This window comes from Mus caroli, unplaced genomic scaffold, assembly GCF_978045245.1.
Source record: "Mus caroli unplaced genomic scaffold, Mus_caroli_1 scaffold_3, whole genome shotgun sequence".
NCBI classification, from domain to species: domain Eukaryota; kingdom Metazoa; phylum Chordata; class Mammalia; order Rodentia; family Muridae; genus Mus; species Mus caroli.
Window position 1 is genome coordinate 56745280 of NW_028227258.1, and position 143199 is coordinate 56888478.

General features: G+C 44.8%; 2 protein-coding genes and 1 non-coding gene across 5 annotated transcripts; 2 read left to right on the forward strand and 1 right to left on the reverse strand.

Annotated features, from left to right (window-relative positions):
- Window positions 1-4105: 4105 nt before the first annotated feature.
- On the forward strand, window positions 4106-55691 carry Hipk1 (homeodomain interacting protein kinase 1). Of its 3 annotated transcripts, none has more exons than XM_021158974.3 (16): window positions 4106-4165; window positions 17419-18496; window positions 26598-26721; window positions 31328-31447; window positions 32151-32237; window positions 34177-34361; window positions 34661-34823; window positions 36570-36795; window positions 41344-41465; window positions 42145-42279; window positions 44713-44855; window positions 45241-45423; window positions 46126-46332; window positions 48544-48785; window positions 50165-50295; window positions 51126-55691. In XM_021158974.3, the coding sequence occupies exons 2-16, from the start codon at window positions 17421-17423 to the stop codon at window positions 51612-51614; spliced, it is 3633 nt and encodes a 1210-aa protein (XP_021014633.1). In that variant the 5' UTR covers window positions 4106-4165; window positions 17419-17420; the 3' UTR covers window positions 51615-55691. The 3 variants fall into 3 exon arrangements, with proteins under 3 accessions (XP_021014633.1, XP_021014632.1, XP_085691732.1); XM_021158973.3 differs by lacking the exon at window positions 4106-4165 and adding an exon at window positions 4424-4569; XM_085835606.1 differs by lacking the exon at window positions 4106-4165 and adding an exon at window positions 4424-4569 and having other exon boundaries at window positions 34661-34721.
- Window positions 55692-57397: 1706 nt separating this feature from the next.
- Olfml3 (olfactomedin like 3) lies at window positions 57398-60052 on the forward strand. Its single transcript, XM_021158418.3, has 3 exons — window positions 57398-57656; window positions 58215-58500; window positions 58793-60052. The coding sequence occupies exons 1-3, from the start codon at window positions 57507-57509 to the stop codon at window positions 59611-59613; spliced, it is 1257 nt and encodes a 418-aa protein (XP_021014077.1). The 5' UTR covers window positions 57398-57506; the 3' UTR covers window positions 59614-60052.
- A 68590-nt stretch (window positions 60053-128642) lies between these two features.
- Window positions 128643-128747, reverse strand: LOC115030802 (small nucleolar RNA U13). The gene has a single exon (XR_003836375.1). It is a non-coding gene; the product is annotated as a small nucleolar RNA U13 (small nucleolar RNA).
- Window positions 128748-143199: the final 14452 nt, after the last annotated feature.

Consider the following 143199-nt stretch of genomic DNA (forward strand, 5'->3'; position numbering starts at 1 on the left):
GCCACCATGTGAATTCTGGAAATCAAACCCAGTCCTCTGCTGAGCCGTCTCTCCAGCCCTCTGCGTCTGCCGTTATACAGGATCTCACCATGCAGTTTAGATTTGTCTCAAATTCATGATCCCCCTTCCTTAGCCCCCGAGTGCTGGGATCACAGGCTTGTGCTATCAAGGCCAGTTAATGACATAATTTCACACATTAAAATGACCTTCCACACCGCTGGCAAATCCCGTTATGTTTCTCTAATGGGTCCATTTATCATTCTTTCACTTTGTTTGTTTGTTTATTGTTTTTAGTCCAGGCAAGGTGGTGCATGCCTTTAATCCCTGTATTCAGGAAGCAGAGACATGAGGATCTCTGAATTCTAAGCCAGTCTGGAGAACACATCTAGTGAAATCTTTCAAAAAAGTAAATAAATACATAAAACAGGAAATAAAAATATCTATGTGTGTGGGTTTTTTTTAATTTTTTTTATTACGTATTTTCCTCAATTACATTTCCAATGCTATCCCAAAAGTCCCCCATACCCTTCCCCCCACTCCCCTACCCACCCATTCCCACTTTTTGGCCCTGGCGTTCCCCTGTACTGGGGCATATAAAGTTTGCAAGTCCAATGGGCCTCTCTTTCCAGTGATGGCCGACTAGGCCATCTTTTGATACATATGCAGCTAGAGTCAAGAGCTCCGGGGTACTGGTTAGTTCATAATATTGTTGCACCTACAGGGTTGCAGATCTCTTTAGCTCCTTGGATACTTCCTCTAGCTCCTCCATTGGGGGCCCTGTGATCCATCCAATAGCTGACTGTGAGCATCCACTTATGTGTTTGCTAGGCCCCGGCCTAGTCTCACAAGAGACAGCTATATCAGGGTCCTTTCAGCCAACGCTTGCTAGTGTATGCAATGGTGTTCTATGTGTGTTTTTTGCAGCATGTATTTATACGTATCACATATGTACTCAGTGCCACATGGGAAGCAGTAGAGGGCATCAGAGCCCCTGAAACTGGAGTTACAGATGATTGTGAGTTCCCATGTGGTTCTGGGAACTGACTCTGTGTCCTCTTGCAAAAGCAGCAAGTGCTCTTAACCATGGAGCCATCTCTCTACCCCAGAATTCATTAAATCGTTGCTGAGTTGATTTCATTTTATGTTATATTGGTCTCTCTGTATAACCAGTTAGCCTCAAACGTGTTATGTAAATCAGGCTTGCCTCCAGCTCAACAGAGATCACCCACCTCTGCACCCTGAGTGCCAGTGTTAAAGGTGTGAGCCAGCCATCGGGCAAGAATTTTGTCCTTTCTCTTTCATTCCCCTTCCCACACAGCTTCCCAAACAGCTAGCAAATTCTGTGAACTCTAGAGACACTCTTAAATCTTCCTGCTCTTACCATTTCACCTCTACCACCCTTGTCCAAGAAACCTTGGTGTCTTCTCTGAGCCACTGCCCGCATCTCCTAAGCACTCACCCTGCTTCCTCCCTTGCTCCTGTCTGCTCCCCAAACACACGACTTACTTCAAACCACACTAGTTCTCTGCTGAAATCCTTCCTCTAAAGGCATTTGCTCAGAATAGAAGTCAAAGTTCTTTTTTGTGCTCTTTTGAGACTGGGTCTCACTTTGTAGATCTAGCTGGCTTGGAACTTTCTATGTAGACCAGGCTTGGCTCAAATCCACAGAGATTATCTTGTCTCTGCTTCTTGGGAAGTGACTTAAAAAAAAAATGTTAGTTTTTGAGACTAGGTCTCAAGTAGCTCAGGCTGGCCTTGAACTCCAGATCTTCCTGTCTCTCCCTCCCAAGTGCTGGGATTACAGGCCTGTGCTACCAGGTCTGACTAAAAGTAACTCCGCACCTGTAACACTGACCACAGCCCCGCTCCTTCTCCAGCTGCTCGCTCTTGTCTGAGAGAGGAAGTATTTGTTCTGCCCCTTTCTCCACTCACTGACCTTCCCACTACCATGTCCTGCTCCTCTGATCAAGCCTCTGCTTTTCAAAACTCTGAGTCTACCTGTCTTACCAATCCTGCATCCAGTTAGTTCCTTTAGTGTATAGGCTGTGCTGTTTCCTCCTTAATTTCCAGCAATGTCCCGCACATAGGAGATACTCTATAGATTTGTTGAATGGAAAACAGATTGAGGCAGCACTAGACTTTGAAGCTTTGTTGACTGAAACATGCTTCGATATTTTCTTCTCTGATGGTCTTCTCTGACTCCATTATTCAAGTCATGTATATTATGTATATTTGTGTGGCATTTTTCCTCACTGGATTGAAAACTCTGGGGGGGGGGGTAAGAAGACTGCATCTTACTCATCTTTCATCTGAACTGGTATCTAGGGAGTGTCTGGCATAAAGCAATTTGTTGGACGAATGAGTGAATGACAATAGTGAGGAAAAAAAAAATACTACACTTTTAAACGTTCCCTGAAGACTGAGACAGATTGAAAAAAAACAAGTTAAGAACAATGAAAACAGAGGCTAATTATATAAGACAAGAGCTGGTACAAATAAACAGGCAGGTGACAGGGCTGAATGAGAATGCAGGAGTCAATCAAGAAAGGCTCATGACATGTAAAATCTGAGATGTTTTCAAACACAAAAGAGACATAACTTAAGAGTAAATTAAAAGCCAGTCATAGAGTTTTGGTGAGGTAGGGCAAAATGAGCAATTCATAACTAAAGCTTGTTTGTTAAGCAGATCTGTTTAACACCAGGCCTTTTTCTTGGCTATCTAAGCAGGCATGTTCATTCATTCTGTGTCTTGGTATTTCCAGGGCCAGCCCAACATGAGGACTTTATGTTCTCTAAACACTCAAGAAAGGAAGTTTCTGTGAAAATATGCAAACGAATCTGTCCTGTGGGACTGAGCATTTTGCTAACCCTGGCTCTCCAGGGAGATGAACTTCCTCCCCATTTCCAGTGTTAACGACTTTCCTTAAAAGGTATGATAGGATAGTCTAGAAAACATTTTGTTAGGTGAAGATCCAAAGAAATCAAGGATGTATGAGTGAGGACTGAAAAATATAACTGATAGAAAGGCCTCTCCTAGACATGCTCTCTGCTCATAGGACACAGGTAAAAATCTATGGTGGTGCATAGTCAGTTTGGGGTTCAGACTGTTTTTCTAAGACGGAACACATGACTTCTTTCATTTTCCATCTCCTCCTCTTTCTTTCTTTCTTTTTTTTTTTTTTTTTTTTTTTTTTGGTTTTCAGAGACAGGCTTTCTCTGTGTAGCCCTGGCTGTCCTGGAACTCTGTAGACCAGGCTGGCCTCGGAACTCAGAAATTTGCCTGTCTCTGCCTCCCAAGTGCTGGGATTAAAGGCGTGTGCCACCACTGCCCGGCCCTCCTCTTTCTCTTAGGTAGGGCCTCACTAGGTAGATCAAGTTGACGAACTCACAGAGATCCATCAGCCTCTCCTTCCAGAATCCTGGGTTTAAAAGCATGAATCCTGGGTTTAAAGGCACGTACCATCCTACCTTACTCTTATAAATACTCGACTCTTAAGAAATGTTCCTCATTTTAAGAGCCAACATTTTACAGCGCGGAAGGCATATCAAGTCCCACAGAATCTCTTGAGGCTGAGTTGGCAACTGTCTACTAAGATAACCTAGTTTTCAGGGTCAGTTTTCTTAAACATTATGCCAGGTCCACTTCCCGGAATCCACCGCCTTTCTACCCTTCGTGGAGGTAAGACAATTTTTGTTTACTGCATGCATGGAGGAGCTGAGTTCAGATATTTTATTTCCTAACAGATTCCACAGTGGGAGCGCTTCAGCACAGGGAGGCATCTAAATCCCTTATGCTGCCCTGAAATCGACATGGCAGCAAACAATTTAAGTATAAACTGAGATAATTCTAAACCCTCAAAAGTCATCCCCAGGTAGTCAATGTCTCCCTGCGCTGCCCAATCGCTGGGATGTGATTGGGATGTTGGGGGGAAATCACACTGGTTTGGGGTGATGTCACACTAGCTGAGATGACATCTAACTGTAAGAAACCCGACCGCCACCAAACGCCGGTTAAACCACCTCGGAGACTGCTGTGCGGAGAGGACTGGGAAACCGGTCCCCACACACTGTCCACGCTGGCTCCCCACGGAGGCCCACCCACACCCGCGGCCCGGGGCAAGATGCAGTGATCTCAGTCCTCCCGCTCCTCCGCACTTCCGCCTCAGTAGGTGTCATGGCGCTAGGTGGCTGAATGGTTCCGGCGAGGCGGGGCCGGCCGGATGGAGGCGGTCGCTCGGGGCTCCACTTGTCGGGTCTGGTGACAACGGCGGCTGCGGAGCGAAGGGCCGGGCCGTGGCCCGGGACCGCAGGGGAGGCCGAGGCGGGAGCACTCGGCGCTGAGGCGGCGGCGGCGGCGGCGGGAAGGGGCCGGGTGGCAGGGCAGGCGGGAGGCTGGCGAGGCTCCGGCCGCAGGACGGGCGCGGGGACGGCTCCGGGGGGCGGGGGCCGGGGCCCGGGCCGGCTCGTGCGGGGGGTATGATGACCCGGCGGCGGGGCCCCGGATCGCGTCTCCTCCGCCGCCTCCTCGCGGCGGCCCCGACTCGAGGCTGAGAACTACACACACCGGCGGTGAGTCAGGCTGGGCGAGGGGCTGGGGTCGTGGACTGCGGGAGTCGGCGCCCCGAGGTGGGACGGAGCGAGCCGCAGACTCCCTTGGGTAGCCGGCTTGCTTGGGGTGCCTCTCTCGCCAGGCCCCGCGCGGCCCTAGGCGCTGGGTCCCGCGCGGCCAGGCGCGACTGCGTGCCGGAGAAAATGGGCAACTCCCCCTGCCTCCTGCCTTTCCCTCCCGATCGTGTTGTCCTCAGGTGACAGGGGTCCGTCTGGCATCTCCCCACCGTACAGATCTCCACCCCAACCGCGGGCTGCGGTGGCAGGTTCTTGTGCTTGTGCATGTCACCCCACTCCCTGTAGCTGTAGTTTGGGCGTATTTGTGCCTTTGGGGACTGGGAAACCGCATCTAGAGAAAATCGTGGTGGTCGGGCTGGTATGAAAGCTTTTCTGTTCTCTTGGTTCATGTTCTGCATCTTTGAGTATGTAATTTGTGATGGTGGTAACGCTGTGTGGGGACCAGCCCACCTATATGTTTATCTCTGCCAAAGCTAGAGGTCTAAACTTTTGCAGTCCGTCGTCGCCTTTAAAGCCAAGAACAACAAGATCCAAAACATTAAAGGAAAAGATGGAAACAACCAAAAGCCTTTGGGTAGGACCCACACTATAAACAGCTCCGTGGGGCAGCGTCCCCCTTTTGTGCTTGGCAACCGAGACCTAAAAACTTGGTCTCTAGGAGCGTTGGTCTAACCTCCAGTTTGTTGTGGTGACGAACCGTGAGCAATGGCCTGTGTGTTTATGCTGGGCGCGTTTTCTTTCCTGTTTGGGAATGGGTACTGGAACGGGAAGCGGGAGAGGGGGTGGGTGGGGGCAAGCTCCAGTAAGTGAATCTTTTCTCTACATAACCAGTGACTCAGTTGTGGATACTCATAAGATGCGCATTCTTGTCTCTTTGGTGACACTTTGAGAATTCTCAGTAGTGTAGTGCAGCCACAAACAAGAGTTTCAAGTGTAGACTCCGTTGCCCCAGTCCGCCCTTTATCTTGTTTCCTAGTAACTGATGAAAACAGCAGCATGGCTTCCTGCTCTAGACAGAGTGGGGTTAAATTAAGTGGCGGATGGCCTCAGCAAAACCTACAATTTTGTTCTTGTTTGTGTAACGTTATTTTTGGTTCATGGTCTGTAAGATTTTTTTTTTTTTTTTGGTTAAGATTATAGAGAATGCAAACCATTGCCAATTTTTTTGGGGGGAAGGGGGGGCTCAGTTAAAAGCCTAAAGCTTCCTGTAAAACATTTAGAAACCTAACGAACGACTCATTTTACCTCATCACTGTTATTCAGCTGGTTATTTTAAGACTTTGCATGCAATTTTCTCAGGACTCAGTGTTGCAATGTGATGGAGTCTTTTAGATACTCTCCTTGGAAGCACACACCTTTAATGCTGGCACTCCAGAGGCAGAGGCAGGAGCATCTCTGTGAGTTCAAGGAACAGCCAGGCCTACACATAGAAACCCTGTCTCAAAAAACCAAACCAACCAACTGAACAAACAAAAAAAGATACCTTCTTGGTTTGAAGAATATTTTGGTAAAGTTTTTGAGATTGAAGCTAGAGGCTGCCAAACCGGTAAAGCAGCTGACAAAAATGTTGGCGCTGGTTGGCGGGTTGTTTTTTTTTTTTTTTTTTTGATAGCGTCCTGAACAGTTGATCTCTGGACATTGTAGTTTACAGATTTTAGAGGAAGTTGATCAGTAATGAGATTTAAAATCAAACCAGATCTTCCTCCTGAAAGGAAAAAAAAAGAGAGTTGACATTTCTCTGGAAAACAGAATTCATTCCTTTTTTGTTTTTGTTTTTTATAAGCACAGAACTAGCAATGCTTTGTTGGTATCGATCAGTGAGCCAAACCTGCCTGTGAACTTACACTCGGAACTTGTGCAGCTTGTTAGCTTTGTATTTTAATTGGTTCTTTGGTAATTTGAATAATTTTGTAAGCCTGAGCAGCCTGATCTGTCAACTGTCCTTTATTTTGGACTGTGTGACAACAGTCTGTGTTTTGTTACAGACCTTTCCCCTACTGCTTCTTAGCCAGTTTCTCCCCTTACAATTCATGCCATTTTGGACACAAGTTATTAAAATCATTTCCTTGAACTAACACTTACTCTGATTTTCTTTTTGTTTGCTGTAAAGAGCACAGGCTAGTGCTCTGTTGACCAGGCTTGATCCCACTCCTGAGCTGAAGGGGTGGTCCTGCCCCAGCTTACTGAAACGTCACGGTGCCTGGGGTGGGTCTATTTTTGGTTTTGATTTTGTCTCTTATCTTTTTTTAGTTGTAGAAATTCACCTAGTATATGCAGCATAATGTATTTCTCAGTAGTGTATATTTGTTACATTTTGTGTATGCGTGTCTGACAGGCACGTTTGTTCAGGAAAAAACAAATTTTGGGAATTGGTTTTCTCTAATGTGGATCCAGGGGATAAACTCATTTTTTAAGGCTTAGCAGCAAGTGCCTTTACCCAATGAGCCATTTTGCTGGCCCTCTAGTGCCTTTGATACTTTGATTTTATTATGTTTTATTTTTTCCTTTTTTGGGTGCCATATCCAGCAGCTGTCCGTCTAAGAGTATTGAACCCCCTGTGGCTTCCCTAAAGGCACCTGGTACCGTATTTTCTTTGTTACTTTATGAAAGGAACCAGCATTTTGCTCATTAGCTCTGGGTAAAACTTAATTTGGCCTTTTTGAGTTTCTTTCTTTTCTATATTAGAATTAGGGATTTAAGAAAGATTTTTAAAAAGTAGCTGTAAAAGTCAAGTACTGTCTTTTTGTTTTTTTTTTTTTTTTTTCTGTTTTTTTCTCCAGTCAAATACATTTCCTTCCTCTACACAGGCACTCGTTTTCCACATTCCTTGTAGCCTGGCAAAGGTACTTTATTCTTTCTGAAAGAGCCTTGGTGTACCTCCCATCTGCCAAACCATTGTTACCTTCTTTAAGCCAGGCTTCCGTTGGATCTTTGCTGGCTGATCTGATCAGGGCCCTCACTTGGTATTATTTGTGTTTTATGGTGATCTCTACTTGTTAGTCTGACTCTGCTCTTATGTTGGAAACTCTTAGTGCTGTCATTTTATTTCAAACTTTATAGACCTTGTTGGCTGTGTCTTGTATACATAGTAAAATAATGCCTTTCCCCAGTACTCTCCTTTTGTTTTATTGCTATCGATTTGCTATGCAGAACCAGTCTAAGCAGGTATTGAGACTTGGGAAAGCACGCTACCCAGAAGGGAAGTATCCTTTAGCCGGTTTACCAAAACAGCAGAGCAGTTTTTAAATGACTGAGGGTACACAGAGCTGTAGGTGTTCTCCTGGCAGCTAATCTCACCTTTCCACACCCTGTTTTGCAATACTAGTTGGGAAACTTGCTTGTAATCCGCAGGCCCGAATGCAGGGAGGAAGGAAGGAAATACTACTGCAAAGGGGTGGCTAACTTGTTATGCAAATGCTGTCCTTCAGGGTTTAAACTTAGTTTTTTGCTTCTGTGTTACTATGCTTACAGCAGTAATACTCTATGACAGACCATAGACTAGTTTGTCACATGTGTTTCTCTAATTCAGTTGGGATCATTGCTGAGATTCCCTTACATTGATGTAAGGAGCAGTAGTGTGATCTTCATAGTCAGTCATGTTAGGAAGTAATTGACACACACTGTATGGCAGCCATTATGATGGATAGTGATGCAGAAAAGAAGACAACGAGAAAAATAGCAATAGTGTCCCACTCACCACCCTGCTACTGAGGACCACCCTTACAGAAATTAAACTTGAGAAAAGAAGTTGGCTTTTATTTTTTAAATTATTTATAAAATATATTTATTTTATGCATATAATTACATTGTAATTGTCTTCAGACACCAGAAGAGGGCATCTGATCACTTTACAAGATGGTTGTGAGCCACCATGTGGTTGCTGGGAATTGAACTTAGGACCTCTGGAACAATAATTGGTGTTCCTAACCACTGAGCCACCTCTCCAGTCCTTAAAACTATTTTATACATGTGTGCGCACACCCGGCAAGGGACAGCTCTCTTCTACTCTGGTTCTGGAGATTAATCTACTCAGCTATCTCACTGGACCTGAAGTCACCTTTAAAATTTTCTTTCTTGGTTTTATTTATGTGTATCAGTGTTGTGCTTGCATGTGAATATGTACCATGTGTATACCTGGTGCCTGAGGAGATCAGAAAAGAGTGTCAGATTCCCCATAACTGGAATTGCATATGGCTGTGAGCCATCATGTGAGACCTGGGTACTGAACCCTGGGTCATCTGCAAGAGCAACAAGTGAGCCAACCATGGAGCTGATTATAACTTCCACCTCTGTCCTCAGAGGTCAACTTTTAAATAAGTCTAAATGGTGATGCTGGAAAAAGTTAGAGGAACTACCCCTGCTTGCCTCTTTGGGTTCTGCATCTGCCTTTCCCATTCTTCTCTTACACAGAAGATACAGGCTATACACAGAATATCCCTATCTGTGTACCAACTGTTCTTGGCTATCATTTAGATCACTGTTTAAATGCCAACACCATAAAAAGATTTCTTTGACCACCATCTCATGTTTTTTTCATAGCTTATCACTAGTTGCATATCTATCTGTCTATCCATCCATCTATGCATGAGTGTTGGGATGTACAAACTATCCACACTTGAATATGAACTCTAAAGAAGGTTCTCTCTCTCTCTCTCTCTCTCCTCTCTCTCAGACAGCATTTCTCTGTGTAGCCCTGTAGCCCTGGCTGTCCTGGAACTCACTCTGTAGACCAGGCTGGCCTCTAACTTAGAAATCTGCCTGCCTTTGCCTCCCAAGTGCTGGAATTAAAGGCGTGCGCCACCACTGCCACTAGCTAGCTCTCTCTCTCTCTTTTTAAGACAGGGTTTCTCTGTATAGCCCTGGCTGTCCTGGAACTCACTCTGTAGACCAGGCTGGTCACTGTCTCTTGTGTGTAGAACAGTTGCTAGCAGCCAGGCAGGCAGGTCTTCAGTGTATGCTTGTTAAGGGACTCAGTTAAAGAAGTGTGACTATAAAGGAAGTCTGTGCTGTGGGAGCCTTTCGGGAGCCTGACCGACTATAAAATAGCCCCAGGGAAGACTTCTGAGTATTTTTATCTGACTAAATAATCTAGTAGAGGAAAAATTGTTTCTGTTTTATGGAACAGCCTAATTGTAAATGTTCTATGTCACAGTGGTGTCCAAGCTTACTAACCTGCTCTCTGCTGCAGGGCCACTCACAGACCCATGCTTCTTCCAGCTTGTTACTCTACTATTACTTGGGTGTCATCTCAGGGTGGAAGCTTGGATCTCTGAAAGCCTTATTTTATGCATTGTTCTCAACTGGTGAGGAAGACTGGTCAACATAGTCTAGCCATGTGCCTAATAAAGGAGAAAGTAGATTTAGACAACTCAACAAGCCTAACACACTGAAGTAAGATTTATGTGGGAAAGAGAAGGCGAAGAAGGGACATGCAGTTCAGGAAGAGCAAGTGCATTTACGTGAACAAGCACTGGAACTTAGGACAGAGTGCCCTGGGGAAAGAGAAGATAAAACAAAGCGGTGAGAAATCACAGGTTGGACTTTATAAAGTGTGCTAATTAAAAAAAAAAAAAAAGAGGGAGCTTTTGGACTTTATCATGAAGGCTTAAATGGTGGGACAGATGTTTATTATTTTTCCAGATGTGCATTTTTTAAGCAGGCTAGTAAGTGAAGAGTGACCTGGAAAAGTGTGCTCTGACAAGATGCTTAAGAGCATCACTTGTAGGCTGTCTGACAGGTTCAGAAGGTGAGTGTTGGGCGAGTAGTGTGGGTGGGCTGGAGGAGGCTGAGAGGAGTCAAAGGTAGTTAGGGTTCTAGACAAAGAAGTCTCTTCCTAAATTTTCATTTTGCTTTTATGTTTGTAGGGAAAGGCATGACTGTGTAGAGACCAGGTTGATGCTGTGTGTCCTCTATTAGTAACCACCTTCTGTTCTGAGACTGGGCCTTTCACTGAACCTGGAGCTTGCCCAATTGGGCAGAGAGCTCCAGGGATCCACCTATCTCTTTCTGCCCCAGCCCGCCTGCACTTCAGCACCTAACTGGGTGCTAGGGATTGAACTCAGCTCCTCATGTGCACCTCATGTGCTTACTTACTGACCCCGCCCCCCCCCCCCCAGCACCTCTTGTCTGTCGTTTCTTTCTCTTTCCTCCTCTTCTCTTCCTCACTTTTCTTTCGTTTGTTCTTTTGTTTATTTTATTTATTTTATTTTATTTTTGTGACTGCATTTCTCTGTATAGCCCTGGCTGTCCTGGAACTCCTTCTGTAGACCAGGCTGGCCTCGAGCTCAGAGATCTGCCTGCCTCTGTCTCCGGAGTGCTAGGATTAAAGGTGTGCGCCGCCACGCCCGGCTCTTGTTTTACATTTACAAACACTGCATTCTTGAGCTGGAAACATGGCTTAGTGAGCAGAGGTGCCTGTTAGGCCCCTGGCCTGCTATGGCCAATTGATGTTGATCCGAGGAACCTATGTAAAAGCAGAAAGGAGCTGATTCCTCACTGTTGTTTTCTGACCTCTAGACATGCACTGTGGCACATACGACCACCACCATGACATGTAGATACATGTAAATGTAACTTTTATTCTCCTGAAGTAATTGCCTCCATCTGCTAACCTAGGCCTAGTCCTGGAAGCTTCTAACAATCTATGTCTAGAATGTTTTCAGCTTCTGAGACTTAATGCCGAATTAGTTAAATAGCTCACCTTTTCTTGTTCTTTCTGATCTCTGGCTGGCTGGTTCAAAACTCAGCTGTTCTCTCTCGAACTCCTCGAGAAGCTGACTAATTCAATCTCTCTCTCTCTCTCTCTCTCTCTGCCTCTCTTGACCTCTGCACTTGACCTCAAGTTAACTCTAGCAATCGTTCTATCTTCTGGCTCCTTCTCTTTCTTTGGCTTTACCTTTAGCTGTGTCTAGCTTGTTCTCTCTTCAGCCTGTGTAGTCCTAGCTATCCTGGAACTTACTCTGTAGACCAGGCTGGTCTTGAACTCAGAAATCCGCCTACCTCCGCCTCCCAAATACTTGGATTAAAGGTGTGCACTACCACTGCTGGGCTTCTGCACTGCATTCTTGTTTTTTTTTTTTTTTTTTTTTTTAAGATTTATTATGTGTAAGTACACTGTAGCTGTCTTCAGACACTCCAGAAGAGGGCGCCAGATCTCGTTACGGATGGTTGTTAGCCACCATGTGGTTGCTGGGATTTGAACTCTGGGATTTGAACTCTGGACCTTTGGAAGAGCAGTCGGGTGCTCTTACCCACTGAGCCATCTCACCAGCCCTGCACTGCATTCTTAAGTAGCTTCTCTCTCTTACCTTTTGTAAGAGTTGGACAGATCCTATTCTGACAAGTCTTTCTCTGATCTGCAACTCAATTAGACATCACTTTCAAACATGGCTGGCTGCTTCCTTCTACAAACTAACTTGACCTTCATTGTGTGATATTAAAGTGTTTACTAAGGGCGTGTCTATATTACAGCCAAGGGGATTAAAGTTGTGTGCTAAGGGTGGAGCCACACCACAACTAGAAACAGGTTTTTCCAGTAAACAACACAATCTTGGGCTTCACAAATGTGATCAAATGTCCTGTAATATATACACTCACTAATAATATATATAATAAATGAAAGCATGTTCTTTTACTTCCCTGTCTAATGTTAAGAATGTGTATCAGAGTGTATATTGGAGAATGTATACTTCCTTGACCATGTAAGTCAGGACTAATGACTGGAAGAACTCAATATAAGATATTGGTTTTAGGTTATTTAGGTCATCGGTTGTTAAATTGTGCCAGAGAGGAAAGATGACATTGAACAAAAGCAGCATGAATTTAGTATAGGTACATGGGGGAGGGGGTGAGGAAGTTACACACGCTTTTGGTCCCAGCACTTCGGAGGCAGAGGCAAGGGCATCTTTGAGTTTGAGGCCAGCCTGGTCTACAGAGTGAGCCTTAGGACAACCAGGGCTGCACAGAGAAACCCTGTTTTGATAAAAGGGGACAAAAGCTTTGAGAAAATGATTATCTTTGCTGTGACACCAAACCACTCCATTCAGTGTTACAATTTTTTAACTCCTTATAGTAATTGCAGTATGGAGTCTACGCTAGAGTAGAGAAGCTCTGAAATAAACCGTGTTTGAAAGCCTTTCGTTCCAGCAAAGGCCAGCTCTCTTTTGAGTAGTAAACACAAGTACTAAACAGCCTTTGCCTGTTAATTCTAGTTTGGGATTATTGCAGGGAGCAAATTTGTTATTATATCACATTAGTTGTCACTGGAAAGTGATTTTTTGAAATGAAACTTTGTTTATTGCTAGATCCAAGAGGTGAAACATTTCAGGAAGTCAGAAATAGCATTTGATTTATTGGGAGCTATCTTCTTGTGCACTGAAAAGTTTGTGGTTCAGAACAGAGCGTTCTATACAGGAAAATACCCACAGTTGTTAATTCTGCCCCATATTTTTTGGGAAATCTTACCTAGGAAGAGAATTGATCCTCATTTGCAAAGGCAGATTTGTGGGACAGTATCTGTGCCTAGAAATGACTTTTTAAAGCCTCACCTGAAAGAGTGGAGTATAAATAACAGTGTTGGGTTTTCTAGGCCATTTTGAGTCTGTGTTTACTTCTCACCTTGTTACTGAGGTCGAGTGAGTGTCAGCTACATGAAGAGTTTCGGTGCTGCAATATGTACCTGGGAGAACGGCTCATGAAATTCTGGGGTTTTTTCTTTTGTTTTTGGTTCTGTTTGTTTGTTTGCCTGGTGTGGACTAGGTGTGTTTTTCTGAGTAAATTATATTCAAAATGTCCTAGAACATGTTCTCATGTTCTCTCCCTCCCTCCCTCCCTCTCCCTCTCTCTCCCCCTCTCTCTTTCTCTCTCTTCTCTTAAGGTGAATTAAAAACTTGAAGTTTTTGCAATTTTGCTATAGAGTCAAAAGTTGGTGATAACATCATTCTAAAGATGTAATATTTTTTAAAGGCTACCTAGTTATGAACTTTACAAAAAAAAAAAATGGCCAAGAGTCATGGTGCCTGCGAATCCTGTGTTCAGAGGGTATCGAGAGGAGGAGCAGAAGTTCAAGGGCATCTTCAGGTACATTGTAAGTTTGAGGCCAGCCTGAGCTCTGTGAGAAACCATCGGAAAAAAACCGGAAACAATAAATAAAAGAATATTTGTGAGTTCTTTGCAGTGTGACTTTATGACCTTGTCTTTTTTGTTTTGAGGAAGGATCATAAAACCTATGCCAATCTCACAGTGGCCGCACTTAGCCTGATTCTCCTGCCCTGCTTTTCAAGTTCAAGGACTGCCAGTATGTGCTACCATGAACCTCTGCCCTTTTGTAGTTGCTGCAAACAGTAAATTTTATATTGCATAAATATTATGGTTGAATTTTTAAATTTCTATTTCAGTAGGGAAAACAAATCAGATGATTTACCTACTGTTTTTTAGTTTGGCTCAATTTTATGATGGCAAGTAATGCTTTGCATGTATTTTAATAGGTAAATTTAGTAAAGGAACTACTTGGTTTCAGGTTTTCTTTTTATATTTGGTTTTACATAGGTGATGAAAGTAGGCCAGGATGCTTTGCATATTCATGACTTTGTAAGTTGAAGTGCACTGGCCTTAGCTTTCAACTTGTGCTTTTTCTCTCTTTGAGGTTCATATAAATTATGGAAACTCTTGCTTAGAGTAAATTTAAGCACCATTTTAGAAATTGAAGGTTGGAGATATATTTTTTTCTTTGCAGCTGACTCCATTGCAGATAGCTTTAAGTTGTAATCAAGCACAGAGAAGTGCACACGTGTGCCCCCTCCCTGCTCTTTCTTTATACACAGTGCCAGGGATCAAATCCCAGTCCCATGCATTCTGGGCAAACACTATTTCAGACCTCAGCTTCAGCCCTATCAGCCCTACACAGTGCTTTTGATGCTCTGTAACATCCGTTGTCATGCCTCCTTCCTTTCTAATTGTATGTTTATTTACTTATGACTTGTAAAATTGTGCTATGTGGGTTCCAGTGGTGACTTCACCGATATCTTTTTTTTTCGAGACAGGGTTTGTCTGTATAGCCTTGGCTGTTCTGGAACTTACTTTGCAGACCAGGCTGGCCTTGAACTCAGAAATCCGCCTGCCTCTGCCTCCCAAGTGCTGGGATTAAAGACGTGCGCCACCACCGCCCGGCTACTTCACCCATATCTTAAGAACCATGCAGATAAAACAGAAGGACGTGTAAAGAAAAAAAAAAAAAACAAAGCGAAACATTTGAGAATACAACAGTTTATATACAAGTGATAGTGAGTTGTAGATAATGAAGTTGGTAGGCAGGAGTCCCGTCTTTCTTCCAGCAAATACTGCGTTTATGTTACACTAATAGAATGTGGAGGGACCTGGGTGATAGACGGGAAGAAGAAAACAGAAGGCAATTTATAGTGGAAGGGATGGCTGTGGGTCACTGAGATATTGGGGTGTGTGTGGGTGAGAGGAAGAGAAGAGTTTTGTGTTAGCAGCCTGATGGAGTTGCTTTGCAGGAACTAGTGAGCTGGGTATAGTGGCATATGCCTGTAATCTCAGCCCTCAAGAGGCTGAGGCAGGAGGAGGCGAGTCCAAGTGGGGATGCTGGCCAGCAAGGACATTCAGAGAGGTTTCTGGAGAGTCTGTGTACATGTTTGTGTGTTTGCAGGTATTACGGGTGTGTATGTAGGCTAGAGGTGGTTGTCGTGTGTCTTGTTCAATTGCTCCCCATCTGAGTTTACTGATTGAGCTAGACTGGACCACCACCAAGCCTCAGGAAACCTGTCTCCATCTCCCCTCTGTTGGGATTACAGGTGCATATTGCTGTGCCTGGTCTTTTTTGTGGGTGCATGCATCTTAACTCAGGTCCTCATCACCCCACTGATCTAGCCATCTTCCTTGCCTCTTGGTGAACATTTTTATCTCCACCCCCATGTACTGAGGATTGAATCAGTGCTTTGCACATGTTAAACTTTACAAGCTAAGCTAACTTTTTACCACTGAGCTATAGTCCCAGCTACTGCCACACCCACTCTTTCTTATTGTTATTTTTGTTTTTCAACTTTATTTTGAAACAGGGTCTCTCACTAAGTTACCCAGACTGGCCTTAAATTCAGTCTTAATTTCTTTTGATTCTCCTGTCTCTCAGCCTCTTGAGAAGTTGGGATTAAAGGCCTGCACCACAAGATCTGTTTTGAAGATCTTTAGCTTTAATGCCCAAAGAATGGAAAATTTCTGGGGGAAATGGGAAGAGATTAAGAAAAGAGGTTAAGAAAAGACTGCTTCTAGCCTGCTGTTTAAAAGCAAAGATGTCAAAAGTTCAATGCCTTCCTCAGCTACATAGCAAGCTTGAGGGCATCCTGGATACTAAAGGTCCTGTCTCAAAAACAAAACAACAAAAACAACCCCAGCAACAAACAAAAGCAAAGAACCCCTTGAGTATTTAAGGCAGTTCTTTTTTTTTTTTTTAAAGATGTATTTATTTATTATATGTAAGTACACTGTAGCTGTCTTCAGACACACCAGAAGAGGGCGCCAGATCTCGTTACAGATGGTTGTGAGCCACCATGTGGTTGCTGGGATTTGAACTCCTGACCTTCGGAAGAGCAGTCGGGTGCTCTTACCCACTGAGCCATCTCACCAGCCCTTAAGGCAGTTCTTAAGAGGCTGTTTGCATGGTGGAAAAAATGGGTGACTTGAATTATACTTAGACTATAGTTCAGCCAAGTAGTAGTCTGTGAAGAAAGGGGGAAGAGTGAGTATACATACAATGAGTATGTGCTAGAAGCTCCCGCTTTGCCTGTGTTGAATAGCTGCGTTCTCTGAATAGCTCCAAGAGGTGGCTATTGCTAGCGCTGGTGTACAGAAGAGGAAGCTGAGTGAGGCTCGTTGTCCCCTGGTTTTTGACTTGCGTGACTGGGTGTTTGGTGTATTCCATAAGTGAGAGAAAATTGAGTGCAGTGGAGGCTTGTAAATCTAATGTTGGACATACAAAATTTAAGGTGTCTGTCTTCTAATCAAGTGGGCATAAGATAAGACTTGGATAAGATTTGCAGATTTGGTGATAAGAGTAGAAAGAGGAGTGGAGAAGAGGAGTCTGGATTTGAGATAGAAATTTTTTAGATTTTTTTTTTCTTTTTTTGCAAGTGACATACTAGGTTATAATTACTGCAAAGAGGGAAAGTATAGGTCTAGGAAAGGGGTTTACTGTCGAGCTTCGAGGCCTCTGAAGTCCTGATGGCAATCGGAGAACAGATGAATGTGTGCTGGGGCTGGGTGTTTGGGTAGTCTTTGGGCTTACTGAGCTTGAGGGATCTGTGGGATATTCAGGGCAGTTGGACTGTTCTTACTTCCTCTCCCCATATCTTCTTTACATTCTTTACAGTTTTCTCTCCCTCTTTCTCTTCCCTCCCCCAACCCCCAATGTATCCAGCATGATTTCATGTATGTGATAAGTATGTCATGGTAAGACTGTGGGAAGACTGTGGAGGCCATTGGACAACTGGTGGGAGTCACCTGTCTCTTTCCACCATAAGTGTCTGGGAAGAAAACTCAGGTTGTTGGGATTGTCAGCAAAGCACTGAGCTACATTGGTTTGACTTGTACAGAGTAGTTAGCCGTTGCTTTGGCACAGTGTGGACACCATATGTGTGAATGGCGGTTGACACTGCGTTTGCCTTTGAGAGCAGGGAGACAGTACAGTGTGGTCTTATCAGCTACACCTGTCCTCACAGTGCTGTTGGTGAGCTTCGTATCGTGAGCCCTGTGGTCTCACTCTTCCTTCTCTCCATGTAGGTATGGCATCACAGCTGCAGGTGTTTTCGCCCCCATCAGTGTCGTCGAGTGCCTTCTGCAGTGCAAAGAAACTGAAAATAGAGCCCTCTGGCTGGGATGTTTCAGGACAGAGCAGCAACGACAAATACTATACCCACAGCAAAACCCTCCCAGCTACACAAGGGCAAGCCAGCTCCTCTCACCAGGTAGCAAATTTCAATATTCCTGCTTACGACCAGGGCCTCCTTCTCCCAGCTCCTGCGGTGGAGCATATTGTGGTAACAGCTGCTGATAGCTCAGGCAGCGCCGCTACAGCAACCTTCCAAAGCAGCCAGACCCTGACTCACAGGAGCAACGTTTCTTTGCTTGAGCCATATCAAAAATGTGGATTGAAGAGAAAGAGTGAGGAAGTGGACAGCAACGGTAGCGTGCAGATCATAGAAGAACATCCCCCTCTCATGCTGCAGAACAGAACCGTGGTGGGTGCTGCTGCCACGACCACCACTGTGACCACCAAGAGTAGCAGTTCCAGCGGAGAAGGGGATTACCAGCTGGTCCAGCATGAGATCCTTTGCTCTATGACCAACAGCTATGAAGTCCTGGAGTTCCTAGGCCGGGGGACATTTGGACAGGTGGCAAAGTGCTGGAAGCGGAGCACCAAGGAAATTGTGGCCATTAAGATCTTGAAGAACCACCCCTCCTATGCCAGACAAGGACAGATTGAAGTGAGCATCCTTTCCCGCCTAAGCAGTGAAAATGCTGATGAGTATAACTTTGTCCGTTCTTATGAGTGTTTTCAGCACAAGAATCATACCTGCCTTGTGTTTGAGATGTTGGAGCAGAACTTGTACGATTTTCTAAAGCAGAACAAGTTTAGCCCACTGCCACTCAAGTACATAAGACCAATCTTGCAGCAGGTGGCCACAGCCCTGATGAAGCTAAAGAGTCTTGGTCTGATTCACGCTGACCTTAAACCTGAAAACATAATGCTAGTCGATCCAGTTCGCCAACCCTACCGAGTGAAGGTCATTGACTTTGGTTCTGCTAGTCATGTTTCCAAAGCCGTGTGTTCAACCTACCTGCAATCACGCTACTACAGGCAAGTACAAAATACTGTGTTTAACATGCATAGTATAGAACTGTAACTGTTCTACCCAGGAGCCTACTTATTTCTAGATTCCAAGATGGCAGCAGGATTTGTCTCAGCTTAATGTGTATATGTGAAGTTCCTATAAGTAACACACAATTCTTGCTTCAACCCTATTTAGTACTAGCAAATAACTCACATTTAATTCTGAAGATTGCTGGCTGAATTGTGCTAGTATCTGGTTCATTCCTGACTACCATTACATCTAACTAACTTTTCCCACTTGAAGGACTGTACAGAGATCAATCTCCACAGATGTTGTTTTTCCTCAGCTCATACCTTTGTATGTAAAATGTTTTGGGAATATCTTTAGGTTTCACTATAAAAGCAGTTTATTCTGTTTTTTTTTTTTTTTCTCCTGATAGCAAAAATTGTATTAGATGATTGCTGTGGTCTTCTGTTTGAACATTCTCAACAAGATAGCTTAGTGATTTTTATTTCTAGATTAGTACTTCTAATACAAGATCCTTTTATGATATTAAAATTCTTATAACAGTACTCAAATGTTATATACACAATTTTGTGTGTACTATAACCAAGGCTTTAAAATATTCTTTTATTTTTCAGATCTTTATTTTATCTAATTATTAATCTTAAAAGAATCTGATATCTAATTTAATATATATAAATTGAATATTGATTATACAGGTGTCCAATCAAGAAATGAGCATGGGCTGGGGTACATACAGGGCTTGCCTAACCTGTGTGAGGCTGACTTTAATGCACCCCAAAATAAAGACCTCCACCAAAAATAAGTAGTTAACCACAAAATATGTTTTCTTTTTTTTCCTTTGAGGGAGGTATCTTTTTGGGGGGACAAGGTCTCACTGTCTAGCCTGGAACTTTCTGTATAGACCAGGCTAGACTTGAACTCAGAGATCTGTCTGAGTGTTTGGATTAGTAGATTTACTATCTGGTTTTTGTTTTGTTTTAAGATTTATTTATTTATTATAAGTAAGTGCACTGTAGCTGTCCTCAGACACTCCAGAAGAGGGAGTCAGATCTCCTTACAGATGGTTGTGAGCCACCATGTGGTTGCTGGGATTTGAACTCAGGATCTTCTTGAAGAGCAGTCAGTTCTCTTACCGGCTGAGCCATCTCTCCAGCCCCTGGTTTGTTTTTTAATTATTTTTATTTTGTTTATATTTTTTGTCAGTATGTGTGCGTCTGTGTACCAAGAGTGTACCTGGTGCCCTCAGAGGCAAGATCCAGTCCTCTGGACCTCGAGTTACGGGTGCTTGTGAGCTGCCATGTGGATGCTAGGAATTGAGCTTGGGTCCTCTGGAAGAACAACCAGTGCTCCTAAGCACTGAGCTATCTAGCCAGCCCCATCCCTAGATCCTCTGACTCTGAGGTCAGTCTACTCTGTAGCACTCATCAGGATGCCGCCCCTTGTCGGGTTGAGTGGTGTTACATTGTATGTACTTACATTTGTTTATCCATCTTTGAGAGGCACTTGGGTTGTCACCACCTTTGGGCTCCTGTGAGTGATGCTGCTGTGAACATTGCTGTCTGTGTATCTCTGTTCTTATTCTCAGGCCTATAGAGCGTGGGTAGACTTGCTAGGTCCTAGGGAATTGTAGTAGCTTTGAGACGCTACTAGACTTTTCCATTCCTACCTGCAGCACATGGGAGGCCCAGTTTCTCCATGTATCCTCCAACACTTATCATTTTCTATGTATTTTTATAGTAGCTCTCTTTATGAGTATAAAGGTCTCAGGTAGTTTTGATTTCCTAATTAGTGATACTAACAGTTTTTCATGCCCTTATACTTTGCTTGGAGGGATATTCATTCTATTCCTCTGACCAAATTTTCAGTTGATTTTGTTAAATTTTAGAAATTAAAAAAACCATTCTGGACATTAATAGATGTGATTTTCAAATATTGTTGTCTCTGTTTATAGTTTTTGAACCTGTGGCTAGTGTTTAATACACAGGTGTTCTGAGCCTTGGTAGAGTCTGGTTTGTCTGCTTTTTTCCTGTTTATTCTTCAGGTGTTTTCATTACAGATCCAGCATCATGTAGTTTAACTTCTTTTTGCTTCTCCAATTTTGGGCTTTTAGCTACTGCATTTAGCTATTTCATTTTGAGACAAGGTTTTGCTGTATAACCCTGGTTGGCCTGGTGTCAGTGACTCAGGCTGGCTTTGAACTCAGCACTTCTTTTTGCCTCAGCACTCATTGGAAGTGCTTGGATTGCAGGCTGGGCTAATGCACCTTGTTCAGTTGTTACTGTTTAAGGTGATGGTCAGATTTAATTCTCCATGGGATTGTTTAGTTCACACAATGACTTTTGCTCTAAAAACTGCTTGTTCCTCCACTGAGTGGTCTTGGGAGCTTTGACCATATATTTAAGGGGTCCCCCCCCCCGACTGCCTGTCTATAGGGTAGATTTTTCTATTTTTTCTTCAAAAAAAAAAATAGAATTTAATAAAAGTAACATTGACATAGTACTGACATTTAAATGATAGTCTTAATATATTCTCACTTAAAATTTTTTTATAGTTTTATAAAACTCTGACCTGTTTTACTTGCAAGGAACTTAGAGAGCCTGTGGTTTCTGGTTTCACGCCTCCTCTCTTGGCAACCTTGGCTAATTTTGAGAATTTCACTTCAGCTTATTTATGACTTGGGATATTGAGGATCCATCTACGTTTGCTCTGATCCCCTTTAAGTACACCCCCCCCCCACACACACCCCTTATAGTACCAGTGCACCACATGCTAACGGGTGTTGAAGGGCTGGTGCTTCCCCCCCCCCACCCCCCCACCCCCCCACGCTCACTTGACTGGGGAGGTTAGTGGGATCAGCTCTGCCTGCCTGAGTCTCAGTGTGTGCAGGTGCTCAGTAACTGTCCTCAGAAACAACCAAGCAGCTTTAAAACTGAAAAAGGCTGAGCAAAAGGAGATGCAAGTTATTTTACAAAATCATTTTTGGCACCATTTTTACATAAAGACTCAAAGCGAGTTGTGGGACAGAGTATCCTGCTTAGCCTTCCCTGATTGGCAATCCACATGACTAATTTTCAGTATTAGGTTGCAAGTCTTTGGACCTTTTCGTATCCTTTTAATTTTGGTATTGATTTTACAAAAAATAAGGTTTCCTAAGTTTTAAAGTGTTCTTCAAAGCTTCTTACAAATTTAGCTGTTGGCTTTAAGAATACTTTCAAGAGGAAGTAAGTTTCCTTCTTAAAAGTTCATTCTGCTCCGACACCATCACTGCATGCAACTCAGTGGCCAGGGGCTGTGACTGGGGCTAGGATTTTCCTGTGTGCTCTGTTGTCTCACAGTAGTACTTGATCCTGAGGCTGAGGCAGGAGGAAGAGCTAGCTGTGCAGGCTGACTGTGTGGCCCTCCCCACCACCAGTCTCTCCTCAGTGGGCCTTAAGCTGCCTCATATGCCTGTGTTGTCAGAGGTCACTAACACCTTAGATTCTTGTCTTTTGCAAATCTCTGTGAAACCCTTGGGGATAGTGAAGCTGCCTTCAAATCCAGCTTTCTCACCCTTCTTTTAAGTTTATGTTGCTTTGTCCTGATGATAAGTATGCTCAGCGACTGCATATTTGGCAGAAATTTGCCACACTGTTAGCCATAGGCATGGCAAAATGACTCAGGCCCTGGAAATGTTTCTCTAGCCTGCTGATGTACCCTGACTACTCCAAGCAAAGCTGTTGTCTTTGGAGCTTGAGTTTTAGGGACACAAGTTTGCCACACTTAACAGTCCCAATGCTTTTACTCTTTTAAACAAAGTAGCTAGCATTTATTTTAAGCTCAGATTACTTTGTTATTTATGGGCGGACACTGCCTAAAAGAGAAAAGTATAGCTTAATTTATCTGATACAAACAATCTAATTTCCTGTAACAGTGAAACTACAGTTTCAATTTAAGCCACAGATGCAGGAAGTCGGACTTTATGTAACATCTCTAATCTGGTAAATAAGTAGGTTTGGTGCCTCAGATGGGAAGAAAGAAACTGAGTGTGTGTGAAACCAAGCAGAGAATGATTTGTGCTCCCTTGCTGTGGATGCCAGGGAACAAGGGCTCTCTGACCTTGGAGGAGCTTTTCAGTATGAGGAAGTTGAAGTTCGATGAACCTGCGGGGGCTGCTGCTCTGCCACTGGGCTCTTGTAATTATGCCCAGTGTTTGTACTTTAAGCATGGGGTTGTACCCTCTAAGTTCTCAACCTTCCTGGTGCTGCGACCCTTTAATACAAATACTCATGTTGTGGTGACCACCAACCATAAAATTATTTTTGCTGCTACTTCATTACTGTAATTTGCTACTATTACGAATTGTAATGAAAATATCATTATATAAAATATCTGATATAAGACCCCCAAGGAGGTCACGACCCACAGGTTGAGAACCACTACTCGAGGGCTTGTGACCTACTACTTCCAAAGCACAATTGACCGCATTTTCGCCATCATGGTTGTCACAGCTCCAGCTTTCTCCTATCCTTGTAGTCTTTTATTGCCTTATGTTTACTATAATCTTAGAGCTGAAACAGATGAGTAATTACCTAACTCTTCCTTTTTTAAAATTTTATCTTATTTTTGAGACAGAGTCTCAGTTATAGCTGGGCTGGCCTTAAACACTCATCCCTCCTGCTTCTGTTTCTTTCCTAAGTGCTGAGACCACAGGTGTGTACTTGGCTCACCCTTCTTATACAGAGTAGGACCAGGGTTTTCATGTCCATAGGATCAAATGCAGGGCCTTGTGCTTGTTAAAGATGGTCCCTACCACTGAGCTATCCCTCCATAGATTTTATATTGAGAGTGGAGAGAAATTAAAGCCAAGAGGAAAATACTGTGAAACTTGGAGGTTAATGATGTCATTTTCCAGTAAAGGGGAAATGCTCCCTCCTCACATCCTAGAAGTGAAGGTGAATATTTATAGTTTTAGGTCCAAGTGATGAAAACACCCAGTGAAGCTTTCTTTTTCTTTTTCCTTTACTTATTCTTTGCCTGCCTGCCTTCCTGCCTTCATTCCTCACCCCGCCCCAGTCCACTTTTATCTGTATACGTTTCCATTAGTTTAAATCCTGCAGTTTTCTGTGGTCCTTGCCTCTGAGTAAGGGAGAGCTGTTGTCAGGGCTGAGCTCTCCCAAGAGTCCTTAGCTGCTTTTGTCATTCCAGAACCAGCCAGAACCAGCCAGAACCAGCCAGAACCAGGAGACTGGAAGATTCCAGATTCCACCTGATCTTCCTTTGTTTTGTTGTGTTTTGTGTTGGAAAAGCTGGGGTTACTATTAAGCTGTGTTTTTTGGCCTTTCCTCCTGATCTACCTTTTCAAAACTGTCTTCTTATAAGATGGAACCGTTAAATCCACCCGCTGCTCAGTTGATGCTTTGGAATGTTCTCAACCCAGTTTTTATTTTGGCACCAAGCCGTGTCCACTTGCCCTGCCAGCTATTTCTGGTGTTGTCATGAACTTGGAAATTAATGTTGCTGCACACTGAAAGTCAGACATTTTTTTCCTTTTCACTTTTAGAAAAGCTTTTATATTTTTTCCTGGGTACTCTCATTCTCAGCTTTATTAATGCTCCTATCAGGTTTGTGTGATCATAAAGGCATACTATAGTGGTTGGGATTTAATTGAACTGTGAAGTTGCATCCGTCATAAATGGCTGCAGTTGCTTGCAACATCGTACAACACCTTTCTTTCTTTCTTTCTTTCTTTCTTTCTTTCTTTCTTTCTTTCTTTCTTTCTTTCTTTCTTTCTTTCTTCCTTCCTTCCTTCCTTCCTTCCTTCCTTCCTTCCTTTCTTTCTTTCTTTCTTTCTTTCTTTCTTCTCCTTTCTTTCTTTTGTTTCTTTGGTGTTTTTGTTTGTTTTTTGTTGTTGTTTTACAGACAGGTCTTAGAGCTACATTGTAGACCATAGACCAGGCGGGCTTCAGATTTGCAGTGATCTTCCTGCTGGAATTACAGGAATGTGCAAGCATACCCATTCGCGGTATACCTTTTGAGGGTTGTTTGTTTGTTTGTTTGGTTGGTTAGTTGTATTTTTTAGTGAACAAAACTGAAGTTTCTATCAAATGCTACAAAAGCTGCTATTAGCTGTTCTACTCTAGCTGTCTAGTAGAATGAGTTTCAAAGGCCTAGATTTTCTACTATTTCAAGGTAAGGATCAGAAAATGGCTTAGAATCTCTGGAGTTTCCCATTCTACCTGTTTCCTAAAGATATTGATATTTGATTGCTTGTAGAAGCTACCTTTTGGGGAAAATATCCTAGCTAAGTCATGGTGATGCATGTTTATAGTCCTAGCGCTAAGGAAGCCAGGAGAATCCCAAGTTCAAAGTTATACTGGGTCATAAACAGTGTGGCTACACAGCAAGACCCTGTTTCAAAATATCAAAACAGTAGACAAGAAAAGCCCAACCACAATAGTAATCAGTGGGTCTTTTGTTGTTTTTCTGATACAGGGCTTACTTGTGTAGCCCTGGCTGTCCTTAGAACTTGAGCTGTAGACCAAGCTGGCCTTGAACTCAGAGATCCACCTGCCTCTGCCTCCCAAGTGCCAGGATTAAAGGTGTGTGCCACCACTGCCCAGTGGGTGCTAAGATTTCAGTGGTTTTGTTTGTTTAATTTGTACATGGGGGAACATGTATCTGGAGGTCAGAGGATAACTTGTGGAGGTGTTTCTCTCCCACCATGTACACTTCTGGGCTAGAACTCAGGTCTACAGGCCTGACTTTTCTTTTGATCCATCTCACATTGTGTGCACCGTCATCTTAATCATCATCTGAGAAAGCCCATTTATGCATGCCACCATTCCAGATACATTTATGGAGATGTGAATGTAAATACCTTTTATGTATTGAAAGTTAGCATGGTATATTTAATTCTGGAGTCAGATTTCTTTTTTTTTTTTTTAAGATTAATTCATTTATTTATTATATGTAAGTACACTGTAGCTGTCCTCAGACACTCCAGAAGAGGGCGCCAGATCTCTTTACGGATGGTTGTGAGCCACCATGTGGTTGCTGGGATTTGAACTCTGGACCTCTGGAAGAGCAGTCGGGTGCTCTTACCCACTGAGCCATCTCACCAGCCCCAGATTTCTTTTTTTTTTTTTTTTGGTTTGTTTGTTTGTTTGTTGTTTTTTTTGTTTTTTGTTTTTTTTTGAGACAGGGTTTCTCTGTGTAGCCCTGGCCGCTCTGGAACTCACTTTGTAGACCAGGCTGGCCTCGAACTCAGAAATCCGCCTGCCTCTGCCTCCCAAGTGCTGGAATTAAAGACGTGCGCTACTGTGCCCGGCTGGAGTCAGATTTCTGAGTCAACTTTATCAGTTACTAACTGTAGTTTTAGGCAAATCTGTGCTTGTTCTGTTTCCTGCTCTATCAATGGTGGTGATAATTTCACTTCAAATGTACTTGAAGCATTATAAATGAAAATGAAATTTATAAAAGTATAGTTTCAAGACTCACAATCATGGAACTCTAATAATAGTTACTTTATACCTAACATTTACATATGCATATTGTGGGCCAAGCCCTTGCCCAAGACTTTACTAATTTACTTAAACTTTGTGGTGACTTTGTGTGCTACTGTCTCCATTGTCTATCAGGAACCCAAGACACAGAGTGGAAGGTAAATGGTGGCAGCTATTAAGTGATGAGCTCAAGTTCAAACTCTCTCAGGGTGGCTTTTGAGTCTGCTGCAAGTATTATCTTCTCAGAGATCATTTTTATGAATGAAGATAGTAAAACAACTAAGGTGTTCAGAAGAAAAATTATGATCTTATATATATAATTGTAATATTAAAAAACAGATATTAATATGCTCAATTATGTGGCACTGTCATGAACTCCAGTGGAATTATGGGATATGTAGATTATGTTCTATATTATCTTTCTGCAGTTCAAAACCTGTGAATTCTGAAACACATCAGGCCGTAGAGTTTTGACTCTATAGTTGTGTACTGATGGTTGGTTTCCAGTCCCTTGAACAAGTATGTCTGTTGCTGACACTGCAGCAGAATTTAGTTACCACAGTTAATTTCCCCAAGTAATGTTTGTTATTTTATCCAATATCTTTGTGTTTTGCTATAGAGCGCCTGAAATTATTCTTGGATTACCATTCTGTGAAGCTATTGACATGTGGTCACTGGGCTGTGTAATAGCTGAGCTGTTCCTGGGATGGCCTCTTTATCCTGGTGCTTCAGAATACGATCAGGTAAGAGTGCTTATTTGTATGGACATGGAAGGCACCACCCCTTCAGATTGCACAGGTCCACACATACAGAGAGTGCTTTCACAACAATTTGAAAAACAGACCACACAGCCCAGGAATATTGAAAAAATTAAGGGTGTCCGAAGTACATAAAATAGATGTTGACAAATTGTCTATTATTACCTACAAACATACTCTCTTTTAAAAATACTTCTCTCTCTCTCCTTTTTTTTTTTTTTTTTTTTTTGAGGTTGTAATTACATCATTCTCCTTTACGAATCTAGTCCTAAAGCTTAAAGCTTTCTGAAAACTTACCAAATGACCACCTGTGATGCGGTTTTTTTTTTGTTTTTTTTTTTGAGACCAGTCTCCCTGCCTAGCCCTAAGACTCACTGTGACTTTGTAGACTAGGCTGAGGGATAGGATTAGAGACCTGAGCCATTCTTTTTTTTTTTTCTTTTTTTTAAGATTTATTTATTTATTATATGTAAGTACACTGTAGCTGTCTTCAGACATTCCAGAAGAGGGCGCCAGATCTTGTTGCGGATGGTTGTGAGCCACCATGTGGTTGCTGGGATTTGAACTCTGGACCTTCGGAAGAGCAGTCGGGTGCTCTTACCCACTGAGCCATCTCACCAGCCCGACCTGAGCCATTCTTAAACAGAAACTCAAACATGACAGTGCAGTGCTAAACCCTAACTTGGTGTGTACTGTGCTGTTGTAGCCATCTGGCAGACACCTCTTGGTGATGATAGACTTAACTCAAAGGGCAGTGTGCACCACTTAAGATGTTGTGTGCCAATAAGCACTTGTCTTGTTGATAGCTAGAAAAACTTGATCTCTTGTGCTATGTGGTAATGACCTCTTTATAGTTTTGGTAAGGTTTCTGCCTTAACACTAGGCGATAAGCAGCTAAGTTTGGGGGATCCAAATCAGGGCAGAGATGAAGCTTAAGTGACAGTGCACTTGTCTAGCTACCATGTGGGAGAGCTGAATTTGATACCCAACGTTGGTTTGGAAGGGGGATGTGCAAGACTGACTATAATACAGGATGGAGCACTGGTGCCTTCGTCCTGGTGTGGTTCAAGGGTTGGTCAGCTGTAGTTGTTAGTGCGATAGATTCTAGAGAAAGAAATGTGCTAACAGTGATTAGGTAGAAGAAAAGGAGTCTAATTGTTACTGAAGGTTCAAAACTTTTTTTTTTTTTGGCTAGGCGGTAGTGGCACACACCTTTATTCCCAGCCTTTGGGAGGCAGGGGCAGGTGGATCTCTGAGTTCTAGGCTAGCCTGGTCTACAGAGTGAGTTCCAGAATACCCAGGTCTATACAGAGAAACCCTGGCTTGAAAGCAAAAACAATTTTTTTCCTCTACCACTCATTTGATCTAGAGTTATGTTTTCATCTCTGTGATAAACAAGCATTTTATTTTCTATTTCCTATGATTGGCATTCTCCTAGCTCTGTACTGATTAATTCTGATTTAGTCAACTGTACCTTATGAGTTCAGAGATGAAAATGAAGTAAGGCTTACCTGGAGTTCGGGGACTTGGACTCACTCAGAGCTTTCATTATTTTATTACACGTTAGATCCTGAAGGCTGTGTTGCAGATTAACTCTCTTCTGACACAGGTTCTATGAGAGCCATCGTCTGAGGTAGAAAATAGCTTTTGAACTTACGGTGGTGTAGAGACTGGCCTTGAATTCCTTTTCCCCTGGCCTCTCCCAAACCCTGGATGGGTGTGTGCCACCAACTGATGAACTGAAAAAGTAATGCTAATATGTAAGGTGAGCTACTGTTTCTGAAGAAATTGAACCATCATTCAAGAAAGTTTGGCTGTGGAAATAATTTCAATTCCCATTTCTTGCTCTTAAAAAAAAAAGGCTGCACAATAATCGTCAGCTCTTTAATAGCAAAGACTTGCAGTTCACTAGTCTGCAGGTGCATACGCTGCTGTTTTGTTGTTGTTGCTGTTTTGTTTTTTGGGTATTTTTGGTGTTTGAGAAATAATTATTTGTAATTAGAAAGTAAAAAGGCAAACCCTTTTCTCTTACCATTGAACTGTCTCCTTTTTGAAGCAACTTGGAATGAGTTATGAAATAGGTTGTTCGTAAGTAACCAGTTATGTTGTGCTTTGTAAGTTTTTAATCTTTCCTACCTTGCAAGAAACAAACTGGCTTTCTAATCTACAAGAAAAAAGTACAAGGGATAGGAAATGATGCACATTCATGATCTCGATGGACTCAGAACATTCCTAGTCCTTTTAAAACTCTTTTGAGAATATAACGGAAGCTGTTGATTCTGCCCACCAAATAGACACACTTTGATTTGCACATCTTGAGGGGATTCGTGGATCCTGCTCTAAGCAATTATAGCCTCCAGGAATGCAGTTCCTAGCCTAACTATTGTGTAGCACCAGCTCAAGTGTCATAGCGGTCCTAGGAAGTGGAAACAAGAACAATTGGATTTAGAAGCAGAGATAGTCATCAGAGCTTTCCTTGTAAAGAAAGGATATGGTTGGTCCTTGTGTAAATTTCTGTGCAATTTGTTAATGGGAGGTAGGAGGAAGTAGTTTGCCTGGGCCAAATAAATAGGATGCTGCTGGCGAGCAGGATTTGGGAATAGATTATTTTGGTCCATCTGGGCAATACAAAAGGATTCATATAGCAGGGTCCAACTAAGATTTTTTGTTTGCTTTTATAAAAATAATGATATAGAGTTAGAATTTACATACTGTCAAACATTGACGTGTACAGGTTGGTGGGTTTTTTTTAGTGTGTTTACAGGAATCCACAACCATTATCAGTTTTAGAACATTCTGTCATTGGATGACATCTGGAATCTGTTAGCTGTTAATTTTATCCTCCAAACTTTTCAGTTTCTCTTAGTTCTATACAAGTACTAATCTATTCTTTCTCTCTATAAATCTGCCTACTCTGGCATATCATAAATATTCATCACATGGAAAGTGTGCTGTTGTGTGACACACATCCTTTACTTGTATCAGAGCATTGCTTTCTATGGCTCAGTGATGCTTCATTGCGTGTTCACACCACGAGTTGTCTGTTAGTAGCCTGCCCATGAGTACTGCTTCTGAGTAAATATCCAGTGTCCATCTTTCCTTCCTTTTTCCCCTTGGTTTAATAGTGCTACATACAACCTTATACATGTAGGTAATTATTCTGCCAAATGAGCAAAATCCTACATTTTCATATGTAGCTTGGAGTGGAATTGCTAGGTCACAGAGTAGCAGTACTTCCCTTTCTGAAGGGCCACTAAATATTTTGGAAAGAGACCTCAACATTTCAGCAGCAATACCTGAGTGTTTCCATTCTTCCCAGGTAGACAGTATGTAGTTTTGCTTTTTCTAAGATTAGCTATCTTTGTGAATGTGTTCTGTTGTCACTTAGATTTGCACTTCTAAATAGTTAGTGATGCTGGACATTGTTCTCCATGCCCTTCTTGATCATTGGGATATTTTATGTCTGTTTAGGTTCATTGCTGATTTTTTTTACTGTGGTTATTGGTTTTTAGTTGTTAAGTTGTAGTTCTTTCTACTCTGTATTAACCATTGCCAAATGGGATTTTCCCATGCCTCCTTCCACTCTGTGGGCTCCTTTTCAGATTGATGATGGTGTTTGGAACACAAATATTTTTTACTTTGATGCTTAGTTTGCCTGTCTTTGCTTCTTTTGTTTGTACTTTATGGTATTATAGCCAAGAAATAGTTGAAAAAAAACCAAACAAACTAGTATTATACAGCTTCCATATTAGTTTTCTTCTGATAGCATTATAATTCTAAGTTCTTATATTTAGGGTCTTTGATCCACCCAGGATTTGGGTTAGTGTAGGAACTCATTGAGGAGTAAAAAATGTTTGTCGTCTCTCAGGCTGTAGATCAAGAAAGACATTATAAGAAAGATTACATGCTGATAACTGCATAATACACTTGATAAATTCTTTTAAATGTATATAGTTTGAGTGTTTTGCCTACATGTATGTCAGGGCCCTTAGAACTGGGGTTAACAGTTGTAAAATGCCCTGTGGGTGCTGGGGACTGAACCCAGATCCTCTGCCAGAGCAGCAGTGCTCTTAACTGGAACCAGTGCTCTACTAGTGCCCACAGTTCCCACGTAATTTGCATGTGTGTGTGACATGCACACGTGAGACTGCATTAACTGTGGCCTCAGCACCTCTCAGCTACATCCCGGCTTTCCACTGCTCCTGCACTGCTCCAGGCTCTTCGTTACTTATTCTGAACTAGGCTAGGAACTGTTCTGCTCTGTCCCAGAAATCTAGGTTTGTTTGTTTGTTTGTTTGTTTTGCAACTTTTTATTAAAAGTCTGACATGAGAAAAAAAGATTGCACTAAAAATATTTCAGAACTGAGTTTTGTTAAAAATTGTACTTCACAGTAGTTACTAAGTAAATAGTTGGCTATTCCCTATGGCTGTGCATTCTGTGTATAGATTTTTACAGTGCATTTCAGTTGTGCTGGTCAGAGAGTTACTTCATGACACACTCCTTTTCTGGCCAGAGTTACTATTTCAGTGTAAAAGCTTTTGATAATTTTTTTCCACTTGAAATTGATGTTTGATGGTTTTGATGTTTCAGATTCGCTATATTTCACAAACACAAGGCCTGCCAGCTGAGTATCTTCTCAGTGCCGGAACAAAAACAACCAGGTTTTTTAACAGAGATCCTAATTTGGGGTACCCACTGTGGAGGCTTAAGGTATGTCTTCCTACTGTACAGCCCATTTCTGTACCCCTACCCCAACTTTGGATTTAGATTTTAGTGAATAATGTCTTGACTTAGAGGAGGGAAAGTGGGGGAGGGGTATGTTTGCAGGAGAGAGAATCCCTTGAAAACTTATTATAATCTGTTTAGCCTTATGCTGGGATAAAAACCGAGATAATGAAGCCAATTCAGCTGGCTGAGGCTGTGCTGCATAAACAGGATCAGTAGCTGAGGGGAACTGGAGAGCAGTGCTCAGTAAGTATGGGAGCTAGGGAAGTGGAGTGATGGCTGCCACGGAGATCTCACTTCTAACTCCTCACACTCAGGCCTTAGAGGTCTCCTGAAATAAGAGTCTTTAATTCTGAGCCTACTCCTTCATTGTGAGAAATCAAGTTACCTCAAGATCCTCTGCCTCTGAGTCTAGTAAACAGTATTGGCATATGGTGTCCATGTTCAAGAAGTGTTAAGAGACAATAACATCCCAGTCACCTGACCTTCAGTGCTCTGGGGCATGACCGCACCAGCCCCCTTTAGAATTGCTGAAAGGATGGCCATACTTCTCCACTGCAAAATTTTCAGGGTGCTATCTTTGCCTTCTGTAGTTGACACTGTACAATACAATCTCAGTATTCTGGCTTCAGATTAAAATGAAAATGTAAAAATAATGTAAAGTTGTAAAAAAATTCATGTTTTATAGACACCTGAAGAACATGAATTGGAAACTGGAATAAAGTCAAAAGAAGCTCGGAAGTACATTTTTAACTGTTTAGATGACATGGCTCAGGTAAGTGTGACATGCTTCTCTAGAGACATTTTTAATAATTATATGTGCTAATACTTTGCCATGTGTTAAATAAAAGTGTAAGGGTCAGTTGTGATACTTCAGACTCAAACAATATGGAAGAGCAGAAGACCAGGGGTCCCTCAGTCCAAAATGAGCTCTCAGGCTAGATTTAAAGCACATTAGGGGATTCCTGGTGACCTCTAGCCTACTCCATCTCTAAGGGCATCCCATTACCTGGCATGGGGGTTGGAAATTGTTACTGAGCAAGTCTGGGGTAAGTGGCCTTTATCTTAGTCCATCTTTGAGGACATTCCATTACCTAGGCGTGGGGGCTGGAACCTGTTACAGGGACCTGGAAATCCCTGACCCATTGTCCTTGCTTCAGGTTAGGTGGCCGGGCACTTTCTAGTTCCTGACTAGCTTCCTGAAGCCTGCCTGGGGTTTTTCCTAGACCACCAATTTGAAACTTTTCATGGAGTTAGCCTGTCTCAAAAGAACATCTGAATCCTAATAGTGGATACTGTGGTCCTAACAATCTAAGTTTATCCCTGACTAGCTGACACATAGATGAGGCTCATACCACGGTTATTTTATATGGCTCTGACAATTACTGGGGTCACCTCTAATCTACTCTGCTAACTGCTGGCCTGGCTACCTCCCCAGCAGTGTACCCCAGATACTTGCTGTTTCTTCTGGCCATGTGCTCATGGGTCCTCTCCCCTCACCTTGGCTTCCTCCTTCTTCCTCATGCCTCCTCTCTCCTCCTCCAGCCTAAATCCACCTACCTCTAATCCCTCCAGTTATTGGCTGTAGTCACTTTTATTTAACAAGGAACAAGGTTTACACAACCAAAGCTTGTAGGCCTAGACTCTTGGGAATAGAATTTAGCATTACAATGCATAGTGTTAGACCAAATCTCAACAGGATACTTTGAAGATGCTTGATTTGAATTTTCTTTAACCCAAACATCATGAAACTCAAATCTGTAGCTCTTTAAGCACCAAGAGGTACTAAAAAACCTTTCAGATTTTGAAGGTTTCAGAGTTGGAGTTTTTGGGTTAAGGTTGTTAAACTGATGAAGACTGTGCAGATATTCTGAATTAGTTTTTATTGTTGTTTTTGCTTTATTTTGTTTCAAGACAGGGTTTCTCTGTGTAACCCTGGCTGTCCTGGAACTCACCAGGCTGACCTCAAACTCATGGAGATTCACCTGCCTCTGCTTTTGAGTGCTGGGATTAAAGCCCCCAAGCTTGGCTATAAATATTCCAAAATCTCCAGGCTCTAAAACCTGAAACCTTTTACCCTCGTAAGCAGCAGTCAGCCTGCGTCTGTTCTCCTTTGTTTTTGCTTACTGATCTTGTTATTTTGGAGGAATATTTATAAAGGTTTCTCTCTTGTCTTGTCTTGTTTTCTCTACCTCATAAGTAATTGTCTAAGAGCTCACATTTACTGCCAATTGTGTTAGCTAATGAAGAGAGCTAGCATTACATTTGAAAGTTTCGTTCTGGGCTGACAGGATGGTTCCATCATGAGGAAGGGGGCCTGCTACCACACCCCACATCCTGAGTGTGACTCCCACAGTCCACATAAGAATGCTTACTGCATTCCAAATTTAACTGCTTTGTACTATGCCATTTCATTTTTTCAATAATAGAAACTTGTTTATTTCAATAATAACAAACTTATTTTTGCTGAATAACTTTCAAAATGTTAATGCCAACAGTCAATTTAGCTCTTTTGTACCACATAGGCAGAGAGTTTCCTCCTGTGGAATTATTATTCTGTAATTAAACTTAATTTCCCCAGTTTTTTCTTTTCTAAAATGCTTATATTAAATATCTGCTTTCTCTTGTTTGGAGAGAAAAGCAGACACAGTAAGCTCTTAATCTACTATTTAAGTCAAGAAATACAATATTTCTAATTTTCTTTGCTTCCAAAGGTAAATATGTCTACAGACTTAGAGGGAACAGATATGTTAGCAGAGAAAGCCGATCGGAGAGAGTATATTGATCTTCTAAAGAAAATGCTGACGATTGATGCAGATAAGAGAATCACGCCCCTGAAAACTCTCAACCACCAGTTTGTGACAATGAATCACCTCCTGGACTTCCCACACAGTAACCAGTGAGTATGGGATAGTCGGGTTTGTGCCGTTGTGTGCCTCTTGGTGGAGTTGCCATCTTATTTTCAGGGCGCTGTCAGGTCAGCAGTCATTTTGTTGCCGGTGTATTGACTCACTGGTGCTTTTCTTTCTGAAAAGTTGTGGGACTCTGAGAGAGGTGTCTATTTTTCTTCTTGTTATAAAAACCCTTGGTTCTTCTTTCTGAAAATATTTGGAAACAAATACTTTGTTCCATGTCTGTTTTAAATTTTTTGTTGTTTTAACTCCAGCATTCATTTAGTGTATTTCTAATCTTTTTCAGCGTTAAATCCTGTTTCCAGAACATGGAGATCTGCAAGCGGAGGGTTCACATGTATGACACAGTGAGTCAGATCAAGAGTCCCTTCACTACACATGTCGCTCCAAATACAAGCACAAATCTAACCATGAGCTTCAGCAACCAGCTCAACACAGTGCACAATCAGGTACTCAGTGAGGGACTGTGGGAACTCGAGCCTGGGTGGGGCAGAGGCAGTAAGAGAGACCAGTCCTATGCTGCTATTTCTGTTGCTTCTTTAGCATTTTCTGCATTTTCTGTGTGAGGGCCTGGGCAAGATGGCTCATCAGGTAAAAGTCCTTGCCATGCAAGCCTGGGGGCCTCAGTTTGATCATGAAAAGTCATGGTAGAAAACTATGTTTGTCCAAAAGTTGTCCTCAGACTGTGGAACACGCATGCCCACACTCACAGGTATCATGCATGTGTGATAATAATGCAGGCCATTTTCGGGCTCAGTCTTCTCTGTTATGAGAAAAGAATTGGCAAACATAATAAAAGACCAACTAAAGGTGTACCTGCCAGCCATATTCGGACAGTATTTAAATACATGTCCTTATAAGACTGAGTGTACATGGGCTCTGAATATTGAATTACTTGTTGCTGCTAGATTACTAAGCTTGATCAAGTAATTTACTCTTTTTCAATAGGATTTTATGTGTACTCATATACATAAATAAACCTTTAAAAAAAGTGGTATTATATTTGCTTGCTAATAAGAAAAGTCTCTCTAAAAGTCTTTCTAAGAATATAAGCTCAGTTTTTTAGTTTGGTGTACTTTTTAAAAACCTGTAAGTGCTTATGAGTTTCAGTGGACTCTCCTATGAAGCATGCTGCTGACATAGCAAGCTTTGTGACGTCACATCCCAGACAGAACCAGTGTAACCATGTGCCACTCCTCATGTGCTGACTCTCCTTCCCTTCATAGCACCGCTCTCTGCTTGCTTATTTCTGGTTCTGGAGATGGGATCTAGGCAAACACTGTATTACCGTATTCCTGAGCTGTGTATTCCTGGCCCTGGAAAACTTAGAGAGTTATTTCAAAGATAACTAGTATTACATTTTAAAGTTTTGTTCTGGGCTGACAAGATGGCCCCATCATGAGGAAGGGCGCTTGCTGCCATGCCCCACACCCTGCCTGTGACTCCCAGAACCCATATGGTAAGAAGGGAGCTCTGACCCTCCCTCAACTTGTCCTTTGACATCATTTGCAGATGGTGCAATAAACAAATAAATGCTTTAAAAAAATAAAAGGCTATAAAGCTGGATGTAGTGCTGTACACCTTATTCAGGCAGAGAGAGGTAGACAGGTCTCTGAGGTCTCAGCCAGCCTGTCTACATGATGAATTCTAGGCCTTCTAGAACTACATAGGAAGACCTTGTTCTAAAAAACAAAACAAAGTAAATAAACCTTTTGTTCTGTTTTAATTTTTATTTTTTTAAGACTAGGGATATAGCTCAGTTGACAGAGTGCTTGCTAGCATGCATAATGGCCCAACATTATATCCTCTGCATTGCATAAAGCAAGTATGGTGGTCCCATACCCAGATGATGAGACAGGATCAAAAGTTCAAATGTCACTCTTGGATAGATAAGGACTTTGGTGCCAGCCTGGACTACATAAGAGTCAGCCTCAAAAGTTTTTCTTTAAAAAAAAAAATTTGAGAGCTAGGAGGGCAGGGTGTGTGAGTAGTGCACATGCCTTCAGTCCCAGCACTTGGAAAGGAAAAGACAGGGGGATCTCTGTGAGTTCAAGGCCAGCCTGGTCTACAAAGTGGGTTCTAGATCAGCCTTGGGTGCACAGACAAACCCTGTATGGAAAAACAAAACAATGAAGATGTGCATATTGTGTACTTCCATCTTCTAATACCGTCTCTGTGTGATCTTGATGTTTCAGGCCAGTGTTCTAGCTTCCAGCTCTACTGCAGCAGCAGCTACCCTTTCTCTGGCTAATTCAGATGTCTCGCTGCTAAACTACCAATCGGCTTTGTACCCATCGTCGGCAGCACCAGTGCCTGGAGTTGCCCAGCAGGGTGTTTCCTTACAACCTGGAACCACCCAGATCTGCACTCAGACAGATCCATTCCAGCAAACATTTATAGTATGCCCACCTGCTTTTCAGAGTAAGTGCAGAAACTCTTCTCTCTGTAGAATTATACATTGGACTTGCCTGCTCTAGAAGATCTAGTTGTTCAGTTCTGATCTTTGACAAGTTTAAACTCAGATGTAGATGACTGAAATTGGGAGCTGCCACATAGATTTTTTTCCCTTTACATTGATTTTTCTTGACGGAGTTGCTGTATAATGTGTTTGTTTCCATTGAAGGAAAATATTTGTATAAGCATATACATGGCAGTCTATAGAATATATATATCTTTAAATTGTTATAATCAGAATTTTTATGTGTTGACTCTAATGTGACTTTATTATAGGATATAGTTAAGAATATAGAAACTAAAAATGTCAGTCATACAGATTGCTGTTTTTTGAACTGAAAAATTGTACAAAAGGAAGCCCTTGTAGGGACGGCACGGAGACATCTGCTGAAGCCTGGGATTCTTAGTTTTCAAACTCCATTTCCCAATAGGATTAATTTTCATATTTCCATGTTTCCTTATTTTTCATGTTGTTTTGTAATCCAGTCTGTTCAGTTCTTTTTTTCCCCCTAGAACTTGGGAAATGTGTGTTGGAAATGTCTTTTGGTAAGCTATTTGGAAGGTTAAATTATTTTGACTCTTTTCTGACAACACACTTAGCTTTCCCTTAGGAAGTCAGTGACAGGGTGGTTGTAGTGGCTCAGACCTGTAATCCCAGCACGAGGACTGTGGAGCTAGTCAGGTGTTAGAGTAAGACACTGCCTCCAAAACCAAGTCAAAGTAAAAACAAGAAATAAGCCAGACTCAGATAACAAATACCATGTTTTCTCTTATATGTAATTTTTCTTATATGTAATCTATAGTTTTCTCTTATATTTAGACCCTGGATTTAAATATGCATTCTGTGACAGTGCATGAGTCAGAGTGTGTGTGTGTGTGTGATAAAATCAGAAGGGGGATTGTGGTAGGAGAAGAGATTTGTTTGTTTGTTTGTTTTTTGAGACAAGGTTTCTCTGTGTAGCCCTGACTGTCTTGGAAATCACTCTATAGACCTTAAACTTAGAAATCTGCCTGCCTCTGCCTCTGCCTCCCAAGTGCTGAGATTAAAGGTGTGCACCACTACTGCCCAGCGGGGGAAGAGATCTTAAGGAAGGTGGAAATGGAGAACATGTAATTGGAAAGCAGAGGAGGGACTCTTAGTCCTTACTGCTGTGAGCAGATACCATGACCAAGGCAGTCCTTGTAAGGACAACATTTAATTGTGGTTGGCTTACAGCTTTAGAGGTTCAGTTCAATATCATCAAGGTGGAAACATGGCAGTGTCCAGGCAGCCATGGTACAGGCAGAGCTGAGAGTTCTACATCTTCATCTGCTGTCCTCTAAGAGAAGACTGACTTCTAGGCAGCTAGGAAGTGGGTCTGATAGCCCACACCCACAGTGACACACCTACACCAACAGGGTCACACCTTCTAATAGTGCCACTCCCTGGGCTGAGCATATACAATCCATCTCAGGGACTAACTGGGAGAGGGAAGAGAACTGCCTGCCTGGAGTCGGGAGGGGCAGGACACTAGGAAAGGGAATGAATGAGACGAAGTGTTATGGCGTGTCTGAGGGTGCTATGATGAAACCCACTGCTCTGTAGACAAACTTGAAACCCTTAATTTTGAAAAAAGAGAAAGAGAAGCTTGGTATGAATGTGGGAATAAACCAGGATCCAGGCTTCTCATAGCATTTTATATAGAAGCAGGTAGCATTTTTATCTTTTTACTTAAGTTACTTATTGATTGTGACTTTTGTTTGTTTGGTTTCTGACAGAGTCGGAGCAAGCGGAAGGAAATGAGGGTCTGGGGGAAACTGAGAGCTTCCCGGGAGGCCAGGAGAGCGGTAGCGGTGTAAGCCAGGGAGAGACCACAGGGGGAGCGCAGGAGCAGATTCACAATCCGTAAATGCAAATTTAGCCTAACTTACCAAATTATTTTCTATATATACCTCATAGGAGTAGATTCTATATTTTGGGTTGTCACAAACTGATTCGTCTATAGACTGTAGCAAATTAGCTATCCCTCTTCTCACCCTTTCTAAAGTAAATTCTGTGGGAACAATTTTCAAATGTAAGATTCTGAGATTCTCTGCCCACTCTCAAATGATACTGAGATAAAATAATATAAGAACATTTGAGTTCTTTACAGAACAAAATGTAAACTCAGACAGTACGGGAAGTGTGGGAGAACTCATTTTGGTATAATTTGATAAATGTAAGCTTGGGAGTTGGGGGTTGTGTGTGGATCTTCCAGTTTAAGAAGTCTAGATAACCTGAGCACCTATAGAACAGATTTAAAATGTTTGGATGAGAAGGGGTTTATAATAAGGTGGTGATGATGATACCTGAAGTCCATTATCATATGTGCCAGACAGTCCTTTACAGGTATCAGTTTATCCTTATGTATGGCTCTAGGAGGTGGGTCAAGTCAACCCATTTTATAAATGACGAAACCTGCTTAGGCAAAAACCTGTTTATGCTTTTGGCCAAAAGGCCAAAAGTAGTATAGTAATTTATGGTAGAACCATTAGAACCTAGGCAGTGGGGTCATCGTCACGTATGTATTGAAATACTCCATACTGCCTTTCAGGATTAGTTGTATAAAGTTGCTGGTTACCCACCAACCTCAGCCATGAGTTGATTTTGTCCAATAGTCTGTGACTTCAGAGTGCTCACTCTTCTATCTTCTTTTACAAAATGGCTTCACTTAAGACTATCAGGCAGTGTTTACCTTCTTTCCACATTTCTCTAGTTCTCTATTTGAAGTACTAAATTCAGAAAAATAAAGATAACAAAAATAACTCCTGTTCTCTTAGCTCAGGATTCCAGGACAAATGAATGCCCTTTGGTAGTCTTGTTTTTATTTGTGGTAGAAAGAAGCAGCTAGTTGTAACTTAGCCACACTGCTGTGCTTGTGCTTCAGCCTGAGCAAATGCAGCAGTCTGGCATTCATAGGTCAGTTCTGCAAATGCCTTTCCACACTTCTCCAGTTGAGCAGTGTAGTATCCGTGTGCTTGGTTGTAGCTAGTCTGTAATCCTGTCCCCGTTTATTTTACCACTCTGGGAGCCATAGATGAGCTACTACAGTGAGCATTCCTCCCAGTGTCTGCTTCATAAGTTCCTATGAGTTTTGGGAAGCTAATATACAATACTGTCCCAGAGTCAGTCATTGTCCAAAGACTGTATACAAGAGTTTTGCATGGGTTAGCTTTCTTATTGGATAATAGTGCCACAGGCTGCATGGCTGACAACTTTAACATTTTAGCATCTTAATATCTTTAAATTTTAATTATCTCCAAAAGTTTTAAATCTGATTTTACTATTCCGTTTTTGAACTTTTCTAGAATACTTTTTTTTTTAAATCATAAAGTACTAACAGAAAATTGAAGGACTGACTGGAAATAGCAGTACTGCGCTCACGTGGCACTCTATAGGAACGCTCAGAGTAGGCCAGGAAGAGGGACACACACCTGTAGTCTCAGCATTTGAAAAACCAAAACAGGAAGATCACAGAGTCGTACCAGTTGGGGCTCTATGGGAAGACACTGCTAGAGTGAGGGAAGAGGCAGAGAGGGATTAGGATTGCCCATAGCTTAGGAGTCTTCTAATTAACATGCTGTGTCTTCACTTAGGCATTAATAGACAGGAGGGAGGCTGGACAGAAATGTGAACTCTGGTGAGAGGGCTGGCAGGAGGGTAGGTACATAGAAATCTTCCTGGGCTCTGTAAGCTTGACCAGATGAACTGTGTGGGGCCCTTTCCCCCAGAACAAGACAATGCCATTTACAGGAAATGTTGTTTATGCCAGAAGCACAACCGGGTGAGATAAGTAAGACTGCACTGTTGGCAAGCAGCAGTTCACTCTCCCAGCTGCCCTGTAACTAGGAGAGTTAGGTGAGAAGCTCCAAAAAGAGCCACGAACTAGAGTAAGAACCGGGCTCTAGAGGGCAGCGTGCCTGCTTTTTATTCTAGGCATCACATCTTCTTTGCTGTTGACTTTACTTTTTTTTTTTTTCTTTCTTTTTTTAAAAAAAACAAAAAAACAAAAAAACTTCTATATTTAGCTATGACATGTAACTAATATTTGAGCTAGGTTATATTTTTTTTTGAAGAAAAATGCCCATTAAGACATTCTACACAAGAGGATACCAGTATAAAGTATCAAGTGATGTTCAGTTCTCTGTTCTTGATAGATTACACTGTGACAGCTCACTCTTCCTCACCCATTCCCCTAGTGAACTGCAAGGTAAATGTGACTTAGGAGTGGAGGTTGTCTGGCTTTTGCCTGTACTGATAATGGGGATGAAATAGGTATTTGAACAGTGAAGAGTTTATATTCCCTTAAGCCAGCCTTCCCTGCATTGAATGCCTTGCACTAATTTCACTTGATGGGAGCAGCCTCCTTTTCTTAACTGTGGTGTCTTTGAGTGGAAAGGTTTTGTCTTAACTGTCCAGAGTTAAACCTGAGCAGTGAAGAGAACACACAGTAATGACCCAGCAGAGAGGTTTCACTGTCATGTTTGCTTCACCAGCTGGACTACAAGCAACAACAAAGCATTCTGGATTCCCTGTGAGGATGGATAATGCTGTGCCAATTGTACCCCAGGCGCCTGCTGCTCAGCCGCTGCAGATCCAGTCAGGAGTACTCACACAGGTAAAAGCCGGAGCAGCACTATTGAGAAACAAATATTTTGTCCTGAAAAAAAAAAAGTGGTATTTGCTTTGACTATAAGATCTTTCTTGCTCATGATTCAGACGTCTTAAAATGAAATCTCTCTAAGAAAACAGAATATTTATTCCTGTCTTTTACAACTCTCATTGTCTCTTTAGACTTGTAGAGATGGCACTCTGTACATTGAGAAATGTCACGATAGTACACAGAGTTTTCCCGATTGAGAAACTGAGGTCATAGACAAAATCATGACGGATGTGTATAGTATACAACATTACACTTTGAATTCCATGTGTAAATGTTTGTGGTCCACAACATACCAGAAATTCTGAAATCCAAAAACTTATTTTGTGAGTAGAAGGAAGATTTCTTCATAAACGAAATGCCTGTGTTTTATAGGATGTTCTGAATCTGGTCCAAGACCTATACCTATAGCTTATACCTAAGATTCCTATACCTCTTTTTACCTGATATCATTGACTTTTGGCATAGTGGGCTAAAGCCACTCACGGCTGAAAAGGAAAGGTTGTGTTTGGCATGTGTGCTTAGGTGGTAGGAAATTAGCTCATTGTCAGATATAACTTGGGGGGATGCAAACCCGTCTGAACCCAGATAACCTGCCTCGGTGTTCATTCACTCACCTGCCTGATCTACATTTCAGGGAAGCTGTACACCACTAATGGTAGCAACTCTCCACCCTCAAGTAGCCACCATCACGCCGCAGTATGCGGTGCCCTTTACCCTGAGCTGCGCAGCAGGCCGGCCGGCGCTGGTTGAACAGACTGCTGCTGTACTGGTAATTCCCTCACTTGATTGTGTTACTAACGGAGTTTCTTTGGTTTCTTTCTTTTTTTATTTTTTCCTGTTTGTTTTTGTTCTGTTCTTCTGGTTTTCTCATTAAAAAAACAAAACCAAAAAACCTAGCTTAGTCTTTGCAGAGGGCATGGAAGCATGTGCCATCTTGTGGCTGTGTCCTTGCTACATCTTTAATGTCTCATTGTTTCCTCCCCAACATTTGCTGAAGCACTGTTTGACTCTGAGGATCTGTGTGGTTCATCTTTGCAAGCCTGGTGTGGTTAAAGCTCTCTGTGTAGCTGCAGGCAAGCTTCAGCACTCCACCTGTTTTCTGCCCTCTCTTACCCTGGTCTTTTGAGATGGAAGCAAATGAACAGCCTTCCATGTGGCCCTGCCACAGGAATCCAGATGCCAAAACTTGAACTCCCTGTCAAGCTAGCTGCTCCTTTTTGTTATTGTAATCTCCTAATACTTTCGTGTGTATGGAAATCTTTAAAATGGCCTTAACGTATGGCTTTCTCATCCCGTGAACTTCCTTCTGTGACTGTCTGAAGATAGTGCTTTTGCCATTCATGATCAGTGGCACCTTTCATCTTCCATGTAAGGGTATTCCCATTAAATACACTTAGAGCATTCTGCTCATCAGAAATTAAAAGTGGACCTATTTGTAGGAATTGTTCTGACAAATTATCTTACAAATAAATTGCAGTACACAGATGGAAATATGGCTGACAAACTTGTAAGCACAGTATCTTTGTTTAGAAGTCCCAAGGAGAGAGTCAGCTCAGATAGCTGAGTGGTGGGTGTGTCCAGCTCAGAGATGGAAACAAGACAGCTGGCTTTGCAGTGTATTCTAGGATTTGTAACCTCCAGAGTGATTTAGGCTGTGTTTTGTTTTGGTTTATTTTGGTGAATTAGTATTATTTCAAATCCAGCATTTCATTATTTGACACTTAAAATTAGGTAAGCCTCTGCAAACCTAAATGATACTTTTGAATCTCCTGGTATTTATCTTTCGCAGTGGATTTAAATTTCTGTTACCTCTCAAGTGTTCATGAATGGAAACGCTTTCTGAAACATACTTGCAGGGAGCTTGTTTGGTTTGCAGTTTAAGTCTGTGCCACCTGTGGGTTGTTTCTCATAAGCATCAAACCTGAGTGCCAGGGAGTCAGACACAATTCCAGCTTGGTCAGCCCACCTTTTAATTTGCTCACTTATAATAGTTTTGAGATTGGAAATGTCAGTTGACCTTTCACCTTTGCTGCTCTTCTTAAGTTTGCTCTAGCCATTTGTTAAGCTTTGCATATTTTTGTTCTTCCTCTGTCAAAACAGTTCGTCGCTTGGAACGCCAGATTTCTGCCTCCCATTGGAATGTTATTTCTTGCTCTGTATTAAACTACACGCTTTGTCTTGCGCAGGTGTTGGCTTATGGAAAGACGCATGGTGTGACTTAACATCTCTTATTTTCTGTTCTGTTCTGTTTTGTTTTAAATTCTGCCTATGGTAGCAGACGTGTTTGCAGTTTCTCTGCTCAGAAGGCTTCTTGTTTGGAACCAGTATTTGTAACAAGTGGATCTGTTACTTGCAGAAATATTTTTGAAACTGTTTTGATGGGCTTGCAATTTGAAATTCTTGAAACAGAACCATATGGTACCCTAGTAGGTGAATTGCACCACGGAACTCAGATTTAAAAAGGAAACTTGCTGTTATATATGTTTTCAGAAAGTGCCAGTTTCTATAAGAAGTACAGAAAATGAATTTTTTACTCAGTCTATCCTAAGCACCATCATTGTCTCTTAGAACTATAAGTTCTCTGTTTTCCTGTAGCGATTAGTTTGGTGTTAAATTCTAATGATACATAAAACATATGTTTTGGGCAACCTTTGAAAATAATTTGGTGCTTTAAAAATTATTTAGAAAAATTTTTGTTCATTGACTTAATTTTTAATTCTATCATATAGCTAAAATAATGTTTTTATCTTTCTTTTGCTGATATCAGCTTATTTACCCAAGCATTTAGTATTTGGTCATCCATGTCTGCTATATTTTATTGGTTGAATTGATCTGTTTTCCTACCTGATTGGCATTCAGATTTTAGAATTTCTGTTTTCTAAGCCAGTCTTCCTATAGGCTTTTGTGAAAAGAATATTATTTCACTAGGGTTTCCTTGAGTCTCCATGTTCCTTTTCTTGACAGCACAGAGACCCATACCTGGGTCTGGTGGTCGCCAAAGGCATGCCAGCAGCCCCTCTCCCTTTCACTGCTCTGGCAGCCACCAGTAAGCCCTCTGCACTGCCTCTCTCCCCTTTTTAATCTCTGCAAGTTAACAATCTACATTTTTTTTTTTAAAGATACAACTTTTTCTTTCATCTGAAAAACAAAATAAAAAGCTACGAATGAGTCAAGTCTGGATCTTTTATGTGTTTCCTTGCAGCAAGCCTGGCCTGGAGGAACCCAACAAATTCTCCTGCCTTCAGCCTGGCAGCAGCTGCCCGGGGTAGCTCTGCACAACTCTGTCCAGCCTGCTGCAGTGATTCCAGAGGCCATGGGGAGCAGCCAACAGCTAGCTGACTGGAGGCAAGCACAAGCAGCCCACCCCTCCCTCTGCACATGTGGTGGGGGCCTAGAGAGGAGGAGTACTTGGTATGAAGAGACTAGGAAGAAAGGAAATTTATTATGTTTGAAGGCCTTTGAGAAAATGAGTCCTCATTCTAGAAAAAGAGTCAGAAGAAAAATAGCAGATATTTCTGAAATATAAGATTCTGTGATCAGGAATCATGAACTTCATATTTAAACAGGCCTTACCTGATTGGAAAGGACACAGTGAGATCTTAAAGCCTTACAATCCCAGCGCCTGACTGTAAAGAGTAAAAATAGCTGTGGTTAAATGGCTTTAATGCCCACTGGGTGCAGCATGTTAGTGGTCGGGGGGTCACTCTTCTGTTTCTTTATGTTGGCACAGGAATGGCCACTCTCATGGCAACCAGTACAGCACTATCATGCAACAGCCATCTTTGCTGACCAACCATGTGACCTTGGCCACTGCTCAGCCTCTGAATGTTGGTGTTGCCCATGTTGTCAGACAACAACAGTCTAGTTCCCTCCCTTCAAAGAAGAATAAGCAGTCTGCTCCAGTTTCATCCAAGTAAGTCTATGTTAGGTCCTGCGTTTAAAACTTGGAGAGTATCGTGGTCTGGCATTGGTCGTCATAGTATAGGTATTTTAGTTTGAAGTAGCAAGTACCTGCCAAGTTGAGCATGAGCTGATCTTTTCATCTGGGCGGTGTGTCCTCGATATAATCATCTTTTGTGTCTGCTGTCACTTTAGATCCAGGCCACTTTTATAATGTTTTAATTTTTGTTGTATTTACTATTTGTGTGATGTGAAGTAAAGTGAATGATTTTTGTGTGGTTGTGTGTGTGTGTGTGTGTGTGTGTGTGTGTGGTGAATATGCCTTGGCAGATAAATGTAGGTCAGAGGGCAATGTCCAAGAGTCAGTTCTCTCCTACCATATTAGTCCCTGGGATTGAACTCAGGCTATCAGGTTAGGGTGGGAAGCACTGAGCCTTCTGGCTAGACATGTTTTCATTTTTCTCCCTACTTTTATAGAGTAAAACTTAACCTGGGGACAGAGGTGCATAAACATACAAATTTTTATCTTTGGAAATATGTTCTTATTGGAATAGTAGCCAGAATGGTTAGTTTTTTATTAGAACTTTTATAGTTAAATGTATTATTGATTAGGTAAAGAAGAACCAGAAAGCAATTAGAAAGTCAGAGGAAGGAATGTGCAGTCGGAATGGTGGGGCAAGGGCCTGCTAGTCTTAACTTGTGAACCTTCCCACAGATCCTCTCTGGAAGTCCTGCCTTCTCAAGTTTATTCTCTGGTTGGGAGTAGTCCTCTTCGTACTACATCTTCTTATAATTCCCTAGTCCCTGTCCAAGACCAGCATCAGCCAATCATCATTCCAGATACTCCCAGCCCTCCTGTGAGTGTCATCACTATCCGTAGTGACACTGATGAAGAAGAGGACAACAAATACAAGCCCAATAGGTAAGCTAGGCAAAAGGTTGTCAGGCGTTGTCTGCCTTTGTTAACATCAGCACACCTTAAGTCATTGACTGATAGCTGTATTCAAGGGCAATTTTGACTGAAAACAAAAGACAAAGAGCAGACAGAAGAGAGGTAATTTGTAAGTATAGCTCTGGATAAGTTAGTCAAACACAGAAGTTCTCATAACTGAGCCTTGTCAAGTTCTCTTCAGTGTTATTCATCAATTAACTCAGGTTTGTATGGCTCCTCTGGCTTCAATTCATGTTAAGTTACAGGCGTGCTCCTAGCCTTCAGGGGGCTTATTCTGAAAACAGTTCGTTGTAGTGAATTAGGTAGGTAGATTATTTGAAACTTGCATATCTTATTCTGAGAAAGCTTCCCTGGGAGAGGGAGGACAGGACCCTCAGTTGGTCTGAAAACTGACGAAGCTTCCTTTTATCTAGCGTTTTTGCCAAGTATATTAGTTATTTTTCTGTTGCTGTGTAGAACATCTTGACAAAAAGCAACTCAGAAGCAAAATGGTACATTTTGGCTTAGAGGTTCAGAGAGCATAGACATGGCCAGTCTCATGGTGGGGAAGCCATGGAAGCAGGAGTGTGAGTCTGGACTGACAGGAAGCTGTCGGAGCACACTTGCTTCACATTGAAGAAGCAGACAAGGAACAGGAGGTGAAGCCAGGCTGTAAAATCTCAAAACCTCTCCGTGGTATGCTTTCTCTAGCAAAACTCCACCTCCAAAAGGTTCTGTTAGCTTCCCAAGCTTTGACACCAGCTGAGAACCAAGTCAGCTGATGGGGGACCCTCGGTATTCAAGCCACAACACTCCTTAACTAGGCAGTTTACTGAGTGGGTACCAGTAAGTTTAAGAACTATGCAGCGTGCCTTGATTGATCTGTGTGATGTTCTTTATTGAGCTTTTGGTGTCGTGTGACCTTTTACCTACAAAGGTAAATGTCGCATAGGAAAGTAAATTAAGAGACTTTATCAAATTATAACTAAGTGAGCTTTAAAGATTTATTAATTTCCAGGTATTGGTGGCATATGCCTTTAATTCTAGTACTCAGGAGGCAGAGGCAGGCAGATCTATAATGAGTTCAAAGGCAGCCTGGTCTACATTACAGATATTAGGCTAGCCAAAGGGGCTATACAGTAAGATCTTGTCTTAAAACAAAAAAAAAAAATTATGAATAAACAAATAAGCAAATAAGATAAAGATTTATTTATGCTCTTGTGTGTATGAGTTTGGGTGCCTGTGGGAGCTGAGGAGGACATGGGGTCCCTTGAAGCTGGGGTGATAGTGCTCATGAGCTGCCTGACTTAGGTGCTTAGAAACTGAGCTCTGGACACCGGAAAGAGCAACAAGCTCTTAATGAGCTGCCTCCAGCCTGCTGAGTGAAGTTTGAATGAACTTAGAAAAACAAAGTTAGAAAGCAGTTCAGGCCTTTTAGGTGAACTTGCAAGTCAGCTTTTGAAGGTGCTCATGAACTGATTTGGGGGAGAGAAAAAAAGTAAACGTTTTGGTGAAAGAAAGTGACAGACTAATAGGAAAAGTTACCTCTGAGGTGTGTGTAGCCCCTTGATTTCTCCAACTGAAGCCAATACTACTGAAAAATCAGGAAACTGAGAGCCATTTTGGAATCTTTTTCAGAGCAGCTCAGCTGGGCATGGGGGTACAGTACACACCTGTTATTTCAGCATTTCGGAAGCAGAGGCAGGAGAATTTGGGGTTTTAGGCCATACTGGGCTACATATGGCCAAGACTCTGCCTCAAACAAATGAAAAACAAAACCAGACCTACAGTGAGACGTTTGCTTAAAGACAGAAACCTTTGAGTCTAAGGAAATGATAAAGGAGAAAGAGCAGCGCTTGAAGACTATCACTGTCAGAGCTAAGAGGCAGCGGGAACTGTGGACTCCAAGATGGTTGTACCCTAGCTCTGCGTGCTGTCTTTCCTATTCATTCTTTGTATGATCTTGTATAAATCCCTTGTCTATGTTTTAATTTCCTTATCTACAATAGGGATGGGGTAATACTGTGCAGGGTTGAAAAGATTCCCCAGCTAGTTAGTGTGAGAAAGCAGTGCCTGATGCAGACTAATACTTAGCCTCTAGCTGCTGTGGTAACTGTCATCAACTGTTAGGAGAGAACTACAGACCAAGGAAGGCGCTGCTTAAAAGGGCAGTTATAACTGTCTGCATTTTCTTCTCCTCAGCTCGAGCCTGAAGGCGAGGTCTAATGTCATCAGTTATGTCACTGTCAATGATTCTCCAGACTCTGACTCCTCCCTGAGCAGCCCATATCCCACAGACACTCTGAGTGCTCTGCGGGGCAACAGTGGGACCCTTCTGGAGGGACCTGGCAGACCTGCAGCAGATGGCATCGGCACCCGTACTATCATTGTGCCTCCTTTGAAAACACAGCTTGGCGACTGCACTGTAGCAACACAGGCCTCAGGTAAGTTAGAATTGAATTTTCCTTGGATGTGCATATATTTAATATTTAGTTATATTATGCTAGTGGTTAAAACTAAGCATAGATATTTTTAAATAGTACTTAATTCAGAAATCAGTTCCCTACATTTTTCTTCCTACATTTATTTGCTTGGATTAATATGGGAATGAAGTTGTGTTTTGTGTCAGCATAGCGTTCTCAATATATTCACCTCTCGTGGAAAAAATTGATAAGACATTCTTTAGTAACAGGAAGCAGTTTGGCTTGCCACACCTGATTTGGACTTAATTATCTAGATAGAAAGGACTTGATAATACTAAAGATGACTGGGAGCTGAAGATGGTGAGTTAGTAGTTAAAAGTGCTTGCTCCTCTTCCAGAGGACCTGAATTTGATTTCTATTACCCACATCAGGCAGCATACCACTGCCTGTATAACTGTAGCTCAAGGGGAAGCAAGACCTTCTGGACTCTGTGGGCATCCTCAAACATAGACACACATACACACAAGGGTAAAAATCAAATAAAAGATTTTTAAATGACTTTAACATGCCCTTTTAGACTTTCAGCCGTAGCAGTAATACTTTTTAGTTTGATTTTCACCTAATTACTTTCATCTACTTTGTTTGCTGTTGGATACTGAGCTCAGGGCCCTTACTTTAGTTGTGTGTTCGTTGAGCAGTACTAGGGCAGTAACAAGTCCCAATTTCATAGCAGAGTTTACTCTTACTTACACCACTTCCCACTGCAAGCATCTCTGGTTGCTAGGCTTGCATGATTCTTAGCATCCTATTGGAAGTTTGGAGGAGATAAACCTTTCTTTACCTCTAAATGCAGAGAGGCCCAGGAAAGGCAGTCTGATGAGGCAGCTGCTTCCCATTGGCAACTTTATTGCAAAGGGAGGGAGGGATGTTTTTTGGTGTTAGAATAGCCATCTGTGTCTTACACTTAGTGTTTTATTATAGGTCATTCTACTTACTGTTTATAGGCCATGAAAGGGTTCTAATTTAAGAACACTTCTGTTAAGTCAGTGTACTTCTCTGTAGAGATAGTCTGCTGTCTTGAAGACAAGGTAGAACATAAAAGTACAGGCTCATTGGGGGCATGGAGTGTGTTCCCTGTATCTCTGTTTCCTTATGTGTAATAAGACATTAGATAGTTTTACTTAGGTTGCTATTTAAGGATCTCTGTGGGTTTGTGGCAACACAGAAAAGAGGTGGATAAAACAGTTTTTGTTGTTCTGGTACAAATGTAATTGAGGAAGTAAGCTGTACTGAAACTTAACTCTAGCAAATGACAGACAGAATGAAATGACAGACAGAATGTGACCTAATGTGATACTCTAAGGTTAGATGAGTGCTTCTAAACCTTGACTCCTTTTTAGGTCTCCTTAGCAGTAAGACCAAGCCAGTGGCTTCAGTGAGTGGGCAGTCATCTGGATGCTGTATCACTCCCACAGGGTACCGGGCTCAGCGAGGGGGAGCCAGCGCGGTGCAGCCACTCAACCTTAGCCAGGTAAGCGCTAGGGGCTGCTACCTTCTGTTTGAGTTCTTCCCTGTTGTTACTCTTTGGAGAACCCTGCTTCTGGCTGGACCGCTGAATAAAGCCAAATGAAGCTCCTTTTGTGTCAAACCTCTGGTGTTCTGTGGCTGGCGTCGTACCTGCATGTGCTACGTCTCTTCATCTGATCAGTGAGTGTGAGGAGATGTACTGCACCGCCATACATGCTTTGAACCAGATTCTCCCTTTATCCTCAGGCCATAAGTAACTGGAGCCTTATACTCTTTACCTGAGTCAAGACAGAGAAAGCCACTTACTTAAATCAGCGGTTGTAATTCTAACTGTTCCTAGAGCTTGGGACACGCCCTGCCGTGTGATCCTCTGATGGGATAGTGAGGGCTTGTGTAATGTCTGTCAGAAGTGAGTATCAGAATGAGGGTTTAGCTGGTAGGCGAGAGAGTGGAGATCACACGCAGGTGCAGATGGAAGTTGAGTTAGCGCATGCCCTTGAGGTTCCATCCTGAGCCGAGGCGAGCTTAGAGGACAAGAAACCAGTAAGAAAAGTCAGTTAACAAAACCCCGCTGATTCCAGGACAGGATGACCTAAGTCACTAACCTGTAGCTGTGGAAGAACCCCCACTTCCTCTCCTACTTTTATGCTCTTGCCTTCTTCCTGAGCCGAGTTAGGATCTGTTCTTCCAAGAGGCAGAGGCATAGTTGGCTCAATTAGCTTCCATTGCCTGACTGGGAGATTCCAGAAACAATACCTGTGAGACCCTCAAGGCCTTTGGCGCCATGAACCAGAGTGACCTCAAGATTCCTCATTCCCTTCTTCCTCCTTCCAGAACCAGCAGCCATCGTCAGCTTCAACCTCGCAGGAAAGAAGCAGCAACCCTGCTCCCCGCAGACAGCAGGCATTTGTGGCCCCGCTCTCCCAAGCCCCCTACGCCTTCCAGCATGGCAGCCCACTGCACTCGACGGGGCACCCACACTTGGCCCCAGCCCCTGCTCACCTGCCAAGCCAGCCTCACCTGTATACGTACGCTGCCCCCACTTCTGCTGCTGCATTGGGCTCCACCAGTTCCATTGCTCATCTGTTCTCCCCCCAGGGTTCCTCAAGGCATGCTGCAGCTTATACCACACACCCTAGCACTCTGGTGCATCAGGTTCCTGTCAGTGTCGGGCCCAGCCTCCTCACTTCTGCCAGTGTGGCCCCTGCTCAGTACCAACACCAGTTTGCCACTCAGTCCTACATCGGGTCTTCCCGAGGCTCAACAATTTACACTGGATACCCGCTGAGTCCTACCAAGATCAGTCAGTATTCTTACTTGTAGTTGATGAGCACGAGGGGGGGCTCCGTGGCTGCCTGCCTCTAGCCCTGAGTTCTTAATGGGCTCTGGAGAGCGCCTCCATTATCTCCTCATGAAAGTTCCTAGCCAGCAGCGTGTTCTGCAGGGGCCCACTGAAGCAGAAGGCTTTTCTCTGGGGAACAGCTCTCAGTGTTGACTGCATTGTTGTAGTCTCCCAAGTCTGCCCTATTTTTTTAATTCTTTATTCTTGTGACAGCGTTTTTGGACGTTGGAAGAGCTCAGAAGCCCATCTTCTGCAGTTACCAAGGAAGAAAGATCGTTCTGAAGTTACCCTCTGTCATACATTTGGTCTCTTTGACTTGGTTTCTATAAATGTTTTTAAAATGAAGTAAAGCTCTTCTTTACGAGGGGAAATGCTGACTTGAAATCCTGTAACAGATGAGAAAGAGTCATTACTTTTTGTTTGTTTAAAAAACTAAAACACAAGACTTCCTTGCCTTTTATTTTGAAAGCAGCTTAGCAAGGCTGTGCTTATGGCACATGGAAACTGAGAGTGATTTCATTTTCATGTCGTGCTGTCCTTACTGGGCAGTTGTTAGGGTTTTAGTACAACGAATACTGAAACCTGTGCAGCTGCTGGGCTGCTGGGAAGGAAGGTGAGGGTGAGGACTGTGCCCACCAGGATTCATTCTAAATGAAGACCATGAATTCAAGTCCTCCTCCTCTCTCTAGTTTAACTTCAATTCTCCTTATAGAAAAGCCAGTGAGGTGGTGAGTGTATGCTGGTGGTTTGCATACAATAGTATGCAAAATCTCTCTAAAGTGAGATACTGGCACTGATAAACATTGCCTAAGATTTCTATGAATTTTCAATAAATAATACACGTCTGTGTTTTCCTCATCTCTCCCTTCTGTTTCATGTGACTTATTTGAGGGGAAAACTAAAGAAACTAAAACCAGATAAGTTGTGTATAGCTTTTATACTTTAAAGTAGCTTCCTTTGTATGCCAACAGCAAATTGAATGCTCTCTAAGACTTATATAATAAGTGCATGTAGGAATTGCAGAAGATATTTTAAAAGTTTATTACTGAATTTAAAAATATTTTAGAAGTTTTGTAATGGTGGTGTTTTAATATTTTGCATAATTAAATATGTACATATTGATTAGAAGAAATATAACAATTTTTCCTCTAACCCAAAATGTTATTTGTAATCAAATGTGTAGTGATTACACTTGAATTGTGTATCTAGTGTGTATCTGATCCTCCAGTGTTACCCCGGAGATGGATTATGTCTCCATTGTATTTAAACCAAAATGAACTGATACTTGTTGGAATGTATGTGAACTAATTGCAATTCTATTAGAGCATATTACTGTAGTGCTGAGAGAGCAGGGGCATTGCCTACAGAGAGGAGACCTTGGGATTGTTTGCACAGGTGTGTCTGGTGAGGATTGTTCAGTGTGTGTCTTTTCCTTCCTCCTCTCCTCTCTCCCTTATTGTAGTGCCTTATATGATAATGTAGTGGTTAATAGAGTTTACAGTGAGCTTGCCTTAGGATGACCAGCAAGCCCCAGTGGACCCCAAGCTGTTCGCTGGGATTTAACAGAACAGGTTTAGTAGCTGTGTTGTGTAAATGCGTTCGTTGTTCTCAGTCTCCCTACCGACAGTGACAAGTCAAAGCCGCAGCTTTCCTCCTTAACTGCCACCTCTGTCCCATTCCATTCAGTTCTCACAGAAGCATTCCCCAATGTGGCTCTCTCACTGTACCTTGCTACCTGGCTTCTGTGAGAGTTCAGGAAGCAGGCGAGAGAACAGTGACGCCAGTGCTAAATATGCATATTTGAAGGTTTGTGCAATCACTTAGGATGGGATTCCTTTTCTCTCTTCCATGTGATATGATAGTCCTTTCTGTGCATAGTTGTCGTTCCTGGTAAACTTTGCTTGTTTTTTGGGGTTGTTTTTTTGTTTTGTTTTGTTTTGTTTTGTTTTTAAAGCATGTAACAGATGTTTATACCAAAGAGCCTGTTGTATTGCTTAATATGTCCCCATACTACGAGAAGGGTTTTGTAGAACTACTGGTGACAAGAAGCTCACAGAAAGGTTTCTTAATTAGTGACGAATATGAAAAAGAAAGCAAAACCTCTTGAATCCGAACGATTCCTGAGGTTTCTTTGGGACAACATGTTGTTCTTGGGGCCCCTCTCGCTGTAAAATTGTCCTAGTATTCAACCCTTCTATGGATTTGGGTCAAGTTGAAGGTACTAGGGGTGGGGACATTTCTTGCCCATGAGGGATTTGTGGGGAGGAGGTTAACCCTAAGCTACAGATGTGGTCCACCTGAATTGAAAATTATATCTGAGTGGTAATTCTAGGATTGGTTCTGTGTAGGTGGTGTCAGGGAGGTGCAGGATGGAGATGGGAGATTTCATGGAACCCGGTCAGGAAAGTTCTGAACCAGGTGGAACACCGAGGGGCTGTCAACGAACTTGGAGTTTCTTCATCATGGGGAGGAAGAGTTTCCAGGGCAGGGCAGGTAGTCAGTTTAGCCTGCCAGCAACGTGGTGTGTGTTGTCTTTTCTTTAATCATTATATTAGGCTGTGCGTTCAGCAGTCTGTTGGTTGAGATAACCACGCATCATTGTGTAGTTTGTCACTAGTGTTATACTGTGTGTGATCTTTGTGTTTCCTTTCCCCCAAGCATTCTGGGTTTTTCATAATTTAAATACAGTTCTAGTTTCTAGGCAAACATTTTTTTTTAACCTTTTCTCTACAAGGGACAAGATTTATTGTTTTTATAGGAATGAGATGCAGAGAAAAAACAAACCAACCCTGTCCCCACCTCCTAATCTCCCTAATCCAATAAGCAGTTATTGAAGATGGGAGTCTTTATGGGAAAAGAGGATGCCTAGGAGTTTGCATCGTTACCTGAGACATCTGGCTAGCAATGTGACTTTACAGACTTTGAGTTTGTCACTCTGCAAACTGACATTTCAGATTTTCCTAGATAACCCATCTGTGTCTGCTGAATGTGTATGCGCCAGACAAAGTTTTACATTCATTCCGTCCTGGGGCTTAACATTGACTGCTTGCCCTGATGGAGTGGAGGAAAGCCCTATGAGCATAGGGCTGACCTGGGTCGGCATTGCCCGACCTGGGAACAGCTTAAGGCTTTAAACCTTCTCTTAGAACATGCATTTCCAGTTTCTCCCTTCCCAGGTGAGAGAGGAACTGGAAGGGTTGCATAGGCACACACCAGGACACTTAGTCACTCCAGAGTCCCCAGTTGCAACTAGGAGGTGGTTACCCTGTTAACCCCAAGAAGAAGAACCCCATTTCAAACAGTTCTGGCCATTGAGAGCCTGCTTTTGTGGTTGCTCATCCATCATCCTCCGCTAGAGGGGCTTAGCCAGGCCAGCACAGTAATGTCTGTTCTATTCTGCATTAGTATGCAGGAATCTACTAGTTGAGATGGTTTGTTTTAGGATAGGAGATGAAATTGCCTCTCGGTGACAGGAATGGCCAAACCTGCTTTGTGTTTTTTTTTAACTGATGGATGGTGCAGCATGTCTCCATGTTTCCATGGTTGTTTGTTGCTAAACTTTATATAATGTGTGGTTTCAATTCAGCTTGAAAAATAATCTCACTATATGTAGCAGTACATTCTATGTACATTATATGTAATGTTAGTATTTCTGCTTTGAATCCTTGATATTGCAATGGAATTCCTACTTTATTAAATGTATTTGATATGCTAGTTCCTGTGTGTGGTTAAACTTTCTTTCTTTCTCCCTTTTCTGGTTGTGTGCTTCCTTTACAACAAGCTTCTAGAAAGAGGTAGTTCTGAGAATTACTGATCTATGTTTGTAATGCAGGTGTACTTAGGGAGTATGTAAAATAATCATTTTAACAAAAGAAATAGCTATTTAAAATTTAATACTAACTATGGGAAAAGGGTCCATTGTGTAAAACATAGTTTATCTTTGGATTCGTTGTTGTCTTTGGTTTTACAAAGTAGCTTGTATTTTCAGTATTTTCTACATAATATGGTAAAAAAGTAGAGCAGTTGCAATGCATCAATAAAATGGGTAAATTTTCTGACTGTGGCTGGTTTCAATTCTGTGTTAGGACATCGAGGGGACCGACACGTGGCCTCTTTGAAGTGCCTAAGCATTCTGTTTGAACATGAGTAGAACACTGCTACATTGGCACATCTTTGTACACATTTCCATACTGGAAATGAATACAGTTCTGTAGGAAGTATTTCCCTGACTCTGACCCCTTGAAAAGGCAGATGCTTTTGAGATAAACTAACTTCATTTCCTAGCTAATGACACCAAACATTCAAATCAGCACAGTGAAAATGAAACTTAGGGAAAGATATTTTTGTCTGTCTCCTTAGGCCCTGTTAGAGCTGTCACCTCTTCAGGGACGGCTCTGTGGCAATGCACCTGCTGCTCTTATGAAGGGACTGAGTTCCATTCCCAGCACCCAGTCAGACCCTCACACGTGATTTATAACTCGCTGCAGGGCGCTGGCCTATGCACACCCACACAGAGACACATAATGAACAAGAAGAACCTCTGATCCAATTTCTCTTGATTCCAAAGTGAACAAAATTTTCTCCTGAAAAGAAACAGGAATTTGTCTGATTAATCACTGCAGGCCCCTTTGTAAATGCTGCATATTTGACTTCTCCTGATGTATGTTCCTCCCTAGCTCCCCTGTAGCTTTAGCTGGAGGGAAAGGAGGAACATGGGCTGGAGAGAAGGCTTAGTAGTAGTCGAGTGTACTGTTCTTTCAGAGGAGAGGGGCTCAGTGCTCAGGAACAATAGGCAGCGCACAATCTCCTAAAATTCACCTCTGGAAGATCTGACACCCTCTTCTGGTCCCCACGGGTACCTGTATCCCATGCAGATACCTGCATACAGACACATAAAAGCATACATAACTGAAAAAACATTTTTTTTTTACTTAATTTTAAAGAAATGAGAGACTTACAAAAACCCTACTGAACCATAACCAAGAAAGGTGATTAATAGTCTGTTCTCTCCCAGTGATAGGAAGGTCAGAACATATTTGTTTTAGTTTAGACTATGTTGTACATATTTTTTTTTTCAGGTTTCTCCCCTAAATCCATGAATGTAAACTAGCATGTCCTTGCTATTTGGGAAATACCTGGAAAGTCATGTGAAGGATATTTAAGTCAGCTAGCTTAAAACAAAAACAAAAAACCCCACCTCCACTTCTCAACAACCCCCAGTTTTGTTTCTATTCCTTTCCTTGGGCTAAATCAGAGATTTGGTAGGGAGCCCTGTGATTTGGCTTGCTTAGGTAGAGATTCTCCACACGCTCAAGTCCTAGCCTGATTTCTTTGCCATGGGAGATGGCCCCAGAATTCTCAGCACAAGGTGGCGCCAATGAGCTATAGAAAGTTGACTTCCCTCTGCCCCAGCCCCCATCCCCTCAAACCTCATCTCCTGTGTTTCTGGCTTCACTGAACAAGGCAGAAAATCCACTCTGTTATTTCTGGAGAAGGGATAGGTTAATGAAGGGTGCTGGGTTCTTACAAAGTCAGCACTGGAAGCCCTCTCCTAAAACGAATGGAGTTTGCTGAGTTTCCGGGGGGTCTCCGCTTCCTGCAGCTTGCTCCTTTTTCAGAAGGCCTCTGCCTCCAGATTGCCATCTCTCCCCTTTCCGGAGGAGTTCACAAGTCTAAGTTGCTGGTAGTTAAGGCTTCTGGCGACTGTGCAAAGGGGCCATCTGTGTTTGATCAGGCCAGGCGGGAAGGAGGGGGTGGGGGTTGTAAAGAGACTGAAAGCATTCCAGAGTAGTGAGAGACACCAGAGATGGGAAGGAGGAGGCCCCGCCCCCTCCCCGCCCCCAGAGCTAACGGGCTGGAGGGAAAGAGGCCGAATGCACACTCCTCCTCTGGCCCCACTTAAGGCTGCCATGGGGCCCAGTGCTCCTCTGCTGCTCCTCTTCTTTTTGTCATGGATCGGACCCCTTCAGGGACAGCAGCACCACCTTGTGGAGTACATGGAACGCCGACTAGCTGCCTTAGAGGTGAGGGACTTGTTTCTCTTCTCACCCGGGATAAGTAAACATCTATAGGTGCAACTAACTGTCAGGGCTCTGGGAGTGACAAGTTCGGGTTGTGTGAGAAATGACGAGTAGCCTCCTAACTACAGACTTTTATTTCCCCAACATAAGACAATTGCCCAGCAAATAAACACAACACCGCTCCCTCAGATTAGATGGAATAAGGGGGCAGGGGAAATGAGAGTCAGAATCAGGCTGCATCTATGCTGCTATACTGTTCAAGTTTCCCAGGCAATCTGCCTGCAACTTCCTGTCCATTTCTTCCCCACACCCCACATCTACTCCCTTTTGGACAATTTGAAGTCTGTAGCATCCTAATTTCCTGGAGGCTCAGATCACTGAGAACGCAAGGCGAATTAAGCCAGGTTCCTCGGATGGGATGGTACCACTGACTAGTTTCCTTTGCTGTGGGAGCATGGCTGAGCTGGTCCCTTTCCTGGTCCTGACTCCCTGGCTGGGCCTCTGCTTGCCTGGGAGCTATAAACCTGCAACTCCCCCTCCCTGACTCCCCGATCCCTTCAGGAACGGCTGGCCCAGTGCCAGGAACAGAGTAGTCGGCATGCTGCCGAGCTCCGGGACTTCAAAAACAAGATGCTGCCTCTCCTGGAGGTGGCAGAGAAGGAGCGAGAGACCCTCAGAACTGAAGCAGACTCCATCTCAGGAAGAGTGGACCGTCTTGAAAGGGAGGTAGACTATCTGGAGACACAGAACCCAGCTTTGCCCTGTGTAGAGCTGGATGAGAAGGTGACTGGAGGTCCTGGAGCCAAAGGCAAGGGCCGAAGAAATGAGAAATACGATATGGTGACAGGTAAGTGATCCCACAGAGGTCCAGACAGTTTCACAACTCCCCTTTCCTGCTTTTCTTCTTGTCCCAAGCCACCATAGCTCTATCTTTCAGAATGACACATTCATTGAGAGTTTCTAGAGGCCTGTCCTTTATCGGTACTCCATCTCTCAACCTTCCTCCGTGAGTGGACACATGCAGGGAAAAGTGTGTCTCTGTTCTCCAGATGGCCCACTCTGGGGGAAGTTCCTGTTATACACATCTAATTCTTGGCCTCTGTTTCCTTCTCCTGTGCTTTCTCCTCTTCCCCCACTAGACTGTAGCTACACAGTCTCTCAGGTGAGGTCAATGAAGATCCTGAAGCGGTTTGGTGGTTCATCTGGCCTATGGACCAAGGATCCGCTGGGGCCAGCAGAGAAGATCTACGTGTTAGACGGCACCCAGAATGACACGGCGTTTGTTTTCCCAAGGCTGCGTGACTTCACCCTTGCCATGGCTGCCCGGAAAGCTTCCCGAATTCGGGTGCCCTTCCCCTGGGTAGGCACGGGGCAGCTGGTGTACGGTGGCTTCCTTTATTATGCTCGAAGGCCTCCTGGAGGACCTGGAGGGGGTGGTGAATTGGAGAACACTCTGCAGCTGATCAAATTTCACTTGGCAAACCGAACAGTGGTGGATAGCTCAGTGTTCCCTGCGGAGAGCCTGATACCCCCCTACGGGCTGACAGCAGATACATATATCGACCTGGCAGCTGATGAGGAGGGCCTGTGGGCTGTCTATGCCACTCGAGATGATGACAGGCATTTGTGTCTAGCCAAGTTAGACCCACAGACACTTGACACAGAGCAGCAGTGGGACACACCATGTCCCAGAGAGAATGCAGAGGCTGCGTTTGTCATCTGTGGGACCCTGTACGTTGTCTATAACACCCGCCCTGCCAGTAGGGCTCGTATTCAGTGTTCCTTCGATGCCAGTGGTACTCTCGCCCCTGAAAGGGCAGCACTCTCCTATTTTCCACGCCGATATGGTGCCCATGCCAGCCTTCGCTATAACCCCCGTGAGCGCCAGCTGTATGCCTGGGATGATGGCTACCAGATTGTCTACAAATTGGAGATGAAGAAGAAGGAGGAGGAGGTTTAAGCAGCTAGCCTTGTGCTCTTGATTCTTATGCCCAGACATTTATATTCCTGTGAGATCTCCTGCAGTTCATTCTTCAAAACGAAGGCCAGTGGTGGTAGCTCATATACCCTAAGTTTTAAAGGACAACCAAATCCTCGTGCCCCTCTGTTTTATGCAGAACTCCAGATCCTGGGTAGCATTTTAGAACTGAATAGCAAACAAACACCCTGAATCTTCACTCCTGCCCTATGTCCACAAAGTTTAGTTCCAAACTCAGAGCCCTGTCCTTTGGAGAGGGTCAACCCCAGACAGCAGGCGACAGCATGCTTGCCCTCAGTATGACCCAAGGGAGAGAACTCAGAGACAAAGCTGCCCTCCCTCCCTTCCCCCTCCAGTGTAAGGGAGAATGGGGCTTTCCCCACATCACTTTGTATGGTAACAGTTTGCATTAAAAGAAAAACCCACCATTCCTCTCTGGTGTATTTGGGGTAGCCCTCTGATCAGAGTTCTCGTGGTTCTGCCTTCTTCCTCCTGCCCCAGTCTCTGCTCCTTAGCCACGTTAGGGCTGGGCTGGCCCCCCTTAGCTCCCTCGGGAACTTCTCTAGTTACACATTTTACTGTGGGGCACTGTTGGACAAAGGCCTCCCCCTCCACACTCATGTGCTCCACAGCAGCCGCAGAGAACCAGCAATGGCACTCAGCCTCTGACTGCTGGACACTGGAGCCCAGAGCCAGGGCTTCCCATTCCACCTCTTGGTGGATTTTGAACCAGAAAGTGACTCTTACTGGCTGTGGAGTCTAGTGTAGAAACCAGCGTGCAGTATCCATGTGTGTCTAGCCTCACCTCTGAAGTGGATTCTGTCTCTGAGCCCAAGTCCCCACTCCCACCTCCAGCACTGGGTCTTCCTGGGTCTGGGTTGCACAATCCTTGGTCTGAGCCGCTCCGATTTTCCTGCTGCCACAGCGTCTGCGGTTTGGGCAGGGAGGAGGGGCAGTGACCATCCCAGATGTTGGTCTGTCTCACCAGCTCCCCAACACATCCCTACTTTCCTTCTCTCCACCCTCAGCTGCGCACCCTCCCACCCCAGCCCTGGAAACTGGAGTCCTGGAAACTTAACCCCTGTTGGTCTAATATGCACCCGACTTCAGGGGGGCAATCCAGGAGAGATTGGAAGAGCAAGAGGCTTTGGATTCCATCTCTGGGAACCTGCTTGTCTCTGCACGATGTCCCTTCCCAGGTCTCATCTCCATGGTCAACTCCCAGGCAAATAAGGCTAGCTGATGGATAAAAGTCAGTGGGGGAGTTTAACCTCACGCAGCCCTTCTGGATTATCACCCAGGGAGGAAGGGGGACAGGAACACAGCCTTCTCTCCCAGTAGAGCCCTCCTTCTTTCCACCCCAGGATGGGGTGGATCAGCCAGCACTCCTCCTTTTGTCTGTCTTTCTTCTCTCCACAGGCAGAGCTGCTCCTGACGTAGGTTGGTGAGGAAGAGGAAAGAAAGGCAGCAAAGCACCTCACAAAGGCGCTATTGTAGGGAGCCTGAGGCGGGTGGGGGCCCTCTCCCATTCAATTCTCTCCTAATGTGGGGCTGGCAACAGTAATCACCGCCTGTCAGCCCATAGAGGGGTCTGCCCACGGAACATCTGGCTGCAATGCAGGGCATATCGGAGGGCTGTGGAGGAGGGGATTCTCTGTGGAGGCCTTGAGGAGAACAGGTCCAGGGGATGACAAGGTGTAGAGTGGCGCTGTGGCGCTGTGTGCATGTGTAATGTGCGTGTGCACATCTCTCTGCATGGCTGTGCGGCTGAGCACCTGTGTGAGACTGGGCTACCCAGGGAGACTTCATGTATACAAATGAGTGGCTCTGTTAGGCTGTGTACATGCGACCAGAAGGGATTTTAGGTTTGAGAAAGACTGAGGAGGGCAATGAACTCCGAGTGTGTTGTGTGACGGCATGCAACTGCACGTGTATGAGCACATGACAGTAGCTTGCCCCCTTCCCAGTGTGGCTGTGTGCCTAGAGGGTGGGCCTGGGTCTGTGCCTTTTTGATGCCTCTAATGAGGCTGGCTCAGGTGGTGTATGTAAGCAATATCAGTACAGGCAAGTGCATGGGCTGTATCTTTAATAAATGGCTGCATTGTCTACAGCCTGGGTCCTTCAAACAGGTGTGGGCTTGTGACATCTTTGTTTGCCAGAATCCTTAATGGGGAAGATAAAACAGCAACTCGCTTTTGTTTTTTTGTTGTTGATTTGTTTGAAAATTTCCTCGGAAAGGCTTGCATAGTCTTATGTGAAAGGGCAGGGACTTGGTCTCTCACTCTCTTTTTTTTCTTCCCATTTTGGCTCTTGCACAGTGGCTGGGGGTTATTTTGGAAGTCTTTCAGAAGCTGAGAGGTGCTGTGTGGGTAGATGCCGTGAACTGTCCAAATTCATCAAATGAAATGATCTGCTGCTCAAGGAGACAGTCTTGGCCGCTGAATCCCATCATTAAAATCAGCCTTCTCTATCCCCAGCCCCACCCCAGACCTCCTAGGCCTCCCCATTAGCTGAAACAGGCTGTGACCTCTTGTTGGCTAAAGGAGCTTGGGAAACCCAGACCCTACTGGAGGAGAGTGAGTTAAAAGCCCACAAAGAAATTCCACATTTCCCCCCAATTGCAGGCCAGAAGACATCCACCATTTAAAACCAGGAAGGGTCCTAGCCCTGGAGCTACTGTCCTGTAGACTAGTGGTCCAGCTGCGCTCTGCCGGCAGGAGTTGAGAGGACCTTCTCACCCCACTCCAGGCCCCCAAACTTTCTGCCTCACTGTCTAAAGCTCTCCTTTTTGCTTTAATGTGCTTGCCTCCTTGGTGCCTGCCAGAGAAAATGAAGTGCTTGTCCGCGCCACTTAATGGAGACCCATGAGCCCCGGGTAGTGGGGGGAGAGAGAGAGATAGAGAGAGAGTGGCATTGAATCAGCTCTGTCCCGGTTTCCTCTGTGATGTGCGTGAGCTAGTCAGGAACCAGAGCCCTTTCCCTCGCTTCCTCCTTCAGCCTCAGATTTTTCAGACCTCTTTCTTCCTGGCCGTGTACAGGCGCTGTCCTGAGGCTCCTAGGAGTGTCCCTTTTCTTTTTCTTTTTCTTTTTTTTTTTATTTTTTTTATTTTTGTTTTTGTTTTTCTAGACAGGGTTTCTCTGTGTAGCCCTGGCTGTCCTGGAACTCATTTTGTAAACCAGGCTAGCCTCAAACTCAGAAATCTGCCTGCCTCTGCCTTTGCCTCCCGAGTGCTGGGATTAAAGGCATGTGCCACCACCACCCGTCGAGTGTCCCTTTTCATATCTCTCTATTTTTCTAGCTGGCTTAGGTCAAAATAGAGAGCTTCTGAGAGCTGCTGAGACTACCCTAGTGTTCCTCCTGGCCTTTCCATTGGGTCTCTAAGGCTTGCTATTCAGCCTGTCTGGCTGCTTTACGGCATGCTCTCCGTAAGCCTGCCCTTTCTTCAGCTGGAGGGCAAGACCTGTTTATCTGGTTGGAATCTTCTTGGTGCCGGCAGCCTGGGAGAGGATGCCACGTCCTTTGCTGCTGCAGCTGCCTAGGCTGGTAAGCTCTCTCTTACACATGCGTTCACTTTTCTCTTTAATTTGTCTTATGCATATGGATGGTTTTGTCTAGATGTATGCTGTGCAGGCCTGGTGCCCACAGAGTCCAGAAGAGGGTGTTGGACCCCAGGAACTGCAAATACAGGTGGTTGTGAGCGTCGTGTGGGTGCTGGGAATTGAATCCAGGTCCCCTCTCAAAGAGCAGCCGATATTCTAACTGCTGCGGTATCTCTCCTCCCCCTCTTTAATGCCTAGACTCACAAGGCAGAGCTTCAGAGATTAAGTCTTTATTTATGGATTTAATAACTGCACAGAAGAATGAAAACATAGATTCCAGTGTGTATCAACTAAAGGGCAGCAGAGGGACAAAGGAACAGGGAAGACTCCCAGCCCCAGCTCGCCAGAACAGAACCCGGGCCTCAGGGGTCTACCCCCTTGAACATTTGCCTCTCTGAGAATAGACTTCCTGACCACAGTTGTGATGCTCAGGAAGGGGCAAGTCAGATTCTCCTTTCTGGACATTTTAGAAATGACGGATCAGAGAACTTAGATCCAAGGGCACTTTCCTTCCTCAATTTAAAAAAAAAAAAAGTCATCTCTTTGGAGCCACTTTTGTCTGCTGCAGAGGGATGGTGAAAGCCAGATTTCGGGCCAAAGTGGGCATTTGTAGAGAAGTAGGCAGGGAAGAGGGGCTGGCCCAGGTCAGTGTTCACAGCCCGCCTACAGCCATCTCTCCTGGGTATGGGGGTACACAGCACATTCTACCTCACAGGTCCCACAAAGTGTCTGCATCCTTGCATACCTCCTGGTTTAGGTTTACTGGCTTTGTGTAGCCCTAAAAACTGGGTTTCTCTTTCCTACAACCCAGTGACTTATATTCACCCTATCTCCCAACCAACCAGTTGCTCCATGCCTTAGCTACCAGGAAAGAGCTACGACCCTGGAGGATAGTCTTCCTTGAGCACAACCCAGGAAATTTACTAGAATAAGGAAAGAGCCTGTGGTAGGCCTGTGGCTCTCCCTGTGGAGCCTCGCTCAAGCCATGCCTTCTCCATAGGGTCTTCCCTCTCAGCCAAGGCACTTACTCTCCTGCTCTATCCATTCACGGCTGTTGCAGCTTGGCTCTTTAAATGTTGCTTTGTTTTATATGTGTGTATGGGTATTTGGATTGCATGTTTGTCTGTGCATCACTTGCATGCCTGCTGACCTTTTGAAACGAGAAGAGGTGTTGTACTCCCTGGAATTAAAGTTAAAGAGGCTGTGAGCCACCATGTAAGTGCTGGGAAGTAGACACCCGACCTCTGGAAGAGCAGCTATGGAGCCATCTCTCTAGTCCACATAGTTTGCATCTTGAGTGGCCCTGCAAAGTACTGAAGACTTGGTCCCCAGATGATGTCACTAGGAAGGTTTTGGGACCTTCCTAGTTCAAGGAGGTGAGTCTGTGGCATTAGCCTGTGGAGAGAGAGAATTGGGCTCCCAGCCCCTTCCTCTGTCTTATCAACCTTCATAGAAGTCACCTTTACTTCATCATTCACCCCCCACATGATGCCTAATGCAGCCAGGCCTGCTTACCCTGGACTGAAGCCTCAAGATTGGTCAAAGTGACAAACCCTAATCTAATGATGGTGTCTTTTCATCCCATTGTAGCTGGCTTATTGTGTTCAGAGGTGACCTACATATTATAGAGTCTTTGAAGTCAGAGAACCTTAGTGAGAGTTTCAGGTCAGAATCTGCCCTCTGATCCAAGTTATGTCAATCAGTAAAATAATAGCCACTCAGTAGGATTCTTCCTGTGGGGGTAAAGACAACATATGCAAGCTCAGTAACTGCAGATGGTGGTGGTTCTCAGTTATCCCCTCCACTGGGTGGGTTTTCTGATCATTTGCACTCTCAGTCACACAAGGTCAGGTATTGTTCGCGCTTTTGTCCCCCCTGGTAAGAACACGCTCAGGGCAACCGGAATCTTCTGCGGCAAAAGCTTTATTGCTTACCCCTTCAGGAGCCAGTGGAGAAGAGAGAGAAAATGGCAGAAACCGTCCCTTTTATGGAGGACTGTCCTCCGCCTCGGACATGTCGCTCCCTGATTGGCTGCAGCCCATCGGCCGGAGTTGTATTCACGGGGAAGGCAGAGCACGTGGGGTGGAAAACTACCCCGGCGCATGCGCAGATGGTTTGTTTACACGGGTGCCAGTGCCATCAGAGCCATCTTGTAATGGCGAATGTGAGGGCGGCTCCTTACAGTCAGGTGCCTCTGCTATGGGCACCTATCCACTCTGGAGCCTGTCACCACCGTCATTCGACCATCATTGTGTCCTCTGAGCAGAGCCCAGACAGTGGGATCAGTATGTCCTTACAGAATGAGTAAATGTTCATACATACAGAATTAGCATTCACAGTGTTCTGTGAGCCTTTGCGTTCCCAGAAGAGCGCACTGTCCCTGGAATTGAGAACCTGACTCGGGAGTGGCCCACTGTGGACAAGCAGTAAATGCTCTCGATGGACAAAGACGATCAATGGGTACACAATCAAAGCGATCCTAGCTCAACTGCAGGGCATGCCTGTCTGCCCATGGTGGTGACACCTGAGGTGGCGCTAGCCTGTCTATGCCCCATGGCTCCAGAAAACAATGACTCAGCAAAAGGCAGTGGGAAGTGATGGGGCTCTGGAGTACTTAAGTCTGACTTCACATGACTGTCCTTCCATGTGCTGGAGTGTGACTTTGGAGCAAGTTGGTTCACCCGAGTCTCACTTCTTCCTCGCCACGGGGAGACGCCATTCCAACCTGACAGACTGTGATGAGAATTAAGTGAAGGGAAATCTGGAGCAGGAGGTCAAGGACCCTGTACACACATTACAGTTTGTCATGCACCGGGCCTTTAAAAACAGCAAAGTGTTCATGGTTTTCTTCTTTCATCCTCACTGTAATCTCAGGAGACAGGCAGGTCCTCAGAAGCTAGGGAGCAGAGGAATTAAAGTCATGTAAGATGGTATGGATGATAACCATGGGAGCAGGAATCTGTCTTGAAGGCTGGAGTGTAAACAGCTGAGACACGACCTTGGGTTCAACTGCGCTTGCTCCGCCATGAGCTGGCCGTGTGCTCCTGTACAAATCACTTCTGTGTGCATCCCTGGGTAGTTCCTATTTCACAAGTCAGGTATGAGGAGTGGGTGAGCTGGTGCTAATTAGATATCCAGCAGAGCATCCAGTGGGAGCTTAGTAAATGTTTGTCCCCAGGCCCGTGCCACTTGCTGTCTTGCTGTTGAGTCATGTGTTGGTAGCCATTTCTGTGAAGCATTAGAAACCATCTGCTGCTGGGCGTGGTGACGCACGCCTTTAATCCCAGCACTTGGGAGGCAGAGGTAGGTGGATTTCTGAGTTCGAGGCTAGCCTGGTCTACAAAGTGAGTTCCAGGACAGCCAGGGCTATACAGAGAAACCCTGTCTTGAAAAACCAAAAAGAAAGAAAGAAAGAAAGAAAGAAAGAAAGAAAGAAAGAAAGAAAGAAACCATCTGCTTTAAACCAGTGGCTTCCAAACTGCCTTCTGTCCTTCCGTCTCCATTTACACATTGTTCTATTCAAAGGCGGGGAAGGTACCCAGTTTCCATCGTAGATCTCTGAAAGAGTAGAAGTGATGGCTTCTGCACCAGCAGTCAGGGAAGAGAGCAAGGTGGGACATACTGTGCCCTCTCTGTGACTGCAGCATATCAGAGAGAGAGAGAGAGAGAGAGAGAGAGAGAGAGAGAGAGAGGGAGGAGAGAGAGATATCGTGTACACAGTGAGCATGGTGTAATTTCATCGTTTTCCAAACCTGGCTTTTTTCATCCACATCATTTTCTAAGATATTTCGGTTGTTCAGTGTGTGTCCCTGTGGTCATCACTATTGATTTTTTTGACTTAATCCTGCTGTTGGTTTTGACAGATCTTTTAATGCTGTTATAACTGCATTTCATCTTACAGATGCTTACTATGGACCAGTTGCACATGGGTTTTGTTTGCGGCTGTTGAATTTTTGTGTTTCAGACCTGCAGTTATCAAATGATCTCTTCTCCGTCTCTCCTGACTGCCTTTGGAGAGGGAATTGGAGAATGAGCATATGATGGGAATTAGGGGGTGGGGCCTACGTGCTGGAAGCACATCACCAGAGCTGGGCCATGGAAGGTTACTAGCCTGCCCCCTAGATTGGACCACTCTCTGCTTACTATTCTGTAGCCGTATGGACATGAGCTGAGCCCATATAAGTCCTTCCTCCCTTAAGGTGTTTCTGTCAAGTATTTTGGTCACAGTGATATAAAAGTAGCTATTTTATGCTTCAAGTCCCAACGCATGAAACATCCTGAAGTCTTGGAAGGGCTTTAGGGATCATCTACTTTGATCATCTACTCTATCTTTTGCTGTTGAAACTGAGTTCCACAGAGCCCTTTGAGGGCAGGGATCAAGCTTCATCCACCTTTCCTCAGACAGAATCGGGTGCATTCCGTGTGTGAGTGATGTTTTGTAAGTGAGTTGATGGCCAGATCCCAGTGACATAACCACAGTTTCACTTCCCTCCATGACTCAGCTATTGCCAAGGTCCATTATAGTTACCATGCCACCATGCTGAATTACACTATTGTATTGTACTAATTACACCATGCACAACGGAGCTGCACGTGCTTCTGCTCTTCTCAGTGTCTCCCTTGCCTCTCCCCCTGTCACCTGTCAGCCCTCCCTGTAATCAGGAGCCAGATTTAGGTCTCTCCCTCTCTCCCTCTCTCCCTCTCTCCCTCTCTCCCTCTCTCCCTCTCTCCCTCTCTCCCTCTCTCCCTCTCTCCCTCTCTCCCTCTCTCCCTCTCTCCCTCTCTCCCTCTCTCCCTCTCTCTCCTCTCTCTCCTCTCTCCTCTCTCACTGTTATACACCAGCTGTCCACTCTACTCTGGGGCAAAACTGGAGTGAGAAGGATTTGAAAGATTTAAAGTTGACATGCATGCCAGGTACCTTTATTGATCACAAGAAGGATGGCAGACTTTTCCAGAGACAAAAAGCACCACCCGTTTTAAGCTGGAAGAAGCCTCAAAGTCACCTGGATCACTCTGTTCCTTCAAGTCATGGACCTGTATCCTAGTCCACACACTCTGTCTGGTCCCTTCTATGTGCAGTATTCATTTACTCTTATGAGTCAAGCTGTGTATATTATGATAGTAGTGGCTGAGGCTGCAATAGTTTCCAGTCCCTGGAATTGCTACCCAGTGACCTGGATTTGTGGGCAGCATTCCCTCCCAGCACAGGGAAAATAAATGCACATACACGTGAATCCCCTACTACTTTATGACATTGCAATTCTGCTTCTCCTTCCCACTTTGTCCTTTCCAGCCCTCTTTAGTCTTAATTGAAGTAAAATGTTTTTACTGTCGCATGTTTGTTAGACATCTACGGCAAGCTTAAGAGATGTAATCTGGAAACACTTGGGATAATTAAGTAGTAAGTGGAGACATGGGGGAAATACTAATTGTGTCAGTGGATTTTAAATTGAGATAGGAATAATCTCATTTAAACCCAACTTCACTACTCACTTGAAAGCCTGTAAATTACAGGCAAATTATTGGTCATAAGTTGTGATTTATGTTCTCAGGGTTTTTAATGAGGGCAAGCGAGGCAGAAAAACACTCTTACCAATTTACAGTCTGGAGAAGATCAAGCTGAGTTTTCCTCTCTGGAGGACTGGTTGAGCCTGCATTTGTGGTCAGCCTGGGCAACAAAGAAAAAAATTCTGTCTCAAAAAAAGAAAACAATGCAAACATTGTCTTGTGTTCATATCCCATGTGCCATGCTAGAGGGACAATATGTTACAAAATATGACAGGTGTGTGGAGGGGCAGTCTCTTACTCCTGCCTTGCCAGGGGGGGAAGGAATGGTTCCTTGCCAAAAGCCTCCTCCTGACACAGCTCTTCTTGCCTCCTCATGCATCAATATTGATGTCTGTAGATACAACTCTCCAGGCTAGACGTGACTTTGTCCCTTTCATTATTTCCAGACTCAGTGCCCCGTGGTCTGGCTCACTAGTGACTCTATATGAAATAGGACAGAAAAAGCCTGGGAGGCACAGAGGAAGGGGGAGGGGTCTTCAGCCTCTTGGAGCTGTCTTTTCCTTCCGAGGATGCTCCATGAGTGTGGGGGGTGAGTGCCTGGCACCATGTCTTCTCCAGGTTTATATTCTTCCAGAAGCAGTTGATTCTCCCTGGAATGTGGAACCCTGCCAGCGGGCAGCAGCCAGGGAGCCAGAAACCAGCAGGAGTAGAACCCAGTTGCTGTTGCATAGTGTTTCTTATTTTGTTTGTTTGTTTGTTTTTTGGTTTCTGGTCTTTTTCTCCGTGTTCACATCCCTGACATTCTGAACTCACCCATGAACTCATCTTTGCCTTGAGCCACAGCTTCTGCTGGACACTCACCTCTGGCCCCAGCCACTCACAGAAACAATGATCAGTAGCACTGTTTGCTCCTCTGAGCCACTGGACAGACTGCAGTGGGGCAGGCCTTGTCCTCTAACGCAGCTGATGCCACCTGCAAGCATTTGACAAGAGCCAGGCTTTGTGCTGGGGGCCCAGGGGGACTCGGGACGGTTCTTTGCCTTCCAAGGCTTACAGCTCGTGAAGAAGGAGTGAATTCAGGGGTGATTAAAAAAAAAGTGCCTGAGCCACTGGTGTTCTCTTCAAGAAATTGTCTCCTGTCCCAGTGTACAAAGCCCTTTCTCACTTTCTCGTCTATTAGGTTTAGTGTATCTGGTTTTATGTTGAGACCCGTGACCCAGTTGGACTTGAGTTTTGTGCATTTTTCTCCATGCAGACATCCAGTTAAACCAGCACTATTTGTTGAAGATGCTTTTTTCCATTGTATGGTTTTGGCTTCTTTATCAAAAATCAAGTGTCCATAGGTGTATAGGTTTACTTCTGTGTCTTTGATTTGATTTCATGGATCAACATGTCTGTTTCTCTTACCAATACCATACAGTTTTTTTCACTATTGCTCTGTAGCACAGCTTGAGGTCACCGATTCTTTTATTGTTCAGGATTGTTTTGGCTATCGACGAGAAATCTGCAACTGACAGGGGTGGAGAGGTAGGGGACATCTTCAGAGTGTCACAGAGACCCGGGATGAGGGAGGCAGCCAAGAATCAATGGGGGGGGGGGCTTGGCTGTCACTCACAGCATTGGGGATATGGAACCTGAAGAGGCCACCTCCTGTAGCCAGGCAGGAACCCCAGTGGAGCAATGGGACACCAACCTACCCCAAAACTTGAAATCCCAAATTTATCCTGTCTACAAGAAATGCAGGGACAGGGGATGGAATAGAGACTGAGGAAATGGCCAACCAATAACTGGCTCAACTTGAGACTCATCCCATGGGGCAAGCACCAATCCCTGGCACTATTAATGATAGTCTGTTATGTTTGCAATCAGGAGTCTAGCATGGCTGTCCTCTGAGAGGCTTCACCCAGCAGCTGACTCAGACAGATGCAGACAGCCACAGCTAAACAGTAGATGGACCTTGGGGACTCATGGAAGAAATGGAAGGAAGGACTGTGGGTCCTAAAAGGGTTAGGGACTCCATAGGAAGACCAACAGGGTCAATTAACCTGGACCTTTGGAGCTCTCAGAGACTGAACCACCAACCAAAGAGCATACACAGGCTGGACCTAGGCCTCCCTGATCATATGTAGCAGATATGGGTTCCCACCAACTGGACTGGTGCAGGGTGGAGGCTTTCCCAAAAGTTGTTGCCTATACACGGGATATGTTCTAGTTGGGTTGCCTTGTCTGGCCTCAGTGGGAGAGGATGAGGCTAGCCTTGCAGACTTAATATGTCACGGTGGCTCAGAGGAGAAAAAGAGGGGGAATTTGGGGAAGTATTTTGGGAGAGGGTGACCGGGATGGGGGCAGTGAGAGGGACATAAAATGAATAAGTAAAAGAAAAGAAAAAAGGTGTTGTTTCCTTCAGTAGTTTAAGAGAAGTTCCCTGAGAAAAACATTCTGTGGAGGAAGAGGCTGTACACCAATGAGGGATATTTGAAGAGGCTCCACAGGGTGAAGGAAAGTCTCAGGACAGAAGCACTGGGTGTAGAGGAGGAAGAATGAGCGTGCACTGCCAGTTAGTACAACGTGGTAAGGGCACAGAACTAAGTTCATTTCGTCGAACTATTAAACGGCCTCTAAGGCTGTAGATAGAAATACCCCAGCAAACAACAACAAATGAGCTAATAGCCACCAAGGCTGCACTACTGTGGGGACTCACTCGCATCAGGGTCAACACATTGGAACTGTGACTATCAAGGAATTAACAGTGAATAACTTGCCTTGTTTGATACTTACCACAAGCCTACAGATGAGGAGACAGGCATTAGACCTTGCCATGTATCCCATGTATCCCATGCTGCACACCACTGCCTCTCATAAGGGCTTCCTCCAGAGGCAGGAGTCTGTGACACTTAGCCAGCACAGACACATTGACAATGGACAGCAGAAGAGAAGGGAGGGGAGGCAGTGAGACAGGAAGAAAAGGTGACCCACAGGTGCCCAGAGAAGGCACACAGGAGAAGCAGGGTGAAGGCCACTGTTATAAGATGTATTTTTAATTATGAACTATTTTGCATACACAGAAAATAGTTTACCTGGAGACTGTGGACTACCACTCAGACTCAGTGTGCTAATGCACAGGCCTTGCTGCAGATCTTTCTCTTAACTAGTTTCTACATGTGCTAATGCACAGGCCTTGCTGCAGATCTTCCTCTTAACCAGTATGCACAGGCCTTGCTGCAGATCTTCCTCTTAACCAGTTTCTATATCAGTTTCTAGATATAGCTAACCTCTTCCTCAAGCCCACTCTCCTCATCTCCTCACCGACAGGGACCACAGTCTTAAGTTAGTGTCACCCCAGGTCTTTTGTATAGGATGTGTGGTGTGTGTATATGTACAGGCCAAAGGTTGGCATCAAAGCTCGGCATAGGTGGCTTCCTCTGTCACTTTTTATTTATTCTTCTCTCATATATTACATCCTCACCACAGTTTCTCCTCCCTCCTCTCCTCCCCGTCTCTCCCTCCACCTCTCCTCTCCCCTAGATCCACAACTCCTCCACTTCCCTTCAGAAAAGAGCCGGCCTCCCAGGACATCAACCGAACACAGCGTAATGAGTTACAATAAGACTAGGCATAGACCTTCATATCACAGCTGGATGGGGCAACCCAGTAGGAAGAGAAGGGTCCAAAAGCAGACAAAAGAGTCAGAGAAAGTCCCTGCGCCCACTGTGAGGAGTCCCATAAGAACAACAAGCTACACAACCATAGCATAGATGCGGAGGCCCTAGGTCAGACCCCTGCGGGCTTCCTGATTACTCTATTTTTTGATATAAGGTCTCTCCTTGAACTTGGAGTTTACTGATCAGGTAGCCTGGCTGGCCAGAGAGCTTTAGGAATCTGTCTGCCCACCCATACCCCCAGGGCTCGAGTTACAGGTTTGTGCAGCAGCACCAGACTTTTATATGTGTACCAGGGAGTGTACTCATTCAAAGACCTTGTATTTGCACAATAAGTGCTTTACAGGACGCCATCTTTCCAAGTCCCTCCCATGCTTTAAAAAATATGTTTGTTGCATATACCTATACTACTATAGTTTATATACATGTCTGTGTGTGTGTGTGTGTCTGTGTGTCTGTGTATCTGTGTGTATCTGTGTCTGTGTACTGAGAGACAAGTCTCGTGTATCCGAATATGGTCTGGTCCTGTACACACTATGTAGCAGAGGATGACCTTTAATTCTTTGGTGGTTGGAGGCAGAGGGAGCACGAGTTTAACAAAAGCTTAGCGTTACGTATTAGGTAGGAAGAGAACCAAGAAAAGCCGGAACATTTTAAAAAATTTAAATGAAAGCCCATTAAAATCCCTCCATATGCTCACAAGAACATTTTCCTACAGTTGTTTTACTGCGTTCCTTGTCAGGATCTTTTTCTCAGGTCTCCAAAAGCTGGACTCAAAGTGATGAAAGCAGAGTTCACTATCAGGTGCTTTGATAGCTGTGGGAGTGGCTGGAATCGGGTTCCTTCCCGGTGGGGGTCTCTATACGTGCAGTTAAATCATTATATTTTTGTCATTTCTCAGGCAAACCACAATACAATCCAAGCCTTCATGTGCTGTGTCTTGTAAAGAGAATGATCTATGGTTGGCTGTGGTCACCTGTTCTGTTCTCAGAGGAACATCTGTAGGGTCTCTTCGTGGCCATATGTTACTAGAAATGTGGGGAGCCCCATATTGGTTACCATATGTTACCAAGGAAACTAGAGGTCTTTCCTCCTGTAACTGAAATGGATTTGGAAGGAAACTCAACTTGCTTTCTCCGTTTGTATAGTCCAGGGGATTCTAGCTAGGGAATGGCACCACCCACCTCAGGGAACATAAGATCATCTTCCCACAGGCATGCCCAGAGGCCCATTTCCCATGGGAGTCCTGATTTTTGTTGTGTTTTTGAAACAGATATGTCTTGAACACTCTTCCTGCCTCAGCCTCCCAAAGCAAAAGGACAAGCAAGGGATGCAGAAAGCACCTGGAACTAGAGAGCTTGCCTTGGAAAATCCTGCTCATGCTGGGAAGACAAGGGAGATGATTCACTAGGACAGCTCACAGGGAAGGAAGAGGGACACAGCTCAACTTGGTCGGAGTGGAAGTGAGAGAGGCTCTGTATCTGCAGTGGATTCTTCTCGTGACTCCTCCTCCTCTTGAATTGCCAACTGAAAACCTCCAGTCACATCCTCAGGCAATAGCATCTTTCCAGCTCATGACCTTAGATTGTTTAAAAGCAGGGTGGGCTAGATAGATGGACTCAGTGATTACAAGCACATACTGGCTTCTTCATGCAGAGAACCTGAGTTCTGGTCTTAGCACCCACTTGAGGTGGCTCACAAACACCTGTACATCTAGCTCCAGGATGATCCAGCTTTCTCTGACTTCCCTGCCCACCTACACACACACATGCACATAAAGACACAAAGACATGCATCAATAAAATAAAATCTGTACAAAAGACTTAAAGCCTGGCATGTAACCCTAGCACTTCAGGAGCATGATGTAGGAGGTCTGGGAGTTTAAGGCCAGTGTCCACTACATAGTAAATCTGAGCTACCTGAGATCCTGTTTAATAAAGAAGGAGAAGCAGGAGAGAAGGAGGAGGAGGAAGAAGAAGAAGAAATAAAAACAAAGGAAAGAAAGATAAGTAGGTTATGTTTGCTTGAGTCAGTCATGTACCCAATTGCTTTGTTACTTTTAGGAGTGCTTCTCCTAATCCTGGGGGTGTTTCAGCAAAGGCCAGGGGAGTATTGAGCAGGGCAGTCTCGAGGACACACCTATGGGTTGAGGAAGGTGTCTTAATTAAGGCTACTGTTGCTGTGATAAAACACCAGGGCCAAGAGCAGCTTGGAGAGAAAGGAATTTATTTCATTTTCCACTTCCAGATAAGAGTCCATCACTGAGGGAAGTCAGGGATACACACAGGGTAGAATCCTAGAGGCAGAAACTGAATCGGAAGCCACAGAGGGGTGCTGCATACAGACTTGTTCTTCATGGATTACTTAACCTGCTTTCTTATAGTACCCAGGGCCATCAGCCCAGGGGTGGGACCACTCACGGCAGCCACCAATCAAGAAAATGTACCAAAGTCTCACCCACAGGCCAGTCTGGAAGGTGCATTTTCTCAACTGAGGTTCCCTCTTTCAAAATGGCTCTTGCTTGTGTCAAGTTGACACAAAACTAGAGAAAAACTGGATGTCCTTCACAGTATTTTCCAGCATCCTGATTTCCTCTCATTTTCAATAAAACAAAACCAGTAGAAGTCAAGAACACAGAGTGGAGCTGGAGAGGGCTCAGTGGGTTAAGAGTGCTTGCTTCAAGAGCAAGAGGGGTTGAGTGCAAATTCTTGGCACTTATGTAAAAACAAAACAAAACAAAACAAACAACAATAAAACTCCAGGAGCCTGCCAGACAGTGTTCTAGTTTGCTTCTTATTGCTATGGTAAACATTGAGACCAAAGCATCTTGAGAAGGACAGGGTTTAGTTTAATTTACAGTGCATCTTCCATGAAGGGAAGTCAGGGCAGAAGCTCAAGGCAGGAACCTGGAGGCAGGAACTGATGCAGAACCACAAAGGGATGCTGCTTATTGGCTTGCTCTCTCTGGCTTGCTCAACTACTAGCTTTCTTATACCACCCAGGCCACTTTCCCAGGTATGACACCAGCCATAGTGGGTCTGGGCCCTCCCACATCAATCTTTTTTCTTTTTTCTTTTTTTCTTTCTTTTTCCAAGACAGGGTTTCTCTGTGTAGCCCTGGCTGTCCTGGAACTCACTCTGTAAACCAGACTGGCCTCAAAGTCAGAAATCCACCTGCCTCTGCCTCCCAAGTGCTGGGATTAAAGGTGTGCACCACCACTGCCCCTCCCACACCAATCTTAGGGAAAAATGCCCCCACAGACTCTCCTACAGGCAATCTGATGGAGGCAATACCTCAGCTAAAGTTCCCTCTTTCAAAAAGACACCATCCAGGTTTGTGTCAGATTGACAGCAACTGACCAGCCAAGCCAAGGTGGAGAGCTTTGAGTGCAGATGACCTGTCTCAAGAAAATATGTCAGAACCAGGTGCTGTGGCGCACACCTTGCAGCCCAGCACCGGGGAAGCAGAGGCAGAGATGCATCTTGATGAGTTGAGGACACAGAACTGCATAGTGAGATAGTGAGATTCTGTCTCAGAGAGAGAGAGAGAGAGAGAGAGAGAGAGAGAGAGAGAGAGAGAGAGAGAGAGAGAGAGAGAGAGAGAAGGAAGGAAGGAAGGAAGGAAGGAAGGAAGGAAGGAAGGAAGGAAGGAAGGAAGGAAGGAAGAGAAAAGGATAAGAAATTATACACTGGGGCATTAGCTCACACCTGAACACAAATGGGCACACACACACAGAAGGGGGGTGGTTCACAGGCATTGGGATGGTGGTCACCGGACAAACCTCCAATGTTTCATTTAAGAAAGGAGAGAAGATTCTAATGTTGCCTTTAAGAAAGGAGAGAAGATTCTCACTGTTGGGGTCAGTCAGGGCCACTGGAGGCTTCATCTGTGCTTGGCCTCAGGTGAATCTTTCTGGAGAAGCCGAGGAGGAAGTTCAGTGTCTGTGTTTCTGCCCAACCTTAATGCTTTTCTCACCAGCCCTGGCTGGGTTTGAAGCCGATTTGTTTGCATTTTTGTGGCATGCAGCACCTCGCCTGGCTGCAGAGGGAGAGATTTGCTTTGTATATAATTTAATTTAGAGGTGAGGTAATGAGTTTTCTCCCCTCAGCCGAGGGGCCTCCTCCAGCCTTGCTGAGCCGGGTTAGGAGCAGAGGAGCTGCCCTGTGGACCTCGTTAGATGGCTCTCTTGCTCACATGATCACAGTGGAGAGATGATTTACAGTAACTCTTGATATTAAAAACCTCTGAATGAGACAACTACAATGAATAACTCTCTGTGGTGAATTTGTTAATGAATTTCTGTGCTAAAAAATGAGTGGGGGTGGGGACTAGACTTGGGGGAAACAAAAGACTGTTGGACCAGAGAAAGACCATGGAACTCAACAAATCAAGTCTCTTGAAGACGCTGGAGAGAAAAATAATTAAACCACAAAAAAAAAAAAAAAAAAAAAAAGCTACATCCTGTTCTCAGCTAAGGACAGTCATTAATTCCAAGGTAGACAGTGGCTTGACATCCTTTTAGTATTCTTAAAATAAATAAGCAACTGCCTTTGAAAAAATAGGTTGTGATCCAGGGCGCAAGTAATCTCACTGGCTCTGATCTGTATGTATATGATAAAGTGTGGCCCTTCTGGAGGCTGATTGTGGTATGGTTGGACTTACTTGTGCAGAATGCAGATGTGTGCAGAGGGGCGGGTAAGGAGGCATCTGTCAGCATCTCTTGGTGCTAAGTCTAACTCCTTACCTTCTGGGCCAGGGGGTCCTGCATCAGGCCAGTGGCCAAGGTTGGCTTTCTGGGCATGTGAGCCATCATGCATTTGCATGCTCCAGATTTCCTCTCTTGGAAGTCTTACTCATTGAAAATGGGAGCCCATCTTCTCACTAATAGCTGGCCCAGCACGGGACTCGTGTGTCAACAGCTTCACCCTATGTTCACTTGGTGTCTGCCAGATCTAGTCTCTTATTCAGGAGGCCATGGAATGAAAAGTTTGCTCTAAAAGTGTGTGTGTGTGTGTGTGTGTGTGTGTGTGTGTGAGTGTGTGTGTGTGAGTATGTGTGTGAAATTGTCTGTCTTCCTAAAGATAGACAAGTTATTGCTTAAAAAAAAAACCCAGCCTACCTAATTAAAAATATAATACACGCTAACTGTGAGGAATGTGAAAGAAGAAAAAAAAATCACCCTCCCCTATGCAACCATAGACCTTCCTGGTCATTTTATACTTATTTTTGTTTTATTTACATATATACCATTGGAAATATTCAGAAACAATGTCTTGGAAGATGATTTTAGATTTCTCTGTACCGTAGGAGAAAATTTCCCACATGGGTCATTTTTCTTCATGAGAGTTTTATGGCTGCGCGGTGATCTGCTGCATAAGAACCTCCTCTTACCCGGCAGCCCAGCCCGACTGTGGGCCATTTATGTTTATTGCAAACAGCACTCGGTGTTAGTTACTCTTCTCAGAGTTGTGACCAAGTAGCCAGCCAATGCAGCCTAGAGAAGGAAGGGTTTATCTTGGGTCGCATCCCAGAAGGGGAAGACATGGTGGAGGGGTGGGGGGGGGGGGAAAGGGGAGGAGGGGGGACGCGGGGTCTGTAATCCAGTAGCGCTGTGAACCCGCCATCTACAGATGAGCTCCCTCGAGCAGCTGCATCCCATTGCTGAGGGGAGAGCGACTCTGTGCCCCTGCAGAGTCACCACCGGGTACATTCTAGAATGCTGGGCTTGGTTCACATCATTTCATTTTCTTCTTCTTCTTTTCCGTGGTCTCCTGGGGTGAGAGAAATAGCATTCACGTTCTATAGCTTCTGTCAGCTGCATCTCCAGTGGAGAAAGAGCTTCAGGGAGGCGTCCGGAGGCAAGGCTGCTGCTGTCTCTCAGATTATTCCCACATGGCACTGATCCCTGTTCATGTTTGCAGAATGAGTCTGCTCATTGCCTCATCATCATTTAGGCTTGTTCTTAGGTTGTGGGGAAAGAGAATGGTGGGCAGCTAAGTTGTTTACTACAGAGACCTCTCCCCCCCCCCCCCCCGCTCTCCCTGTGTGTGTGTGTGTGTGTGTAGCTGCCACATGCTACTTGTAGGGAGGGAGCTGCCCTAGGGATCTCATTGAACCCAACAATGGAAATATCTGGATGGTTTGTTCTGGGTCTGTGTCCAGGGTGACTCCCAGAAGCTGGCTCCTGCTAGAGAAGAGGAGAGACCAGGCATGTGGTGAGAGGTTGGGCTGAGGCCTGGCATTACAGACAGACTATGTGCAAACCCCAAAGGAGCCTCAGGTTGCACAGAACTTCTTTTGCTACTGTGGGCCTGGGGCAGTGGTAGTGGGTGGGGGGGGTATAGACTCTCTTCCTGTTTAGCTGCTAGGTCTTCTCTGCTATGGCAGCCCCCCCCCCTTTTTTTTTTTTTGCTGTGGTGATTTCTCCATCTGCTAAAGATGTAAGATTTCAGAGCTGGATTGTTTTCCCTGGACCAAATTTCTCTCTCTCTGCCCAGGAGGCCTCCCCTTGCCGCAGCCTGTTCCTCTCCATTGTGTGCAAAGCACTGCTGGTTTCCGGGCTAGGGTGAAGCATGCATACAGCTGTGGGTTGGCTCCATTCCAGGCGAAGTCACCAGAGACAAAGCAGTGGCCTATGGCTCCTGCAGCCATCACGGAGGAACAAAAGGCTGAGGTCTCTGCCACCCACGAAGCCACATTAAGACTGCCTTTTGCAGGGATACTCAAGGCCAGTGAGGGCAAGAGCCTTATGCCCCCATTCATCTTCCAGGTCAGTAAACGCAAGCTTCCGAGACTGGGGCCGGACAACGCGTCTCAGGTTCTGCAAGTTCTCCAGAACTGCTTCAGGTTTTGACTGTGTGTGTGTGTGTGTGTGTGTGTGTGTGTGTGTGTGTGACAGAGAGAGAGAGAGAGAGAGAGAGAGAGAGAGAGAGAGAGAGAGAGAGAGAGAGAGAGAGAGAGAGATATGCTGTGCAAAAATTCTTATACCATTTGTGCCATGAAACTTACTGCTAGCCAAGGTTTCTGTATATGCATCCTCAGGGAGCCTATGAAAAACTCCCTCTTTAAAAGGGCTGAATTTTACACAAGTGTGAGGAATATTCCACAGCGTTTCTAATGAGAACAACTGCCTTCACAGAGCTTTTCATCAGCAGCAAATGCTGTGCGGTGGCTCACTTCACTTCAATGGCACCAGAAGCTGGGCATCGCCATTGCCAGGACCATTTGGCAAAGGAGGGAAGAGAAGCTTAGAGGCCAAATGACTAACCAATGCCACGTGGGACAGTTATCCATGAGCAAAATGCCAATCTGAACCCAAAGCCCATGCATGCCCTTAGATTTATAAGAATTTCCCTTGAGAGGCTAGGCAGTGAAGAGACAAGAATTAAATGTGGTTATATAAATGGATGTCAATATATATCTATACAGGTATAGATATAGACATATAGACACATGTGTATATATTAGGCTATAGACCAGGAAGGGACTTCGCCTGCTCACACAGAATCAGCAAATCCTGCCCGGAGGTTGTGAGTGGGGAGCATGCCTGTAACGGCAGCACTGGAGGAACTGAAACAGAGGGATCAGGAGCTCCAGGCCAGGCTAGGCTGTGTCACAAGACCCTGTCTCAGAAAAGACTAGGCTGTGACAGTGGCCAGGGGAATGCATAAGCACAGGGGTGAGACCATCTTTAATGGTTTGGGTTTTGCAAAGGTAAGAAAGAATTCCCCCCTAACGTGATATTTCATTGAGTTTCTAGTATGTTCTTGTATTGAGTGCTAGAGATACCAAACAAAGGGTCTTGTATTTCAAGAGCTCTTCCGGAGCAGGCTCACTAACCCATGAGACAAGCATAGAATGGGTGACCCTGCCTGAGGAGGCTCCTCTCCACCTGCGGCTGCAATGGCTGAACAGCCAAACAAAAGGGCAAGTTGTGCCCGGTTCAGATGAAGCAAGCGGACTGAGAAAGCTGTGGGCTCCTTAGCCCACCCGGAACTGAGGGCTGGTTTCACTTTCTCAGGGCAGGGAGTGTTGCTCCGATCATATGTCTATAAGAAAAAACTGAGCGGCAGGTCTAAACTCACGTCACAGACTTTTAAAGTTCTCCCTGAGAAATCTGTGCAACTTCTGAAATCCCATAGAAGGTGTTAAGAACAGGCGTTGTAGTTTTTAAAAGCTGAGTCTGGCATCTGGTGGTGGGTCAGAGGGCCCAGGGAGCTGGAGAATGGTTACTGCACAGACAGGGATGAGAATGGGAGGGCTCAGCTAAGAGTCTCCTGGCTTGAGCCAGTTCACACCGCTTAGGATGTGGAAAGCAGTGTGATTCCTGAACCCAGGAGAAATCGCACAATTATATATCAGTGGGGATAAACCTTTACCTTCGGTGTTGGACAGTGGTCTTACGCTGGAGAGAAGAGCAGAGTAAGGACTCTCTCCCTCCACTGCCAGCACTAAAGGAAGGTTAATAGCCATCGGTTCATTCACCAATCAAAATGGAGGGAGGAGTCTGGAGGGGCGGGACTCAGAAGGCCCCACCCACCCAGGCTCAGGCTTCTGCAGGTGCAGATCACAAGGGTGAAGCTTTGCTCCTCTCACGGTGAACTCCACTACTAGGCCAAAGGCCTTACAAGAAATGCCAAACCAATAAAAACTGATTGCTGGGGAAGACCACTAGTGTATGAAGATCACAAACAAAAGGCATAAATTGGGATAGCGCAACCAAGTCATCAAAAAGCTAGTTGGCTGAGGGTGGGGACCATGCAGAGCCATGCCCCATCTGAAAGGCAGCTGCCGCTGGTGGCTTGCCAATTCTCCCCACCAGGGAATGTGGGCTCACAGTTGCCTTATTTCCCCAAATATTTTTAAAGCCATAGATCTGATTTTGTGTGTGTGTGAAATCTTCCAACTTCTAAATATTGGCAAAAAAAAAAAAAAATTCCAAAATACAGTGAGGTCCAAACAATACCCATGGAAGACCACATCTGGTTTATGGGCCATGATTTGGGTCCCTTGACAAAGATTTTTAACCTCCTTCTGTCCTGAGAATCTAATGGAAATGCTTAGACATTTTTCAGCAGGATGGGGAGCAAATAACAAAGTTTATGCAAAAATCTTTAGTGCAATTTCTGGTTGTTCCTTTGCCTCTGCAACCATCCCTTCTCCAAAAGTACAGCTGACAATGACAAAAGGGACGAGGGCTTCTAGAGAGGAGAGCTGAAGTCTTGAACAGAACAAGCTGAGCTGGGGGCAAGTGGATACCGCATGGGCTATGTTCAAAAGAGACCATGGCTTGGTTTGTGGTCAGTTGATCTACCTCTGGGTCCTCTGGACACCCACTTTACTTTCTGACCTACTCAGTTGCTGATTAATTATTTTTGCAACGGGATCTTGCTATGCAGCCCAGGCTAACCTCAAACTTAAAATCCCCCTGCCTCCGACTCCCACCCACTGGGATTACAGGTGTGGTGTACCACATACATTTTCATCTCCATGAATCCCCACTGTACATCAACTGGGGCTGGGAAGTTTCCACAAGGAAGCAGGGGAGAGAGTGAGAGGCTCAGACACTGGTTTGCATGGTGGAAGAAGAGGGATAGAAGGGCTGTCTGAGCACTGGGATTTGGACAGTTCAGAGACATTAACCAGGGGGAATGAGTTGTTTTTCTGCTCTTGGCTAAAGAAGAGGGGTGTGGATTTAGAGTTGGAACACTGAAAATGCCAAGGCTTTCTGTATCTAGGACAGGTGTTCCTTGGAAGAGGATCTCCTACCAGTCAGACAGATGCCCTAGCCTGGCTCCTGAACTTTCGTAGATGGCTGGCAGCCCATCTCCAGCTCAGCCTATTAAAGAATACTGTCTGTCCTTAACTGCTAACGGGGAAGAGCTGAACTCCGTGTACTTGTTACATAGCAGAACATTGAGATCCCTGCAGCTCAACATTCACCAAATGCTCAGCTGAAAACAAGGAAGCAGTGACATTGGGGGTGAAAGGTACTCGTTCCCAGCATTCCTCTGCAGCCCTTAAGGTGAATCCACGCAGAAGTCAGCCCTTAGGAGGTGGGGTGCCTGTATACACGCTATGGGTCTATGTTTGGCTAGGTCTTTGATTTTTGTTGTGTAATTGTCCTAACTCCTTGTGTTCTTGTCATTAAGAGTGTTCAGAATGGAGGCTGGAGATGGCTCAGCGGGTAGAGAATCCAGGTTTAGTTCCCATCACCTGCATGATGGTTCCCAACTGCCTGTAACGCCTATTACAGGGGATCTAATGCCTTCTTCTACCTCCTCAGGCACTAGGCACTCATGGTGCATATGCATATATTCTGGAAAAAAACTCATAACATCAAATAAAATAAATACATCTTTAAGAAAGAAAACAAAACAAAACAATGTTCCAGATGGTTTTCAAGGTACCAGACAAGATTCTTCTTTTCGAATGTTTGCTATTGATCCTAATGGTTCATGTCTCTGAGCAGCTCATATCTTTATAGAGTCATGTCGCCACCAAATAAGGCTGATGTGTGTAACTGATGTGATATGCCAGAAATAATAGTGTGACTTCTAAGGCTGGGGGTGTAGCTCAGTGGTAGGGCACTTGTCTAGTGGGCATGAAACTCAGAGGCACTAGCTCTGATCCTTAGGATGCCCCCTTTTACACGCACGTGCGCGCACACACACACACACATACACACACATACACACTCACACTATGGTTTCTACCATATTTTTTTCTTATACTGTCCACTCTGGCCAAAGTTAAGTGCCCCATATTGTCAGGATACTCAAGCAGCACCATGGAGAGGTCCTTGTGGCACTGAACTGAGAGGTCTCTTGTCAACAGCCTGTAGTAGTTTGCTAGCCATGTGGGTGAACTATTCTAGTATAGCTTTTTAATATGTTGTTTTGTTTTCTGAGACAAGCTCTTACTATGTGGCCCAGGCTAGCCTCAAACTCAGGATCTTCCTGACTCTGTTTCCTTACTGTTGGTATTGTAAACATACTCCCACTTTAGTAAGCCTTTATCATGTATGTATGTATGTATGCATGTATGTATGCATGTATGTATGTATGTATGTATGTATGTTTGTAATTCTGTGTCTTTCCTATCTCTAAATAACAAGTTTAGATTGCAAGGAGTTGTTTAGTCCCAGAAATTAACCAGAGGGAACGAACTGTTTTTCTGTTCTTGGCTAAAGAAGTGGAATTATAAACATACTCCCACTTTTGTAAGCCTAGATATATATTTATTTACATGTGTAAATATATATGTATCCTCTACATCTGTAAATAACAAGTTTAGATTGCTACTTCTTGATTTTTGCTTTAGACATTATTGATTTCCTACTTTTCCATTTTTGTATTGAGCTGTAAATTACCCCAAGATTTAGTATAATAAAACAGCAATAAGCATTATCTCACATTGCTTTCTTCTCCTCCTATTTATGGCTCATTACTAACATTTCTATTGAGCCATTATCAGCATTGGTCACCTGACTATGACTCGTGAACAGCATTTCTAGCAGCAAGTTTCGCTTCACTTTCTTGTACTGTTTAATGTTTTGTTTTTGTTGTACTTTGTTTTGTTTTGCTTTTCGAGACAGGATTTCTCTGTGTAATAACCCTGGCTGTCCTGTAACTCACTCTGTAGACCAGGATGGCCTCGAACTCACAGAGATCAACCTGCCTCTGCCTCCTGAGTGCTGGGATTAAAGGAGTGCATCACCATGCCTGGCCTCTGTTATATGCTGAGGTTAACTATTGTCGCAATTGTGTGCTTAATTTCCATGCATTTATCACTCACTTATGTTTAAACTTTCTCCTAACTTTCTCAGTCTGAATACTTAAAGTTTATCAAATATCCATCAGTTTCCTCTGAAGGACACAGCTGTTTAGAGAAGGTTCTGTGTGCTTCTGCTGTCCCAAGGCCTGGTGTGTGATCAGGGCAGGGGTTTTCTTCACTCCCACCCTGGGGATTCTCTTTACCTCTCTTTGAATTTTGAATTTCCCGGTTCTTGTGTTTCAGTACTGAAAAGAAAGAAAGGAAGAAAGAAAGAAAGAAAGAAAGAAAGAAAGAAAGAAAGAAAGAAAGAAGAAAGAAAGAAAGAAAGAAAGAAAGAAAGAAAGAAAGAAAGAAAAAGAAAAAGCACTATGAATTGCAAAACCTCATTGTCTTTCTCTGCTCACAGTGCCTTCCTCTTAGGAAGCTCTGAGCAGAACGGACGACTACTTAAAATGAAATGTATGAGAGCTAATGCAGTGTGTCCTTGGCATTTTTACCTAATCATTAGGTGTATCCCACTTCTTCCTTTAACTTTGCTCTCATTCCTATCCATTATCTCATTTTCAGGAACCCCGGTAACCATGGTGTCTTATCCAGAGTCACTATTGCTGTGATGAAACACCAAGACCAAAAGCAACTTCGGGAGGAAAGGATTACACGTCCACACTGTAGCCCAATCACTGAGACTCAAGCAGGGCGGGAAATGGGAGACAGGAACTGACGCAGAGCCATGGAGGGGGCTAACTGCCTTGCTTCTCCTGGATTGCAGTCTGCTTTCTCATAGAAACCAGAACCACCAGCCCTGGGATGGCTCCACCCACAATAGGCTGGGCCCTCCCTCATCAATCACTAATTTAAAAAACTCTCCCAAATTTTCAGTTGAGGTTCTCTCTTCTCAGATGACTATAGCTTGTATCAAGTTGACATAAAACTAGCCAGCACACACAGTAAATACATATTTGTTAGCTAACTCAAATCTCTATTTGAATAAGGACGGGGCATTACCGTATGAATATGTCCCATTAATATCAAAAGCTACAGTATAAAATGCAGGAAGACAAAACTCTTATGCAGGAGCCAAGACTGAAAACTCAGAAATAAGAAAAGGACCCCTGAGTCCCAAGGCAGCTTAAGTGAGTAATGAGAGGTGGGGATGGGAGGCGGCCCAGTAAAATGCTTACTGCGCCGGTATAAGGACCACAGTTCAGATCCCCAGAATCCAGGAAACGCTGTGCAGATGTGGCTGCAGGGGAGTGGTTCTGATGCTTTGGTCTAATTGGGAATCTGTATGTACTGATGCTGAAGGTCCTTGTTCCCAATAGTTTTTGATTGATCGATGAAAATGCCAACGGCCAATGGCTGGGAAAAGGGAGATCAAGCAGGACCTTTAGAGTTGTGCAGGCTAAGATGCAGGGCGAGAGAGAGAGAGAGAGAGAGAGAGAGAGATCACCATACTTGGGGGAGAGAGAAGGAACAGACTCAGAGCTGCAGGGGAGATCATCCAAAATGTAGGCAGAAAGGAAAAGTCCACTGAAGGGCAGCCAGGAAGCATCTTGGGCAGCTAAGACCAATGGGCATCACAGAAGGTGACCAGGCAGTAAAGTTAAAGGTAGATTTGGAAGGTGTTGAGCCAGGAGTACCAGAGGGAAGGACACGCTAGCCATGGGAGACTTAGAAGTGCTCAGCCACTGAGCCAGTGAGGCATGTTAAAAATAAGCTAATGTGTGTGTGTGTGTCTTTCATCTGTAGATCCAAAGATTCCCTGAGTGGTGGCTGGTAGTGGTGGCCGGCCCAGAGCATAAATCGGGGTAGGTAAAACTATACACCACACCCTGCCTATAATCCCAGCATATGGGAAGTAGATACAGGGGATCCCAGAGCAAGCTGGCTAGCTAGACTGACAGACTCTGGGCTTAAACAAGATGTCCTGAGTCAATATAGAAGATGGAGAGTGACCAAAGAAGACAGTGTCAACCTTTTCTCCACATATATACACATATACATATACATCATATAAATATACATATGCATGCACATGAGAACACACACACACACACACACACACACACACACACACACACACATGAGAGGTAGATCCAGAGTTGGGAGCTGGGGACACTGAGAACAGGTTGAAACTACAAAGCTGGGGACAGTTTCCAGGCTGGTGGCCTCATGGCTCAGGCAGAGCACTGAGTTCAGGTTAGGAGGGCTGTGGACACCTGCATCCATGCAGGCCGGGTTCCCTTTCCCATCCCCCGTCTATGACTCTCCATTTTGGCCCTCCATCCTGGTTCCATGGCATACAGTGGTCTTGCCTTTGGAGGGAGCCTGGGAGAGGGAATGAGGAAGGTTGGGATGGAATCTCCTCAGCCTATGCCTGTCTCGTTCAGAGCCGTGGGTAGCTGTGGATGGAGTGTCGTTTTAGGACAGCCCATTGCACCCAGGGAAGAGCTGTTCCTCTTCCATCCACACAGATCACTTCAGCATGCCATCCTTGGTTCCTTCCCTAGCATCTTCCATCCACTGCCCCTTCTCATGTAGCGCTCCACAATCCCCTTTTCCCCTCCTCCCCTCCTATGCATCTACACAATGTTAAATATCTTTCTTGGACCCTCTCGCCATATATCTGTCCCAAGTAACCCCTCTTGGAAATTTTGTTCTGCTCCTGAAGACTCAGTTTTGTTTCTCAACACTTGGCAGTGGGAGCCGTTTCCTACTGCGACCAGAGACTTTTTGGTTGTGACAACCTCAGCCTTGATGTTAGCATGATTACATGCATCAGTTGTTCACTCCGAGTCACCAATAATGCATCAGTGTCACATTAAAGGAAGAAGTGAAAGTGCTTCCCTTCGGAGTCATTTAGACAAGAGTGAGACCAGATTCTAAATCTCTACTTCATGCTCCCTGTGTCTTCTGTCCTCCTAACAAAGAGCTTCTGCTCTGTATTTATTGAACTGCACAGAAAGCATTATGAGGGGAAGAAATGAGGGCTATTTTATAGAAATCTTGAACAGAGCTTTACAAGGGATTAAGTCACTGGCTCCAACTGACCCCCAACTGACCCAGACAACAAACATTTTTTATCAACCGATATACAGATGTTGTGTTCAACATTTATGGAGGATAATCATTTTAGAATATTGCTTTTCACCTCGGTATTTGCTGCTTCCAGCAAATGATGCGCATTTATTGTCTGGGTCGGGGGCAGGAAGAGTACGTAATTTAAGATTATAGCCGTGCATTAATTTAGGTTGTAAAGGCTGATTACTTGGGGGAACCCAAGGCAGGTAAGGCTGAGTGTTATGTTTGAAGGCAGGTTAAACAACAGGCTGAGCACACAATAGGCTAGCAGTCTTAAGTGATTTCAAGGTGTACTACTAACTCTAGCTATGAGGTCTGACAAAAAGTTCCAGTCTTTTAGAATGTAAGAGATATTTTTTTTAATCACAATGCATTGCCAGGAATATTATTTGATTGTCTGTGTTCCCCGTTGACTTCTGATTTCCCCCGTTAGACCTCTCTCCTCCTCCAGTTGATGGTTGATTCATTCATTTATTTACTCAGTACAAGCTGGGTTGATATTAAACTCTTGAACCTTGTGTGTGCTGGGAATCCAGGTGTGTGCCCCTCCACCTGTCTCATTCGTTCTGATTTCCCTCTCTGATGACCCTTCTCTCATTCCCCTCTTCTCTCCTTTCTTTCTAGAGTCCCCATTTCTCCATGGCTCTATGTCACAGTGCCTTAGATGCAGGTCTTCCCTCCCAGAGTCCCCTCTAGCTGTGTGCATGTGTGTGTACTAACCCCGCTCTCCAAACCTCATCTCTCTCAAACTGCATTCAGTGTGCACAGTCCTTCCTCTTGCATTTCCGGTTCTGGAGATCCTGAGAGACACTCAGCTAGACACTGTGAGAATAATTCTAGATTCTGCCTCCTATTCTCTTGGGCTTCTCTGCCTCCAACCTTACACCTGAATGTGTTGAACAGAGCTCCCACGGCTCCTAGATGGGCTCCTCACCCCCATTCTCCCTTCCTTAGCCATCCGCCTAGTGCCTGGGGTGGAGAGACTTGAATGGCAATTTGAGCATGGTGTTTTCATTAGTTTTCTGTAACTTTCCCTGCCTTTAGGGGAAATCAAACTCCTTGTCTTGTTCTCCTAGAACCATCACAGTGGACTTATGCCCTGTTCTTGACCCAGCAACTTCTAGGTTGCAAGGTGGGGATGGGACAGCACAAACCGGTTCTCAGTGGGGGTGGGGTGGCTGAGTTCTGAGACCCTACTTTTCACCTCAGTACCCCTGCACTTGTGATTTCCAGTCCTCAAGTGTCTGTCTCCACTTCTTTTTCATTGCTGCTCATGCACCTCATTGTCTGGTCCACTCCCTTCCCAGGCTAGAGCAGCATCTGTCCCTGTGGTTGGTTGTCTGGACTCCAGACTGTTGTCTGTTGTGGCTGGAATCTCTAGTGTCCCCCCCATGAGCTCACATATGCTTCTCCCCCCCATGCTCCTCCTCCCCCCCACCCCCGTTTGACAATATCTTCAGAGAACCTTTAGGAGGCAGAATTTGGTTACTAGGGGGTGGGCTTTAAACATTAGCTCCTCCCCTAGGGGGTGAGCTTTAAACACTAGCTCCTCCCCTAGGGGGGGTGGGCTTTAAACATTAGCTCCTCCCCTAGGGGTGAGCTTTAAACATTAGCTCCTCCCCTAGGGGTGAGCTTTAAACATTAGCTCCTCCCCTAGAGGGGTGGGCTTTAAACATTAGCTCCTCCTCTAGGGGGGTGGGCTTTAAACATTAGCTCCTCTTTCCTAGTTTCTGCCCTATGATCTAGGTCGCTCCTGTGAGAATAGCTCTTTCCTACAAGCTCCTGCTTCCATGGACTGAGCTGCTCCTCTCTGCCCTCACCTCTAAGATGGAAGAAACCATGAGCTAAATGATAACCTTCCCCATGTAACTTGTCCTGCCCAGCACACTGTCACAGTGGCACAGAAGTATCTAGTACTGAAAACAGGCACAGGAAATGGGTTGTTAGCGAGGTTAAACCTGACTATATGGTTTTTAGACCTTTGGAAACGATTTGCAATATATATGAAAAACTGCAGAAACGTGGGGTGGGGAGCCCTTGAAGCTGCAAAGTGGAGCTTATAATTCTGGTGAGAATTTGAAAACCCCAAATGCCAACAGACATGTGGCTAGTAAAGACTGTTCATGAAGGTTGGATTGTTATGACTCTGGGAATTTTAGTTATTTTTATGTTATGCATATGAATGTTTTCTCTGCACATATATTTATGCAACACACACAGGCCTGGTGCCTTTGGAGGTCAGAAGTGGGTGTCTGATCCTCTGGAACTGGAGTTACAGACTGTTGTGAGCTGCCACATGGGTGCTGGAAACCTAACCCAGGTCCTCTTCAAGAGTAACCAGTGCTCTTGACCTCTGAGCATCTCTCTAGCCCCAGTGGGAACTCTCAAAGTCGGACTAACTACATTTTTTTTTTCATCATGAAAAGATTGTGATCTTTTGGGTTATGGATGGAATGTCAGGGCTTGGTTCTGAAATGTCTCCTGAAGTCTCATGCTTAACCCTTGTCCTTTGGCTGTTTTGGAAGGCTATGGAACTTTGGAGGAGATGGCAGAAGTAGATTACTAAGGGTGGTCTTGGGACATTAGCTCCCACCCCTAGTTCTTGCCTGCAGTCCCTGCTTTTCTGGCTTGCTGCGATGGGAACAGCTCTCCTCCACCTCATTCTCCTGTGGTGGACGGAGGAGGACTGAGCGGCGGTTCTGCCTTGCCTTCACCACCACCTCTGTCAAGCGTTTTGCCACAGTGACAAAAAAGTAACGCATGCACAGACACTGCCCCGTGATTATTTGTACCTTTGCAAACAAGAGAATGTCGAGGAGGAATTTAAACAAAACCTTCACCCTCATGGTACTTGGCATACAGCCTCTTGCTCCAGATGTTGAGCAAATGTTTGCTCAATAAATAAATAAGATTGTCCACTCCCTTTTATTTTATAAAACTGATGCTTAACAATAAAAATACTCCCCTCTCCCCGGGGTCTCTGGTATACAGGATTGGGTTAATCTATGTCTCATGTCACAGTATACTATTAGTCCGTGCAAGACCCCTATCATTCACTCATTCACTCATTCACTTTTATACCAAGTCCTTACCCCATCTTTATTGTATTTATTTAATGTTGAGTCCTCAAAAAATGATCATTTTATAATCGTGTCTCTTAATTCTTGTGAATAGTATTGTGATGTAGGTAACTATGTTATTTTATTTATGCGTATGTGTGAGTATGCCACAGAGGTCAGAAGAGAGCTTTGGACCCTCTAGTGCTGGAGTTACAGGCAATTGTGAACTGCCCAGTGTGGGTACTGGGAACCAAACTCAGATCCTCTGAGTGAGCAGGAAGTATTCACCTGCAGAGCCACCTCTCCAGTCCTTAACTACGGTTCTTGAACATTCTATTCATGGCCATGTTTACAAGATTCAGCTATTTCTCTCTGTGTGTGTCTGTCTAGCACACTTCTCTGCGGCTTGTGATCCAGCATGGACTCAGAGCAATACAGGGAGGAAAGGGCTCATTTCATCTTATAAGTCACAGTCCACCCTCGAGAGAAACCAAGATAGAAACCTAAGGGCAGGAACTGAAGCCAAGACCATGGTGGGTCTCTGCTTCCTGGCACATTTTCCAGCTCATGTTCAGGTGCCATGTTAAATAGCCCAGGATCACAGTAGGCTGGGCCTCCTACACCAATTAGCAATCATGAAAATGCTGCCACAGACATGCCTACAGGCCATCTGATGTAGGCCATTCCTCACCGAGGGTTCCTCTTCCAGGTGATTCCAATTTGGGTCCAGTTGAGAAAAGTGATCTGTTTGTGGGATAGACTTTTCTAAAGATATCTCTTGACCCCAAAGAAACTGACTTTTTTTTTATGTTGTTACCAAATGAATAATATGCCTGGATATCATTTAAAATATATCCTCAACCTGCTATCTTTCCATGCAAACCTGTTTAAGTTTAGCCTGCTTTCTTTTTTCCATTAATTCACTTTATATACCAACTGCTGTCCTACCAAACTAGTAATTGTCATTTACAAGATTTTTGTTGTTGTTGTTGTTTGAGACAAGGTCTCAGTCTTTTTTAAAAAAGATTTATTTATTTTATGTATATAAGTACTTTACCTACAGACACACCTGAGTGCCAGAAGAAGGCATCAGATCACTTTATAGATAGGGCACAAGCCACCATGTGGTTGCGGGGGATTGAGTTTAGGACCTTTGGAAAAGCAGTCATGTTTTCAGCCCTGTCTAACCTGCTTCTAAGAGAGCAAATGTAATCAACCTTGCTATGCCTTAGATTTTCTGTAAAGCGTGGCTTTAATCTTAAGATAGTACTCTTTAATATTCCTGACCCAGAATAATGTGTGGGTGTGGCTGAAGATGTAGCTGAGAGTAGCTAACAGGTTTGAAGCAACCTTAAACAATACAAACATCCCATAAGTGCTGACAGCAACTTGTGGATATACATCTATGTAGAATTTTGAATACTCCTGAGGGTCAGCTAGGGGCAGTGAAGTAACTTCTCTAATAAACCCTTTTAAAGATTTCTGTAAATAATTCTTCATTCCTTTCCCATACTGTGTTTTCTGTGCTGTTGAATAAACACAGAACAAAGCCCTTTGTTGGGGCCAAACTCAATTTGCAGGCATCAGGCACAGATATACATGACAGACAGATTACAGACAGGCCAGTAACTACAGACTACACACAGGAGGAGAAGTGGAGAATTCAAATTTGGGCCCACTGTTGATCAAACTAATTTAGGAGTAACCTGTCTTATTTTCATTCTTTACTGTATTATTGACCCTGTAAACTAGCTTATTGCTTTTATCTGTCTCATCTGTTCCCTAATACTAGACATTTAGATAGCATCTTTGTTCTCATGGCTTTTCAGTTGCTCTTATTTTAAAAGTCGATCTTCATATTAGCAGTGTGAGGAAGTCAGGGCAAATGGCCATTTCTCCTTCTTACCAAGGAGGAAACTGAAGCCCCAAGAGATTAAGTGCCTTGCCAAGTTATTTGATTTTTTTTTTTTTTTTGTGGTAGACCTGTGTTTCAGGTTGTGACTGGTAATACTGATGACTAGTTAATCTCTGGTCATACCTATGAAGGGTTATCTTGATTAGGTTAATTGAGGTGGGAAGACTCACTCAACAAGTGGGTGGCACCATTCCCTAGGCTTGAGCCCCGCTGTGTAACTGAATAGGAGCATTCACCGTTCTCTACTTCCTGACTGCAGATGCACACCACCTACCTCAAGCTCCTGCTATCAGAGCTTCCTTGCCATGATGGACTGGACCTTGAAATGTGAGCCAAAATAAACCTTTTCTTCTGTAATTAACTTAATTACTTTTAATTAATTTAAATTCACTTCTGTCCAGGTTTTTATCATATCAATAAGAAAAATAGCTAGGACACTGGTCTTCTGAGTGTGGGTGGTCTGGAGCTAGGGATGTAGAAGTTTGAGCCTGCCGTTAGCCTGCCTTTGTAGTGAAGGATCTCAGCCCCACCCCACCCCTGGGGAATTCTCATTTGGTGTCCTCTTTTGAGGAGCCTTCTTGCCTCCCCAAGTTTGGGATATAGTGAATGGATGGGCCACTGGGAGTGGGTCATAGCCTAGGGCCTGTAATTCAGGTTGTGGAATGATTGCTATCTCAGTGATGACTCAGTTAGCCTTGTTGGTGATACACAGAGGATGCCTCTGTCACCACAGAGCCCACACCAGGGCTCCTGAGCTTTTTCACAGCTGCCCAGTGCTGTCACTGCCTCTCTCGGGTGCACATGTGCTCTCTAAGTTCTGTAGTGCTATATGTGGTTTTTGCTTTAATTTGTTTGTTGTTGAAAAGCCATGAGAATTGTTTTTCATGACAGGGCTTCTCTGTGTAGTCCTGGCTGTCCTGGAACTCACTCTGTAGACCAGGCTGGCCTCGAACTCAGAGGTTTGCCTGCCTCTACCTTCCAAGGGACCATGAGTGAGTCTCTCAAAGAATGCAGATGAATCCAATGTACATTCTACTTGAGAATGTCTCTAGGGCCTCACCCTCATTGACTTATACCTCTGTGCTCTCCTTACTATTAGAAAGCCACACAGGTATAATCACAACTAATATTTGTGATCATTCAATAAACACATTATATATTAAGTATCTGTTATCACATTTCACGCAGCTCCAACACACCTTCTCTACTATCCTCTTACAGATGAGAAAATTGAGGCTCAGAGAGGGCAAGTCGCTTTCTCAAGGTTGCAAAATAAAACCAGCACCAGCATTATGAATCAGATCTAGATGTTCTGACTGCAGATGCCTTCTGCGTCAAACCCCATCGAGGGCAGGTGTCCTATTTCTCAGTAGGAGAATCCCAGTCTGGTGTTCCAGTCACAGCAGGACAATGATTCTATAAAGAAAAATAGCTCATATTCACCCAGTGAGCACACTACCTGGAGCAACAGTGTCATCTATCATTTAGCAACTGTGCCCTGAGCCCCTGCTGGGTGTGCAGCCAGCTCTGTGTAAGCAAGAAGCTTCCAGGCCTCCTATTTCCAGGGGGGTGCAGTCATCTCCCAGTGATTCATTGATGACTGAAATGCAGGCTCTCTTGAGCTCGTTAGGTCATCCTTCCCCAAACCAAGCAGTGGCTGGGAACGGTATGGAGATGATAAAGTATAAAAAGGAAGAAAGAAAGGAGGGGGGGGGGAGAGAGAGAGAGAGGAAGAGAGAGGAAGAGGGAGGAAGAGAGAGGCAGAGAGAGGCAGAGAGAGGAAGAGGGAGGAAGAGAGAGGAAGAGAGAGGAAGAGAGAGGAAGAGGGAGGAAGAGAGGAAGAGAGAGGAAGAGAGGAAGAGAGAGGAAGAGAGAGGAAGAGAGAGGAAGAGAGAGGAAGAGAGAGGAAGAGGGAGGAAGAGGGAGGAAGAGGGAGGAAGAGAGAGGAAGAGAGAGGAAGAGAGAGGAAGAGAGGAAGAGAGAGGAAGAGAGAGGAAGAGAGAGGAAGAGAGGAAGAGAGAGGAAGAGAGGAGGAGAGGAAGAGAGGAAGAGAGGAAGAGAGGAAGAGGAAGAAGAAGAAGAGAAAGGAAAAGAGACAGGGAAGTGGAAAGGAAGAAAGGGAGGAAAAGAAGGAAGGAGGGACTTGGAGGGGGAGGAGAGAGACAGAACCACAAGGAAAACAGAACTTTGGCTAATGTTCTTGTGCTGGTTATTGCGTTGTGCTAGATGGTATTTGTGTCTGATCCTGTTCAGCCATACACAGACCCTCTGTGGTAGGCCTATGCATTTGTTGTGGTCCGCAGGGCCTTACACATGTTAAATGCATGCTCTACCACTGAGGCACACACTCATTCTCGCCAGGTAAAAAATTATTGGTCCTCCCCTTAAAATTTTAATGATGGTAACAAAAATATACCTAAAGGCAGTTTCTGGGAAAGCCATTTGTTCTTTCCTGTCTTGTATCTTTCCTCATATTTGGCCTCCTGCCTTCTGCATGGCTGTGCGTTTTAGAGCTCCAAAGGGCCTCTAAGACATCTTTGTTGACAACAGTTTTGTCTGAGGGGATACCTGCAGAGTATGTTGTGAGCAAGAGGTGATTGTACTCATATATATTCACAGAGGACTTGATCTCTGATCTCCTGGTGATTTTCTTGTTGCCTATTGCAGCTGACACTTTTAGGTGGTAGTGGTCAGTTCCAGCCACCAGAGCCTGGCTGTGAGCATTTGAGGTGCCATCCTGGATGTTCCTCAGATTGACGGCTTTGCATCCGGAGTAGCATCCAGCCAGGACCAGCACCACTTTCATGCCCTTGCCCATTTCAACAGCAAGCAGCTGGCGCCCAGCAGAGAGAAAAGAAGGCTCATTTATGATCCCACTTTGCAAAGAGGAATCTGAGATTCTGGAGATTAAAGCTTGTTTAACCTTGGAGATCACTTAGGAACTAAAATCCTTTGAGTTTCATTGCCCTCCATTGAACTTAAGTTAGACTCTGATTACCAATACCACCATCACCAAGAATCTCAGAGTTGTCTTCATTTTTGAGGATGCTAAGGGCACTAATCCTTTGGGGTTGTGATAAGGATTAAACATGGTAACCCATGGCCTACAGACAGGACTCCATAGATATCTTGTTTCTTCGTTATTGATCTAATAATGCTACAAAGTATCTGTCAGTGCTGGTTCTGAAGGCAGTCTACATCTAACAAATGTCAGTTGCCTCGTCCCAGTCTCACCCATAACTTTCCTAAGGGTCATGGCCAGTTACTTGCCCCAGGCAAGCTGATTTCAGTGTATTATCAATTTAGATGAACCATGGTGTCTGTCTGTCTGTATATATATATATATATATATATATATATATATATATATATAGTTAGTTAGTTAGTTAGTTAGGGTTTTACTGCTGTGAATAGACACCATGACCAAGGCAAGTTTTATAAAAGACAGCATTTAAATTGGGGTTGGCTTACAGGTTCAGAGGCTTAGTCTATTATCAACAAGGTGGGAACATGGCAGCATCCAGGCAGGCATGGAGCAGGAGGAGCTGAGAGTTCTACATCTTCATCTGAAGTCTGCTAGCAGATACTGGCTTCCAGGTAGCTAGGATGAGGGTCTTAAACCCATGCTTACATTGACACACCTCCTCCAACAAGGCCACACCTCCTAATAGTGCCACTCCCTAGCCCAAGCAGATACAAACTATCGTGTGTGTGTGTGTGTGTGTGTGTGTGTGTGTGTGTTTTGCCTGTATACATACCTGTGCCCCTATGTTCATGTAGCACACAGAGACCAGAAAAAGGTGTCATTTATAACTGGGACTGGAGTTATAAATGGTTTTGAGACACTGTGTGGGTCCTGGGAGTGGAACCAAGGTCCTCTGTAAGAGTAGTCATTGCTGAGTCATCTCACCAGCCCCAATATTCATAAATCGCAAGACTTGTTTAAAATACTTGGTTGTCCTCACTTCTAGGGGAAGACTGTGTGAGTCATTTGTATTCTAGCGTGTTATCCCAGGAGATGATATTCCTTCTAATTCTTTTGAAGTTTGGGTACATAATCAATTCTGTACACACAACAAACTAAGAAGCCTGAACCAAAAAAAAAAAATGTGTAGAAGTTTATGTTGAAATTAATCTTAAAGCAAAGTTAATCAACATATAATCATCTTTGTGCTGCATGGTGATTAGCTATAAATGAAAGCTATTTGTGTAAATGAAAATAATCAGTAATATTTTGTATAATCAAGCTAAGCACTTGCAGAGACTTCTAGAGATGATCAGCAATTCTGAGTGTGGGTAGGTAACACAGTTGATAATTGATAATTATTGCTGCCAGGGTCCCTAAACTGCTCATAGAAAGGATTGACCAGAGTCCCTCAGACACTTACTAACGCCCTGCGGTTGTGAGTGCAGTAGTCCGTTCTCTCTCTCTCTCTCTCTCTCTCTCTCTCTCCTACGTCTATCCATTTCTTCTTTCCTCTCCCTCTCCCAACTGTTATTATTGTTGCTGTCATCACTGTATCTTAGCTTTAATTCAAATAACCTCAGGGCCACTCTCTCAGTGCTCAGAGAGTAAGCATTAGGGTCTAGGGGTTTGAAGATCCCAGCTCAGGCTCCCAAAAGAACAACAACAACAAATCTAATCTGAAAAAAAAAAAAAAGAGAGAGACTTTAGAATTCATCAGACATACCTAGTAAAAATGATGACTTCTAGGGCTGAAGAGATGGCTAAGCCATTTTGAGCACTTACTGCTTGTACTGGCTAGTTTTATGTCAACTTGACACAGCTGGAGTTATCACAGAGAAAGGAGCTTCAATTGAGGAATTGCCTCCATGAGATCCAGCTGTAAGGCATTTTCTCAATTAGTGATCAAGGGGGAAAGGCCCCTTGTGGGTGGGATCATCCCTGGGCTGGTAGTCTTGGTTCTATAAGAGAGCAGGCTGAGCAAGCCAGGGAAAGCAGCATTCCCCCATGGCCTCTGCATCACCTGCTTTTTGACCTGCTTGAGTTCCAGTCCTGACTTCCTTTGGTGATGAACAGCAATATGGAAGTGTAAGCCGAATAAACCCTTTCCTCCCCAACTTGCTTCTTGGTCATGATGTTTGTGCAGGAAACCCTGACTAAGACACTGCTCTTGCAAAAAACTCAGGTTTGGTTTCTAAACTCATACAGGCACACACCAGTAGACATTTAAAAAAAAAAAACACTTTTCAGATAAAATTAGCAAATAAAGGACCTTCTAGGCACTTTTAACATTCCAAGTTTAGAGGCATGGGAACAGAATAGCAATCATGGTAGAATAAAAACAATGGCTGAAAGCGGGATTGGAGAGATCGGTGGCTCAGTGGTTAGGAGGGCTTGCTGCTTTTGCACAGGATCAGACTCAGTTGTCAGCACCCGTGCCAGCTGTTTCACAGCTGCCTGGAACTCCAGCTCTGAGGCATCTGACACTTCCGTGTGGCCTCCGTGGATACTTGCATGCATCTGTGCACTTGTGCATGCGTACACATAGACAAATTCATCATAAAATACTTTCCTTTAAGTGACTGTAGGTCCAGCGTCATGATGATATTTTGAGACAGTGCTGCCTATTTAAGTCCTCAGTAACCTTCGCCTGGGGACTGTGGCGGCTTCCTAATACACGTTCACGTTTGTTCCCCTGGCCAGCAGTGGGTTGGATCATGAGTCAATTCGTACTCAAGCTGAGGCCATCAGGGTCTTCTTCCTCTGCACAGAATTGTGGCTCTCAGAGTGTGAGAACCCGTGAGGGCTATGGAATGAGAACATTTTAACTTGGGAGTTGATTGCTAAAACTGCAGACAGAAGCAGAGATGGGAGCCTGCATTACTTTTCTCACAACTGTGACCAAACACCTGACAAGAAGCAATTTAGGGATTGAGGATTTACCTTGGGCTCACAGTTTGAGGATACAGGTCAGCATGGCAAGAAAGGACTGAGTGCGGGGGTTCCAATAGAGGAGTTATAGAAAGAACTGAGTGCGGGGGTCCCCAATAGAGGAGTTATGATAGAAAGGACTGAAGGAGTTGAAGGGGGTTGTAACCCCATAGGAAGAACAATAATATTAACCAACCAGATCCCCCAGAGCTTCCAGGGACTAAGCCATCAACAAAGAAGTACACATGGCTCCAGCTGCATATGTAGCAGAGGATGGCCTTGTCACACATCAATGGGAACAGAGGTCCTTGGTCCTATGAAGGCTTGATAGATACCTCGTGTAGGGGAATCAAGGGCAGGGAGGTGGGAGTGGGTAAGTGGGAGGAGGAAAGATCCTCATAGAAGCAGGGGGAGGGAGGATGGGATGGGGGAAACTTGGAAAGTGGATAACATTTGAAATGTAAATAAAGCAAATATCCAATAAAAAAGAAAGAAGAAGGAGGAAGAGGAGAGGGAGAGGGAGAGGGAGAAGGAGAAGAAGAAGAAGAAGAAGAAGAAGAAGAAGAAGAAGAAGAAGAAGAAGAAGAAGAAGGAGGAGGAGGAGGAGGAGGAGGAGGAGGAGGAGGAGGAGGAGGAGGAGGAGGAGGAGAAAGGCATGGCAGCCACCACTGTGTGTTTTCTCCCACCTCTCCCTGGACCAGAAACAAAGACCAGACAAGAAGCTGGGTCAGGCCTCAAAATCTGAAGGCCTGCCTCCAGTCAGCCACTCCCTCTAATGAGGCTCTACCTCCTCGGGGTTCCATAGCCTACCATTTGTCACCATCTGCTGGGGACATTCAAACATTCGAACATGAAAATGAGGGGAACATGTCACATCCAAACCCATCAAAGCAATGCTGTAGTCCTAGAGTGGTAGGCAGAGAAGAGATGGATTGTCTGGGCTTTTGGTGGACTCTGGATCTGGAACTTCCCTGAGACCTCATCTCCTCCCTCATCCTTGAATCGATCGGTTCCTCTTGTTTTCACACAGTGCGTGTTCCTATCTTGTGTAAGCCAAGTGAGTTCTGTTAGTTGCTGAAGAACACAGAGAACCCAGACCAAAATGCACAGGAAAGCAGAGTGTTTCCCATGATTTTTACCAACAAAGAGGAACTTGGAGGGCTTTGCTGAGAGGCACTACTGCCCCAAACTAAGACGGTTGCTTTTAAGAGGTGAATGCCAAGTTGAGGTAATCTTCTATAAACCATTTCCCTCCACTTCCTTGGAGGAATTAGGCCCAAATGGGAATGGATGAATGGAGTGGGGTAGGGATATAACCGCCCCCCCCAAGAGGCTTCATAGTTTCAGAATAGCAGTGCCCATGTCCAGGACCCATCACCTAAGGTTTGACTTCTCCAAGCACGCTGCTTCCTGTGGACTTTTGAAGGCTCTCTAGAAACCCACTTTCATGGACCTTGGTGGCTGGGCCTGCACTGCCTGCCCAATGGCTTTTGAGTTAGGGACAGGGGTTTCAGAGTCAGTGGACCAGGGCTGGCAAATGGCTCAGAAGATAAAGGCAAGCTTAATGATCTGAGGTGGATTCCTGGAACCCAGGGGGTGAAGGGAGAGGACCTTCACACGTGTGTCCTTGCCAATAAACAAACAAATAAATGTAATACACAAGTTTAAAATCAGTGGTCCTGCAAAGTAAGGTGCTGGGGAGAATGGAGAAATCAATTTCAAGAGATTCAAACTAACTTCCATTTATTACAAAAGATGTAATGTGTATGCGAATAACACCAAATATAGACTTAATTTTTTTAAATGGTCTTGGGTTTTTTTTTTCTTCTTTGTCTCCTGTGGCAGAAAAGCTCATTTTCCTCCGCAGTTTGGAATGGTAAGAAATGTCGAATGGCTGGCAAGGGGCTCCAAATGTGTTCTCTGTTTTGGAAGTAATTAAAAAACCAGGATGTATTTACATATCTGAGCTCAGTTATCCAGGCAGGTTCCATGTTTGAGGCAGGGCATGGCTTCACACACACAAAGGATGACCCTGTTTGCTGAGTGGGAATGTCCTCTATAGAAAAGAAATTGGGGTATGTATGTGTATTTCTGAGTCTTTCCTGGGTGTTTATAAGTATAAACCCCTTGAACCACCAGAAAATTCAAATCCAAGAAGGACAGAAACTGTAGAAGAAAGGCCTCTCTGTGCAGCTGTGGTTGTTTGAATAGGTTTCCCCTCCCCCACCCCCAAAGACTCAGGTGTTTGAATGCTTTGCCTATAGGCAGTGGCATTATTAGGAGGTGTGGCCTTGTTGGAGTAGGTGGGGCCTTATTGGAGGAAGTGTGGCCTTGGTGATATAGGTGTGGCCTTGCTGGAGTAGGTGTGGCCTTGCTGGAGTAGGTGTGGCCTTATTGGAGGAAGTGCATCATTATGAGGGTGGACTTTGAGGTATTCTATGTTTAAGCTATGTCCAGTGTGACACACAGTCTCCTTCTGCTGTCTGTAGATCAAGATGTAGAACTTTCTGTTCCTCCAGTGCCATGTCTGCCTGTATACCGCTATGCTTCCCACCATGATGATAATGGACTAAACTTCTCAAACTGTAAGCCAGTCCCAATTAAATGTTTTCTCTATAAGAGTTGCTGAGGTCATGGTGTCTCTTCATAGCAATGAAATACTAACTGAAACAGCAGTCAACAAGCACTTGATGAAAACCTGCTTGGGCTGTAGTGATGGCAAGGAGCAGCAGCTGTAGATGGCAGAGAGACACCAAAGGCTTCTGCTCAAGGTGGGAACCTCAAGTTTCCTTCTGGGCAGGTGGGAGCACCTGTGGAGGGCAGACTGTACTCTGGGCATTAGAATAAGTGATGAACCAGGGTGGAAAAGACTCCTGTTCTCACGGAGGGACAAGAAAGACAGACCGAAAAGGAAGGTTTTAAAAGCATGCTGAGTTTTTAGAGAGTGAAGGGGATGAAACCAGGGAATAGGAAGGATTGGGCCAGGGCTAGGGCTAGCTTAAATCTAGGGAAAGGCCTCTGTGCCTGAATAATGAGGAGGAGCCAGCTAGACGAGGCTCTAGATAGGACAAGATTTTCATATCAAAGGTCCAAGGGACAGAGGCTAGGCCAAAGGAGACTCATGGACCATGCATGGAAAAAGTTGATTCTTTTGTTCTTTCTTCTTCCCTCTTTCCTTCCTTTGTTCTCTCTCTTTCTCTCTTTCTCTCTCTCTCCTCCCTCCCTCCTTCCTTCCCTTCCCTTCCCTTCCCTCCCCTCCCCTCCCCTCCCCTCCCCTCCCCTCCCCTCCTTCCTTCCTTCCTTCCTTCCTTCCTTCCTTCCTTCCTTCCTTCCTTCCACTTTTGAGACATAATCTCATGTGGCTCAGGCTAGCCACAAACTCCATATGTAACTGAGACTGGCCTCGAACTTGTAATCCTTCTGCCTCTGCCTTGCAAGTCCTGGGATTATAGGTGTGTACTAGCATGTCCAGTTTTATGCAGTGCTGGGGAATTGAGTCCACAGCCTGTCCATGCTAGGCAATCCCTTTATGGACAGAGCAACTTCCTCGCCCAAAAGTTGGTTTCACTCCAAGTGTGATGACAAGCCTTTGGAAGGTCCAGGCTGCAAGATTTCACAGGGCACTGAGCTCAGAGTAGGGACCCTGAATGCTAGGGCCAGGGTAGTAGCCATGGAGACTGTGAGCTATCACTGGATTTAATATGCAGCCCAAGGGTTCAGGATTTGAAGTGAGAGGAAGTCAAAGCAAGGATGGCTTGAGTCAGGGCACAGAGCCACCAACTCTGGCTGGAGAGAAGGGGGAAAGGAATGTTCTAGTAGGAAACTGAAGTTAGAAGGGAGAATGAAGATTATGGTTTCAGACAAGCTGATTCTGAGCACTCTACAGTTTGGATACACACATTACAATCAAGCAAAAACAAACCAGCGAGTCTAGAAAGTGGGGTGTCCACGGAGGCTTCAAATAGCCAACCCCTTCACACTAAGATCCTTATAACAGAATCCTCAGTTTTAAAGTTTGACTTCTCCCCTGACTTGGTGGTTGTGGGCATATTTGTATAGATCCTCACTGGAAAAATGTGGCTAAAATATTGTTGACCCCAAGATTGCCGTGAAGACTCAGGGAGCAGCAATCAGAGAACCAAATGAAGCCCCTGGTCCGCAAAAAGCATTTAATAAATACTATAGCTGCATTCATTTCCTAAGTCTGCGATAACAAAGTGCTACCAACTGTGTGGTCCAAAGCAGAGCCTTGGTGCCTGCCTCACAGTTCTAGAACTGGGAAATCGGACATCACCGTTAACACTGGGGCTGTGCTGTTCATAGCAGGTCTCTTTCCAGACTCTGCCAGCTTTTGAAGCTTACAGCAACCCTGACCCATGCAGCTGATGCCTCTGTAGACACACAGCTGTCTCCCCCATGCCTCTGTCCTCACACGGTACTCTATCTCGATCCTTCTCTCTCTCTCTCTCTCTCTCTCTCTCAAGACACGGCTGCTTTATTTAATTATTTTTCATTATTTATTTCTTGGAGACAGCTTATTAATTAACTTTCTCATTGATGTAATAAAATGCCTGACAGAAGCAAAGGGGAGAAGGAAGGCTTTATTTTGGATTACAGTTTGACAGCGCAGTCCATCAAGGTGGGGAAACGGTGGAGTGGGAACACAACATGGCCGGCCACGCTGAATTTACAGTCATAATGGGAAGAATGCCAGTGATCACGGGTTTTCCTGTTTCCCTTTTTATTAGCTCTGGGACCTTAGCTAATGAGGTGGTGCCACCCATTCACCAATCATGGTGACGCCTCCTTCCTCAGTGAAACCTCTCTAGAAATGTCCTCACTGACAGGTGCCTGGGATTCTAAGTCCAGTCAGAGTGACAATAAATAACCATCAAATAACGTTTCACTGTGTGTCCGTCCTGGCTGGCCTTGAACTCATTATGTAGCATAGGCTGGCCTCAAACCTACAGAAACCTGCCTGCCTCAGTACTGGGATTACAAGTGAGCTACCAGGCCCAGCCAAGACATTGTTCATTTTAGAGTAAATGCTGACCCTACTCCAACATGGCCATACAACCTTGTCTTTGCCAGTTATATCTGCAGCAGCCATATTCCCAACTGAGCTCACAGTAGAAGTGCTGGAGATTGGGGAAAAGAGGCCGATTCCAACCCATGATAACAATATTAACGTGATAGACAGCAGTAGCCTTTCTATCTCGGTAGAACAAAACCATCTACTACTGGTTCTTATGATCTCATGTGCTTGACATTTAGTTTTTTTTTTTTTTTAAAAAAAGGTTAAGGCGATCTGTTTATATTTAGAATCATAAGATTTTTAAAGTGAATCTGAAGTGACCAGAAATAATTTAGTTCAATTCCCATATTTCATGGTTGAGGAGACTGAAGCCTAGAATTGTGATGTGATTTGGCAGAGGTCACCTATCTGGACAGTGGCTAGTGCTCGTCCCAAAACATTGGTGTGTGTGTGTGTGTGTGTGTGTGTATGTGTTCGCGTATGTGCATGTTCCTATGTGTGTGTATGTTTGTGTGTGTGAGCATGATTGTGTGTGTGTTTGTATGTGTGTGTTTGTGTATGTGGGCATGTTTGTGTGTATATGTATTAGTGCATGTTTGTGTGTGTATGTGTGTGTGCGCATGTTTGTGTGTGTGTGTATATGTGTGTGTGTATGTGTGTGTATGTGTGTGCATGTGTGTATGTTTATATGTGTGTGAGCATGTATGTGTGTGTATGAGTGCATGTGCATGTGTGTGCAAGCATATGTGTGTGTATGTGTGTGTGCATGTGTGTATGTTTGTGTATGTGATCAGGTATGTGTGTGTATGTGTGCGTGTGCATGTGTGTGCAAGCATGTGTGTGTGTGTGTGTGTGTGTGCTCCTTCAGTTCTGAGGTTGTAAATTCCCGGCCTTGGGTGCTCTACCTAAGCTCTCTACCACAAATGTGTTGTCCCTGCAGCCCTAGGAAACCCTGTCCTCTCAGGTGGTGGCTCTCAATTGCTCTGACTTGGTCTTGCGGTTGAATAGAATTATCTTTCACTTCCCTCACCCATACCAAACCATGTCCTCTCTCCAAGAGTGTCACCCACCTAAGGCCAACTGCAGCTCAAGGGAAGAGCCAGGAGTCACGAGACAAAAGCGAGGCATGGGATGCTACCGTCTTCTTAGCTTCAGAATACCGGTCTTCTGTTTCTATGTGATTTTGGAAAGATTCCATAGCAACAAGTGAGGCCAAGCCCTTCAAAACTGGAAAATAATGTGATGGGCCACACTCTGTGCCATCTGCAGCTCCTGTAACCCCCAGGGTGGGGTGGGAGAAGGGAGGGTGGGGAGGGGGTTGGGGTGGAGGGTGTGAGTGTGGGGTGGGATGGGATGAGGTGAGGATGGGGGTGTGGCTGGGGTGGGGTGGAGTAAATTCAAACATCAAACTCATTCTCTAAAGAGCAATTTTAGTTCAACAACAAACAAATCTAGTGCAACAGCAAGAACAGAGGCAGATCTTAGAGTAAATGGAAAAGATTGTCTTAGGGTATTTTTAGTATAGAATACTGATGAAGCAGCTGAAGCAGGAAGGCAATTGCTAGCTCATGGTGTGAGAACATCAGAGGCTGGGCATAGGGACTGCTTCACGTGGTTGTGCTAGCATAGTTTCTCCAGAACTGGTTTCTCTTAGGGTCATAAAATGGTTGCAGCAACTACAAAGGTAATTGCGGCACCTGTGATGTTCTTTTAACAAATGCCTTGTCCCCAGGGGGCTTTGCTGTCTCTTGGAAACCTTTCCTTCTATGGCCGCTCAGTTATCAGACACCGTAAACTGCTTGCTCAGGTCTGTTTGTGCACAAATCAGCCAATGCAGAGTCCATGCTCCAAAATACTTTTTTAAAAATCAGGCTTTCACACCTTGGACCTCCCTCCACCTGCTCCAATCTTCTCACGGTCAGCCAGGAGGCAACTGGGAACAGTGTCTAGGCTCCAGCATAAGTTGTAATGTAGTTAATTCTACACCTGGTTACTCAATGGGTCCATACTGCAGAGGACTTTAGGGGGACTCCCCTCGGCTCCTACCTCTTCCTGAATGCCCATAGGTGTCCCCATGTGGCTCTGGATAGTGTGGCAGATTGCTTTTTCTTGAAAACCGAGAACAAACTATTTTTTCCAAAGCCAACTGTCCTTGAGTAATAATAAAGGCTAAGTTTCCCAACAGTACAAAGCCATGAATGGATACCTAACCAGACTACATCTGTTTGCTGAAGACATTGGGCTGAAGGTATGGGATGTCAGGTAGACATCTGTATTTCTGTCCTAAGCCCTAAAAGACTACAAGTTAGAGGAAAGAGAAAACTTTCCGGGATGCGTGTGCTTCCCACGAGAGCCGAGGATCCCAGCTGGACTTGGTGTTGGCGCTCGGTAGGGATGGCTAACAGGTGTACTTGATGTGAAGAGAGTGCCTGACTTGGTCAGAGAATTTGACTTGGTTCTTGGCTCTTCATCACTTCCCTTGGGAATGGGAGCAGATTTGGGAAGAAGTCCTCTCATCATATGAACCAGCCTGGCTGTGTGCAGCACGCTGATCCCTCCCCTCCTAGCAGTCTTAGTTGCAGAAACAAGATGCTGTGACAAGAACAGTGGCTCATAAGATCTATTTCTGCCCTCTGCTAGTGACTCATTGGATGACTCAAGGTGAATCTACCAATCTCCGAGTGCCACCCCCATCCCTGGGGAACAGACCATGGCAGAGTCGTCCCCATTCCCACCCCACCCCTGACACACACCAAGGTCAGCAGTCTATAGGGGCTGGGCAAAGACCACCAGCCTGCTTTCCCTGTGGCTCAGCCCCTCCTGGCCTTTCTGGCTCGTCCTCTCCTCCCACTCTCCAGCTTTATTCCCTGCCTTTCCCTTTCCGGAATAGCACTGCTCCTAAGTAACCCAGACACGTGTCCTGGGATGGCTCTGCAAACTCTGCAGGCTCCCCCTGATCTGCGGGGGAGCGAGCCGGTGATTGCTTGCTATTAGCAACTCGGTTTGCAGGATAAATAATGTGAACCTGAGTGCTGCCCCCCCCCCCCCCGTGGGATAGGGCAGATTTCCATTTTGCATCGGGTCAGCTTCCGAAGCACTGGGGCTTTGAATGTTAATCGTTGGTTCTCTCCAGGCACCCCTCCCCGGGCTTTACAACGCTCCAGTCCTGGTGGGACTTTACATTAGAATCCGACGGAGAAACTATTGCCCTTCTCATTGTTTTCCTTGCAAATTAGTTTTCTAGATTTAATGGCTCTGGTTGCTGAGCAGATTGAAGAAATTGGGGCGGATGGTGGGGTGCGGTGAGCTGGGGAGCCCATTACAGGCGCTTGGCTATTGGTTAGGCCCAGAACTTTGAGGCTTTGAGATTTAGGTAGATTGATTCTCACCAGAGTTGGGGGGGAGGCTGTGAAGTGGGAGTGAGCTTTCTCTTTCCCTGGAAGGAATTTTATTTGTTGTTATTGTGTGTTTAAAATTTTTTTTTTGAGAACTGTGGTGTCACAATATAAGAGATTGCAAAGGTTCTCCATGGGATGTGGGGGTGTTTTGTATTGCTCAGTTGTGGGCAGATCTTGTTATAGTCAGACATGGGGATTGAACATTGCAGAAGATGGCTTCATTAGTGCAGCACAAGAGTAAAAGCAAAATAAGAAGGGAAAAACCCAAACCTGGGATGCCCTGGTCTGGAAATGTGGGCTTGGGTACATTCTGGGTGGGCAGACGGGGACAAGATGCATTTGCATTTCCAGCTGAGCTGGGCTGCGCTGCACTGCATTTGACACTGGAGGAGGTCAGCGGGCCTGTGTGAAGGATGGCAGGAGCTGGTAACCTGGCTGATTCATCTCTGAGTTTAGGAAGTGTTAGTCATTTGTGCAGTGAGTTGAGACCAAACAGTGCCTCACAGGCTGGAAAACAAGGCTGAGTGGGAGTTCCCACAAGGGGCTGAGCTTCACAGTAGGAAGATGGACGCGCATGGTGGGATGTGCAGCAAGAAAAACAACTATTAGTAAAGGAGAACTTGAGGGGAGGGAGACTGTGCCAAGGGAGCAGCATCATTAGCCTTCTGCTTCAGGTGGAAGCCTTTTTGGGCTAACAGGGTGATACGTGGCACTAAAAACTAAGCTGATCACGATGCAAATGTCCCTGTAGCATAAGATGGGGATAATTTCCCAAAGTAGGATCAAGGCTGTGTTAATGGGAATGCTGTGCGTTCCTTATCTATCCTAGGCTCTGGAAGGAATGTGGTTGTTTTTGTAGCCAACAGTGTTTACTTTCAGGTCATCCAGGGAAAAGCAGACTGTAGCATTTGTTGTAGGGAAACCCAGAAATACAGTGGAAACAATTCCTGTGCCTCCTCCCTCAACACACAGGAGTTGTTCTCAGCTGAGAAGTGAGTGCTAAGAAGACCTCCTGCTCATTTGTTCAATGAGTAGCAGGACCAAGAAGAAAATGGGTGAGTCTTGCTCCCTCCCAAGATGAGTGATCTCCATTGTCAACATGATGGGCTTTAGGACCACCATGGCAACATGCCTTTGGGTGTGACCATGAGAGTGTTTCCAGAAAGGTTAAATGGAAGAGAGAAGACACACCTTGAATATGAGAAGGACCATCCCATTGGCTGGGGTCTCGGAGTGAGTAAAACGGAAGATCATTTTGAAGTGAACTGAGAACCAGCATTCATCTTTCTCTGCTACCTGACTGTGGATGGAATGTGACCAACCGACAGCCATGCTATCCCCACCAGGATAGACTGGATCCCTTCAACTGAAAGCCACAATGAACCCTTCCCAACTTAAGTTGCTTCTCGTGTGGTTTCATGGTCACAGTGGTGAGAAGAGTAACTAATGACCCATGGGAGGGGAAGGACAGCCCAACTGTGGTGGTTTGAATGAGGAATGCCCCCCATAGGTTCATATGGTTGAATACTTGGTCCCCAGTTTATGGAACCATTTGGAAAGGGTGAAGGGGATGTGGCCTTGTTGGAGGAGGTATGCCACTAGGGGCAGGTTTCAAGGTTTCAAGAGCCCACACCATTCCCAGGGAGCTCTCTCTACCTTGTGGTTGTGGATCAAGATGTGAGCTCTCAGCTGATCCTGCTGCCATGTGCCACGCTCAAGGTGGCAGAGCAAATGGACTCTAACTCTCTAAAACAATAAGCTCAATTACATGCTTTCTTTTATACGTTGCTTTGGCCATGGTGTTTTATCATGACACTAGGAAAGTACCTAATACACCAACAGAAGAAAGGCTTCTAAGGAAGCTGTAGAGAGGGCTAAGTGAGACCAAGAGGAGGGTTGGAGAATGAGGGATGCTCACCTGGTCCTTGTCTTCCTTTATATGCAAGAATAGTAGCCGTCATTTGAGGACCTACTCTATTCTAAGTTCCTTTACACTGATGGTTTTATTTAACCCTCACAATAATATTAAGGAGGCACCAAAGGATTAAAATGTTCTCTGAGTACTGAGAGGTGGTGGCAAATTCTCATAATCCTAGCACTTGGGAGGTTGTATCAGGAAGAGCACATGTTTAAGACCAATCTGGGTTATGAACTGAGATCCTTATCTCATGAGGGAGAGTTCTGTGACTTGCTCAAGGTCATTCCTCTTGTCAGTGGGGGATCCCCTTATCTCAGGCTTCCAACCATACAAACATGGTCCTAGGGAACAGAGTGTGGTAGTTGAAGTTCTCTGAAGACAATGTATCTATATTAAGAATCTGGCAGACTACATGACATTGGACTTGACCTTGGAGACATTGTGGCTGTGCAGACAAGGGAGGCTATAGGTCCAAGTCAAAATTATCTTGGACTATCTTAGGATCTCTTATAGTCAACTACTTTAACTCTTGATTCTGACTTAACATTCTCATGACTGACAGATACATTTTCTGGAATGTATTATGAAGCTTAACCTCCATGAAGGCTGACGCTAACAGTGCTGTGATGATAACATCTGATGCCTGAAGAGGACTGTAGCGGTTTTGTAACTGGAGTTTATGGAAAAAGCCTAAGCTCCAACATCCTCAAAATGCTGACTGGGCCTCCCATCCTCATATAAGCTTATTAAAGAGATGACTAATGGTGCAAAGCGGGGTGAAGAGATTGAGTCAGTGTGGCACATTGGGAGGTGGAGCAGGTGATGGGGCCTAATGACACAAACTTTAGGCTTCAGTAGAGAAAAATTTAGGGTAGGAACTGAAAAGGTCCACATTAATAAACAGCCCTGGCTAAGATGTGGTCTGGTGGATCCTGCCTCTGTTCTGGTTGTGTGAGCTGGTCCTGAAGTTGTTACGACCAACATTGCTTGATGGGAGCAACCTGGTTCTCATGAGCTTCATCCTTCTGCTCCAGGGCACTGCCCCCTCAGCATGGAAAATCACCCCCATTTGGGCCGACCTGTTCTGGGAATACAAGGTGTGGCTCAAGAGGAAAGGTTAAGGGCAATGACTTACCTCTGTATTTTCTGCCAAAATAAAGGAGGCAGAGACACAAAACCCAGACCTTGGTGTCAGATGTTTGTGCCGCTTTAGCTACTGTCGTCAGCCAGGGCCACACCATTTAGTAACGCTCTTCCATCTTTGTCGAACTATGACAATTCCAGAAACAGAAGTAGTTTGATTCCTAGAACTATACAGCTGGCTTCTGCCTTGCCCACCCTATCAACCCCTAGTAACGGCCTGCCAGGAAAGGTGTTTATCCATCACTTGCTGTTCTTAAACTCACCATTCCATGGTTACCTCTAGCAACGACCATCAGCAGGCCAAAAAAAGGAAACTTTTCAATCTCCTTTTTACCCTCCTTTCTCCCAAGCCTGTAAGAAGGGGACCCCTGGGGCTGGAGAGATGGGTCAGCGGTTAAGAGAACGGACTACTCTTCCAGAGGACCCTAGTTCAATTCCCAGCACCCCCATGGCAGCTCACAACTGTCTGTAACTCCAAGATCTGGCAACCTCACACACATATATGTGCAGGCAAAAGCAGCAATGTGCATAAAATAAAAATAAATAAATTATTTTTTTAAAAAGAAGGGGACCTCTACTCTCTCACAGGGGTCTGAACTCTCCTAAGGTGTCCCACCATGCTGCTGTCTGTCCGTCTGTGGAGTTAATAACTCTTCTAATCTCTTACCCACCTGCCTCAGTGACCCCCCCCCCCCCCGGAACTCCAAACCTTTCAAACTTGTCAACCTGAGTTGCTTGATAGCAAAAGCAGTTTGTAAGTACTACCAGCTTGGATGTGAAACATCACCCATCTGTCTGCCCTAAACACTCATGAGCTGAGTGAGGGCTTAGCTGCCAGATGATGGGTTTGGGGGAAGTAATTGGATCTTAAAGGCTCTGACCTAGTCCACGGCTAATTTCCATGTAGATTAATAATCTGTCGTTATTGTTTGGAGGTAGGGATGGCCCCAGGAAGTAGATCACTTGGGGCCTAGCCTGGAAAGCTGTGTTGGTTGGTGTTCTGCATGCTGTGAGGTGAACAACCCTTCCTGACTAAGTCCTATTGTCACTGTGGGAGCCCCCCTCCCCTCAGGCTCAAAGCCAGCCAGCCATGACTTGAAATGTCTGTATCTGAGTATTTCCTTCGGTAAGCCGCTTCTATCAGGAGTTTTGTCACAGTGACGAGAAGGTAATACAAAGTGACTCCTCCAGTCTGCTGCCACCAGCCTGCCTGGCACTCCTGCTCCTGAGACTGGTAATCATATCTGCTATGATTTTCTCCTGTTCTGTGTCTGTTCAAGTTCACATAACCTCTTCTATGGTGACTCAGAGTGGCTTCTATCATCCTGGACCATCATCCCTCATATTTGGCTTAAAATAAACTGCTCTCTTATCTTTCCTGAGGGAGGATCCTCATTAGAGTACTAGGGACTGAACATGGGGCTTTGTGTATACGTAGGCAAACACTGTACCACTGAGCGACACCCCAGCCAGTATCGAGTTCTCTTTTTTTTTAATTAGATATTTTCTTTATATACATTTCAAATTTCAAATGCTATCCCGAAAGTTCCCTATACCCTCCTTCCGCCCTGCTCCCCTACCCACCCACTCCTGCTTCTTGGCCCTGGCATTCCCCTGTACTGGGGCATATAAAGTTTGCAATACCAAGGGGCCTCTGTTCCCAGTGATGGCCGACTAGGCCATCTTCTGCTACATATGCAGCTAGAGACACGAGCTCTGGGGGTACTGGTTAGTTCATATTGTTGTTCCACCTACAGGGTTGCAGACCCTTTCAGCTCCTTACAGTACTGAGTTCTTATTTTAGGCTAACAATAGTCACAACCTTCAGTCCTCTGAGTCTTTCTAGTTTTGTTTTCTCTGATGAAGAACTGTTCTAGCTGCTGTTATAGGTGGGAACTTATAAAGAGCAGCTGTGAATAGCAGTTAACTTGTTAGGAAAGGGGAGTGGCCAAATGCTGCCCATCCAGCACACCTGCATGGCAGCTTTGATCAGTCACACACATAGGATGAAAAAAAAAAATGGCAGCTGGTCTCTTGTTCTTTGGGGATCTGAAGGTAAAAGGGACCTGTCCAATGGATTGCAGGGGTCACAGTGGTGCCACCTTTCCAGAGCTAACAAGACTCAGCTCTGAAGGTGGTCCAGGACAGTGAAGGTCACAGAAGAGCTGATCCCTTAAGCGGGAGTTCTCCAGGCAATTGTGTGTTAAAGAGAATAGGACCAAGTAGGCCTTCCAGAGAACTACAGTGGACACCTGAGAGACAGACATGAAGTATCCTTGTTCACTTACCAATCAGATAATGTTCACTCTGTAAGTATTGAGAGCCAAACACAGTATGGATACAAGGCTTAGGTTAGACCTTCAATGTTTCAACAGTATGGATAGACCAGAGACATACAGTCATGTGTGAAAAACAAGAGAAAGCCCTGTAGGCTGGCTAACCTGGGGCAAGGGAAGCTAGGCAGATCTCCTGGCAAACGTGCCATCCAGGCTGACCCCTGCAAGCCAGTAGGTATGAAGCCTGGGGAGGGGTGAGCAGCCAGAAGGCTGAGCTTTCCAGACAGAGGAAGCAGAGGGATGAAGACTGACAAGAGAGGGAAGACTTGGTTAGTTCTCCCCACGGACTGAAAGCCAGTGTCAGGCTGTGTCACAGAAAGCCTTGTGAACTTTGTCTAGACACATGTACTTAGGGGGAAGGGGGAGCCATTGCAGGACTTCAAGAGCAGGAACAGCAAGGTCAGACTTGGGACTTAAGCCACTCTGGCTGAGATGTGAAGGCTGTTAGGAGACAGACCAGTCACAGGCTATTAGAGTTTTCCAGGAAACAAATAACGTTGCTTTGCCAAACCCAAAAGAGAGAAAAACCTTTAGTCGTTGTTTGGAGCCAGGACTTTCTTTGCCATTATCCATGGATCAGGGTATAACCTAGAAGGGCCTCTGTGGGCAGGATTCTAAAACGGAATGGCTCAGCAGGGTCTGGTACCACACACCTCTAATCCCAGCATTTGGGGGGCTGAGACAAGAAGATTGGGAGTTCAAGGCTGGTCTGAGATACATAGGAAGCTCCTGCCTGAAAATTCAGAACAGGAACAACAACAAAAACTAGACAGACCACAACCCAAGGACATTCTAGAAGAGACCAGAAAGTCTATCAGATGTTGATGAGTCCAGGAGATCTCTTTGGGTCAGGCCCCGGGAGCTCAGCAGCACACCCAGCCAGGCAGGAAGTGTCCAAGGATCAGCAGGCGCCTGAAGACTTCAGAGACACAGAACCAGGACGCAGTGATTTCGTGAATCCCCATCTCTACTGCTTCGTCAGTTCTTGTGATTTTATAGTTCCTTTAGATTTGTCATTTTAAGCCCCCCTCCTTTGCATCTGTTTTCTGTGGGGATTAGCAATATGACCTTTAAAAAATGCAGAGGACAGTTGATTGTCTTGACGAGGATAATATGGGGGAAGTTGAGGTAACGACTATCTATGTCTTACTTGGTAGGACAAAGTTTATGGAGGCGTAGACAAACACAGGAAGTTCATCTGGAGAAAATAAAATAAGTCAATATGCTCACTACTTCTTTCTTTCTTTTTTCAGGCAGGGTCTTTCTATGTAGTCCCAGCTGGCCTGGAACTCACTACATAGACCAGGCTGGCTGGGAACTCAACTCACAGGGATCCACCATGTTCTCCAAGTGTTAGGGTTGAAGTCATGAATTGCCACACCTGGCTTACAACTTCTTTAAGACTGCTCCTTACAAAAGGTGTCATATAATTTTTGTCCCCTCAAACATAGGTTAGGTGGAGCAGTGCAATTCTTGTAATCTTCTAGAATATGGTGAAGCTGGCCGTGTAAAAGCCCCAAGGAGAGGCTATGAGTTACATTTCTCACCCATTCCCCTCAGATGATTTGCTCAGGAGAAGCCAGCTAGCTCGATGGAGAGACGCACACAGGGAGTAACCCGCTTCCTGCATGCATGGGAGAAGGTGTATCTCCCAGTCAAGCCTTCAGGGGCAGTCAGGTCCTGGCTTTCAGGTTTTCTAGCTGATACCCTGGGGATTTGTCTAAAATTATGACATAAAGATCTTCTCTTAAGTGTGTCAGCCATAGGGCAATTTGTTCCATAATAAAAGAGAACTATTCCAGGTATCTGTCTTAAGACTAAGTTAATTAGAAGTAGAGTTGAAGTGGGGACCTTTTATTCCTTAATAGAGGACCTTCACATATAAGAGCTTCAGTCACTTATTCATCCATCCACCCATCTATCCATCTACCCATCAATCCACATATCCATCCATCCATCCATCCATCCATCTATCCATCCATCCATCCATCCAACAATTCTCTATAAGTTCTACAAGAACAAGAACTGTGCTGCCCCCTCCTCCTCTTCCATTCTTGTCTTCTCAGTTTTTGAGCCAAGGCTTGGCCAGCAGTTGAAGCTAGCTCTGCCTCTGCCTGCTTACTGCTGGGATCACAGACATATCTGTCCACACCTGATTTGACTTCTTTGTTTTTATGTCTTCAACACCAAACACACAAGCAGCACCCGATATGTAACTGTTCAATAGACAATTAATTAGTTGTTCCTTTCAGGAAGTTCTCAGAATCAGGGCATTAGACCAGGACGTCAGCAAATCAAAGACTGCTATAGTAGAGATAGGTACCATAGTTAGGGAGGTGGAGTCAGAAAAGGTCTGTTGTCTGAACTGAGAGTGTTTTAAAATGTGAAGCAGGATCTCACTATGTAATCTAGGCTGAGTTCAAACTCATGGAAATCTTCTCTCAGCCTCCCAGGTGCCACTACACCTAGCTTTGAGTTTCAAAGTTATGAAGGATAGACAGTTGTCTAGGAAGTGGAGGCAGGGAACACATCATGAGCATATGTGTCACATTTGGAGTCTGACTGAGGTCTGGATGTCTGAAACCCTAACTTAGAATCTTTTCTGTGCAGGGAGGAGGACTATTGAGAAGGACACACACAGGACAGTGACGTCACCTGGCCTCAGGAGCAGTCGGAACAACCCTGTTGGTACTAAGTCTTCCTTAAGGGGATGCAGTCTGTCTTTAGTGGAGGGGGTCTCACTCCATCTGCCAGTCATTTTTCTCCAGCTTGCCTTTTTTTCCCCCCTCATTGTCTTGCTTTGCTCACCCTTCAGTTCATTTTCTATGGTCTGGTTAACACAGGTCACCCCTCACTACTCAGCGAAAGAATCACTTCTTTTATGATCCGTGTCTATGATCAGCCTTCCTGCTGGCCCACTTGACTCTGGCCCCATCCTTCCTTTCATCCCATCAGGCTGGGTACCTCCTACTGATAAACTCATTCTCTTGGGCTTTCTCAGTTCTTTCCCAGAGAGAGAACCTGATCCCTCAGTTCTCTCAGAGGACTGATCTTGACTACTTGTAAGTTGTTAGTCAGCAACTGTTGGGGGTGCAGAGGTCCTGGTGCCCACAGATCAGCACCAAGGGAACCTGGAATGTTAAACACACAGACTTGTTCCTTCAAAGGAAGGGATACATAGTTTGTTCTCCATCCAGAAGGCCGGGAGTGGATGTGGTTAATAGCCAGGTGACATCTCTACTATCGGTACAGCCAAGACCACACTAGATCCTTCCCTAAACCTTTATCGTGAGCTTGTTAATCTATAGAACTTATCGTTATAGAAGATGTCAACATGTATTTTATAAAGATTTTCAGTGTAGCCATGTCTTAAACCTTATTGTGCACACAGGATAGAGTTAATTATCATCAGCAAAGTTTTCACCAAATTACGCTATGCATAAATATGCCTAAAATAAACTACTTGGGGTCATATTCTCAAAGTTTGAACCAACAACAGCTACTGAGTTGTGTTGAACTGAGCTACCTTCTTGCTTTCCTCCAATAGTTAGTTATCCTGCTGACTGTGGTAGTTGCAGAGACCCTCACCCCACAAGCAACCTAAAAGTTTGGGTGCTCTTGGAACAAGCTTGATCCAAGCAGTTGTGGCAGGAGTGTGAGTTCAGAAAGAACTCATGGAACTGCCTCTTTAACACAGCTCAGTGGCAGGGCAAGGTCCCTGAGGGTCTGGGGGAGATGTCTTGGTTCACTTTGTGCAGCTCAGGTAGCGTGTCACAGACAAGGAAATTTGGAGACAGTAGAAGTCTACTTGGACCAGGCTTTGGGAGACTTGAAAGTCTAAGGCTGAGGGGATGCATTTGATGAAGATTTTTATGTTGTGCCATAACATAGCAGAAAGAAACAAGTGACGTGTGTGTGTGTGTGTGTGTGTGTGTGTGTGTGTGTGTGTGTGTGAGAGAGAGAGAGAGAGAGAGAGAGAGAGAGAGAGAGAACTGAACTCCATGTGTTATTGGATTTACTCCTGGGATAACTAACTTGCTCCTGTGACAATGGCATTAATCCATTCATGTGCCATCAAGAGCTAATCACCTCTTATCACAATACGACACTGTCATATATTAGAGATCAACTTTCAGGCATACAGACTTGGGGGGAAATGTTCAAACTGTATCAGACAACAAATGGCAGCTCGAAGTTTTGGGGGTTTGTAGCAGGCAGCTTTGGGTGACCACATCACCTCTCGTCTACCTCTGATACCAGCTGCTGCCGTGTTGTTTGGTACCTTAGTAACCAAGAGGTTCCACGCCAAGCACATCCCGTCTGCTGCCTCTTAGTATCAACAACGCCACAGGAAATGCTCATTTTGGGGAGAGGAGGTTGATCAACATATCCCAGGGCAAGCTCATTCAGGGAAGAGACTGAAACTGGTAGGTGAATGTTTGGCAACCTGCCTTCTAGGTGGGCAGTTTGAGAAATGTCTCACAAGCTTCTCACAGACTCGGTCCCTCCATCGTCTCCACTGCATTTTCTCTTGGTCTCTTCCTGTCCCCTGCCCCTTCATTCCGGATAACCTCATAAACAGTGTTGCATTAGGGTCCCAAGCTTAGGCTCTTTGTAGGGAAAGCCAACTGAGGTTTATCGTGGAGGCAATAAGGAGCACTTGCAGTGTGTTCCCTTTCTCTGATAGTATCCCACGATAAGCTCCATGCACTCCTCCGGGCAGAGAGGACAGAAGGATAGCAGGTCACAGTCCTCCAACTTAAGGAGCTTACAGCCTCCCCCTCTCTGGTAAGCGTTCCTGGTGTTTGTATTTCTGTTATCTCCTCTGGCCCTCTCAGCAACCTTTGCAGAGAACCAGTGCAAACATCATTATCCTCATCTTACAGGAAAAGCAAGAGGAGACAGCGGCGGTCAACACGGTTTACAAGGTCACACAGTTAGCCAGTGGCCTTCCAAGCAATTAAAATGTTAAGCCAAGTATATGAATTATCTTAGCTACTCTGAGAAAGTAATGTTAAAAGCAACACATTTGCAATAATTGAATTATCCGCTTGCCTTCATTATTTTTTTTTTCTTTGCGTTCTCTGTTTCTCCTTAACTTTCCAAATATTGTACTGGCTTTTAATCAGTGCTATATAATTTCTTCTGAGAAACTAGGTCAATGTACAACGTGTTAACACAGCTTTGCTTTTGCAGTTTAAACAAAATTTTAGTAAAATTTCATCTCACCAGGAGGAAAGGAAAAATAAAACCTTTGAGTGCGACTGGGTAATTTGAAGCAGACTGCCAGGATTAAATGTGCATCTTAGATGACCAGACTGGTGGAGGGCTGTGAGGAGGAAGCCTGGAAGGGCCAGAATCCACCTTCTCTCTGTAGGTGGTTCTAACCCTTTCCTTGGCTTTAAATAACATCTTTATGGTGGTGACTCACACATTTCCATTTCCAAAGCCAACTTCTCTGCTGAACTCCTGACTGGCATATTCAGCCTGTAATTGACATCTCGTCTACAGAATGTCTCTTGGACATCACAAATTCAGAGGGAAACTCTTGATTTCCACCACAGCTACCCCCCATTTCAAACATTTTTACCCAGTGTTTTCTGTCTTGGTGAGTGGCACACCACACCAAGCTGTTCAAGCTACATAAACTTGAAAGCTGTCCTTGCTGCCTTTCTCTCTCACCACCAGATTCTATCCCTTTACCAAGTCCAAGACCTTGTGTCTCAAATCTGCTCCCAACCCACAATCCTGGCCACCTCACCAATGAAGAAGCTACTACAAACTCTTGTCTGGGCTACAGCTGTCTCCTCCCAATGGTCTCTTCTTCCTCCTTTCACCCTTGATTCCTGTGGAGAAGAGGGAAATTTTTCTTCCATTGTCTTGAGTATCCTTATTAGAGGTACCACTGGGTGAACAGCCCTGGCTGTGCTTGGTGATCTGAGCAGTGAGACTAGGACGTGGCTCATCTACTTGACTTTTGTCTCAGTTTAGACACTAAAGTATTTTAGAAAGAGTAATCCATACTACACCGGTGTTTTAAGAGCAAGAGAACCTGCCATTATTACCAGGTGGCCTACTTAGCCTCTCTGTTCCTGTGATAAAACACTGACTAAAAGCAACTTGGGGCAGGAAAGAGTTTATTTGGTTTACAGATTACAGTCCATCATAGAGGGAAGCCAGGGCAGGAGCCCAAGGCAGGAACCTGGAGGCAGGAACTGAAGCAGGGACCACAGAGGAGCACTGTTTACTAGCTTGTTCTCTGTGGCTTGCTTGGCTTGCTTTCTTATGGGATTCAACACCACTTGCCTAGGAGTGACACCTCCTACAGTGGGCTGGGCCCTCCCTTACTAATCATACACCAAGAAGATTCCCCCAGGAACTTGCCTACATCCCAATCTGATGGAGGCAATTCCTTAATTGTGGTTTCTTCTTAAGTGACTCTAGTTTGTATCAAGTTGACGAAAACTAACCAGTGCACCAAGAAAGAGTCTGTTTTTTCCCCTCACTGAATGACTGGGCCACTCTTAGGGAGTTTTGTATTTGATAAGTTTTAGTTGGGTCCTAGACTCTATGGTGGTGGTGGTGGTGGTGGAGGAGGTGTGTGTGTGTGTGTGTTTAGGTGAGAGAGGACAACTTAAGAGTCAGTTCTCTTTTTACCTCTTGGCTGGAACTCACATCATTAGGCTTGACAGCAAGCACCCTTACTTGTTTAGCTGTCTCTCAGACTCCAAGACATCCCCCGTAGGCTCATATATTTGAAGACGTGTTCACTAGATGGTGTGCTGTTTTGGGGAGGCTGTGGAGTCTTTTGGAAGTAAGGCAGACATAGGGCTTCAAGGGTGAGGCTAAAGGGTCACAGTATGACAATTCCAGCCCATACTCTCTGTTTTCTGAATGCCTGCTAAATGTAACGAGCTGTTTCTGTTGCTGCCACAGCCACAAGCCACTATGCTACTGTGTCTTCTCTGCCATGATAGACTGTCATCCCTAAAGAGTGAGCCAGACAGAATACTCCCTATTCCCTGGAGTTGCTTCTGTTTGGTATTTTTGTCTCAAGGAGAAAGACAATGACTAGTCGCTATCAGGATCTCAGGATCGGTCAGACCAGTAGGTCTTTTCTTGATGGTGCTGTTTATTTGACTAGATTGATAAAAATGGGCAACCCAGAAGCTAGCAGAGATTGAAAGGGGTGACATGGAAAGTTGGGGGAAGAGAGGACCGAACTGGGAGTTGGGTTCACAGGTTCTCCAGTTAGATCTGGAAGTCAGAAAAAAAGGTGTCTAATGTGAGCTTAGCAGGAGTGAGAGCCTTTGAGAAACTTGGAATGGAGGCTGACAGGAAAATAAATAAAATAACTTTCGGTTGGGGCTGCTGGTATGCTCAGTTGGTATCGTGTCTGTCTAGCGTGCAGGGAGCCTTGGGTGTACTCCCCAGTGTTGTGTCTACTAGATGTGGTGGTACACAACTGTAATCCCACAACTCTACAGGTGGAGGCAGATGAACTAGGAGTTCACTATCATTCTCAGCTATATAGCAAGTTTCCAAGGTCAAAACCAGCTTGGGATTCATAAGACACACACACACAGTCTCAAAAACAACAAAAAAAATTTCAGTGTTTGTGATTACCTGTGGGAGTAATAGGTGATTATATAATGTAATTTTCACAAATTTGGAAGCACCCAAAATCTTATCAAAGTAGGATTGAAATGTGATGGTAATTCAGAGTCTAACCTAGTGGTTAGGTTCCAATTGGTGCAGCTGCTTAGGGAGAACGTGTGATCCTGAACAGAACTGGTCCAGCCTGGTCTGGATGAAAGGCCTTAAGTTTGGGCTTCAAAAAGACACTGAGGCAGATTTTGTGCTTTGGGGTAAGAGACTTATTAGAAGAGTTTTTAACTCCATCGACAGATAGGCAGGCAGGCAGGCAGGCAGGCGACAGACAACCACATGATGGAGGCTATGGGGAAGTTCAGGCCTCTGTGGCAGGCTGGAGGTCCCTTTGCAGAGGAAGGGAAGACACTCTGTGCTACATCCTTAGCTATATTTTCAATAAGTGGTCCATAACACATGCTTGTTGTGCCTCTGAATCAGTTATGAGAGTGGGCAACTGAGCAACTACAAAAGTAAGTTACTGTAGTCCTGAAAACCAAATTGCTGCAGTTTCAGTTGTTCTAGTTCCACCAAAAATGGAGGAGCCTCACAAAAATGGTATGGCCTGGGCTAACACCAAATACAGGTGCCCATTCCTTTGTAGTTTCTGCACACAGCAAAACACACCAGACTCTTCTGTACCCAAGCATCCCATTTACTCCCTATTATCTTTCGGAGTCCTTCCACCCCTTGCTTCTTGCCTGTATCATACAGTTGATATAGTGAATATATGAACCAGTGACAGCCACTTGTCACCATTATCAAGCGTGCTGGGCTGTATATAACTGTCTGTACCACACTTGAATATGTCAAACAGCACGTGCAGCAGGTATCCAGGCCTGGGCACTGATCTGTCCTGGATTCTAACACTCAGTGTGTATTAGTCAGGGTTTTCTAGAGGAAACAAACTGATGGAATTTTAGAAGAGATATTTTAAAAGAGGATTATTGATATCGAATGGAGACATATTAAAAAAGGAGTTATTGATTGGATTACATGATGTGGTCTGAATAGTTTAGTACTGGCTATCTTTACACTAGGTAGGCTGAGAACCTGGTCACTACTTAAGTCAATGAGGCTGATGCTTCGGTAGTCCCAACCTGGTGCTGAAGGCCTGGAGGCGTGCTGGAGAGTCCTTGGTCTTCAGTCCATGTTGGAATTCCAAAGTGGATACTGTTGGGAGCAAAGGAACATAGGACATAGCCGGAGCATCAGAGTAAATGAACCAGCAGCCAGACACAAAGGCAAGCAGACAAAAGCAGTGCTTCCCCTGGGCCTCCTGCTGTCGTAGCTGCCATGCTTAGAATGGGTCTTTTTACCTCAAATATTGTGACCAAGAAATGTCTGTGCCCTGCAGCCTATCTTTTAGTTGCCCCCAGAGCCAATCAAGTTGACAACTGAGATCAACGCTTTATGTGATGAGAATTTGTCAGCTCCATTATAACCTAATGGGCCCATCATCATGTATATATTCCTCATTGACCACAGCCTCATCGTTAGCTGACTAATGAGGTGGCTGCAAGAAGGAGAGTCGGGGCAGATCTTCATGCTCAGGTATTTGCGAGTCCTCCTTCGAGAATAGAGGCCTTGGATTTTTCACTGTGACCCACTGAAGAACAACAAAACCTTGAAACCTTTCAATCACCCCAAATTTCAGAGGTGAAAAAGAAAGTCCCATGCTACTTGAATTATCACCACATTAATCCAGTTGTAAAGAGGGAGATATACACATATGCATTCCTAGGGCAGGCTGATCCTTATTTGAAACATAACGGTTTCAAAGTCTAGTCATTAACAAATTATAGGCCCCAAGGATCACGATACAAAACAACCATAACAAATTAAACTGAAAATTATAAAGGTAAATAAACATAAAACCAAATTCACAGTGATTTACAGTGAATGCAGATTTTAATTGAAGGCCAATGCCATTAACCTACCAAAGCTCACAGTTGATTCCGAACTGCACTGTTGGAAGCACTGACAATAATATGCCATTACCCCAAACTGTAGGAGTCCCAGCTATCTGTGAGCCTGCACACAGGGAGAGTGCCCCTCACCGCCAGCTGTGGCACTTAGCAGAATACCAAATTAGAGTTCTTAGGGGACTCTGACAATAATTATTTTCCTTTCAGTATTCTAACTTTTAGTAACCCTAGTGATGATTTAGCCAGTTACATAAAAATAGTTTTTCTCGCATCTAAAGTGCATGGCACAAATGTAGAAGGTCATTGCATACAGAATGCTCACACACACACTTGCATTTAGGGAGGTGGGAGACTGCAGGGAGCTGTGATCCCCACTGTGGGACTCTGCTCTGGAAAAGGCTCATGAATGCGTGTTAGAATCAGATAGCTCATCTTTCTTGCCCTCTAGTTTTCAAATGTTCGGATGGCTTTGAGCCACGTGTCCACTCTGAGACATCATCCGTGGGGCTGAAGGGGCCTCTGTTTGTCGGATGGCTCTGTGGGTGAGGAGAGCAATTCCTGGAAACCGAGGATTGTATCCACTAAAATAGCAGCACAAGTTGTATCAAGGTCATAACACTGATGCCTTGGAAATCCACAGAGAATTGGGATCTCTGGTTTTTCTCTAGCCTTGGGGTAGCTGGTAGCAAAATCTTGATTCAGTTCACAACAAGACAACAAGCTAAGCAACACCTGTGGGATGAAGCCAGTCTTGCTGCATAGAAATGCTTGCTCCCCCTGCCTTTTGAGCTTACCCCTCACTCATACTGACTTGTCCACTCCTTCTGAATCACGTGCCAGAGTCCAGGGTTTCTGGAGTCTCTGGGCTCCATCTTGGGTCACTAGTCCTGGTCATTTCTGAAGCTGGCAGCTAAAGGGATTTGTGATCTGGTCTCTCTCAGCTTAGCCAGGTCCCCACATTATCCCCTGGCAGACTTCAGTGTCTCTGGCTGGGTGGGTGTGGGCATCTCTAAGAAAGCTGACTAGACATTCCTGCTTGGCAGGCTGTGTGGCTCTCCCTTCCTTCCAGGCTTTGCCACATCAAGTCTCAATGGCCTTAGTACTTTCCATATTCTGATTATTTCAGAAGCTTAATCCTACAGTATGTGGGATGGGAGTGTGTGTGTGTGTGTGTGTGTGATATGTCATTTGATGTCTCATACATGGCTGTATGTGATATGTGTAGAAATGGTATATGTGTAGTGTATATATCATGCTGATACGTGTGCAGTTTATGACATGTTTGTTTGGTATGGTATGTCCATGAGTGGTGTATGGTATGTATGTGACATATGTGATATAAGGTATCAGAGATGTGTGGTGTATGTGCTACGTGTATATGATGGTATGTATCTATGTTAGGTTATGATATATGGGCTGTATTTACTACATTATATATACATATGGAATGTGTAGTATATGTGTATTATTGTGTGTGTATACGGTATACCATGTGGTATGTGTTTTCTGTGTGTGATGTGTATGATGGGTGTTTTCCTGGCCCCCTCTCTTTCTCACTTCACTTTCCTACCACTCCTCAGGGTGGGAAGGAAAGGCTTTCCTTGTACCCTCCTTCTTAGTCTCATTATGTTTCCACTGCTGTGATCAAACACTCTGACAAAAGTAACTTAAGGGAGAAAGGGCTTCTGCTGATTCACGGTTCTAGGACATGGTGGGGAAATCCCGGCAGCTGGTGGAACTGCACTGGGGACTGACACCTGCTTGTGCTCAGTTTACCTTTCCCACCCCAGGGACCGGTGCCACACTCACAGCTCATGGGTCTTCCCTGCATTTAACCTATAGTCTAGATCTCGTCAACCTGGTAGTTCAATTATCATAGCATCTACTGTAGGCTTAGCTTTCTCACTGTACTGGTGCTTGGAGAGCTGCTGCTTGATACACTAAGGGGCAAGGAAAAGGAATTCTGGGCACGGTGGCCTGTATTTATGGAATATTTATTATGTTCTTAACACTCTTTTTTTAAATGTCACAGCACTGGCATCTAAAGGAAGTGTTTGTTGATTGCATACTTTATATGGGGTAGCTGGTTTTTTATTTGTTTGTTTTAGTTTTTGAGTCAGTGTTTATCTGTGTAGCCCTGGCTGTCCTGGAACTCACTCTGTAGACCAAGCTGGCCTCAAACTTAGAAATCTGCCTGCCTCTGCCTCCCAAGTGCTGGGATTAAAGGCGTGCGCCACCACGGCCTGGCTTGTTTGTTTGTTTTTAAAACAACCCCCTGGGCTAGGTACTCCTGCTTCTCCCATTTCATAGATGAGGAGACTGAGTCTTAGAGAAACTTGGTAATTTGCCTAAAATCACACACTGGCAAGTGGCAGACACAGACAGGGTCCAGATTCTGTGCCTCTCAGCCTGTCCTTTCAGCCATCTCAATTTTCCGTCTCTCGGGGTAATAGACAGGATTCAAAGATTACTGCCTTGCACCAAAATCTCATTTTAAATGTCAATAGCAGAATATTAACTTCTTATTTCTTTTTGCATCATTCTGTAACAATTTAATCTTTCCCCAGACAGATGGATACTTGGGACCAAGCATGGAAAAAAGGTCAGATCCACTGGAAGGGAAGAGAGAAAATCACATTAATCATTTTTCCAAATATTGCTCTCTTTATAGTAATAATAATAACAATAAAAACAAAAGAATTGCACAGAAATGTAATAAGTGGAGAAACACATATAATGTCCAACTAAACACTGTTGTTGTTGTTTTTTTCTTTTTGTTTCATAGTGTTTGAACTCAGGGCTTTATATGTGCTAGATAAACGCTCTACCTCTGGGCCACACAGCAGCATCCAGTTGTGAAAAAGGAGCCAAGTCGCTTGCCGTTGAGCTGCCCTCAGCTAGGCTGCTTCTGATAACAGGCCTCAAACTACTTTGCACAGAGAGATGCTAAGATGTGGAGAAGCCTCCAGAACTGCTGGGGGTCTCTGCTAGCTGAGGAACTTTTCTGGCCACATAGAATCACTCGAGCTTCTTACTCTGGGTGGGTGAACCTGTCTAACAGTTATATTTCCTGTGGGAGCTAAACAGACCAGGATCCTCTAGCTAATATAAGCTATCTCCAAGGGCTTACCAAGTAGGAACCCTACGGGATCTCTAAGTAAGAAAAAGGTCTTACTTGGTTCTGAACTGTCAAATGCTGAATTGACAAAGCTGGAAGGAATGGCGAGCAGAGACACTCTCTCATGGGACACACCTGGGCAGCCTGCTCCCTAAATCTGGCTTCCCTGGTCAAGAGAGGTTTGGAGAAAGGCTTTGGTGTGAGGATCTGATTGATGAGTGGGATGATAAAGCACAAGCAAGCGCCAAAGGGGGTGGATATGGAAAAACCTCATCCAAAGGCACACTACTGAGGGAGTTGCTTCCTGCATACGTGTGTGTGTGTGTGTGTGTGTGTGTGTGTGTGTGTGATGTGAGAAACAGTGGATCCCAGAACTGAAGTCAGAAGAAAAACAAAAACCACTCAATTCCCACCCTTCCTTGGTCAGAGGTTTGTTCCTCCATAGTTAACCTTGCTGTGTTTCTAGGTTTCCCCTGGTAAGGGTGGGGCGCCTTGGGTGCAAAGCAGTGCAGAGGTGATGGTAATCAGGTGTGTGTCTGTGTGTGTGTCTCTGTGTGTGTCTCTGTGTGTGTGTGTGTAGACAGTCTCAGCCAAGAAAGGAGTGCCTATTGCTGAGGGTAGGGTAAGACTAAGAGGATCTGAAGATACCGAAGAGATGGATATAAGTACTGACTAGTTTTATGTTAACTTGGCACAAGCTAATCATCAGAGAAAAGGGGACCCCAATTGAAAAAATACCTCCCTAGTTACTGGATGTTAGTGATTTTATCAATTAGTAATCAATGAGAGAGGAACCAGTGGTACCATCCCTGGGCAGGTGGCCCTGGGTTCTATAAGAAAGCAGGCTGAAGCCGGGCATGGTGGCGCACGCCTTTAATCCCAGCACTCGGGAGGCAGAGGCAGGCGGATTTCTGAGTTTGAGGCCAGCCTGGTCTACAAAGTGAGTTCCAGGACAGCCAGGGCTACACAGAGAAACCCTGTCTCGAAAAACCAAAAAAAAAAAAAAAAAAAAAAAAAAGAAAGCAGGCTGAGCAAACCACAGGGAGCAAGCCAGTTAGCAGCACCCCTTCATGGACTCTGCATCAGCTCCTGCCTCCAAGTTCCTGCCCTGTTTGAGTTTCTGTCCTGACTTCCTTTGATAATGAACAATAATACAACAGTGTAAGCCAAACAAAACCTGTCCTCCCCACTTGCTTTGGCCATGGTGTTTCATCACAGCAATGGTGACCCTAACTAAGACAGCCTGCTTTCTTCATACTACAAGACAGCAGCCTCAGGCTACTGATTTCTACTTTGGAAACAGAAATCTGCTGAGACGGGGCAGCAAACATGGTCCTTGGTCTCTAGACACCTTGTGGTTCTGATATTCTGCATAGAAAAAAATTTTTCAGGTGTGAACCAAGAGGAAGAATGGGTGAGATTGTTGACTGGCAGGTAGGGGTTTCTAGGGAGATTATGGTTTCAGAGTCATTGAAGAAGGTAAGGATGATATCAAAGATGTAGGAAGCCATCGGGACACCAGGACAGGGAAAGCTAAGTTTGAGTAGAGCAGCAGGTGGCTGGGGATTGAGTGGCAGGGTTAGCAACTGGCTTGTGGAAATCATGAATATGTGTGGTAACAGGAGAGTGGGCTCTGAACTGCAGTTCTGCACCTGGTGACAGGGCAGTGGGCTCTGATCCCAGCTCTGCACCTGAGGACAGGACAGTGGGCTCTGACCCCAGCTCTGCACATGGTGACAGGATAGTGGGCTCTGACCCCAGCCCTGCACCTGGGGACAGGACAGTGGGCTCTGACCCCAGCTCTGCATCTGGGGACAGGACAATGGGCTCTGACCCCAGCTCTGCACCTAGCAAGCTGTGTGGCCTTGGACCGGTCTCAGCCAGCAAAGCATGATGGAGGAACAAGGGCTTTTAGAGGCTGGGGTGTTCACTCCCCGGTCGATGAGTAAAAGCAAAGGGTCTTACCACATGGAACCGTGCTTGGCTGCTGGAATAGCCGTGCCAGTGGATAGAATCTTCTTTCTTTGCAGAGCAAGCATGTGTGCCCTTACTGATGTAGCAGGTGGGTGTTTGGTCCTAAGACTTGTGGTGAATTACCAGGGATTTTATAGATAGTAGAACTTTTGTGGGGAGCTACACTAAGTAACAACTGGCCCCAGAGAGATGAGTCTGCGCTTAGCTGAGGTTCACAGTCTGGGTTCAGATCTACTTGGAGAATAACATATTTTCATTTTTAAGTTATGTGTATATGTCTATGTCTGGGTATGGGTTTGTGTACATGAGTATAGATAGTGTCTGCAGAGGCCAGAACAGGACATCGGATCACCTGGGACTGGAGTTACAGGCATCTGAGAAACAACTGATGTGGGTGCGAAGAATCCAACTCCGGTCCTCTGTAAAAGCACTTAACTTGACTGCCTCTCCAGTCCTCCCAGGTGGCCACTGTGGCAGGATGCTAATTGGCCATCAAGGACCGACACTATGTTTCCAGTTAGAAGTACTTTGAGAAACAAACTAGCTAGACACCAAAAGACTTCAAGTTCTTTCTATTTAGGTACAAAATACTAGAGCTGACTAAAACCATATAAGCAGACATGGGGGCTGTGTCATTTCTCAGCTGGAGATGAATCTCAGCTGTGCCTTTCTCTTCAGCAACCTTGAAAACCACATCATACCGGGTGGATGAAGACCTGGTGGTGAGATAGAAGGAACTTGGACCTTGAGCCTCTGCTGGAAGAGAACAGCTTGGGAGTGTTATTTTAGAAATAGAGTTTTGGTTCAACCCTATCAAACTGTGGGATGTTGGCATGACAATCTATCTAAGAACCTCCAATGAACCTCAAAGCCCATTGGAAGGCCATGCCTGGGAATCTAGTGAGAAGCCCATTGACCAGTCTTTATGGAATGCTAGACCTTTGTTTTACCTTTCATGATACAATGTTGAGGTGGCAGAGTCTTGTGAGGTCCATTTGTCCAGTCACAGAGACAACAAGTTGTCTGACTAAGTACTTTGCTGTGTAACACCCAAACAGAACTTTCAGTTTCTACTGCCAGTTTAACATCTGCTCAGGATGGCAATCTGTTCCTGCTGGGGAAATATGGACAGAACCCATGCTTGTCCTGCCCATTGTAGCTGACGGACAGTTCTTTGGATACTTTAAATTGGTGAAAGAGCCTCAGTTTAAAAACTGAAATGAGGGGCTGGAGAGATGGCTCATCGGTTGAGAATGCTTACTGCTCTTCCCGAAGACCCGGAGCTTGGGTTCCAGCACTCTCCAGGGGCTAACAACTGTCTATAACTCCAGCTCCCAGGGACCTGATGCCCTCCATTCTGGGTACTTACACACACACACACACACACACACACACACACACACACCAAGAACCTGGAAAAGATTTGTGACCATTTCCTTTGTAGATTTTAAAAAAATAAATGGTTGCCTAGCATTGATATTTCACATGTATTTTTCAGTATTTGGTGAAGGAATTGCTAGCATCCCATTATGCATGGAAGCAAATGCATTAGGGAGAATATAATTTCAGACAGTAATAAACTCCATGAAGAAATGGGAACAAGGTGATATGATGGAGGGCAGCCTGGGGGAAGAAGAGCAAATTTATAACGTGTCAGCAAAGTCAGCTCTCTCCCATTGAGCACCTGGGCAGGGAGCTGTTTCCACAAGATCGGAGAGATAATGCATTCTGAGGAGCTGGAAAGGGAAGAACAGAATTTTGGGTAAAAACAGATTGGGATAGACTGTGCTGAATCAGCGCTAAGAGAGTGTTGAGAGGTAGCCATGCAGTGATCACTCAACTGAGGGTGGGGGTGTGGCTAGAGGCCGGGGGTGTGGCTAGAGGCCGGGGGTGTGGATAGAGGCCGGGGGTGTGGCTAGAGCTTGGCCTGTTGTCCTATCTGCAAGGGGAGTCTGTTGTGGGAATGAAGTCCCCACTGACTGAATATGATTTATACTTTATTTCTTTCCTTCTTTATATGTCATACAAGTAATGTCCTGACATTATAACATAGTTTGAGAGGAGCCTATCCCTCACAGTGACACGGGAACTCAATCAGTACATTTATGGATCACAAAAAGGGTCTCAGTTTATATTTCAAAGAGAACAAAGACATGGAAACACGCAAGGAGGGCTGTTACAGGATAAAGAGCCCGAGGGACAGAACTGAGCACGATGTCCCATCTCATTTCATCCTTATGAAAGCCTTTTTAGAACAAACCTGGGCAATCTGAATAGAGGCCAGTATTCAATATTATTATTTATTATGTTAGGTGCAATGGTACCACGAGTTTTAGGATAAAGCCTGTAGAAGCTGGAGATCCAAAATGCAGGAATATTTATTTATGTGATGTATTATGATGGCTGAGATTTTCTTTGACATTCCACAAAAACAAACACACAAACACAAGTAATTGGGTTTCAGATTCTCCTAATATTTGAGGTTTTTTTCTTTTTTTCAGTTTTATTTCTTTTTAAGTACGTGGGTGTGGGGGTGGGTGGGTGTGTCAGTGTGTGGATGTGTGCTCATGGGGGTGCAGAGCCCACAAAGTCAAGCACAAACTATCAGATCCCTTGGATCTGGATTTACAGGCAGTTGTGAGCTGCCATATGTTGGTGCTAAGCACTGAGCTCAGGTCCTCTGTAAAAGCAGTGTATGCTCTTAAGCTGTTGAACCATCTCTCCAGAGCCCTTCCCCCTAAACATAGCCCAGAATACTTTACAATAAGACTCTGTTGTGTGGGGATAATGAGCTTCAGGGTCTGATATGATAAAGGAAAGCAAACCTCAAACTCAGCTCACCTATGGCATGCTTGAAACACAGATCCTTCTATGACTCAAAATGTACAGGGCTTTTTCTCCACTAGCCAGCAGCCATCACTCCTGGAGTAGGTGCTAACAGGAAGTTCTCTAAGTTAGTTCAGTTCCAATGCTAACAGCCTAACGATAGCAGCAGATCTCACAGCCTATAGGACTCATGCCCCAGGAGTGTCACCAGCAGAGACGCCAGCTACAAGCCTAGACCTTTTTTTCTTTTTCTTTTTTAAAGGGAATAGTTGGTATACTTTATGAAGGCCCAAACTTCTTTTTTTAATTAGATATTTTCTTTATTTACATTTCAAATTTTATCCCCTTTCCTCATTTCCCGTCCAAAAATCCCCCTCCCTCATCTCTCCTCCCCCTGCTCACTGACCCACCCACTCCCACTTTCCTGTCTTGGCATTCCCTTACACTGGGGCATCGAGCCTTCACAAGACCAAGGGTCTCTCCTCTCACTGATGTCCCACAAGGCCATCCTCTGCTACATATGCGGCTGGAGCCATGGGTCCCTCCATGTGTATTCTTTGGTTGCTGTTTAATCTCTGGGAGCTCTGGGGGTACTGGTTAGTTCACATTGTTGTTCCTCCTATGGGGCTGCAAACTCCTTCAGCTCCTTGGGTCCTTTTTCTAGTTCCTCCATTGGCAACCCTGTGCTCAATCCAATGGATGGCTCTGAGCATCCACTTCTGTTTTTGTCAGGCACTGGCAAAGCCTCTCAGGAGACAGCTATATCAGGCTCCTGTCAACAAGCTCTTGTTGGCATCCACCATAGTGTCTGGGTTTGGTAACTGTATATGGAATGGATCCCCCGGTGGGGCAGTCACTGGGTGGTCTTTCCTTCCATTTCTGCCCCATACTTTGTCTCTCTATCTCCTCCAAGCCGAGACCTTTGGAACTTCTGATCAACCGGCCATAAATTGAGAATCTTATGACCCCTTCTTTGGGCTTAGTTAACTTGCCAGAGAGGTTCAACAAACTCAAAGGAAAGGTAGTTACTGTTTTAATGTAAACATTTTAAAGGATACAAATAAGCAACCAGATGAAGAGATACTCAGCATCCTGCGCACAGGATCTCATCCTGGAGTTGGGGTGGAGATGAATCTCTTCTTGTTCATCTTCCTGTAAGCCCTCATGTGTTCAGCCACCCAGAACTTTCTCCTAGCCCTGTCTCCTTTGGGTTTAGTTGATATTTCTTTGGATAAGTGGAACTGAACCGTGGATGCCCATGTGGGAAGGTGACTGGACTCAGGCAATAGGAACCAATGCTAACAAACAGTAGGGAACCTGGCAGCAGCGATGTGTGTCCAGAATCCTCTCTGGTCCTCTGTGCAGCATTCCTTCCTCCAGGAAGGACAGGGCCCCTTCTGAAATGAGCACCTCATGCACTGTTGTTAGAGATTTCCTGGATGGCCAGTTCCGAGGCAGAAGGCCTAGGATCCTCCTTGCTGAAGGGAAATTCTAACCTTAGTGGCTCACCTTGCAGAGAAAATCAAGTAGGTTAGAGGGAAAAGGAATGCTCTCTGGGACACTTATAGGGTTCCAAACTACTTTCCACGCTGTAAAAGAAAGACTTTTTTTTTCCTTTTTTCTTTTTCCATGTTTATTGCTCTGAAAACGCTTCAGCCAGGAAGGATGAGATGCCAATTATTATGCTTCAGCAAAGCCACACAGTCATTATTCTCGCCATTCTGGAACATAGCAAGGGTTATTATGGGAGTTGCAAGCCAGGATCTGTGGTAGGAAAACAAAATGTATATATCATACTATCACAAGGGGACAAGCGGGTAGGCAGAGGCTGGCTAAGCAGCCTTTGCAGTAGCTTCCAGAGGAGAGGAAATGGTTAAGGCGTGAGCAGGAGACAGGCAACAGTGACAGGCGGAGCTGACAGAGCTTGAAGATCCATGTGGGGAATGTGATAACCATCTTGGCAAGACTGATAGGAAAGTGGCTTTGGGCACAACACTGAGAAACACAGGTCTTAAATTTAACTCGTGGTTAGATCAATTATGCAAACACATGTTTATCTGTAGAACTACTATGTCAGCATTTAGGAAGCTTTAATTCAGCCTTAAGTATTGGATCCAGCAGAGGAACTTCAGCCTGCTGGAGATCTACTTATGGGCAAGCCTGTCTATTGGTAAGCCATTTGTTTTTGGTGTTGTCTCTTCTCCTATCTGGACAACTGCTGATACAAATGGAGGTTTGCATCTGTCACCACGCACCTGCCAGTGCTTGGGTTTCCTGGACATAACCTTATTTAATTAATGTCTTTTCCCCCTGAGGGTCTCCACCCCTGCATGGGAAGCACTTTTGTTACTAACACACTCTGATTTCCTAGCACTAGAATAATAATAAAAACAACAACAATAGCAGCGGTGGTCTTATTGATTAGGTGGGGAGGCTCTGAGTGGCACCGATGGAATACAGATAGCTGGAATAGCACCGTGAGACCAACGGATCCTCACCCTCACAGGCAGCTGCTGTTTAATCCATTCTGTATTTATTCTGTCAGCCACCCTGACCCTCGATTTCCTCCCTCTTGCTTGGCCTACCTTGTCATGCTGTTCTCTAGAAAATCAGGTCACCCTGTACCTAACCTTTCCCTGGCCAATGATTTTTTAGCTACTCACTGAGCCCGCTGTGTTGTTCCTAATCCCCACTCAACCCCAGCCATGTGCACTGCCATTAGAAACATTATAAATCACCACTTAAGGGCCATCATGTCTAGTTAATGGTATGAACAAAGTTACCTCCTTTGCTTTTGTGCAAGTGGCAGTTACAAGCTCTTGCAACAGGCTCTCCACTGTCTTCCTAACACCGTCCATATCTTCTGAGTTAGGGTCTCAGATTCCACCGCACACAGCAACCTTTCTCTGGAGCACATCACTTCTTGTCCTTTCTCTGCTACCAAAGATGGGGACTTGCTTACCAACTACGGGGTTCTTCCAAAAAGAGCTAAGCACAGACGCTTGCTAACAGAGAAGACACTTAATATATTTAAAGCACATTTAAGTAAATAAGAGTGTTGTTTCTTCTTTATTTTTTTTTTCTTGACATTATGCCAGGGTTGAAATACTTTGGGGATGACTCAAAAGCATACTATTTTTTATCTTTCATAGAAAAAAGAAGGTCCCACACAGACACTAGCAGTCACTGTAATGACAAAGAAGTATTTACATGGAGCAGGTTTTACATATATGTGTGCATGGAAATGCTTTCTTTTACAATATTTAATAGCGTATGTGTCAAGTATAATGATAAAGAGACACTTCGTATATATTTACTATCTTCCTTTGCTTTTTTTTTTTGAGACAAGGTTTGACGTAGCCCAGGGTGGTCTCGAACTTGGTATGATGATCTTGAATTCTTGATCCTTCTTGCCTCTACTTCCCATGTACTTAAGATACATGGGAAGAGGGACTCCTGGTGAGGTGTGGGCATGGTGCATCTAAAGAGATAGGATTCTGGGAGCTGAAAAGCTCTTCAGAAAGGGTCTCTCTAAGAGTGAAGCCAAACAGGAAGGTTAGAAAAGTAGGCAGAAGTCACATCAGAAAGGGGCTGGAACACTGGGGTGCTACTGAAAGGTTTTAAGCAGGGGGTTTTGTCTGGATGCTGTATAGGAAATATCTGGAAGGGGAAAGACGAGCTAAGGGAGATCAGGCTGCTAGGGTAAACTAGTCAAGAGTATAATTGCCTGATCCAAGATAGTGCTGGAGGGTGGCACAGAATGAGATGGACTCAGGAGATATTTGGGAGGTAAAATCAATAAGACTTGATGCTTATTTAGATATAAGGCATGGAGTAAAAGAAACAGCGAAGGGCAAAGCACTCATTATATTTGGATAACTACAGGGTTGATGGTGCCACCTACTGAAATCACAGTCATGGTCAGAGAAGGAGGGCTGGGGTGTGGAGAGATGATAATTTCATTGTGGGATATAACATGGTTGGGTTGACATTAGGTTCCATGAGATGAAATCAATGTCTACATGTGCACAAAGAGATACTGAGACGTCCTGCTATTTATATTTTATGGTGAATTCTTAGGTGCTCATAATTACAGAAAAAAGGACAGAATTACAGGCTATCTGGTTCTCACATGACTGCCAGTGCTGACTAGACCTGGGACAAGTATCAGAAACAAAACAACAACCAGTATGCTGGCTAACCAGTAATTTGTGTGGTCGGGTTCAAATAAATGGATATCAATCAGAATCTGTCTCTGGAGAGTCTCAGCCAAGCAAGTGTCCTAGGACTTCCAGCCTAGGAGATCCACATTTAATCCAGAACACTTGAGGTGGGAGGATCCACCTTAAATCTGGGCCACATGTTCTGCTGGCAGCCTGTATAAAGGTCACAGAAGAAAGAATCTCTTGTTGCTCTTTGCCTGCTTACTCTTCCCTTGCTGGCAAGTTCATTCCTTCACTGGCATTAGATCCTACTCTTCAGGATTTTACTGAAGACCAACGGAGACATCCAGTCTTATGGACTGAAAAACTACTGGATTCTTGGGATTTCCATTAGTAGACAGGCATTGTTGGACTAAGTAGACCACAACCTAGAGCCAATCTATAACACACACACACACACACACACACACATATGACCCGTTCAGCAGGTCCAGTTATTCGAGGGTCTTGAGGGGACCTTCTCCTAAGAACCAAATGCGGGGAGAGAAAAGACGAACACCAAGTGCGAGGAACAACATGGAACCATTCTGAATAGCATCAAGGTGTCACTGTATTAGCAAGGCTCAAGGCTTAAATGCACAAGCAAAGGAGGAAGCACTTCTCAGCAGGAGGGATGGGGCAGCAGAAAAAGAGGAAGTACTTCTCAGCAGGAGGGATGGGGCAGCAGAAAAAGAGGAAGTACTTCTCAGCAGGAGGGATGGGGCAGCAGAAAAAGAGGAAGTACTTCTCAGCAGGAGGGATGGGGCAGCAGAAAAAGAGGAAGTACTTCTCAGCAGGAGGGATGGGGCAGCAGAAAAAGAGGAAGTACTTCTCAGCAGGAGGGATGGGGCAGCAGAAATTTTTCTTTTGGCGACTACACAGGGAAGCAGGAACTTGGTGGTATCAGGGTACATCTTGAGGTCAGGACATCCTGCGCTGACTTAGGGCTGGAACAATCTGTGGTTGTTCTCAGAGCGGTGTGTTAGTGGCCCGCTTTTGACCCCCTTTTCTTCTGGGGGGGGGAGGCCCAATTCAGAGATCAGGACAATTGTGTTGTCTTCATAGCTCCCAACACGCACACACACATACCACTCTAATAAATTTCATATATATATTTGTCATATATCTATTCTATCAGTTATGTTACTTAACGAACCCTCACTATTACAAATACATATTTTCTTTTTCACATTAGATCTTTTGAGTATGTGACCAGAGTTCTCGCTAGAACAGAAATTGGTGCCAGAAGTGAGGCTTCAAGTGATTAAAAACCTTAAAATCTAAAATCAACCTATGGTATCACTGGAATTACATATAACAAAAGCATACTACAGGACAGGAAGTTTGCAGCCCGTGACTTTTGGTAACAAAACAAATAATAGACATATATAAGCCCTGGAAACTCAGGTCATATGCACAGGTAAATCCACGGGAGGCTTGGTGGCTGAATTAACAGAGGATGCAGACCATTTGTTGCTTATGACTTTAGTGAAAGGCTACAGAAGAGAGGCAGGGTTCTATCTGGAAGGCCTGTCTATCAGCAAATAAGAAGGGCATGGTGATTATATAATTTTGGTGCAAAGAGCTCATACTGTCTGGAGCTGGAGCCATCTGATTACAGAGAACCAAGTTCAGAAACTAATGGTCCTTGCTAAACTGTGGTCTAGTCCTAATTTTCTGTCTCATTGAGTTTCTAGTGCCAATGCTAAATCCCTGATTGACAAAGATAGATATTGGGCCATTGGGAAAGGACTGCTGGGGAGGAGAAGATGCTGGAAAACAGTACCTCACAGGCTTCTCCGAGATACTTCTTATTCTGCCTTTCCCGTAAACAATAAGGCTCCTTTCCACAAAGTAGCTAAGGTTAGACTATGGATGAGAGGCAGATCGGAAAGGACATACCCCGTGCCTGTCAGCTACATCTCATATATAATATGGCATCACTGTTTGAGAGAAGGAAAGTCAGGTTGAAGAAGCTAATCCTACATTTTAAATAGCAGGAAATTTATGGGTATGGTACTCAAAATTTATTTCGACTATTAAGAGCAGACAGTATCCCAAGGACACGGTCCTTACAGAGCCAGCCAAGGCTCTTTGCAGAGGTCGTATTTAATGTGTACTTGATTGGAAACACTGTGGTGCTGTTGTTTGTTACTAAAGAGCTCTTCTTCCTTTGTTTTTTTCCTATGCAGACAACTGTTTTAAATTCTGCCTCCCTGCTCTTGCACTGTGCTGGATGCTGGGGTATGACCAAGGTTAAATGTATCGTTTGCTTCACAAACTGAAGACAGAAAGTTGCAGAATCTCACAGAATAAAAGAGGAACGGACCTAATTTGAATATTGTGATGATTTCCTGACACCCACTGCCTCTGAACCGAAAGGCAGACTATACCTTGGGAGAAGAGGTGTGGCTTGAAGTTATAAATGTTATCAAGTTAGACAAAAGCATCCCTGAAAGAGAAAAGGTTCTAGGTGCTGTGTGTCAGGCAAGTGAGTAGCAGAACCAAACTGACAGGCTTGTATTCTTTGTCTTGTCCAGAGATGCTGGAAGGCTAACTCTGTGTATCGTATAAACATCTTCCTCTGTAGTGCCACAGCTGTGGGACCTGGACTGGAGGCCTTATGCTAGTGAGCCAGACCTGTGAATGAACAGGCTCATCTGAACACTCTCAAAATCTGAGAGTAGAGACATGGAGTCTAGAGGGGGCTCTGGAGATGGGCTCTAAAGCCTGGCAAATGAGGGAGTAAGCTGAGGAAGGTGGTGGGGTACAGGAGGAGAACAAAGCAAATCTTTGGAGCTGAAGACCCCTGAGAGGAAGAGACAGGGCTTCTGCCTCACGCCTAGCCAGTTGCCAGGTTCTGAGGTCCTTGAATTCATTGGCTTTCTGTTTTTTTGTTTTTTGTTTTTTGTTTTTCGAGACAGGGTTTCTCTGTATAGTCCTGGCTGTCCTGGAACTCACTTTGTAGACCAGGCTGGCCTCAAACTCAGAAATCCGCCTGCCTCTGCCTCCCGAGTGCTGGGACTAAAGGCGTGCGCCAGGCTTTCTGATTTTTAATACTCAAATGTAAGCACAATAATAAGCATAAACTGCAAGTTCAAAAGGAAGATCTATGTGAACATACATCTTTCAGACCCATCCACATTTTATCTAAGCCCCCCGAGAGTGTGTGAAATCACATAATGAAAATGTATATGAAAGGAACACTTTCTTTCTTTCTTTCTTTCTTTCTTTCTTTCTTTCTTTCTTTCTTTCTTTCTTTCTTTCTTTCTTTTTTGTTTTATTAGATATTTTCTTTATTTACATTTCAAATGCTATCCCAAAAGTTCCCTATACCCTCCCAGTGCCCTGCTCCCTTACCCACCCCCTCCCACTTCTTGGCCCTGGCTTTCCTCTGTACTGGAGCATATAGTTTGTAAGACCTAGGGGCCTCTCTTCCCAACGATGGCCGACTAGGCCATCTTCTGCTACATATGCAGCTAGAGACACAGGCTCTGGGGGTACTGGTTAGTTCATATTAAGGAAAACTTTCTTCTCTTGGTCATTATACATGCTCTGTATTACAAAACACACTCAAAGCACTCAAAGCGCACTTGGCTTTGTTATCCCAATAAGCCTTCTAAGCAGCTCTGTAAGGCAGCTACTGCTGCTGCTGCTGCTGCTGCTCTGATTTCACAAATGAGCAAAGGGATGGAAAAGTGTGAACTTACTGTGCCTGGGTCACACAGCCTACAGGAGTAACTGTAAAAGCCTGGGGACGAGTCCATCTTTCAGTTCCTTAGCAACCGAAAGGACTCAGAATTCACAGGGCAGAGCTTTATGCCCTGAGCTAGAAATGGTGAGAGCAGCTCTTCTCTTAAAGTGAGCACCACTTTGTAGTCACCAGGACTGGTATTTCTTGACATTTGTAGAGATGTTGGGAGATAGTGAAAGGAAATAAAACTTGAGACCTGTGATTCATGCAATGTATGTCAAATAGCCCAAAGAGTTGTTTGTGAGCTTTGAAACCTGGGGCTGAGAACATAGCAGAACAGACCAGGACATGCCCGGGCAGGCCCGTCGCCTCCCTATCTTCCACTCCTCTGACCTAAGTTAAATGTTAACAGGCTGCTGATGTTTAAATGGACCAATCATGTGAAACCGCGCCAATTCCTCCCCCAGCCCCACTCCTTTTTTTCTATTAAAAACCCCTAGCTTCCAAGCCTCGTGGTCGAATCCACTGTCTCCTGTGTGAGATATGTTTCGACCCGGAGCTCCGCCATTAAAATACCTCGTGTTGTTACATCAAGGTGTTGTGTTCTATTCGTGATTCTTGGGTGCATGCCAAATCGGGAGTTGAGTGGGGGTTTCCCCACTAGGTTCTTTCATTAGCAAGTGGATGGAGGGATGCCTATTCCCAGAGTTTTTCTTGAGGGGGAGGGGTCCTCTTCTTCCCCTCTATCCATCATCACTAGCCTCGTTGCTCTCCAGCCTCTCTGGAGAAACCCCACTAATTGGAAGTGGGCAGTGGGTAAGGATGTTAAGTTACTAAGTAGGATTTTGTGGGAATTTTTTTTACATAGTTAAATCCTTTGGGAAACACTGAATTGGACAAAAGGAAACATCTGTCCTTAATACGTTAACACACATCTCCTAGACTAGGGCATGCCAAGAATGTCCCAAATGTACCTGACCATGGAACAACTTTCTAATGTGGCAGCCTTTTAAGCAGTAATGGAGATGGGGAGAAAGACATTGTGGAGGTGGGAGGAGGTGGGAGGCATACAGGAACATCTCAGATTCACCTCAAGGGTTTGTAACATCCCACTCTCTATTCACGCGCCGCTGACCTTGGCTGGAGCTCTTCACAGGTAGGTGGGGATTTGTTTGTGTGGGTTGAACGTGTGGTACAAGCAACTGTGTTTGTGCAGCCATGCACCCACACACATGAGCACAATGCTGGCAATCAGTTCGGAGGCATGAACCAGGTTGGTTTTTTATTACTTGGCATTTGAGGTTTCCTATCGCCTAGTATTGCTCAGGTCTCTTTGGGGATGCTCTGATAAATAAGGCAGAGCCTGCCTCATGGTAGCTGTAGGTTGTTGTTGCCATAGGTAACGGGAGCTCCTTATCATTCTTAGTCTAATGTCAGGTGAGGGGATGTGTGTTCTAGGTTCTCCGCCTTACCCCTTTCCTGCACTACCACCCGAAGACATGTTAGAGGGGACTTTGCCTTGAACTTCTTTCAACTTGACACCCTCTGTTTATTTTTGCACCCCTAATTACCCTTTCAACTTGCCCTGGTTTATTTTTAGAGGTTCCCCATCCACCTCATTAACAGCTTGCAAAAGCTCCTGTCTCATATTTCTACCATTTATACCCTTCATTAAACACAGTGGCCTTTGTTATCTCAGAACAGGCGCCTTGTTAGGATTTAGATGGGATGACTGGAAGCTACTGCCTAACTGATTTTCAGGCATGCCTTTCCATTCCTCTGAGCCTTTTGTTTGCCTGGAAGTCTGGAGCCTGTCTCCCCAGGGTTCTCTCTGTTCTCTTTTAGTTGTTCTTTTTCGTAATCAAGGGCTGAACGAGGCTCAGCTTCTGGCTGCTCTGTTTTTGTTTTGTTGTTTTGGGGGTAGGGGGTTGCAGGCAGTCTTCTTCTCTCTGTTCCCACCAGGGTTTATAAGGAAAGAGGTTGGCTGGGCTCTTCCCCCCACCTCCAAGCCTTGGCAGCCAATGTGTGAACTGAATGGTGATACTTAATTAAATGCACACCAGGACCCAGGTCTCTGAGCTAACACCTGCTGGTCCCTCCACCTCATCAGGAGAACCCTGCCTAATTACCCTTTTCCACTGGCCCAGTTTATATTCAAGTCCTCTTGGTAGGACTGGCCAGAATAGTGAACGCATCCTTCATCAGAGGCACCATATCCCAGGTACCATCCCGAGGGAGGAGGGAGGCTGTATGAACCAGAAGCTGTAACCGTATAGTGACGCTCAGTGGCCAGAGCCAGGCTTTCTGGGAAGGGTTAGTCTGCGAGGGAACCCGTAGTCTGACCAGAGCAGGGAAACATGGTTAGTGATCTGTCCTTTCTGCAGGGGCCCTATCTCTTGATTTCTGGTATCCCTGGCAAGAGATGAACCTGCCATCTGTGCTCCTGGCTCAGGACTGATGGGTGTGGAGAGAAGGAGCCCGGGCTTGTGGAGGCTTGAGGAGGCTTGTGGAGGCTTGTGGAGGCAGTATGGCGTGGCTAGGATTCAACTCTTCTGAGTTGGAATCTTAGCTTCTTCCATGGCTTAGAAAGTTCCTTCCTTCCCTCGTTTCCTCATTTATGTGATAGGATGATACTGAAGAAAACATCTCACAAGTGATGGCAGAAGTGACTAGTAATGTATGGAATGGGCTAGGTAAGGTGCCTGGCACATCATAATCACTCAGCAGATGGCAACTGGTATGACTGGTGCTATTAGTAGATAGTAGCCACCCTAGCTCTAAGTGACTTCTGGAGACCGGAAGAACAGCTCCAACACTCAGAGAATTGAAAGTGACCCCCTTGCTCTGAGCTCTGTGCCCTGCGTGTAGGGCAGAACAGTTTGGGCTTATGATGCTGCTAATATGACCTGCAGGAGAAGTTATCTGCTTAGGTTTTCCTAGTTCTCTTTAGTGAACAAACATTTGTTAAGCACCCATTCCATGCCAGGCACTTATGCTTGGCAGCATGGAGACTTCAGCCCTTCCACAGCTCTCTGATGGGAGAGGCCCTAATTAGATAATACTCTATAAAGAAGACATAGCATGAAACTCAGAGAGGAACACAAAGGAGCTATTAATTTTGATCTGAAAATTACAGAATTCTGGGAAGGCATGGGAGGGATGTTTGAGCAAGAACATTCTCTTGCTCATTTTCCCATTGCTATACCAAATATTTAAAACTTAGTAATTTATTATGATAGTAAGTTTATTCAGCTCATGATTCTGGGGCTGAATGTCTTAAGACTGGGCAGCTATGGCTGGTGAGGAGCTTTTTTTTTGGGGGGGGGGTGGGTCATGAGCCCACAGCCTTGAGAATGAGCTCACTCCGTGAGAAAGACAGTCCCTCCTCATGACTCAATCTCTCAAAGGACCCACTTAACCACATGGCCACAATGGACATGAAACTTCACTAAACATGACTATCAGAGAGGACAGACCATGTTCAACCATAGCAAATAAGAAAGATGGGTTCTGATGGGCAAAGGCAAGATGGAAGAACATTCTAGAATGAGGAAACTCCTGGAGAACTGGAAGTGCGTGGGTGTTTGGCAAATGCAGCCTGAACGGAGAGAGGAAGCAAGTACACGGGGCTCAAGGGAACTGTGTGTGCAGGCCACAGGCAAAGCCTAAGGAAGCTAGCACTGGGCGTATCTCCCTGACAGCTCACCAATTAGGACTGTGTGAACACAGATGGACAGAGTCCTGACAGGAAAACCCTCTCAACTTTCCCCCATAGATCTGACAGGTTAATTTCAAACATTTAACACAGCAGTTCTCAACCCATGAGTCGTGAAGTAACAGTGAGAATAATTTTATGGTTTTGAGGTCACCACAACACAAGGAGGAGCTGTATTGAAGCGTCTCAGCATTCGGAAGGCTGAGAGGGCTAAGCTGGGAATATTGAGAGTAGGCAGCAGACCAGCCGAGATCTGTAGATCCCTTAATAAATCCCCACACTGCCCAAGGCCAAAATGAAGAGGCCTAAACTAAGGCATGCTGAGGTATCCAGATGATGAGGACTAGTCTAGAACATTCTCTGTCGGGATGGTTAGAATTTGATGAGTAACTGGGCTGAGGGGAGGAGTCAGAGGTGCCGGGCCTGGAGTGGAGAATAGTAACGGTGCCACACAGAGAGGAGACACAAAGAGATTGGTAGTCCATTAGGGTGGGTACTCTGTGTAAGTTTTCGGCAGAATCTGCGTGACGTTCTCTAGGAGAAAGCTGGGAACTCAAGAAAGTGGTGGCTGCTTTGAGGCAACTCAAAATATCTTCTCATATGCTGAGAGGTGGAGGCTCAGCTAAACTCCCATTCTCGGACTCCGTGGCTAAAACTAGTGTCTGCCCCGGCCCTTGCTACCCGGGCCCTTGCTTTGGCTTTAACCTTCTGTACCTGTGTCAGGCCCTCATTGTCTAGCATCTGCTTCATAAAATCCTCGAGGATCTGTCCCTTGAAGCCTGTGCACTGCTTGTTGGCTGCGGGAAGGTGAGGATTGATTGGAGGAGATGGGAAATTTTGGAGAACAGCCAAAAGAGCTGCCAGGCCAGGGCGTCTCGCCCTAACTTCCTTGTGTTCCTGTTTGTCTCCAGCCAGGGTTATAAACAGATGTTCTCTATCATGGCCAACTGTCTGAATCTGGAGACAGAAGTAGGGATGTGGTTGTGGGAAGCAGATGGCTCACCCTGCCGTCATGGAGGCTGAGGTGCAGAGCAGCGGATGAGAGCAGGAAGTGGTCTTCAGGGAGCGGGCCAGAGCTTCTAGAGTGGGTGTCTTGGCTATCAAGGTCTTCTTTTTTTTTTTTTTTTTGGTTTTTCGAGACAGGGTTTCTCTTTATAGCTCTGGCTGTCCTGGAGCTCACTCTGTAGACCAGGCTGGCCTCGAACTCAGAAATCCGCCTGCCTCTGCCTCCCGAGTGCTGGGATTAAAGGCGTGCGCCACCACGCCCGGCTCCAAGGTCTTCTTTTTGTTCATGCTGTGACAAGGACAGACAGATGCCAGGTGGGGGAATTAATCACAACCTAAGATTAGGGTAGACTCCCTCTCCTGTGACTACCCTGCTGGGAGGAGTTCAGAGCCTATCACTATGGGAACCAGCGCTGGGTAATATAGCCTTGTAGGGTAACAGCCTTGTGGGAGCCGGGGCTGGGTAACGGCCTTCTCAAGAATGATCATTCACACCCAAGTCCACTTTCTAATTCTGAGACCAGATGTTCCTGGATACATGGACCTGGAATTCACCCTGCATCTGAACCAGCAGCCAGGAGCTGAGCTGCGGGCTGCTAGGCACCAACATAGAACTATTGCATTGCAATTTCTGTGGGCAGTGAGTTCCTTTCCACCAAGCTTTCTGGTGGTTAGGTACACATAAAGTCTAAGCGCTGCTGCCAGAACAGTTTCTGTTAAGGTTTGTACTTGGCCCTCTGTCCCATTTTGGTGGCAGTTTCTTGTCTTTAGCAGACTCCTCCATGACCCAGGTATGTCAAGCAGCAGCAGAAAGGAGCCTGATCCTGACTGGATCCCTGGTAGAGGACAGGTTTGGGGAGAAAGAGATGGAGAGGATGTGTGGATTCAGTGTGGACTTCAGCTATGGACAGAGGAATGGTCCCCTCTGGGCTTCCCAGAGAGGCTGGAGTTAGGCTCCAAACACTGAGTGGGGTTGGGTTTCTTGGGTAGTGAAAAGTAAGCTCAATTGTTGAGAAACAAACACAGAGACCTGTGACATGCTTTGAATGGAAGTTGAATGGATGTCAGTTTCACAGAAGGCAAAGTCCTTGCTAATTTTTAAAGCTCTCTGCAAACATTATCCCACTCTCTTC

Excerpts from the sequence above, each read along its gene's own strand:
- Olfml3 (XM_021158418.3), top strand. The coding sequence starts at position 57,507 with ATGCACACTCCTCCTCTGGCCCCACTTAAGGCTGCCATGGGGCCCAGT. Across the intron at positions 57,657-58,214 it reads GCCGACTAGCTGCCTTAGAG|GAACGGCTGGCCCAGTGCCA; the intron begins GTGAGGGACTTG and ends CGATCCCTTCAG. Across the intron at positions 58,501-58,792 it reads GAAATACGATATGGTGACAG|ACTGTAGCTACACAGTCTCT; the intron begins GTAAGTGATCCC and ends TTCCCCCACTAG.
- Hipk1 (XM_021158974.3), top strand. The coding sequence starts at position 17,421 with ATGGCATCACAGCTGCAGGTGTTTTCGCCCCCATCAGTGTCGTCGAGT. Across the intron at positions 26,722-31,327 it reads GTGCTTCAGAATACGATCAG|ATTCGCTATATTTCACAAAC; the intron begins GTAAGAGTGCTT and ends TTGATGTTTCAG. Across the intron at positions 46,333-48,543 it reads AACAAATACAAGCCCAATAG|CTCGAGCCTGAAGGCGAGGT; the intron begins GTAAGCTAGGCA and ends TCTTCTCCTCAG.